The sequence below is a fragment of the Phyllostomus discolor genome, chromosome 12, assembly GCF_004126475.2.
Source record: "Phyllostomus discolor isolate MPI-MPIP mPhyDis1 chromosome 12, mPhyDis1.pri.v3, whole genome shotgun sequence".
Classification (NCBI taxonomy): Eukaryota; Metazoa; Chordata; class Mammalia; order Chiroptera; family Phyllostomidae; genus Phyllostomus; species Phyllostomus discolor.
The window spans coordinates 21,925,897-22,047,792 of record NC_040914.2 but is presented as its reverse complement, the minus strand read 5'-3'; the positions used below and the strand labels follow the sequence as shown (position 1 = coordinate 22,047,792).

At 50.0% G+C, this 121,896-nt stretch overlaps 3 protein-coding genes, 5 long non-coding RNA genes and 2 pseudogenes across 8 annotated transcripts; 7 read left to right on the top strand and 3 right to left on the bottom strand.

Moving 5' to 3' along the window:
- The first annotated feature begins 18,297 nt into the window (after window positions 1-18,297).
- On the top strand, window positions 18,298-24,169 carry LOC114510611 (sialic acid-binding Ig-like lectin 13). Its single transcript, XM_028529157.2, has 6 exons — window positions 18,298-18,457; window positions 18,527-18,910; window positions 19,119-19,388; window positions 19,583-19,627; window positions 20,877-21,128; window positions 23,836-24,169. Exons 1-6 carry the CDS (start codon window positions 18,421-18,423, stop codon window positions 23,931-23,933), a joined length of 1,086 nt encoding a protein of 361 aa, XP_028384958.1. The 5' UTR covers window positions 18,298-18,420; the 3' UTR covers window positions 23,934-24,169.
- Window positions 24,170-28,155: 3,986 nt separating this feature from the next.
- On the bottom strand, window positions 28,156-39,771 carry LOC114510610 (sialic acid-binding Ig-like lectin 13). Its single transcript, XM_036012868.1, has 10 exons — window positions 39,720-39,771; window positions 32,790-32,862; window positions 32,339-32,722; window positions 31,861-32,130; window positions 31,622-31,666; window positions 30,147-30,402; window positions 29,781-30,064; window positions 29,396-29,486; window positions 28,986-29,046; window positions 28,156-28,317 (listed from the first exon to the last, which is right to left on the bottom strand). Exons 2-10 carry the CDS (start codon window positions 32,824-32,826, stop codon window positions 28,156-28,158), a joined length of 1,590 nt encoding a protein of 529 aa, XP_035868761.1. The 5' UTR covers window positions 32,827-32,862; window positions 39,720-39,771.
- Window positions 39,772-44,428: 4,657 nt separating this feature from the next.
- Window positions 44,429-110,824, top strand: LOC114510609 (annotated as a pseudogene).
- On the top strand, window positions 45,704-47,393 carry LOC118497758. Its single transcript, XR_004900293.1, has 3 exons — window positions 45,704-45,777; window positions 47,004-47,100; window positions 47,379-47,393. It is a non-coding gene; the product is annotated as an uncharacterized LOC118497758 (long non-coding RNA).
- Window positions 58,713-75,554, bottom strand: LOC118497755. The gene is made up of 4 exons (XR_004900288.1): window positions 75,545-75,554; window positions 67,061-67,066; window positions 64,433-64,441; window positions 58,713-58,820 (listed from the first exon to the last, which is right to left on the bottom strand). It is a non-coding gene; the product is annotated as an uncharacterized LOC118497755 (long non-coding RNA).
- Window positions 60,033-84,264, top strand: LOC118497764. The gene is made up of 4 exons (XR_004900299.1): window positions 60,033-60,045; window positions 73,331-73,336; window positions 75,501-75,504; window positions 84,081-84,264. It is a non-coding gene; the product is annotated as an uncharacterized LOC118497764 (long non-coding RNA).
- LOC118497753 lies at window positions 74,661-75,442 on the top strand. The gene is made up of 3 exons (XR_004900286.1): window positions 74,661-74,800; window positions 75,126-75,206; window positions 75,420-75,442. It is a non-coding gene; the product is annotated as an uncharacterized LOC118497753 (long non-coding RNA).
- On the bottom strand, window positions 89,570-95,957 carry LOC114510608 (myeloid cell surface antigen CD33-like). Its single transcript, XM_036012747.1, is given in 7 exon segments — window positions 89,570-89,689; window positions 93,003-93,087; window positions 93,364-93,460; window positions 94,694-94,741; window positions 94,965-95,243; window positions 95,447-95,830; window positions 95,895-95,957. Coding segments are annotated over 7 exon segments (1,050 nt in total). The 5' UTR covers window positions 95,932-95,957.
- On the top strand, window positions 107,032-108,882 carry LOC114510606 (annotated as a pseudogene).
- Window positions 110,825-113,151: 2,327 nt separating the features above from the next.
- LOC118497751 lies at window positions 113,152-113,897 on the top strand. The gene is made up of 3 exons (XR_004900283.1): window positions 113,152-113,248; window positions 113,573-113,653; window positions 113,877-113,897. It is a non-coding gene; the product is annotated as an uncharacterized LOC118497751 (long non-coding RNA).
- The last annotated feature ends 7,999 nt before the right edge of the window (window positions 113,898-121,896 follow it).

The following is a 121,896-nucleotide window of genomic DNA, read 5'->3' as shown; positions in this document are numbered from 1 at the left end:
TGGGAACCTGAAATGAAGCTGCCACCATGGAGATCAGTCTGCAGTTTCTTCTAACAGTCACACACAGACACTACCCTGTGACCCAACAACTCCACTCCCAGCCATATGCCCAAAATACATATGTCCCAACAACAACAAAAAAGCATAACCAGTATTCACAGCAGTGATCTCACCGTCAAAAATGGAAACACCCCAACGTCCGTCTACTGATGAGTGGGTGAATGTGACACATCGGTACAATGGGGTGTTATCAAATACTGTGTACAGAACCTGTGTTATGGAATTGTCCACCTGAGCCTATGTAATTTTATTAAACAATGTCACCTCAATAAGTTGAATGAAAAAGTGGAAAAAATAAGGAAAAAATAAGAATAAATACATTAAAAACTGGGAAGGAAACTAAAGGAGAGCCTGCCGGATTCCACCAGCCACAGGCTGAATGGGCTCCAGGCTCTGCTTCAAGGTCTTGTCCCCTCTACGCCCAGGGCCCCCAGGTCCAGCCCCCACACTCCCCTGTCCTGGCAATAGCAGGGCCCAGAGGGTCTGGATTCCTGACATCCTGAGGCTGAACCCGAGAATAAGGTGGAGCTGCTGGGCCTGGCCCCAGCTGAGCTGAGGTCATCCCTGGCCTGGACTAGCTCCCACCCCTTCCCCATCCTCTCGCACATCTCCCGAGCAGGGGCAGCCCACACACCAGCTGCCTATGTTTGCTTGGCACTGAGATGCAGGGACACCTGGGCGCCAGCAGGTGCCGCACTCAGAAGGTGAGCTCCCCTCTGTTTGCAGCCCTTACCCAGGGCAGCCGCACGCTGAATTCCTAACAGGAGGCCACACTGTGGGCTGTTCTGGACAGTTAATATTGTGCCAATTAGATGGACAGCAGTGTGTGAGTCCCATAGAGTCACTGAGGGGGAGGAGGACCTAGTACCACGCAGGCCCCCGAGGGCTGCCCTCAGCATCCGCCTGAACAAGTACCTGACAGTACCTGGCAGTGAGGGGTCTCCTGGTTCCCGTTGGGGATGTGGACAGGCTTGCCTGCATGACTGTGCAAGCTAACAGGGAACTCAGTCAGCTCAGCATTTCGTAACCACGTACCAAGGACTGGGCATTTCACACAACAGAACCGTATTCAAGCCTGGGAAGTCCAAGTTTGTGTGTCAGCAGGTTTGGTTGCTGGTGTGAGCCCACCTCCTGGCTTGCTGGTGGCTGATTTCTCCCCATCCTCATGTGGTCTTTTTATGTTGCATGTGGGAAGAGGAAGGGGAGATTGCTTTCTGTTCCTTTTCTGACAAGGCCATCAATCTTAGGGGGCTGATACCATGAACTCCTTTAATCTCAATTATTCTGAAATAACAATCATGTCACTTCAACAGATGGATTTGGGGGGACCCAATTCAGTCTATAGCATTCAGGCTCCATGGGGTCCCCACATCCCATCCATCCTTGTCCTTACCGTAGGCAGTTCCTTACCTCTCATGTGCAGTCTGTCTTCCCTTATTGAAAGTTTCCTTCCCTGCTTTGCAATAATCTCACTCCCTCATCGCAATAATCCCTGTTAAAAAATCCTCACCTGAGGATATGTTTTTATGAGAGAGAGAGAGAGAGAGAGAGAGAGAGAGGAAAATATTGATCAGTTACCTCTCATATGCATCTGAACCAGGGATCCAAACTGTAACCTAGGCATGTGCCCTGACCAGGAATGAAACCAGCAGCCCTTTGGTGTACGAGATGACGCTTCAACCAGAATAAAGTCTCTCCTTATATAGTTCCAGATATATTTTTTAAAATATATTTTATTGATTATGATATTACAGTTGTCCCATTTGCATCCCTTCACTCCCCTTCACCCTGCACACCCTCTCCCACCCACATTCCCCCTCTTTCATTCATGTCCATGTGTCATAAGTTCTTTAGTTTCTACATTTCCCATACTAGCCTTGCCCTCCCCCTGTCTATTTTCTACCTACCATCTATGCTACTTATTCTCTGTACCTTTCCCCCTCTCTCCTCCTCCCACTCCCCTGGTGATAACCCTCTATGTGATCTCTATTTCTGTGGTTCTGGTCCTGTTCTAGTTGTTTGCTTAGCTTTTTTTTGTTTGTTTGTTTTAGGTGTGGTTGTTAATAATTGTGAGTTTGCTGTCATTTTACTATACATGTTTCTTTGTCTTCTTTTTCTTAGATAAACCCCTTTAACATTTCATAAAATTAGGGCTTGGTGATGATAAACTCCTTTAACTTGACCTTATCTAAGAAGCACTTTATCTGCCCTTGCATTCTAAATGAAAGCTTTTCTGGATAGAGCAACCTTGGATGTAGGTTCTTGCCTTTCATGACTTGGAATACTTCTTTCCAGCCCCTTCTTGCCTGCAAGGTCTCTTTTGAGAAATCAGCTGACAGTCTAATGGGAACTCCTTTGTAGGTTACTGTCTCCTTATCTCTTGCTGCTTCTAGGATTCTCTCTTTCATTTTTATCTTGGGTAATGTAATTATGATGTGCCTTGGTGTGTTCCTCCTTGGGTCCAACTTGTTTGGGACTCTCTGAGCTTCCTGGACTTCCTGGAAGTCTATTTCCTTTGCCAGATTGGGGAAGTTCTCCTTTATTATTTGTTCAAATAACTTTTCCACTTGTTGCTCTTTCTCTTCCCCTTCTGGTATCCCTATAATTCAGATGCTGGACATTTAAAGGTGTCCTGGAGGTTCCTAAGCCTCTCCTCATTTGTTTTGAATTCTTATTTCTTCATTCTTTTGTGTTTGGTTGTTTCTTTCTTCCTTCTTGTCTACTCCATTGATTTGAGTCCCAGTTTTCTTCCCATCACTATTGGTTCAATGTGCATTTTCCTTCGTTTCCCTTAATGTAGCCTTCATTATTTCATCTAATTCATGACCAAATTCAGCCAATTTTGTGAGCATCCTGATCACCAGTGCTTTGAACTGTGCACCTGATAGGTTGGCTATCTCTTGGTTGCTTAGTTGTATTTGCTGTGGAGCTTTAATCTGTTCTTCCTTTTGAGCCATTTTTTTTTGTCTTGATGTGCCTATTACCTAGTGAGGGGTGGAGCCTTTAGTGTTCACCAGGGTGGGGCAACCCAGTCACTGGGCTGTGACTTTGTATGTGGGGGCAGGGTCCAGGAGGGAACAATGGCGCTTGCTCTGCTGTCTGTAGACTTTCAGTCCCTTCCACCTCTTCCCCCAAGGAACTTGGCCTTTCTGGTGCTAATTCCCATGTGGGTGGGTTTGCGCACATTCTAGGACCCTGAGGGTCTCTCCAACAAACTCTCCTGTGAGGCTGGGAGTCTCTCCCAGCACCTCAACCCCCACAGGTGTTTTCAATCAGTGCCCCGAGGCCACACTTCCTGGTGCTGAGACCCTGGGTTCCCTGGTCTATCTTGCTCTTCAATTCTGCCTGGTTTATCTGAGTGTGAATGTGGGACCCCATGGTCAGCCTTGCCAGCAGTTCCTCACTTCACAATTGCCGCCTGGTTGGGTCTGCCTATTTTCACCCTGTGCCCAGGGTCTGCCAGCAGGCCCTTGCTCTCCCAGTACCCACGTGCTGTGGCCTTGCATGCCCAGGATGCCTTACCCACCTGGTGCCACTGTTTTTTTTTTGTCTCGACCCCTCTCCACCTGGCTGCCCAACTCTGCCCTTCCTACCCATCTGGATCAATGTGTGTATTTTAACACCTTGGTTGTCCGACTTCCATGCAGTTCAATTTTCTATCACTTCTGGCTGTTATTTTGTTTCTATATTGTTGTTGTCCTTTTTTGGTTGTGCAAGGAGGCACAATATGTCTACCTATGCCTCCATCTTGGACAGAAATTTCAGATTTGTTTTTTACATGACAGACTGAAGGCTGAAGGCCAGCCTCCTCTGCTCGGCTGTGGAGCCCTTGGAGAGCAGACCCCAGACACACATCCAGGGGTGTGACCCCACCCTGCCTCCTTTACCCCAGGTTCCAGCTATCACACATGGACTGCTCCTGCCCAGACAGTGGCCAGGAACTCTCCCAGCCCGTTGCTTTTTGCCTGATATCACCACTGCGTGGGACGCTTTCCCTCCAGTCTCTGCTTGGCCAACTCCTGCTTTCCCCTCAAGGTACATCTTGAGAGGGGTTTCTCCTGAGAAGCCTTTTCTCACTCCATTTCCACCCCTGAGGGCAAAGGCCAGAGCTCTGGTCCTTGCACCCCCAGGCCATAGGAACCTCATCACACTGTGTTTTAATAATTTACATATTTCTGTGCCTTCTCCAAACCCCATACCATGGACTTGAGATTCCCGCAAAAACTGTATCTTCTTCCTCTTACTGGTTCTGATGTACAATGGATATGCAGTAAAAGTTTAGAGAACAAAGAAATGGGCAGAAACATAGAGATTTCTCAGTGTTTACCTCATGAATGTGATGCAAAAGTGCTGAAATGTACTTTTGTTATCAAATGAGCCAGGAGTAAAGGTTCAGGTGGTCGCAGGGTTGTGACTGAGGTGTGTGCAGGTTGGTGGCTGAGAGAGTGGTGTGATGATGGTGAGGCTGTGAATCTTCCTGAACACCTCCTTACTGAGTGGATACATTGAAAGTGGCAGGTGGGGAAGGATGTCTAGCCAGGGAGGAGCAGAGCTGGACCTGAGTATTAGAAAGTTCCCTGTTCTGCTGGATTTTTGTTTTGGTGCAGCTGGCATGAAGCAATCTAGTTGAAGGAGTCATCCAGAGGGTGGGAAACAGAGAGCTTAGCAAGCACATCCTGCTGCCTGCGGCTCAGCCAGGTGGGACAGACAGACATCCTCCTCAGGATGGACAATGCCTGAGAGTGAACAGGAGAGGGGTGGGATGGATGGAGCAGATATAGGACCCCACCCGGATGGCTCCTGATTGTCAGGTCCCCTACAGATCCATCTACTTCCACACCTTTCCCCTCCTGGCCCCAAACTGGGACAGAAGCCTCTGGGGTCAGGCCCTGCTGAAGAGCTTGGAGGCTGATACCTGAGCTCACCTTGGGACCAGGTTTCAGCATCACCAACAGCCCTGCTTCTCCCTGGGGTTCAGTATCTCCTGGTGGATGAAGCGCCCCTAGAGACCATACATCTACCAGGCCCAGAGCAGAGTGGGAGGGGCTGAGTGAGGATTTGGTGACCTCCTAGGTCAGAAATGCTGGTCATGGGTGTCAGGAACTCCATAGTGCAGTGCTGCTCTCGTCAGATGTGGGCTGTTCTCCCATAAGGAAGTCAACTATGTCCTGGATGCTGTGCTAACTCTTTGTGAGGCAGGAGATAGTCAGGAAGGAAGCTCCAGAGGCCCCCGCAGGGCTGAGGTAGAAAACATCTATACATGACAAAGACCCCCTAAGACAGGTTGTTCCTGTTTACTGGGATAACTCTGAATCATAGAATGCGCCTGCGAGCTACCCCTGATTCATTATAATATCATTATAATGAAATAACATCGTGGGACTCCCTTCTCCAGTAGCCAATCAAGAAAATCATAGGAAACCACACATGCGCAGTAGCTTTGAAATCCAACTCCTTGTACCTGCGCAGGAAAAGCCCGCCAAAGATTAGCAAGGGGGCTTCTGCCCTATAAGAATAGAATCCCCCAGCCCACGTGCCCTTTTTTCTCTGCTCAGAGCTGGCCCACTCCCGTGTCCTGTGGAGTGTACTATCACTTAATAAATCTTCCCTCTTTCTTTATGCTATAAACTTTGTGTGTTCGGTTCAATTCTTTGTCCTCAATCACTAAGAACCTGGTTACCTGTGCACATCTGTGACAGTTTTTGGCGAGCCAGCCAGGAGAAGACACCGGAGTGGTAAGCCTTCTTTGCTGCTCTGACACCTGGGATGCCCTTTTCCGTTATCACCTATTCTGTTTCGGTAACTCTGATGTTCCGTGATGGAAGGTCGGCCGCTAATTTGCGGGCACAGATCGGGCAGTTAAAAGCCACAAGGGCGCCCGCCGCATGAAGACTCCTGTGATAGGATAACTTGGATGCGGAACGGGGTTAGCCTTAGTCCCCGCCAGGTACAAGAAAATGTCCGCACAACGGTCAGGCACACTGTGGAAAGCACAAAACACTGCCCCACCCCGCGGCCACTCCCCCAATAGGCATAGTCAGACCTTCCATGCGGGATATCAGTCACCACCTCACCTGCGCTATGACTTCCTTTTGCAGTCTCCTCATCAGGCCCACAGATAGTCTTTTATACTTTTCCTCCCCAACTGACTTCTGGTCTTTATACCTTCACTCATACCCCACTTGCCTTTATACCTTCACTCATACCCCACTTGCCTCATACCCCTCCTGCTGTCTTTGTACTAGGATATCTACCTTGGGGTCATTGACAGGCTAGCGCTAAGTACAGTTGCAGGAATAAGCCACTCCCATCTTTGACACGTGTATACTCTCATTGTAAGCAGCAACATCGCTCAGAACCACACAACAGGTGCCTGCTGGTCGCTGGTTACTAAATGGCTGCGTAAAGCCACTCTTACCTAATTAATTGAATTTGGGAATCTAAGGTGGTTTACTTGTTCCTATAAGGATATTTTAATTTCCCCTCTCAGTCCATTGTCCCTCTATGAGATCCGCCTCCAGTATAAAGGGTAGTGTTTTAGACATCTCTTGAGGTCCCTTCTGCGAGACTTCAGACGCAGGTACAATTTCTTAAAGCTCTAGAAAATTACATAGGATATTTAAGGGTCTTCTTTGTGATCTAGAAAAGAGTCATTTTATAATAAAATCATCTTGGTGCTTCTTGAATGGTTTACAGGGCCAGAAATTATTTTTCTAGTAACACACTTCCTTTGCCCCAGATCTTAGAGCTTACAGGAAAATGAGGGTCCCCATAGATGAAGAATACAGAAATAGAAATGTACTAGGGCTACAAGGGTAGAGTCTGGGATTGTTGAGATTATAGGCAATTGCTCAAGAATGCAGGACTGGTTCCTTCCCAATAGTTAGAGACAAAAGTAGACTGTGGTGCTTCTCTCAAGTCTTTTAGATTTCTGTCGGCCGACACTCACTAGGATTTCTTTCGCCAGAGACGTCTGGTAGTTCAGTGGGATCCCAGGGGACGCCCTGTGGCCCACTAGGAAGCTCCTGAGGCAAGAAAAGGGGGACGCCTCTCGATTGCAAAGGAGTATCTCTCTCTCACTAGAATCTCTTTCACCAGAGACGTCTGGTAGTTCGGTGGGATCCCAGGGGACGCCCATGGCCCACTAGGAATCTCCTAAGGGCAGCAAAGAGAGGGACGCCTCTAGTCTGCAAAGGAGTATCTTTGTGTTTCTTTTCCTTCTCTCTTAGGATCACCACAGTCGAGATGGGAACTACATCTTCCATCCCTTCCAAATCACCATTGGGTTGCATTCTTAGCAACTGGGATAAATTTGACCCCAAAAATTTAAAAAAGAAGAGATTAGTTTTCTTTTGTAACACAGTTTGGCCCCAATATAAATTAGGGGATGGAGAAATATGGCCTGAGAATGGGAGCAAAAATTATAATACTATCCTACAGCTAGATCTATTCTGCCGGAGGGAAGGCAAATGGTCTGAAGTTCCTTACGTGCAGGCATTTATGGCTCTGTACCGAGATCCCTCGTTTTGCTCCAGCCCCACCCTGACAAAACCTATAGGCCCAAGTGTTGATCAATTAGAAGATACTCTCCTTAGCTCCCCACCTGTCTCTCAAGGGAGATTAAGGGAACCCCAGAGTTCTGGAGTCTCTGCCCCTACCTTAGAGGAAGCGACCTCTCCACCACCCTATGCTATAAACAACCTAAAGCCACCAGCTGAGGAAAAACCCAGCCCTGCAGGACATACTAGAAGTGGCGCTTCTTATCTCCCTACCACTCCTGCACTCCTACCCTTGAGGGAGGTAGCAGGCCCTGAAGGTGCTATAAGGGTACAAGTGCCATTCTCTATAACTGATTTACAACAATGTAAAGACAGGCTTGGGAGTTTTTCAGAGGATCCTTCACGTTTCACTAGTAATTTCCAGACTCTTACTCTAGCATTTAGTATGTCGTGGAGGGATTTGTACATAATTCTGACCACCTGCTGTTCCCCAGATGAGAAACAGCGGATCTGGGAGGAGGCCCGTAAGTATGCAGATCAGCTGCATACCCAGAACCCTGGCACTAACCAGCCAGCTGCCCAAGCTGTCCCGGACCAGGAACCTGACTGGGGATACAATACTCAGGCAGGGATCCGGAGTAGGGATACAATGATAGATTGCTTACTGGCAGGAATGAGAAACTGCATCAAGAAACCTGTGAATTATGAAAAGGTTAGGGAAATCTTTCAGGGCAAGGAAGAGAACCCAGCTCTCTTCAGAAACAGACTAGTGGAAGCCTTCCAAAAATATACAAACTTGGACTCTTCATCCCCAGAGGGTCAAATCTTGATAGGATACCATTTTATAAGTCAATCTGCCCCTGATATTCGCAGGAAGCTTCAGAAATTACAAATAGGCCCGCAGACCCCCTTAGATCAGCTCATGGATACAGCCTTTTCAGTCTTTAACAATAGGGATTTGGAGGAAAGAAAACAGGGAAAGAAGGAAAGAGAGAAGCAAGCAGAGCTCCTTGCACTAGCCTTTAGTAGTGCCATTGGCGGAAACCAGCCCCATCAGGGGAGCTCGGGGAGGCCTCAAAAGAATCAGGGGCAAAAGGATCAGACCTGTTATAAGTGCAAGCGCCCTGGACACTGGTCAAAGAACTGCACTCAGCCACCTCCGAGGCCCTGTCCTCTATGCAAGAACTTCAGTTCTGATCCCTGGCACTGGAAGGTAGACTGCCCCCGTTCCCATAGTGGAAAGGGGTCATCTCCCAAGGCCATGGCTACTCTTGAGGGCTGAAGGTGCCCGGGGAACAGGTCGGCCCCAGGGAATACTCATATTCCCATCTCTACCGAGGAGCCCCGGGTAACTCTAGATGTGGCAGGTAAGAAAATCAACTTTCTTGTTGATACAGGGGCCACTTACTCTGTCCTTAACTCTTACTCTGGACCTCTTTCCTCCAAATCAACTAAAATAATGGGGGTCGAAGGAAATCCTAAGGCATATTTCTATACATTCCCTATCACTTGCCAATTTGAGAGTCGAATATTCAAACACTCCTTTTTAATTGTTCCTCAGTGCCCTATTCCTCTGTTAGGCCGGGACCTTTTAGCTCGGATGGGAACTATCTTGTTGTTCCCTAAAGTGCCATTTGAGTTAAGTAAGGTGATGATAATCAGTAGTATTCAAAATCAAGAAGAAATCCCAAGTTCAGTTCTAGATGCAGTAAACCCACTAGTTTGGGAGTCAGGAATTCCTGGAAGAGCAAAGACTGCATTACCGGTTAAAATCCAGTTAAAACCCAGGTCAGATTACCCTCACAGGAAGCAGTATCCTATTAAACAAGAAGCTTTGGAGGGCTTACAGCCCATCATAACTAAATTTATACAACATGGGCTCATAGTCCCTTGTCCGTCTCCTTGCAACACTCCCATCTTACCAGTGATGAAACCTACAGGAGAATACAGGCTAGTCCAGGATCTAAGGTTAGTCAATGAAGCAGTAGTCCCTTTACATCCAATAGTAGCTAACCCTTACACCTTGCTCTCGCAGATACCAGATGATGCTCGGTGGTATTCAGTATTAGATTTGAAAGATGCCTTCTTCTGCATCCCTTTGCATCCTGACTCTCAGTATTTATTTGCTTTTGAGTGGACTGATCCAAAGACGATGATACATCAGCAATATACTTGGACTGTATTGCCACAAGGGTTTAGGGACAGTCCTCATCTCTTTGCTAGGGTATTAGAAAAGAATCTTAGAGATTTACAGCTAGAAGGAGGGGCCATTTTACAATATGTAGACGACATACTAATCTGCAGCCCCTCCAAGGAGGCTTCTGATCAAAATACCATCCAGACTCTGAATTTCCTAGCTAAAAGAAGATATCGGGTATCAAAGAAAAAGGCTCAGATTACCAAACAAAAAATAAATTACTTAGGGTATATTTTGACTCCTGGATGTAGGCAATTATCACAGGAGAGAATTAAAGCAATTACTGAATTAACTCCACCTGCTACTAAACAGCAGCTTCGCTCCTTCTTAGGAATGGCAGGATTCTGTAGGATTTGGATCCCCAACTTTGGGCTAATCGCCAAACCTCTGTATGAAGCCATTAAGGGGCCAGACACTAAACCCATTATATGGGAAAAAGAATGTGATCAGACTTTTAATAAAATCAAGCAGGCTCTAATCGAAGCCCCAGCCTTAGGCATCCCCAACTTAAGTAAGCCTTTCTCTCTATACATAGCAGAGAAGCAAGGGATAGCTTTAGGGGTCTTAGTCCAACGACTAGAGAATGAACCTCAACCAGTTGCATATTTCTCAAAAAAACTGGACACTGTAGCAGCTGGGTGGCCTCCGTGCCTAAGAGCAGTTGCAGCCACAGCCATGCTAACCGAAGAAACTAGTAAACTAACTCTCGGGCAGAAGTTAGAAGTCTTAACTCCACATCAGGTACAAGGGGTGTTAGAAATGAAAGGGCACCTCTGGCTAACAGGAAATAGACTGACCAAATATCAGGCCCTTCTTCTAGACAATCCTAAAGTAACTATAAAGACCTATAACACCCTAAACCCAGCCTCCTTAATGCCTACAGAATCGTCCCCAGATTTGATCCATTCCTGCTCAGACATTATTAGTCTTACTCAATCGAGCAGGACTGACTTATTAAACCAGCCCTTAGAAAACCCTGATGATGAGTGGTTCACTGATGGGAGCAGCTTTGTACAGAATGGGCAGAGAAAAGCAAGATATGCAGTAGTTAGTTTATATAACACCATTGAGGCACAGCCCCTTCCATCCTCAACCTCGGCCCAAAAGGCTGAAATTATAGCCCTTACCCAAGTTCTCATCCTAGGACAAAGAAAAAGGGTCAATATCTATACAGACTCCAAATATGCCTTCCTTGTTCTGCATGCTCATGCCGCCATATGGAAAGAAAGAGGGCTCCTCACCGCTAAGAATTCCCCTATTAAACATGGACCAGAAATCTTAAATTTATTAGAAACAGTTAGGCTCCCTAAGCAAGTGGCAGTTATGCATTGCAAAGGCCACCAAAAGGATATGTCCCATATCTCTCAGGGAAATAGGAGAGCAGACCAGGAAGCAAAGAAAGCAGCGCTAGGGACTGATAGACAAATGGCTTTATTCCCCCCTGTAAATGTCTCAGATATCAAGCCCAACTATACATCTGAGGAAATATCTTGGGCTTTGGAACAAGGAGGTGTCCATGAAGGACCCTGGATATATATTGGCCAGAGGCTCTTCCTTCCTCAAGCCTCCCAGTGGAAGTTCTTAAAGGCTTTGCATGACTCCTTCCACCTTGGAAGGGATGCTACAATGACAATGGTTAACAAATTATTCATAGATAGGAGAATAGCTACTACCATAAAAAACATTTGCCAGGCTTGTACTCTTTGTGCCTATAACAATCCTGGGCAAAAGCCATCCCTGCCCCCACTGATAGAACCTATTCAGCGAAGAGGGACCTATCCTGGAGAAGACTGGCAGATTGATTTTACCAAAATGCCTCCTTGTAAAGGATACAAATACTTACTAGTCCTGGTAGATACCTTTACTGGATAGATTGAGGCCTTTCCGACAAGGACAGAGAAGGCCACAGAAGTAGTAAAGGCTCTCCTAAAGGAAATAATACCCAGGTTTGGTCTTCCACGATCCCTACAAAGTGATAATGGGCCATCCTTCACTTCTAAGATCACTCAAGCAGTTTCTGAAGCTCTAGGCATAAAATATTATCTTCACTCTGCTTGGAGACCACAGTCCTCTGGAAAGGTAAAACGAGCAAATCAAACTTTAAAAAGGACATTAGCAAAACTTTGCCAAGAAACTTCTGAAAACTGGGCTAAGTTACTACCTATAGCCCTCATAAAAATTAGGGGCTCCCCTAAGGCCAATACTAAACTCAGTCCATTTAAAATGTTGTATGCCCAGCCCTTTTTAACTCTAGATCTGATATTCAATACAGAAACCCATCAAACAATTAAGTATATAATAAACTTAGGACAAGTGCAAAAAGCTTTACAAAAATATGGAAATAAAGTTTTACCAGCTCCGAAAGGGAATTTTCAAACTGCCATATCTCTGGGAGACTGGGTACTCCTTAAAACCTGGAAGGAGGGATCACCAGCAGACCAACTCAACCCTAAATGGAAAGGGCCTTACCAGGTAGCCCTGAGTACCCCTATGGCTGTGAAACTCTTAGGGGTCGATAGTTGGGTTCATATTTCCAGGGTAAAACTAGCCCCCACGGATCCCAATCTGACTCAGGACCAGCTGGAGACCCAAAGCCCAGACTATACCTGCGAGCCACTGGAGGACCTCAGGTTCCTGTTCAAAAAGAAGAAGCCCTAAAAAAATAAGTAATAACCAATAACAGTGCACTGAAATCACCATTATTCTGGATAGTTGCACTTCTTGAAAATTTCCTATTCGTACTGGTCCTCTGCTTCATATAAAGGCTTGCTCACTTCCTTCTGGGTGGAATCATATCTGGGTGGATTGTCTAAAATGAAAATGTCTTTATTATTTCTATTAACCATTCTCTACTTGCCTGCACCCTGTATAACGGAATGGGATGAAAATTTTCTAGTGAATGCTTCTCGGACCTTAGCAGCAGGAGAAAACCTGGCCCAATGTTGGATATGTCATCCTAACCCGGAAACTCCTTCCAGATACAATACTCATATAAAAGCCTACCCAATAGCTAATGAATCCTTAATCAGTGCTTTGAATTCCTCCGCCAATTACACGCGTTCCTCTTTTTCTTTAAGAGTCAGATGGGAGCGAAATCCTCCTTTGTGTTTCCGTATGACCCCACTAGAATTGAAGCCATTTAATTACTCCAGCACCTCTCTTAAGTACAACAATACAGTGGGATGTACCCCATGTTATAATAATACTCATACAAGGGCCATCGACCCATTTCAAGCCCTGGCTTCTCTTTCAAGTTCCAGCTTGCTAGAGAATCTTTCTAAGGAAGAAATTTTCAAACCATTAAATTGGTCATATATAATATGCTACCCAAATTATGGTTCTAACTGTATTCCTAATAGTACCCATTGTTGCTTTGACAAAACTCACAATGCAGATACAAACAATACTTCTAAATGTGTTACTTGGAAATTAAACCAATCTCTTCAAGGAATATTAGCAAAATTTCTACCACCTCCTGCAGGTGGGAAAGATCAAAGAAATAACTTAGGCCCTTTTAAGGACTGCCTTTCCCCCTTGCCATATGCCCTCCTTAACAAATATAACTCCACTAATGCCACAGTTATTGCAGCACCCCCGGGGCTCGTCTGGCTATGTGGGACTCCCAATAACTGGCTAACAGATCATTCAAAATTTCAAAAAACTATTGCTTATACTCATCTCAGCAACTCTAAACATGGGGGTGACTACACCTTAGGGACCTTGGCACCCCAAGACCTTACCGTTATAAATACAACCACGGGTCCTGGGAGTCCATCTCTCAGCAAAAAAAAAACGAGCTTTTGGTCTAGTAGTGGCTAGAGCTGCTGCCACTATAGCCGCTGCAGCCCCCTGGGGAGGCTTCGCCTATCATGAGGCCACTCTAAGGGAACTCACTAAGATTATAGAAAAAATCTCCAAAGATACTGCTGGTACTCTAGCTGGACTCTCAAGATCAGTAGACTCATTGGCAAATGTAGTCATAGATAACCGCCTTGCCCTTGACTATCTTCTAGCAGAACAAGGAGGGGTATGTGCTGTTATCAATAAAACCTGCTGCACCTATGTAAATAACTCTGGAATGATCGAAACTAACATAAAGAAAATTTATGAACAGACAGAATAGCTACATAAGTATAATCAACAGGGCCAAGGGATTAAAGAAGCCCTGACCTCATGGTTCCCTGGCTTAACATGGTTATTACCCTTCTTAGGGCCCTTAATAACACTGCTGGTTTTACTACTTTTAGGGCCTTGCTTATTTAATTTACTTGTTAAATTTATTTCTTCTAGACTTAAGCAGTTCCACGTCAAACTGATGACGCTCCAAGGTTTCCAACCAATCCCTGAGAACGATGTCGAAGCTGACCAACATACAGCATCCGCGGTGGCCTCAGGAATTCCTCTTCAACCTCTAGATAGAATAGGGCGAGAGTTCCGTGGTTCTCAATAGGCAGGGTCTACTGTCCAATCTAAGCCTGAAGCAGCTATGGAAGACGGATCTTCATCCTTCAACAACCCCCCCAAAATTTTTGAGAACCATGTCTCTCAGGGGGAAGTTGAGGCAGGAAATAGTCAGGAAGGAAGCTCCAGAGGCCCCTGCAGGGCTGAGGTAGAAAACATCTATACATGACAAAAACCCCCTAAGACAGGTTGTTCCTGTTTACTGGGATAACTCTGAATCATAGAATGCGCCTGCGCGCTACCCCTGATTCATTATAATATCATTATAATGAAATAACATCGTGGGACTCCCTTCTCCAGTAGCCAATCAAGAAAATCATAGGAAACCACACATGCGCAGTAGCTTTGAAATCCAACTCCTTGTACCTGCGCAGGAAAAGCCCGCCAAAGATTAGCAAAAAAGCTTCTGCCCTATAAGAATAGAATCCCCCAGCCCACGTGCCCTTTTTTCTCTGCTCAGAGCTGGCCCACTCCCGTGTCCTGTGGAGTGTACTATCACTTAATAAATCTTCCCTCTTTCTTTATGCTATAAACTTTGTGTGTTCGGTTCAATTCTTTGTCCTCAATCACTAAGAACCTGGTTACCTGTGCACACCTGTGACATTTGGATGGGAATAATGAAGCCAGACTTGGAGCATCACTGGAGGAGACCATTCACCACTCAAAGTGGGGTCCTTATGACACTTGACAGCTGTTCCAAGACCTTAGGATAAATTAGGTTTCCATTTAGCTTGTTATCAGTCTTTTTAGAGGGGAGGGAAGGATGCAGATTCCCTTAGATGCTGGAGCAGAGACACTGAAGGACTGGCTGAAGCAAGTGGGATATAGCAGGACCCCCTCTCTGCCCCAACAGCATCTCTGGCTCTGGTCCTGCTATGTGAAATGGGGTGAATTGCCTCCCATACAAGGCAGCTCCCCTTCCACCCCCCAGCTCACCTGCCCCACCCGCCACTCACTATCCCTCCTTCCTCAGGTTCCCCCCCGCCAGCCAACTCTCCTCCTGTGTCAGCCCTGACCACCCAGGCTGTAACTCTGTGCCTGCTCCCCACTCCAGGTCCAGCAGAGTCTGCCTCACCTCAGCCCATCCCCTCAAAAAGACGTGCTCCACAGATGGGAGGCAGGTACCCCGGGTGCAAGTGCAGTGATGGGCTTCTCCAGCAGAGGGAGTAGCCTGAGCAGAGCCCAGGGGGCTGTTCCTGCCCTGGGGAGAGCAGGAGCAGGGTGGCTGGGCTGAAGCTGCAGCCCTGCAGAGTGCAGAGCTGGTGCTGGGAGAGCAGGGGGGTTTTCACGTGGGGTTTCCTCCTGTTACCAAGTCCTTCCCTTCCCTCTCCTCCTCCCACCCACAGAGAGTCCCCATCCTACAGACCTATTGTTACAGGGTGCAGCCAAGAGGGGGGACCCCAAATAGGCATTTGAAATGCGGTCCAGAACTTAAGATGTCCAGAAGATTTTAAGATGTCTCCATCCCCCACCCCAGGGTGTGGGTTGGGGAAAGGGACAAATGAAGCAGGGCCATTGAGAGCTGTTTTGCATAGCAACAGCCTTGCAGCTAACCTCTGGGTTGGCCATTTAACATATCTAGAGCCTTTGGCTGGTTGCATAGATAGGTTAAGTAGCTGTGATCAGCTCTAAGCTAGGGAAATGGAAGTAACTTCCCCACCCAGACTGGGGAGGGCGGGTCCCCTGAGTTACAGCGCCTGCGTGGGAGCTGAGAGAAGATTGGCTCCATGACATGGGGTGACACCTGCCCAGACCCACGATGGCGACCAGAAAAGCTGGAGAAGACAGCAGATTGAGGGCAAGTGTGCCCAAGTGTAGGAGGAAAAGCATGCGGACCTGATGGAGTGTAGACTCCTGCAGCCCTGAGAGAGAAGAACCATGTGGCTGTGGAGGTGCAGAGAAGATCACGGCCATTGGAGGAGGTGAGCCATGCACAGCCCTGAGGAGGAGAGCCATGCGCAGCCCTGAGAAGAAGAGCCATGTGCAGCCATTTAGAAGGAGAAACCACGTGGCCTTGACGGAGTGGAGACTCCTGCAGCCCTGAGAGAGGGAGAACCACGCGGCAGCCTTGGAGGAGAGAACCATGCAGTTTTGGCAGAGTGGGGACTCTCCCTTCCTGCAGCCCTGAGAGAGAGAGGACCACATGCCTGGCAGAGTGGGGACCCCCACAGCTTTAGAAGGGGGAACTACCACCTGGTTTTAGCAGAGATCCCGGCGACTCAGCCAAGGGTGCCGGGAACCCAGGGAGGTCTCCCAGTCGAGATGGAGTTCTAACTGGAAAGAACCAGAGGACTGGCTAAGTCATGGACTTCTATTTCCTTTCCTGAGATATGGTACTCTGGACTGGGCAAAGGGGGAAGGAAGGAAGGACTGTCTGTTTGTGGGTGTTTTTAAGGGACTTTGGGATTTTGGTGAAGACATTAGGTCACTACTTTAAGTTAGTATAGCATTAAATAAACATTTTCTTTCCTTTTCACGAATCTCTGGCATTGAGAGACGTCTTTCCTAGGGCGGGGGACATAATGGACCGGGGCCTTCTTTTAATAATAGTATATCGTCCCAGGCCCCCCCGCTTGTGTGTTCTGTAACACTACTCCTTGTGGATGGTGTCCACTGTGGGCCTGGCCAGGCTGCTCCCCACACTTTACTTGCAGGAACACCTCCATCTTCTTGGCAACTCCCTGTGTTCCCTGTCTCTGGCTGTCATAACACAATGCCGCCTCTAGGGGGCATAAACCACAGCAATTCATAGTCTCACAGTTCTGGAGATAGGAAGTTTAACATCAGGGTGTTGGTAGGACTGGTCCCCTCTGCGGCTTCTCTGCTTGGCTTGCACATGGTTCTTCCCCTGTGGTCTCTCCTCTGTGTGTGTCTGTGCCCTAAACTCTCCTTAGTAGGACACAAGTCCAATTGGATGAGGGTCTACCCTGGTGACCTCATTCTACCTAAAAACACCTAAAAGACCTCATCTCCAAAAGCAGTCACATTCAGCAGTAGTGGGGGTCACGACATGAACAAATGAGTTTTGGGGGTGACAGAATTCGGCCCACAGCACTTCGTGAGTTTGGGCGTCCAAGTGTGCACAGGGCAGTGAGGCCTTTCCCGAGGCAGCACAGTGAGCATGGAGGAGCCAGGCTGGAGCCCAGGGCCGTCTGGCTGCACAGCCTGCACCTCTGACCCCATCTGGAGGCCTCCACTAGGGAGCCCAGGGCTGAGGTAGCCATCAGCAGACGTCCACCAAGGGCCAGACTCAGACTGACCACTCAGGACTGATAGTGAAGGGTCGGTACCTGCCCTTACCTAGGGTTTTCCCACAGACAACAAGGGTTGGGGACTGTGATGCCTCCCTGTGACAGATGAGGAAAGTGAGCCTTTGAAGGCAGAAGAGCCAGGTCTGCCTGACTCCAAAGGCACACTGTGCTGCCATCTTGCTGTGAATCAACGCCAGGGATGCCTGGGCAGGGGAGATCCAAGAAGGCCAGCAAGCTGAGGACCACCTGTGGGGTCACAGACTGCTCACCCCCTGGGTGGCCTGATCCTGTCCTCTCTAGCCATTCTCACCTGGGGGCTCACTGTCGACTTCCCAGAGGAACTGTTTTTTCTTTTTTGTTTTTGTTTTTTACAAGACCTGGCTGGTGCTCCTACCAACACGCCTTGGACCAACAGGAGCTGACATGGTCTGGGGTCCCTTTGCCTCCTCAGGTGTGTGGGTCACTCTCAGGGACAGGGACAAAGACTGTCACTGTCTCCACTTTGACTCCTTGCCCCTGAGGGAGCAGATGCTCTGGTGGGCTGTGTGTTCACTCATTCGTGCATCACCTCCTGTCTCACCTGGAGGACTATGTTACATTTCCTGCCTTCCTGTTCCTCTGTGAGCCCCTCCTGAGTCCCACTCCCAGGGGACTGATCCTGTGTATTGTTCAGAAGCTGTGCCTGCTTTCCTGTGTGCACAGTAGTGCCAGAGGGGCAGGCCAGGACAGGGAGTTGAGAGTGGTGGTGTTGGGTCTTCCTCGGGGCATGGGGACCTCACGGAGATACCATCTGGAAAATGGAAGTGCTTAGTCTCCAAGGGCTGGGCCAGCTCCACCACACGGGCTGCCCACTTCCTCCTCCCTGATCATCACCTTTCTTCCTTCTCCCTGGCTTCCTGTTGGGGCTTCCTCTCAGTCCTGTGACACAGAGACCCTGACACTTACCCCAGAGATGCTGCTGCTGCTGCTGCTGGCCCTGCTGTGGGCAGGTGAGTGCCCCAGGGAAGAGTGTGTGGGCTGGGGTGGAGGCTGTGGCTGACTCTCTCCTTTCCCTGCAGGGTCCCTGGCTCAGCATCTAGGATTCCGGCTGCGAGTTCAGAAGTCTGTGACGTTGCAGGAGGGCCAGTGCATCTCCGTGCCCTGCACTGTGTCCTACCCCAAGATAGGCTGGACTGAATTTGCCCCAGCTCATGGCTACTGGTTCCTGGAAGGAGCTGAACCAAACTCGGATGCTCCTGTGGCCACAAACAAGCCCAGTTGCAAAGTGAGGGACCAGACCAGGGGCCGATTCCACCTCCTCGGGGACCTCCGGACCTCCAACTGTTCCTTGCACATCAGAGATGCACAGAAAAGGGACACAGGGAGATACTTCTTTAGGATGGAGAGAAGGTCCTATGTGAAAGAGAATTACAAAAACAACATGCTCTCTGTACATGTGACAGGTAAGAAATGGGGTCCACGTGAGGGCACATGGCTGGGTCCTGAGGGCTCCTGGGCTGGGAAGGGACCTGATTCTCCTCATCCTGGGAAGGACACAGGGGGACCTATGGGGACTGGACCTGGGGGATGGACTAACACAAAGGCTGCAGTCAGGGGAACACTCAGGGTCCCCACTTCTAGGGCTACGGTCTTTGGCTTTCTCTTCTCCAGATCTGGGACCTGACATCCACATCCAGGAGACCCTGGAATCTGGCCACCCCAAAAACATTACCTGTACAGTGTCATGGGCCTGTGACAGAGAGACACCACCCATCTTCTCCTGGATGGGAACCAACCCCACACCCCTGGGTCCTGAGACTCCCAACTCCTCAGTGCTCACCCTCACACCAGGGCCCCAACACCACGGCACCAACCTCACCTGTCAGGTGGCCTTGCCAGGTGGTGAGATCAGGGAGAGGACCATCCAGCTCAACGTGACCTGTGAGTACCTCAGCAGTCACTGGCAGTGGTGGGAGTTAGGGGTTAGGGAGCTGGGCCCAGCAAACCCTGGATGCAGAGGAAGGAAGGAGGACACCCAATTTCACCCCTTTCCTGTCTATACAGTTTGTGGGTGGAAAGGGACATTGCCCACCTTTCTGCCACTGAACAGGGAACAATTATGTCTGTCTGTCCAGATGCACTCCAGAACCTAACCATCATGTCCTGGCAAGAAGGCACAGGTAGGGTGCATCTTCTCCTGTCTGGGGGTGGTGGAAGTGGGTCTCCCTGCATCCTTCAGAGCAGAGCTGGGATTTCAGAACTCAGATGGGAGACAGACTCAGGCCAGGTGAGAGGACAGCAGAGGTGAGAGGCCCCCACTCACTCCTCAGCTTAAAAAGTGGCCTCCTCACCCCGAGCCCATCATGGGACACTGCATGAGGTTCTCAGATGTACAGCACTGTGGTCAGATATTCATAGAACTTACAAAGGGATAAGTTAACTCCACCCTGGCACCATCCATAGTTATTACAATATTATTCACTATATTCTCTCCGTTGTACTTTACATCTAATGACTATTTTTTAATGGGCAATTTGTAATACTGTGTTTTAAATCTCCCTGAATTTCTTCTAGTAGCCTCATGTAAACACCCCCCAGCATGTTGGGCTGCACAGGACTCAGTCGGGCTGCACAGGACTACTTGCTTCTCTGGGAGGAGGTGGGGCCATGCCACACCCTGGTGGAAGCTGTGCTCTGTGCCATCCTCCCACCATGTCCTCCATGCCAGCACCATCACCTGGCCAGCTTGCACCCTTTATTGTGGTCTGCTTAAGCCTCTTCTCCTCCAGGAAGGCCTCCCTGACCTGCCAGTCTCATCCAAGTCACGTCCTCAGGGCTCCCTCAACACAGTTAACCCCCAGTCATAAACTATACCTTACTGATCTGTGAGAACCTGCTTTTGGGGTGTCTTGTCCATGAGACTGTGAGCTGTGAGACATGGCTAAACTGGGCAGGTGACAGTGTACCAGTGTTGACAGATTAAAATGACAAAGTTCATCCAGAGAAATCTGGGGTCTGCGTTGGCACTGGTGGCCAAGGCAGGAGGTGTGGGGACCAGGGCGTTCCAGCCAAACACTAAGCAGCCTCTTGCAAAGGCTGTAGTGTCTGCCCCTAGCCCTGTCCCCTTGAGGCTCAGCCCAGATGGTAGAGCCCATGGGATTATGGAAGAGGAGAAACTGATACATATAATCTAAGGAAGTGGGAGAGAGAACACCACACAGAGATTATGACAGAGACAGAGATAGAGGGAAATATAGACATGGAAAGAGAGGCAGACATATAGATAAAGAGGGAGATTGAAGGGGAGAGAGCCAGGGAGGTGAAGACAGAGGCAGAGCCATAGAAAGGCAGGCACGTACAGACAGGGAGAGAGGGAGACAGAGGGAGACCTAACCTCAGGGGGGCTTGACTCTCTCTCTGTCTTGCCAGGATATAGAGTTCTGTCCAACGGCTCATCTCTCCAAGTCCAGGAGGGCAAGTTGCTGCACCTGGTGTGTAAAGCTGACAGCAACCCGCCCGCCAGTACATGGTGGGCCCGGGGCAGCCTGACCCTGGAGTCCATGGACCCAGGGGTCCTGACACTGCCCCAGGTGGAACTGGAGGACCATGGGAAATACATCTGCCGAGCTCAGCAGCACGAGTCAGCCTCTCTGGAAGCCTCTGTGATCCTCAGTGTGAAGAGTGAGTAGGAACACACCTGGGGGCAGGGCCCTGGGGTCTTGGGGAGGAGAGAGGCTCCTGTGATCCCTCCCCTGTCTCTCCCCACAGACCCCCCACAGCTGCAGGACCCTCCTGCTCCTGGGAGGATGGGGTTCAGCCCTGCAGCTGCTCCTCCTGAGCTCAGCTCACCCCCCCAGTGTGCTGGTGGCAGAGGAGGGGTTGCTGAGGGACACCCCAGCAACCCCTCCTACATGGTCAGAGGGAAGAGCTGGATCAAGCTCTGAGGCTTCTCTCAGTGCCTCACCTGGGACCCTAATCCTGATCCCCTGTCTCTGCTTCTCACCATCCCTCAGTCATACACCTCACATCCTCACCTCAGGGCCCCCGGATTGGGGCCCCTCTGCAAACCTGACTTGCTCTGTGCCCTGGGCCTGTGAATGGGGCACACCCCCATCTTCTCTTGGATGCCAGCTGTTCTCACCAGCCAGGGCATTTTTGCCCATTTTCTAACTGGGTTGTTTGACTTTTGGGTTGTTGAGTTGTAAGAATGTTTTTTTGACAATAGAGATATGGGTTTATTTCTGGGCTCTCTATTCTGTCCCATTGATCTGTGTGTCTCTTCTTATGCCCATACCAGACTGTTTTGATTACTGTGGCCTTGCAGTATAATTTGATGTCAGGTATTGTGATCCCTCCTACTTAGTGTTCTTTCTCAAAATTGCTGCACCTAGTTGGGGTTGTTTATGGTTCCATATAAATTTCTGAAATGTTTCTTCTGCATCTAAGAAATCTGTCATGGGTATTTTAACAGGGATTGCATTGAATTTATACATTGCTTTGGGTAGTATGGGCACTGTGATGATGTTAACCCTTCCAGTCCGTGAACTCTGTATATGCTTCCATTTATCTGTGTCTCCCTTAATTTCTTTCCTCAGTGTTGTGTAGTTTTCTGAGTGGATCAAAAAACCCCAAAACAAACAAACACAGCCATGGTACATTTACACAGTGGAATACTATGCAGCGGTAATAAAGAAGTACTACCTTTCATGACAGCATGGATGGAACTGGAGAGCATTATGCTAAGTGAAATAAGCCAGGTGGTGAAAGACAAATACACTATGATCTCACCTTTCAGTGGAACCTAATCAATAAAACAAACAAATTAGCAAAATAAAACTCGAGACAAGGCAATAAAAAACTATCTGACAGTGAGCAGAGGGCAGGGAGGAATGGGATTATGGGGGTAAGAAGGGGAAGGGTCATCAGGGAACATGTGAAAGGACCCATGGACAAGGCCGGAGTGGTAGGCTTGAGTGTGGGAGGTGGGGGTGATGGTAGGAAAATGGGGCAAGTGTACTCTTAACAACAATAATAAAAAAGAATGATTTTTTGCTAAAGGTTTCTCTCTTTTTTAAAATTGTTGTTCAATTAGAGTTCTCCACATTTCCCCCATTACTATCCCCTGCCCTGCCCATCCCCCCTCCCACAATACTCGCCCCCATTCTCCTTGTCCATGTGTCCTTTATACATGTTCCTTGTCTTGACCTTTCCCCTCCTTAGTCCCAATATTCCCTTCCTCCTTCCCCTCTGGTCACTGTCAGATTGTTTTTTATTTCCATGTCTCTGGTTTTATTTTGCTTTCTTGTTTGTGTTGCTGATTAGGTTCCACATATAGGTAAGATAATATGGTGTTTGTCTTTCACCATCTGGTTTATTTCACTTAGCATAATGCTCTCTAGATCCATCCATGCTGTCCCAAAGGGTTGGACTTCCTTCTTTCTTTCTGTTTTGTATTCCGTTGTGTAAACATTCCATTGTGTAAACATATTCCATTGTGTAAACATTCCATTATGTAAACATATTCCATTGTGTAAACATTCCATTGATCCACTCACTGATGGGCATTGGGGCTGATTCTAGCACTTGGCTATTGTCAACAATGCTGCTATGAACATTGGGGTGCATAGGCTGTTTGAATTGGTGTTTTTGGATTCATAGGGTATAATACCAGCAGTAGAATTACTGGGTGAAAAGCAGTTCCATTTTTAGTTTTCTGAGGAAATTCCATACTTTTTTCCACAGTGGCTGCACCAGTCTGCATTCCCTCTAACAGTGCACAAGGGTTCCCTTTTCTCTACCTCCTTGCCAGCACTTGTTTATTGATTTGTTTATGATGGCCAGTCTGACCAGTGTGAAGTGGTATAGAATTTATTTTCTAAATTGATTTTACGGAAAGAAGATGGGAGAAAGAGAGAGAGAGAGAGAGAAGAACACCAATTTATTGTTATACTTATTTACAGATTCATTGGTTGCTTCTTGTATGTGCCTTGACCAGGGATCCAACTCACAATCTTGGCATATCAGGATGATGCTTTGACCCACTGAGCTGCTAGCCAGGACTGTAGAGTTCTTTATATGTGCTGGATAATAAGCTGTACTGGATCTAAGAATAGCAAATGTTTCTCTCATTAAATAGGTTGGCTTTTCACTTTGTCCATACTATTAATTTGTTAACAGAATGTATTATTTTGATAAATTCCACATTAGGCCTTTTATTTTCTGTGCAACTGCAGGGAGTCAGGGCAGGTTGAAGGGTAAAGGCGCAGGCAGTCTTGTGTATATGGGTGCAGGAAAACCTGGAGGATGACCTTCAGGTTCCTAGTGGGAGCCAAAGGACACAGGATTGCCCTTGTGCAGATGACACCCTCCTTGTTCCTCTTCCCTGCAGGAAAATCAGGGCCCAGGGCAGTGGTGGTGCTGGTGGCCATTGTGGAAGCAGCTGCTAAGACCCTATTCCTGCTGCTCTGCCTCATCATCCTCATGTGAGCTCTGCCCCAGGGACAAGGGAGGAAAGGGGAGGGTAGGAGACATGTGGTTGAGTCCAAAACCGGGCCAGGGATCCCAGCAAATAAGGGGTAGTGCTGGCAGGTGGTGAAGGGGTGGTGGGTGAGGACCCCACATGAGAAGCCATTGTGAGTGTCTAGGCTGGGAGGAACCTTCAGTGCTCAAGGTAATCTGTGGGGCCAGATCTGCCATCCCTGAATTTACTTTCCTCTCTGTCCCTTGAGAAGAAAACAGGGGTTGGGTCTGCTGCCTACTCCACCCTGACCCAACCAGACTGGAAAACCCTGGTCTCTTCTCTCAGAGTCAGATACCAGAGGAGGAAGGTGAGGAGACCCACAAGGGGCATGAAACATGCAAGCACAGAATCCAGTTAATGCCTCAGGTGAGTGACCCCGGATTCTCACTACCCCACATCCCACTGACAGTACCTCTCAGACGGTCCCTGGGATTGCTCTGCTGAGCATGGTTACAGCTGACCTGCCATCTTCCTTCCCAAACCCACTTCTTTGCAGAGTCTTAGTCACACAGATGACACAGTGCCCTCCTTCTTCATGATTTAGTACATCACTAAGCCTTGTCCACCTTTTCTTTTTATCACAACTCAGCTCAATGCCTGTCAGCTCCCAATCCTATCCCTGGTCATTCGTGTAGCCTCATCTCTTCCTGGGTGTCTGAACCCAGCAACGTCCTGCCTCCACCTCTGTCCTCAACTGAGGTGTTTGCAGACACCTATCCTCCAGGTTCTGCACAGTATGAACAGCGATGTTTCCTCTCTGTGGCTGGGGTGAAGGCAAAGTCCACAGGCTGGATTTAGGACTGGTGTGGCATTTGTTCTGCTGGACTCTCCACTGGATTCCACCCTCTTCTGCAATCTCACACCATCTCTGCTACCAGCCGAGCCAGGGTCTTTGTGACTCTGAGACTTTGCATGTACAGTTCCTCCTGTTGAAATGGCCTTCCCTTCAGATTCCTACATCTCCAACTGCTGATCATCTTTTGGTCTCAGTTAAAAGCCACCTAATTTTGTGTTTGTGTGTGTGTGTGTGTGTGTGTGTGTGTGTGTGATTCTTGTATATTTTGAGCAATGAAATATGTAGGGTTGTCATTTATTTATATCTTCTTTAGGAAGTATGACTGAATGCCTACTGTGTGCCAGTATTTTTGTAAGCACTGGGGATGTGCCTGTGGACCCAACATCAAAATCTCTGTAATCCAGATACTGCCATTCTGGAGACAAGAGGATAGAATTAAATCAGTGAAGACACTGCAGCACTGAGCCACAGAAGGGAGGATGTATGATTCAGGGACCACAGAGGGGTTTTGAGGGGGACGTTCCTTCTGAGAAGCTACCTCATGACCACTGGGGACATCAGTGAGATTGCCGGGGTGAATGCTGGAGATGAGGAGACAGTCCAGACTGGAGATGGGGGCACGCCTGTCAGTGTGAGAGGGTGGACAGGCTCTGGCGGCCCACAGAGAAGAGAAGACACAAGAAAACAGATGGTCACTGGCTCTCAGTGGTTGGTGGGAAAGGTGTGAAGATGTGACTGGAACAGGATCAGAAGAGAACTGGAGGAAGGGATATGGGATCCTAGGGTCCAGAAAACCCCTGAGAAGTTTGTCTATAAAGAGGAACAGTGGAGTGAGTTCGGAGGAGGAGGACTTTTCTTAAATCCATCTCTGCTTTTTCCAAGAGGTTTCCCATGAATTCCTGCCTGCGTTTCTTTCCTGTGGCCATTGAAAGATATTACCACATACTGTGTACCTTTTATGGTAAAGTTTTATTGTCTTGGTCCTTTGGGCCAGAAGTTCATGCAGGAAATAAAATATCTTCTCAATCTGCCCTTCTAAGTGCTTGGCTGAGGCCCCTGGAACAGAGAAAGACTAGGTGCCACATCTTGGGATCCCATGTCTTGAATCCCGTGATGAGAAATGAGTTCTGATGTGTGGAAATCGAGGGGTAGGTGGAACTCATGCTCTGAGAGACTCAAGGGGAAAGTCCACCTTTGTGATTCCCAAGGGGTGGGGCTCTCAGCCATCCTTGGTTGGTGTCTGGGTCACTGCAGCCTGTCCCCTGGCCACACTTCCTCATCCTGCTCTGTGTGCAGAAAGTCACCTGCTGTGTCTCCCTTGGAGGACACATGTGACTACATTCAGGGACCAACCCTGACAAGCGAGGATCCTCTCTAGGTCACTATCCTCACCACTTTTTCATCTGCAAAGACCCTTTTCCTGATCAGGTAACATTTGCAGCTACCAGGCTCTCTTTGGGTGGCCAATATTCACCCTCTGCACTGCCCATGTGACCCGCTGTCCCCCATGAATGTCCCCATCCTGCCTCCAGACCTAGTTTGCTCTGCTCTTCCATGTCCCAATACATTTCAGGGTCACCTCACGGGGGGCACAGGATTTTGGGAAGAGGAGTTTGATGTTCTATAAAGGACACCATTAAGAGAGTTAAAGGAAAAGTTACAGACTTGGAGAAATATATATGCTAATATAGACTTGATGAATGTCTTGTATCCAGAATACACCCAAAATTCTCAAGCAAACCGAAAAACAAAAAACCAGCCCAGTTATCGGGAAAAAGTCACTAAACAACAACAAAAGAAACAACCATACTTAAAATTTGGTCAATTATTTGAATAGACATTTCTATAAATAGATACAAATGGTCAATAAACACATGAAACTATCCTCGACATTATTAACACTAGATCATTTAATTTAAACCACACATGGGGGTTCCACTGTGATTCTGGAAGTTTGCTGTTATCAACAAACTGAAAAAGAGAAAATACCAACTGTGGGAGTAGATATTAAAAAATGGAACTGCTTTGTTCTACTCTATGTTATAAAAGTGCATCTGCTTTGAAAAACAGTATTGCACGTCCTCAGCACATTAGATTTTTGAAAATCCTGCGCTTATATTGTTAGAAAATACACAGCATGTGAACAGGAAACATGGTAAACTAACTGGTGATTGCAGCTCTAAAGCTGCCTTCCTGTGTTAGGAGGAAGGGATGTCTCTGGCGGGGACTTTCTCAGGGACACTTACCAGTTCCACGGGTCCCCTCTTGTCTTGTCTTCAGCCAACTGACACTTAGATGCTCCCCGAGTGCTTGTGAATGAATGAATGAGTGAGTGAATGAATGAGTGAGTGAGAGAGTGAATGAGTGTATGAGTGAATGAATGAGTGCTGCCTTCTCCTTACAGGGACCCCCACTTCACTTCTCCCTGACTCTCACAGAAACATCTAGATTCCTACACCCTGCGGGACCCAGCACAAGTCCCAGGTGAGGCTCTGACTCCTGCTCATGCAGGAGATGACCAGCCCTTTTGATGGGGAGTCCTGTGCCCTCTGTTTTTCAGAGTTTAATGGTGGCAGATACAGGGTGTAAGTGGGGTCACAGTGTCTGTCTTTCTGTGACTGGATCTTTTTTTCACTCAGTGATATGTTCTCAACACCTGGCATTTTTTATAATCTTTTTATTATTTTCACCAGTTTGGGGGCAGAGCACCACAGATTCTATTTGCAGTTCTCTGATTGCTACTGAAGCCTGCAGCCTTCCTCTGTGCTTGTTGGCCCTTGGGACATGCCATTTTTTTCTCTCGGGTTGTCTGCCTTTTCCTCACTGATTTTTGGAAGATCTTTACACAGTCTTTATTGACTCTGGATGAACCCTTTGTCACATACATGTATTGGGAAATATCTTCTCCTGCCAAGGAGTTACATGTAGGAGTAGAAATATTTTAAAATAATACCAGTTCCTCTCTACCCAATGAAGATAACACATGTTCTTAAAAATCGTCAACCAAGCAGAAGATAGAGGTAGAGACAAAAGTGACCTCTCCCTCTGACCTGAGGTGAACTTAGTACACAACAATGTCCTTAATGCCAATGGTGCATGTTTTCTCACTTAACAATGTAGGTCATCAAATTATCCCCCACGTTACAGAGCAGGAAACTGAGGCACACAGAGGTAGTGACTTGCCTGCTGGAACACCCTCAGGAAGTAGCTGAGCCTGGATTTGAACCCAGGAATCTCTGCCCCTTTAGCCACTCCAGGGAACTTCATGTTTCCATTCATGACCTTTGGCTCACAGGGCTGTTACCTGTTTAAGAATTGGACCATGATACACCTTTCTTTTTGGAGATGCTTTTACTGGGCTCCAGCCAGCTCCTGCAGGTGGAGGAGCATCATCATTTCCAGATCTTGACCTCAGAGTACAGGGTCTCCTGGGCCTGAGGGTTGTGTGGTTTCATGTTGTGGAAACTGAGAGCAGTGTAGTGGAGCTCATGCTCTGAGGGGGAGGTGGCTGGCACTGGGGGCAGGTAGTGGGAGGAGGGTGCCTTCAGGTGACCCTGAGTGGGAGGAGAGAGGGGCATCCAACCTGGCCTTTGGGGTTTGGAGAGGGACACTTGGGGCTTGGGGGCTCTTATTCATTTGTCCATTTCACACCCATTTCCTGAGGATTCACTCACTCACTGATTCATTCACTCACTCATTCATCCATTTACCCCTTTGTACCATTAACAAATTTTAATCATAAAAGCATGTTTGTATTACTAGTCTCACATAATCCTTATGACCTCTCTCCATGGATATAACTGTTATCCCATTTTACAGATAGGAAAGCTGATCTCATGTTCCTTCCTACTTTTTGGATACTACTCCTAGGAAGTTGTAAGTTATAAACATTGTTCATATTGTGTTTCTGTTGGACTCGCTGATGTTAATGGCAGAAGTAGGACAGCTGTGTGGGGAATATTCAGTGAGTGGAGGTGGAGTCAGGGACCCCAGGAACTGGTTGGGGGCTCAGCAGGACAGGAAGCAAAGGAGAAGGGCGTTGCTACAAGGGAAATGGAACAGGACTTGGCCAAGACAGGTTCTGGGAGATGCAGGAGAGGACAGTTTTCAGATCTGAGGGGCTGTGCCAGGGAACCTGGGGGAGGGCTGAGTTTGGGGGCAGAGGAGGAACACCTGTGTTCAGCACAGGGACACTGGGTGGAACGTGGCCCCCAGCACTCACCTGCGAGACATCTTTCTGGCTCTCTGCCTTCTCTGCCCATTTCTTCCTGCAGATCCTCAGTCTGAGGAGAGAGACAGGGCCTTCAGCCCAGCTGGCTCACACCTGGGGGCCTGGCAGGGCTCACAGAGCAGGTGTGGAGGCTGCTTCCTGGCTGCAGGGCCCAGGACAGAAACACATGTCCCTCCTCCCAGACAGCTGCAGCCAGGTGTTGGGACCACAGTGCACCTGGCCAAGGTGCCAGGAGGCTGACTTCCCGTCTCTGCCTCAACTTGTGGCACCTTTTCATGGATTTATCACCTTGTCACAACTCTGGGCTTTCATGTTTGGAGATGCCTTCCATCCCCACCCCCACACATCACCACCTCCACCTCCTGAGGCTTTTGCCCAACTTGGGACCCCTACCCACTCACATGATGAGGCTGAGGCAGCCAGCCAGCAGGGCTGTGGCACCAGCTCCCCAAACAGCCCCCTGAATCACTCCTGTCCTATATCCTGGTCTCCCTGCAGAGATGAGATAATTTGGGTGAGCTCCTCTTTCTCTGAGCAGGTATCTGGGCACCTTGCCTTCTAAAATCCATGCTGACCAGTGTGCCCACTCCCATCCAGGACTCCTTTGTCCCCCACCCTTCATGTGACTGCAGCCTCCAGGTCCCCCAGCCCCTCCCGAGACAATGTTCAGAGGCCCGGACTCCAGTGCCCCTTTGCCCAGAGTCAGGCTACTTTCCCTCCCACTCAGTGTCTTCTAGGGTCCAGAGCTGAGTGCCCCCTCCCTGGGCTTACCCCCTCACACCTGACCTGGCAGCAGCAGGATAGTCATTGTCTCCTTCCCGCGGGCATTGTGGGCCTCACATTCCAGCCTGAGGTTGGACGTAAGGTCCTCACGGATGCTCAGGGAGCTGTTGGCCCAGGGCTCCTCTGAGTGGAAGGTGACTGTGTGGGAAGCATTGCTGTGGTTCCCCTCAGCAGTCCCTCTGCTAGCCGCCAGCGCAGGGAGGGGGCCGGCTGGGCTCGGAAGGAGCAGCTGCAGTGGAGACCCTCGTCCTCCCAGGAGCAGGAGGGTCCCTGCAGCTGTGGGGGGTCTGTGGGTGAAACAGGGAAGGAATCAGGGGAGCCTCTCTCCTCCCCAAGACCCCAGCACCCTGCCCCAAGGTGTGTTCCTACTCATTCTTCACACTGAGGATCACAGAGGCTTCCAGAGAGGCTGACTCGTGCTGCTGAGCTCGGCTGATGTATTTCCTATGGTCCTCCAGTTCCACCTGGGGCAGCTTCAGGACCCCTGGGTCCATGGACTCCAGGGTCAGGCTGCCCCGGGCCCACCATGTACTGGCGGGCGGGTTGCTGTCAGCTTTACACACCAGGTGCAGCAACTTGCCCTCCTGGACTTGGAGAGATGAGCCATTGGACAGAACTCTATATCCTGGCAAGACGGAGAGAGAGTCCAGCCCACCTTGTGGTTAGGTCTCCCTCTGTCTCCCTCTCTTCCCGTCTATAGGTCCCTGCTTCTCTGTGGCTCTGCCTCTCTCTTCATCTCCCTGGCTCTCTCCCTCAATCTCCCTCTTCATCTATATACCTCTCTCTCTTCTTGTTTCTATATTTCCCTCTGTCTCTGTCTTTCTTATTTTCTCTGTGAGGCGCTCTCCCTTCCTCTCCTTATATTATGTACATCAATTTCTTCTCTTCCATAATCCAATGGGGTCTACCAACTGGGCTCAGCTCCAAGGGGACAGGGCTAGGGGCAGGCACTACAACCTCTGGAAGAGACTGGTGAATGTTTGGCTGGACCACCCTGGTCCCCACACCTCCTGCCTTGGCTGCCAGTGCCAACACAGACCCCAGATTTCTCTGGATGAAGTTTGTCATTTATGTCTGTCAACTGTGGTACACTATGACCTGCCCAGTTCAGCTGTGTCTCACAGCTCACAGTCTCATGGACAAGATACCCCAAAAGCAGGTTCTCACTGAGTAGTAAGATGTACTTTATGATGTGGGTTAACTGTGTTGAGGGAGCCCTGAGGACGAGACCTGAATGAGACTGGCAGGTCAGGGAGGGATTCCTGGAGGAAGAGAGACTTAAGCAGACCACAAGAAAGGGTGGGAGCTGGCCAGGTGATGGTGCTGGCATGGAGGACATGGTGGGAGGATGGCACAGAGCACAGCTTCCACCAGGGTGTGGCGTGGCCCCGCCTGCTGGCAGAGAAGCAAGAAGTCCTGTGAGGACCAACTGAGTGGCCATGTTGGGGACTAGAAGAAATCAGGCAGATTTAAAAAATAGTATTACAAATTGCCCTTTAAAAAATAGTCATGGTATGTAAAGTACAGGAGAGGAAATATAGTAAATAATATTGTAATAACTATGGATGGTGTCACGGGGAGCTAAACTTATCCCTTTGTAAGTTCTATGAATGTCTGACCACAGTGCTGTACATCTGAGAACCTCATGCAGTGTCCTGTGAGGGGGTGGGGGTGGGGAGGCCAATATGTATGTCGAGGAGGAGTCAGAGGGGCCTCTCACCTCTGCTATCCTCTCACGTGGCTTGAGTCTGTCTCCCATCTGAGTTCTGAAATCCCAGCTCTGCTCTGAAGGATGCAGGGAGACCCACTTCCACCACCCCCAGACAGGAGAAGATGCACCCTACCTGTGCCTTGTTGCCAGGACATGATGGTTAGGTTCTGGAGTGCATCTGGACAGACAGACATAATTGTTCCCTGTTCAGTGGCAGAAAGGTGGGCATTGTCCCTTTCCACCCACAAACTGTATAGACAGGAAAGGGGTGAAATTGGGTGTCCTCCTTCCTTCCTCTGCATCCAGGGTTTGCTGGGCCCAGCTCCCTAACCCCTAACTCCCACCACTGCCAGTGACTGCTGAGGTACTCACAGGTCACGTTGAGCTGGATGGTCCTCTCCCTGATCTCACCACCTGGCAAGGCCACCTGACAGGTGAGGTTGGTGCCGTGGTGTTGGGGCCCTGGTATGAGGGTGAGCACTGAGGAGTTGGGAGTCCAGGGACTCAGGGGTGTGAGGTTGGCCCCCATCCAGTAGAAGATGGGTGGTGTCTCTCTGTCACAGGCCCATGACGTTGTACAGGTAATGTTGTTGGGGTGTCCAGATTCCAGGGTGCCCTGGATGTGGATGTCAGGCACCAGATCTGGAGAAGAGAGAGACAGACACTGAGGCCCTGGAGGTGGGATCCCCGAGTGTGCCCTAAACTGCAGCCTCTGTGCCAGGCCAGCCTCAGGGTCCAGTTCCCATTGGTCTCCCTGAGTCCATTCCAGGATGAGGAGAATCAGGTTCCTTCCCATGCCAGGAGACCTCAGGACCCAGCCATGTGTCCTCACCTGTACCCCACTTCTTACCTGTCACATGTACAGAGAGCTGGTTCTGAATGTAATTGTGTTTCACATAGGACCCTCTCTCCACCCTAAAGAAGTATCTCCCTGTGTCCCTTTTCTGTGCATCTCTGATGCGCAGGGAGCAGTGGGAGGTCTGGGGGTCCCCAACGAGGTAGAATCGGCCTCTGGTCTCATCTCTCACTTTGCGATTAGGGTTGTTTGTGGCCACAGGAGCATCCGAGTTTGGTTCAGCTCCTTCCAGGAACCAGTAGCCATGAGCTGGGGCAGCCTCAGTCCAGCCTATCTTGGGGTAGGACACAGTGCAGGGCACGGAGATGCACTGGCCCTCCTGCAACGTCACAGACTTCTGAACTCGCAGCCGGAATCCTAGATGCTGAGCCAGGGACCCTGCAGGGAAAGGAGAGTCAGCCACAGCCTCCACCCCAGCCCACACACTCTTCCCTGGGGCACTCACCTGCCCACAGCAGGGCCAGCAGCAGCAGCAGCAGCATCTCTGGGGTAAGTGTCAGGGTCTCTGTGTCACAGGACTGAGAGGAAGCCCCAACAGGAAGCCAGGGGGAAGGGAAAAAGATGATGATCAGGGAGGAGGAAGTGGGCAGCCCGTGTGGTGGAGCTGGCCCAGCCCTTGGAGAATAAGCACTTTCACTTTCCAGATGGCATGCCCTGTGAGGTGCCCACGCACCAAGGAAGACACACCCCACCACTCAACTTCCTGTCCTGGCCTGCCCCTCTGGCACTACTGTCCACACAGTAAAGCAGGCAGTTTCTGTATAATACACAGGATCAGTCCCCTGGGAGTGGGACTCAGGAGGGGCTCACAGGGGAAGGGGAAAGCATGAAACGTGATATAGTCCTCCAGGTGAGACAGGGGGTGACAGACAAATGAATGAACACACAGCTCACCAGAGCATCTACTCCCTCCTGGGTGTGGAGTCAAATTGGAGACTGTCGCAGGCTTTGTCTCTGTCCCTGAGAGTGACCCTCACACCTGAGGAGGCAGAGGGGCCCCAGGCCATGCCTGTTCCCAGTGGTTCAGGGCATGTTGATGGCAATACAGGCTGGGGCGTGTAGCAAACTCAGTTTTTGTGGACAGTCTACAGTGACCCCCTCGTGAGAATGGCCAGATAGGACAGGATCACGACTTCTGGGGGACATCAGCTTGTGACCCCACAGGTGGTCCTCAGCTTGCTGGCCTGCTTGGAACCCCCTGCCCAGGCATCCCTGGTGTTGATTCAGAGCAAGATGCCAGCACAGTGTGCCTTTGGAGTCAGGGGGGCCTGGCTCTTCTGCTTTTAAGCCTCATTTTCCTCATCTGTCACAGGGAGAAATCACAGTCCCCAACCCTCATCTTCAGTGGGAGAACCCTAGGTAAGGTCAGGTGCCAGTCCTGTCTAATCCTCAGTGGTCACTCTGAGTCCGGACCTTGGTGGACATCCCCTGATGTCCAACTTGGCCCTTGGCTTCCTCAGAGGAGATCTCCAAGGTGGGGTCAGAGGTGCGGGCTCTGCAGCCAGATGGCCCTGGGCTCCATCCTGGCTCCTCCATGCTCACTGTGCTGCCTCCCGAAAGGCCTCACTGCTGTGTGCACAGTCGGACACCCAGGTTCAGTAGGTGCTGTAGGCTGAATTCTGTCACCCCCAAAATACATCTGTTTGTGTCATAACCCCCACTACTGTTGAATGTGACTGGTTCTGGAGATGGGGTCTTTTAGAGGGATTAAGGTAGAATGAGGTGACTAGCAAAGACCCTCATCTATAGGACTGGTGTCCTTATAAGGAGAGTTTAGGGCACAGGCATGCACAGAGAAGAGACCACAGGGGAAGAACCATCTGCAAGCCAAGCAGAGAGGCCTCTGAGGGGATCAGTCCTACCAACACCTTGATGTTGAACTTCCTGTCTCCAGAACTGTGAGACTATGGATTGCTGTTGTTTACGCACCCTAGTGGCAGCACCGTGTTATGACAGCCGGAGCCAGGGAACACAGGGGGTTGCCAAGAAGATGGAGGTTTTCCTACAAGTAAGGTGTGGGGAGTGGTCTGGCCTGGACCACAGTGGACACTGTCCACAAGGGGCGAATCAGTGGGACGGGGCCGCTCTGAGGGTGGGTGGAGGAGAGGCAAGGGAAAGACTTGGTAACAGGAGGAAACCCCGAGGGGAAACTCCTCTGTTCCTGCTCCACCTGCTCTGCACTCTGCAGGGCTGCAGCTTCAGCCCAGACACCCTGATCTTCCTCTCCCCAGGGCAAGACCAGCCCCCTGGGCTCTGCTTAGGCAGCTCCCTCTGCTGGAGAGGCCATCACTGCACCTACATCTTGGGTGCTGCCTCCCATCTGTGGAGCACGGTGATCTTGAGGGGATGGGCTGAAGTGAGGCAGACCCTGCTGGACCTGGAGTGGGGAGCAGGGACAGTCACAGGCTGGGTGGTCAGGGCTGACTCAAGGGGTGGGTGGGATAGAGGAACCTAAGGAAGGAGGGATGGTGGGTGTGGGGGATTAGGCAGGTCACCTGGCAGGTGGAAGGAGAGCTGCATTGTATGGGAAGCAAGTCACCCCATTTCACAGAGCAGGACCAGAGCCGAAGATTCTTTTGGGGTAGAAAAAGGATCTGCTGTTTCCCATTTGCCTCAGCCAGTCCTTCAGCATCTCTGCTTCAGCATCCAAGGGAATCTTTCTCCTCCTTTCCCCTCTAAAAAGACACCTAAAAAGCTAAAAGGAAACCTGGCTTCTCCTAAGGTCTTGGAACAGCTGTCAAGTGCCATAAGAATCGCACTTTGAGTGATGAATGCTCTCCTCTCATGATGCTCCGAGTCTGGCTTCATTATTCCCACCTAATGAGGTAGCATAGCATCTAGTACCCAGTTGACTTCCGTACGGGAGAAGAGCCCACGTCTGAGGAAGGCAGAACTCCAGAGGTCCCAACACCTGTGACCAGCATTACTGACCTAGGAGGTCACCAGACCCTCACCCAGGCCCTCCCACCTTGCTCTGGGGCTGGTAGATGGTTGGCCTCCAGGGGGAGCTTCATCCTCCAGAAGGCACTGAACCCCAAGGAGAAGCAGGGCTGTTGGTGATGCTGCAACTGATCCCGAGGTGAGCTCAGGTACCAGCCTCCCAACTCTGCAGCAGGTCCTGACTCCAAAGGCTCTTGTCCCAGTTTGGGGCCAGGAGTGGAAAGGTGTGGATGTGGATGGGTCTGTAGGGGACCCAACAATCAGGAATCATCAGGCATCATCAGGCTGGGATCCTCTCTCTGCTCCATCTATCCCCTCTCCTGTTCAGTCTCAGGCTTTGTCTGTCCTGAGGAGGATGTCTGTCTGCCCCACCTGGAGCCCCAGGCAGGAGGATGTGCTTGCTAAGGCTCTCTGTCTCCTGCACTTGGATCACTCCTTCAAGTAGTTTGATCCATGCCAGCTGCACCAAAACAAAATTCCAGCAGAACAGGGAACTTTCTAACACTCAGCTCCAGCCCTGCTCCTCCCCTGGCTAGACATCCTTCCCCTCCTGCCACTTTCAAAGTATCAATTCAGTGAGGAGGTGTTCAGGAAGATTCACAACATCACTATCATCACACCACTCTCTCAGCCACCAACCTGCACACACCTCAGTCACACCCTGTCCACCACCTGAACCTTTACTCCTGGTTCATTTGATAACAAAAGTACATTTTGGCTCCTTTGCATCACATTCATGAGGGAAACACTGAGAAATCCCTATGTTTCTCCCCATTTCTTTGTTCTCTAAACTTTTACTGCATGTACATTGTATGCCAGTAGCAGTAGGAGGAAGAAGATAGGAGGAGGAAGCCAGTAGGAGGAAGCCTCAGGTTGGCTCAAGTTCATGGTCTGGGGTTTGGGGAAGGCAGAGAAATATGTAAACTATTAAAACACAGTGTGATGAGGTTCCCATGGCCTGGGGGTCCAAGGACCAGAGCTCTGGCCTTAGCCCTCAAGGGTGGAAATGGAGTGAGAAAAGGCTTCTCAGGAGAAACCCCTCTCGAAATGTACCTTGAGGGGAAAGCAGGAGTTGGCCAAGCAGAGACGGGAGGGAAAGCATCCCTGGCAGTGGTGGCCTCAGGCACAAACAAGACGCTGGGAGAGGTCCTGGCCATTGTCTGGGTAGGAGCAGACCATGCATGATTGCTGAAACCTGGGATAAAGGAGACAAAGTGTGGTCATGCCCCTGGATATGTGTCTGGAGTCTGCTCTCCAAGGGCTGCAGAGCCGGGCAGAGGAGGCTGGCCTTCAGCCTTCAGTCTGTCATGTGAAAAACAAATCTGGGACCTCCGGCCAAGATGGAGATGTAGGTAGACATATTGTACCTCCTCGCACAACCAAAATAAGGACAACAATTTAGAAACAAAATTATAGCCAGAAGTGATAGAAAATTGAACTGCATGGAAGTTGGACAACCAAAGAGTTAAAACAGACACATTCATCCAGACAGGTAGGAAGGGCAGAGTTGGGCAGCCAGGTGGAGAGGCATCGAGGCACAAAAAGCGGTGGCAGCCGGCGGGGAAGGCATCCTGGGTCTGCAAGACTGCAGCAGTTGGGTGCTGGGTGTGCAGGTGCTTGCTGGTAGACCTGGGAGCAGGGTGGGAATGAATCCACCAGGGCAGGCGGTGATTATGAAGTGAGGCACTGTGAGCAAGGTTGATTGGGAGGTCCCACATCTGCACTCAGATAAACCAGGAAAAACTGGGGAGTGAGACAGACCAAGAAACCCAGGGTCCCAACACCAGAAAATGGGGCCTCGGGGCACTGATTGAAAACACCTGTGGGGGTTCAGGGCCCAGGAGAGTCTCTCAGCCTCACAGTAGAGTTCATTGGAGAGACCAACAGGGTCCTAGAATGTGCACAAGCCCACCCACATGGGAATTACCACCAGAAAGGCCAAGTTTGCTTGGGGGAAGCAGTGGAAGGGCATGAAAGCCAACAGAGTGGAGCAAGCACCATTGTTCCCACTCAGACTGCGCCCCCACATACAAAGTCACAATCCAGTGACTGGGTTGCCCCGCCCTGGTCAACACCAAAGGCTCCACCCCTCACTAGGTAATAGGCAACTCAAGACAGAAAAAAATTGCTGAAAAGGAAGAACAGGTCAAAGCTCCACAGCAAATACAACTAAGCAACCAAGGGAGAGCCAACCTATCAGATGCACAGTTCAAAGCAATGATGATAAGGATGATCACAATTGGTTGAATTTGATCACGAATTAGATGAAATAATGAAGGCTACACTAAGTGAAATGAAGGAAATTGCGCAGGGAACCAATAGTGATGGGAAGAAAACTGAGACTCAAATCAATGGAGTGGACCAGGAAGGAAGAAAGAAACAACTGAACAGAAAAGAATTAGGAAATAAGAACTGACAAAAAATGAGTAGCATAGATGGTAGGTAGAAAATAGGGGGAGAGCAAGAATAGCCTCTGCTTAGGAACTCCAGGACATCTTTAAACATTCCAACATCCAAGTTATGGGGGTACCACAAGGGGAAGAGAAAGAGCAACAAGTGGAAAACTTATTTGAAAAAATAATAAAGGAGAACTTTCCCAATCTGGCAAAGGAAATAGACTTCCAGGAAGTCCAGGAAGCTCAGAGAGTCCCAAAGAAGTTGGACCCAAGGAGGAACACACCAAGACACATCATAATTACATTACCCAAGATAAAAATGAAGGAGAGAATCCTAGAAGCAGCAAGAGATAAGGAGACAGTAACCTACAAAGGAGTTCCCATTAGACTGTCAGCTGATTTCTCAAAAGACACGTTGCAGGCAAGAAGGGGCTGGAAAGAAGTATTCCAAGTCACGAAAGGCAAGGACCTATATCCAAGATTGTTGTATCCAGCAAAACTTTCATTTAGAATCGAAGGGCAGATAAAGTGCTTCCCAGATAAGGTCAGGTTAAAGGAGTTCATCATCATGAAACCTTTATTATATGAAATGTTAAAGGGATTTATCTAAGAAAAGACAAAAAACATGTATAGTAAAATGACAGCAAACTCACAATTATTAACAACCACACCTGAAACAAAAACAAAAAGAAACTAAGCAAACAACTAGAACAGGAACAGAACCACAGAAGTGGAGATCACATGGAGGGTTAGCAACAGGGGAGTGGGAGGAGGAGAGAGGGGGAAAAGGTACAGAGAATAATTAGCATAGATGGTAGGTAGAAAATAGGGGGAGGGCAAGAGTAGTCTGGGAAATGTATAAGCTAAATAACTTATGACACATGGACATGATCTAAAGGCGGGGGATGTGGGTGGGAGAGGGTGTGCAGAATGGAGGGGAATGAAGGGGGAAATGGGACAACTATAATAGCATAATCAATAACATATATTCAAAAAATAAATCTGGAACTAGATAAGGAGAGACTTTATTCAGAAGAATTATCACAAGTTCTGGAAAGTGGCTTAGTTGATTGAAGCAACATCTTCTACACCAAAGGGTTGCTGGTTCAATTCCCGGTCAGGGCACATGCCTAGGTTACAGTTTGGATCCCTGGTTCAGATGCATATGAGAGGCAACTGATCAACATTTCCCCCTCCCCCATAAAAACATATCCCCAGGTGAGGATTTTTTAACAGGGATTATTGCAATGAGGGAGTGAGATTATTGCAAAGCAGGGAAGGAAACTTGCAATAAGGGAAGACAGACTCTGCACATGACAGGTAAGGAACTGCCTACAGTAAGGACAAGGATGGGTGGAAGGCGGGGACCCCATGGAGCTATAGACTGAATCAGGTCCCCCCAAATCCATCTGTTGAAGTGACATGATTGTTATTTCAGAATAGTTGAGGTTAAAGGGTTCATGATATCGGCCCCCTGAAGATTGATGGCCTTGTAAGAAAAGGAACAGAAAGCAATCTCCCCTTCCTCTTCCCACATGCAACATAAAAAGGCCACATGAGCATGGGGAGAAGTCGGCCACCATCAAGCCAGAAGGTGGGCTCACACCAGCAACCACATCTGCTGACAGACAAAGTTGGACTTTCGACCGTTAAATACGTTTCTGTTGTGTGAAATGCCCAGTCCTTGGTACTTGGTTATTAAATCCTGAGCTGACTGAGTTCCCTGTCAGCCTACAGAGTCATACAGGCAAGCCAGTCGAATCCTCCTGTGGAAACCTGGAGACCCCTCACTGCAGACTCTCTGCCTGTGTCAGGTACTTGTGCAGGCAGCTGCTGAGGGCAGCCCTCGGTGGCCTGAATGGTGCAAGGTCCTCCTCCCCCTCAGCGACTCTATGGGATTCACACACTGCTGTGAACCTAATTGGCTCAATATTAACTGTTCAGAACTCAGCCCTCACTGTGGCTCCCTGGTGGGAATCCTCCTTCCCTGAGGGCTTGGCCCTGCCCTGGGTAGGGGCTGCAAACAGAGGGGAGCTCACCTTCTGAGTGCAGCACCTGCTGGCATCCAGGTGTCCCTGCGTCTGGGTGCCAAGTGAGCATTGGTGGCTGGTGTGTGGGCTGCCCCTGCTCTGGAGATGTGCGAGAGGATGGGGAAGGGGTGGGAGCTAGTCCAGGCCAGCGATGACCTCAGCTCAGCTGGGTCCAGCCCAGCAGCTGCACCTTATTCCTGGGTTCAGCCTCAGGATGCCAGGAACCCAGATCATCTAGGCCCTGCTATTGCCAGGACAGGGGAGTGTGGGGGCTCATCCTGGGGGCCCTGGGCCTAGAGGGGACGAAGCCTTGAATTAGGGCTTGGAGCCTGTTTGGCATGTGGCTGGTGGAGTCTGCCAGGCTCACATTTAGTTTCCCTCCCATAGTTTTTAATGTATTTATTCTTATTTTTTTCTTTTTCTTTTTTTATTTTTTCATTCGACTTCTTGAGGTGACCTTGTTTAATAAAATTACATAGGCTCAGGTGGACAATTCCATAACACAACTTCTGTACATGGTATTTGATAACACTCCATTTGTACCGATGTGTCACATTCACCCACTCATCAGTGGACAGACATTTGGGTGTTTCCATTTTTGATGGTGAGATCACTGCTGTGAATACTGGTTATGCTTTTTTTGTTGGAACATACGTTCTTGGGCATATGCCTGGGAGTGGAATCGCTGGGTCACAGGGTGGTGTCTGTGCGTCACTGTTAGAAGGAACTGCAGACTGGTCTCCACGGTGGCAGCTTCATTTCAGGTTCCCGAAAACAAAATGTAAGTCTTCCCATTTCTCCCCACAGTGACCTGCATTGTTATTCTCCCTGAAAAATATTACATGTCACTAGTGGGGGAGAAGGGCTATTTCAGCACACCTTTGAGTTGCACTGGTGTGTAATAACAGCGAAGCCATTTACTGTCTTGTGGAGTTACTGTTCATTTGTATTCATCTCTGAAGACAATTTTTTCAAGTCCTTTACCCATTTTTTAACATTATTTTTTTAGAATAATCCAACCCTGTGCACACTTTTTAATTGGGTTGTTTGACTTTCTGTTGTTGAGTTGTAAGAATGTTTTTTTTGAAGAGTTGTTTTCTAAATTGATTTCACAGAGACAGGAAGGGACAGAAAGAGAACCATCAATTTTTTGCTACACTTATTGATGGATTCATTGATTGGCTGCTTCTTCTATGTGCCCTTAACAGGGATCGAACCCATAATGTTGGCACATCGGGATGATGCTCTAACCAACTGAGCCACCAGCCAGGACTGTAAGAGTTCTTTCTATATGCTGTATAATAAGCCTTTTCAGATCTATGATTAAGAAATACTTCTCCTTTTCACTGGGCTGGCTTCTCACTTTCTCCATAGAGCTAATTAATTAATAGGATGTTTTCTGTTGATGAATTCCAACTGAGACCTCTTATTTTCTGTCCAACAGCTGGGAGTCAGAGCAGAGTCAGGGGTAAAGGCACAGGCAGTCCCCAGTCTATTGATGAAGGAAGTCCTGGTGGACGACCTCCAGATTTCCAGTGGAGCCAAAGGACACAGCATTGCCATTGAGGAGGAGACTCCTTCCACGTCCCTCTTCACTGCAGGGAAATCAGGGCCTGGGGTAGTGGTAGTGCTGGTGGCCATGGTGGAAGCAGCTGCTAAAACTCTGCTTCTCCTCCTCTTCCTCATTATCCTGATGTCAGCCCTGCCCCAGGGGAAGGGAGGGGAAGGAAGGACAAGGGTCCCTTGGCTGAGTGCAGGGCCAGGGATGCCCTCCCTTCCTTCATCATGATTGTATAAGTCACTAAGTCTTGTCCACCCTTCCTCCTTGTCACAGCTCAGCTCAATGCCCATCTCCTCCCCATCCTGACCCTGGTCATTCCTGTGGCCTCTCATCCTGGGCCTATGGATCCAACAAAGTCCTGCCACCACCTCTGTCCTCAACTCAGGCCTCCCGACTATGTTTGAAGAGACCTCACCTCCAGGTTCTGCATGGTATAAACAGATATTTCCTCTCCATGGCCAGGGACTGGGAGCGAACTCTACAGGCTGAATGTAGGGCTGGTGTTGGCTCTGCCCTGATCGACTCTCCACTGGATTCCACCCTCTTCTGAAATCTCACACCATCTCTGCTCACATCCTAGCCAGCGTCTTTGTGACTCTTAGACTTTGCATGTAGAGTTCCTTCTGCTGAAATTCCCTTTCTTTCAGATTCCTCCATCTCCATGTGATGAGCATCCTTTGTTGCAGTTAAAAGTCACCCCACTTTCTGTGCGTGTGTCTGTAATTCTTGTATATTGTGAGCAATAAAAATACATAGGATATTTATGTATTTATATCCTCTTTGAAAGTACAATTGAATACCAACTGTGTGCCTGCATTGTTATAGACACTGGGGATGCACCCATGGACCCAGCATGAAAATCCATGTCATCCAGAAACTACTATTCTGGAGACAAGAGCATAGAATTGAAATCAGTGAAGACACTACAACACTGAGCCACAGAAAGGAGGGCCTGTGTTTCAGAGACCAGAAAGGGGTTTTGAGGGGGATGTTCATTCTGAGAAGCCACCTCATGACCACTGGGGACATCAGCGAGAGAGCTGGTGTGAATGATGGAGATGAGGAGGTGGTCAGGACTAGAGATGGGGTGCAAGTGTCAGTGTGAGAGGATGGCAGTGGTGAGGGAGGACAGGCTCTGGTGGCCCACAGAGAAGAGAAGACACAAGAAAACACGTTGTCACTGGGTCTCAGTGGTTGGTGGGAAAGATGTGAAGGTGTGATTGGAGCAGGATGAGCAGAGAACTGGAGGAGGGGATATGGGATCTCAGGGTCCAGAAAACCCTCTGAGAAGTCTGTCTGCAAAGAGGAACAGAGGAGTGGGTCCAGTGAAGGAGGTCCTTTCTCACTTCCTTCTCTGCTTTTTCCCAGAGGTGCTCTGTGAATTCCTGCCTGTGTTGCTTTCCTGGGACCATTGAAATAGATTACCACACACTTAATGAATTTGTCATAAAGAAGTTTTATTCTCTTAAATTTGGGGGCTACAAATTCATGTAAGAAGTAAAATATCTTTTCCCTGTGTCTTTCTGAGCTCTCCACTGAGGCCCCTGGAACAAAGAAAAACTAGGTGTCACATCTTGGGGTAACATGTCCTGAATCCCATGATGAGAAATGAGTTCTGATGTGTGGAAATCAGTGGTTGGAGGGACTCATGCCTTCAGAGACTAAAGGGGAGAGTCCACCTTTGTGATTCCAAGGGCCTGGGGCTCTTGGACATCCTTGGTTGGTGCCTGGGTCACTGCAGCCTGTCCCCTGGCCACATGCCTCATCCTGCTCTGTGTGCAGAAAGTCACCTGCTGTGTCTCCCTTGGAGGACACATGTGACTACATTCAGGGACCAACCGTGACAAGGGAGGATCCTCTCCAGGTCAATATCCTCACCACTTTTTCATCTGCAAAGACCCTTTTCCTGATCAGGAAATATTTGTAGGTACCACCCTGACTTCAGGTGGTCAATATTCACCATCTGCACTGGCCATGTGACTTGCTGCCCACATGAAGGTCCCCATCTGCCCTCCAGACTTAGTTTGCCTTGTTCTCAAACATCCTGATGCCTTAGAGAGTTACCTCATGAGGAGTACATGTCTGGGGACAGGAGCTTGCTGTTCTAAAAAGCCACTGTTAAGAGACTTAAAGGAAGTTACAGACTTGGAGGAAAATATCTACAATATAGACTTCATGAATGACTTGAAGCCAGAATATATTCAAGATATTTTTGTGAAGCAATAATCAAACAATAAATCCTGTTGTAGAAAAATACTCATTATCAACAAGAAATGGAGAGAAGCCTAGTTACAATTTGCCCAATTATTTGAGTAGACATTCCTATAAAGACATACAAATGGTCAATAAATACATGAAAATATGTTCAACATTATCAATATGAGACAAATTTAAATTAAATCACACAAGGAAGTTTCACCATGATTCTGTAAGTTGACTATTACCAAAAAAACTTAAAAATGAAAGAAGAACTGGGAGGGAATGAGAAGGAAACTGACCTCTTGTGATTTGCTCTCCACTGCAAAACTGTGCATCTGCTTTGGAGACAGTCTTGCAGTTCCTCAGCATGTTGGATTTTTAAAATTACCCTACACTCGTATTTTTAGGGAAAAAAAATACATGAGCAGGAAACGTGGTCAACTCCTCAGTGAGCACAGCCTTTCTGTGTTGGGAGGGAGGGATGTCTGCGTTGGGGACTTCCTCAAGGACATGGACCAGGTCCATGGGTCCCTTCTTGTCTTGTCTTTGGCCACCTGACACTTAGATGCTCACCAACTGCTTGTGAGTGAATGAATGAATGAATGACCGAGTGAGTGATCACTGCCTTCTCCTCACAGAGACCCCCACTTCCCTTCTCCCAGACCCTGAGAGGAACATCAGGAGTTCTACACCCTGTGGAACCCAGCACGGCTCCCAGATGAGGCTCTGATTCCTGCTCACACAGGAGATGACCAGCCCCTCTGATGGGGGACCCTGAGGAGACTCACGTGTCTGTCCTCAGAGGACCTGGTCCTGCTTCAGTGCTGCAGGTGAGCCCCGAGGTGGGCAGGACTCAGAGTTAGCTCCCTGTCTGCTCTTCCCTGGGTGCCAGCATGTCTCGGCTGTGGGGTGCCCCCAGCTCTATGCAGAGGACACACTATAGGTTTGAGGTTCCTCTTTTGTAAACAAACAAGATCTCGTGCTCCTTTCAGCGTCAGTGGTCTCCCCACAGCCCCCCTCCCACAGCCTTCACTCTGTTTCACGCACAGGAACCAGACACCCTCCTTGTCAGTGATGCTGCTGCTGCTGCTGCTGCTGCTGGCCCTGCTGTGGACAGGTGAGTGCCTGAGGGGAAGGCTGTGGGTGGGTGAGGGCAGCTGCTGACCCTGCTTTCCCCGCAGGGTCCCTGGCTCAGGATGGAAGATACAACCTAACAGTACAGGGGTCTGTGATGGTGCAGGAGGGCCTGTGTGTCTCTGTGCCCTGCTCATTCCACCACTGGAAGTTCCACTGGTATACTGCTTACCCTGCGTATGGCTACTGGTTCCTGGATGGGGCTAATCCTAACTCAGATGCCCCTGTGGCTTCAAACAACCGAGATCGTAAAGTGCAGGGGGAGACCCAGGGCCGATTCCTCCTCCTTCGGGATCCCAGCAACTACAGCTGCTCCCTGGACATCAGAGATGCACGGAGAAGAGACACAGGAACATACTTCTTCAGGGTGGAGAGAGGGCACTTTGTGAAACACAGTTACAAAGAGAACAAGCTCACTGTGCATGTGACGGGTAAGGAACTGGCTCCAGGAAAGGCCACAGAGAAGTTCATGGTGGCCCTGGGGCAAGGCTGTGATGGCCCCAACTGGGAGGGGGAGCGGGGAACAGCATGTTGGGGCTCAGAGGGGGGATCTGGACCAAGGCCTCAGGCTTCTCTCAGGGCTGCACCTGGGACCCCCACTCCTGATCTTCTGTCCCCACTTCTTCTCACCAGCCCTCAACCACACACCTGACATCCTCATCCCAGGGAACCTGGAGTCTGGCCACCCCACCAACCTGACCTGCTCTGTGCCCTGGGCCTGTGAGCAGGGCACACCCCCCCTCTTCTCCTGGACATCAACTGCTCACACCTCCCTAGGCCCCAGGACCCACCTGTCCTCTTTGCTCACTCTCACCGCACGGCCCCAGGACCATGGGACCAACCTCACCTGTCAGGTGAGGTTTCCTGCAGCGGGAGTGACTGTGGAGAGAACCATCAGGCTCAATGTCACCTGTGAGTGCTTTGTCAGACAGTAGGGTCCCTGAGGGTGTGGGAGCAGGAGAGGCAGGCTGCTGTGCAGGTGCCTTTGTCCTGGAGGCCTGACTGAACAGGGGACCCAGAGGGCACAGCCCTGCATTTCTGTGCTCTCCGAGGATGGGGTAATGTCTACACATGTCTCATCCTGTCCCACCCAATAAAGAGGGAACCCCTTTCTTCCTGTCCCAGGTGCCCCCCAGAACCCAGCCATGAGTGTCTGCCTGGGAGACGGCCCAAGTGGGAAGGAGCCTCCTGTCCATTTAGCATTGAGGAAAGAGGGGTCTATGTCCAGCTGACTCAGAGCAAGTCTCCCAGAGTCCGACAGAGGGACGGGACCCAGTTAGATCGAAGAACCTCGTTCAGGCTCTTCCCCAAAGTCCTTTCCTGCTGTCTCCCAAGGGTGACCCACAATCTCTTCCCTGCCCATCCTAAAGGAAGTTGTTCCTTCAGTCACCCACGCTGGGGACATTTTCCAGGAGATGCAGTGTTTAGAGCAGCTGCAGGTCGACAGCAAGACTGAGCAGAGGTAGAAGGATTGTCCCTGCACCTGCTGCTCCCTTTCTTACAAGCCCATCCACCACCCGAGGGGACATGTGTACAATCGATGAACCTGCAGTGACTTGGCACCATCACCCACAACCCACCATCTACTTTGGGTCCACTTGTGGTGCTGGATGTGCTGGTGGTTTGGACTTTGTGTGATGGGCTGTGTCTACCTTTACAGCATGACACAGAGACTTTTCAGTGCTCAGAATAATCTTTTTGGGGTATTTTGTGACTGCAGGCCCCTCGGCCCTCAACTAGGCCTGTCTCTGGAGCCCAGCACTCCCCCAGCCCTGTTCCCATTGGTGACAGCATCTGGTCCTCACTCCCACTTGACAGGGACTTTGTTTGGTCCCATCAGACAGGTGCTAGAAAGAGACACCACCCTGACCATGGGTGTGGGGATCCTGGGAGGCTGGTCAGATGGAAGTAAGAGAGTAGTTTTGGGCTCCCCAGAAAGTCTGAGAACCTCCCTGATTGTGCCCCTTTCTGGAGGCACAAAGGCCACCTTCCACTCTGAGTGACAGGGCCAGAGGGGACGAGGAGAGAAGATTCAGAATGCTTCCCTGGAAGGAAGGAGAGGCACGTCTCTCAGCACCCCACAGCTCTCTGCATGTCTCTGCAGGAATACCCACATGACCCTGAGATGTAAGATTCTGTGCAGCCAGGGCCCATCTGCCTCAGAGACACTCAGGTGGAGAGGGACCTGGTCTCAGAAGCAATGAGGCGTGCTTCCCAGGAGCATAGGGACTGGCTAGGGGGTGTGTGTGTAGACCATGCCCCTCATGCTGCAGCTCTGGGGGCCCTTGGTGATGAGCCTGCATGGGAGCTGAGGGGCACCCCTGTCTTCATGCTCCAGGAGAAGGGACACAGCCTGCACTTTCAGATTGGACCTCACCCTAAGCCTCTCTCGTGTGCAGGGGAACCAGAGACCAGGGCAGGCGTGGTTCATGGGGCCGTCATGGGAGCTGGTGTCACTGCACTGCTGGCTGGCTGCCTCTGCGCCACCTACTTCTTGTGAGCTGCATAGGGTGTGGGCCTGAGGTACAGAACGGGGGTTGGAGGGCTTAGGAGGTCCCGGAGGAAAGCTGGGGTGCAGCAGTGTTGAGAATCCTGCTGCTGAGCCAGGGTTCAGTATGTTCCCAGCTGTGGCCCTGGACGTCCAAACTCAGGGGGACCTGGTTAGAAAGTCTTTTTATGAAGGTTCCCAGTCTGCCCCACCTTGCACCTGCCCTAGCCACTCACTCCAGCCCCAGAGAGTGACCACCTGTCAAAGACCATGGTGTCTCCCCCAGAGTGAAGAGGACCCACAGGAAGACAGCAGCCAGGCCATCAGGGGGCGTGGACGACACCCACACTGCCATGGTGCCTGCTCCCTCGGTGAGTGACCTGGGCTTCTGGTGGGCAGCCTGCACAACCCACTTTTTTTCCTGGGTAGCCCACAGTCGAGCTCCAGCTGGCATGAACAAAAATGAGGTCTCCAATGTCCTACTTTTTTGAAAATGTAGATTTTATTATTATTCAGTGTATCAGGCCAACACACCTGGGAGACAAGTACCACCATTTATTGCTCCCACTTCCCAAGAGGCAGAGGGAAAGCCACACTACAGGGCCCGACGGGGCAGCTCCAGGGCCAGTCAGATGCAGACAGAAGGGGAGAGGGGGACATGTGGGCATATCCTTGATGGAGGGTTCCCTGAGGGAGGGGAGGGGAGGCAGGGAAAACAGGGTTAGGCCTGGCTGGTTTGAATAATGTCAGTGGGCTCTAGGGTGTGGGGGCTGCATTTTGTTGCCTGGTTCCTGGTCCTGGTGGGATTAGGGCAGAACGGGAAGGGGCTGGGGTGGAAGAGTTGCATAAAGGGGGTGGTGGGGCTGTGCCCTTTGGACTGGCTGGTTTGCCATGTGCCTGTCACATCTGCAGGCAACTCTTTCCCTATCTCTAGCCATTGGCCAGTTCTGGCAGGGACAGTTTCCCTAGGGGAGCAACACCCCTGGTGTCATAACAAAGAAGGATGTGGTTAATACTCCCACAAACACACTTCTGCTGGATCTGCACCTCACTGCTGGTCTTCTTGTCCCTGACACCCAATCAGAGAACTGTCTCTGTCCCTCCCAGTCCTCCACCAGCTCTTCCTGCACCAAGACTCTGCAAAGCTTGTCCGTGCTTCTTCTGAACACAGCTTAGCACAGCCATTCCCTTCAAGCTGAGCTCCCCTCTTAGTCCTTATCCTGCTGATGCCCCGCTATGCCCTGCCTGCCATCTCTCCACCTCTCCTCCCCACATGTATGATAGCATTGCTTCCATGAGACAGCACCGCCCCATCGCACCCAAGTCCGAAATGCACTGAGCTACCAAGGCCCACGCCACTTAGTCTGGCATTTGAGGCTGGAAAACCAGCATCACCTTCAATGCTTCCTGCCCCCCACACTCGCCTGCTCACTTGCATCTCAGCATCACCCGCTTCCTCTCCACGCTCTGTCTCACTCCTGCATCACTCACCCGGTTCCTCCTTGCCCTCCTCACTCTGGCTCTCAGTTACACATTGAACTCTGACTAATGTGGGCACTGCGGTGAGGTCTTTGGACCCATGATTCACAGAACCCGAGCACTGATCTTTTCCTTCAGCAAATACCTCCCCCTTGTCAACTGTTCTGGAAGCTTGTGTAAAATCTGTATTTTTACAAGTCATTACATTACTGACATAAAATGTTGCTCCTGAAAACACTCTCCTTGACTTGCTGATGGTCACCTTATTGCTGGGTCCTCTCATGGCCCTTTCTGTGTGTCCATGCATTTCTGCTGCTTCTTCTTCTTCTTATGAAGATTTAAGTCATTTTCGGTCCTGCCCTAATGACCCCTTTTAAAATTGCATCCTTCTCCAAAGGCCCGAATGCCAAGTACAGTCACATTGGGAGTTAGAGCTTCAACCCATGAATGTGGGGGCACAGGTCAGTCCATATGACAGACTGTGAGGGGAACAGCAGTGAATTTGGTGTGAAATGGTTGGGTTCTGGATACATTTTGAAGGTGGAGTCAATCAGATTTGTCAATGGAATGTGGGGTGCACTTGGGCTGGGAGCAGAGAGAGCCCATGGACTCTACCTCATAGGTGCCACTGGTGTCAAAGGTGACTCCATGGACATCATAGATGTTCAGTGATGCCATAGTGGTCCATATACAGTCATAGATGTCCATAAATTTCCACAGTCACCAAGGAAGACTTTTGTGTGGTCGCCCTGAGCAACTGAAAGAACTGAATTACCATTTCCCAAATTGGCCAACTCTCAGGAGGAGTACAGTGTGAGAGAGGAGACCTTGCTTCAGTTACCATCAGTTTAAGGTGCTTCTGAAATATTTATATGAAGATGACAAATAGATGGTCAGAGTCCAGAGTTCAGGAGATGGAAGGTGGGAAGTACAAAAATTTGGGGATCCTCTCCTCAAGGTCTGATAGTGGATGACACCACTGAGAGGAGAAGGGGTCTGCAGACAGAGCTCTGAGACCCTCCCTCACCCCAGTGTTTAGGGTCAGAGAGACATGGTGGACCCAGAAAGGAGACCACTGAAGAAAAATGAGTGCCTGGAAGGGTATGGGGTTGGGTCCTGGGGGCCAGAAGGGAGTGCAACTTTGAGGCGAGCCCCTGATGTGTGGGATTGGACAATACTGCAAGTAGGCAGTGTCAGAGTTCAGCCCTGTTGTAGGCCACTCAGCTGATACCAGAGAATTGCTCGGTGTAACAGCAAAGGAGGGACACACAGAAAGGGAAGTCGATTTTCATAAACCCCTTCTACTGCATCCAGTGCCTGGCACGTGGGCGACCCCCAAGAGCCCAGGGGTTGTGTTCATAAACCATAGACATGTGGCCTTGAGAGGCACCCACCTTCTTTGAGACTTAGTTTCTGTGTTTGCAAAAATAATTCTATTTTCCACACAGTGTGTGTGAGTGTTGAGTAGAATTGGAAAGCAACCTATAAGAGGCTTGTTTGTTGGATAACTGAAGACATGGGATCTTGGGAAATATTTCATAGCCCTGGTGGGGTGTCTTTGTTGATTGCAATATTGTCCCATACATGAAAAGATTGAGGGCCTGATCCTCAGTCAGAGTGTGTATGGGAGGCAACCCATTATTGTTCTCTCTCACATCAATGTTTCTCTCTCTCTCTCTCTCTCTCTCTCTCTCTCTCTCTCTCTCACACACACACACACACACACACACACACACACACACACATCAATAAACATTATGCCCAAGTAAAGGTTAAAAACAGGTATTTAATAAAAGAATGGAAGAATAAACAAAGGTCCTGCCACAGTTAATTTCAGGGAACCCCACCCAACCCCACCAACTCCTTGCTCTTACCCTGTTCTTTGCTCTCCCCACAGGGTCGCCAGACAAAGCCTATGTCAGACAGCCCTGCTGACCCTACATGCTCTGCAGGGGACAGCCCGACCTTGGGAACAGAGCCAGAGGTGTATTATGCCTCCATCAGCTTTCAGAAATGAATCCTCCTCAGAAAAGAACCCACATAACACACACAGAGATAAGGACCTAGTAGGAAGCCAGTGTGTCCAGGTGGGAAGGCTCATTCTTGGGGACTTAACATCCCCACAGGCAAGGAGTACATAAACCACTGTACATGCATTTCCTGCTGTGTTCAAAGTGTCTTAGGCACTGCAATCAGAAGGACCTGGGAATGAGTTCATGCTCTTCCATTAATTATGAATATGACAGCCTGTGAGCCACCTTACCCACCTGTGTCTCCATTTCCTGCTTTGTGATCAGGTGTAAGAAGCTGCACCTCACAGAGTTCCTTGAGGACTGAATAAAAGTCCATATGCAGAACACCAAGCAGAGGTCCTGGTGCACTGTGAGAGTGAGTGACATTTCACTCAGAGGCTGGGTGTCAGTCCTGTCCCAGACACCACATCTGCAACATGTCAGCCTTGTTCTCTACTCAAATCCCTGCTTTGGGTTTCTTCCCATCATCTCTCTCCACTCCTGAATCTTCCCTTTCCATCCTGCCTGCCTGCCACTAGTCCTGCTGAGGGCAGACCATGTATTGACATTGATAGAATTTCCTAAAACTCAGAGATGACCAGAGTCAAAATACTGCTCCATGTCCTCAGCCCAGAGGAGCATTTTACAAGGCTTCAACTTGTTCTAGGTCAGGAGTCAGGAGAAAAATGTTGCAGGAAGACAGAATGAAATTTTTCAGGCTTTGCAAGCTGTATGGTCTCTGTTGCAAGGATGCAATTCTGTTTGAAGGACAAACACCAATATAGACAATCTGGAAATAAGTTAATGTCACTGTTTCACAACATTTTATTGGCAAATGCAAGCAGCCCCCTGGTTACAGTGTTCTCCCCTCTGTTCAAACTGATACTTAATCTCACCTGGTCCATATCCCTGTCACCATATCCTAAGCTGTCAATCACTCAAGTAAGTCCTTGGAGACTGTTATTCTGATATGTTCTTCCCTGTCTTTCAGTATCCACATTCCTTCTCAAGGAATGCCCTTCATCACACCATCCTTTGAGTAACACCTTCTTACTCTTCAAACTTACATGTCTTCATTGAGATGTTCGAGGAAAGCAGGATTCCATATTCTTCCTTCTGAAAACCCTGACATTTGTTCATTATTTCTATCCTTACCTGAGGCCTTTTTTATTGCTTTGTGAAGAGAGTTAGAATAGAGATAGACATAGAGGTAGATGTAGAGAGGTAGATAGATAAATAGATAGATAGATAGATAGATAGCCCTTCCCATCCCAAGCAGGGATGGAATTTGCCACCTGGGCATGTGCTCTGATCAGAAATAAAACCCACAGTCTTTCAGTCTACCGGATGATGCCTCATCCAACTGAGCCATGCTGGCCAGGGCAAGATAATGAATACTTAAACTTAAATCAATTTAAACAAAGACAGTAAATAATTTTCCTACAGCACCAAAACCATCAAAAGGAAGAAGCTGCACCATACATTCATAAAGTGACCCCTAAGGACAAGTATAATGTAAGACAATGCCCAATCCCTAAACCCCACTGCCCAGCACCCAGAAGGAACAGCTGAGTCAGACTTCTGTTCATGAGAGTGTCAGGCAGGCTGATGCACATCAACCCATTGTTGAAACATTAATAATTAATAAGTAGACCTCCAACCCAGAGAGGATGGAATTGACCCTTGTTCCTTTCTCCTCCCCTCCACTCACAGCCATACACCTTGTGACTGGTGCAAGAGGCCATCAGAAAATTCTGGAGATAAGAAGAAGGTAAACTGGTTTAGGAGACCAGGACATGAAAGACAATGCAGAGGCAGGGCCCCTCAGTGCCCTCACCCAACAGAGGACTCACGCTCAACCCACTGTTTCCCAAATGCTGACTGAGAATCAGGAGGCAACCAGGTAGGTGCCTCCCTCTCCAGGTCCCTCTGACAGTAGCAGCGAGTCCAGCAAGAGGGGCCAGTGGGAGCCAGGAAGTGCCTACTTTTCCCATCAGGCCTGAGAGTATCCCCTCCTGCCCAGAAGTACAGGGTGAGTGGGCAGAACAGGAGAAAGGCTCCATCCAGCATAGTGTCCAGTATCCCTGACCCTGACCCTCACTTTTCTCTTTTGTCAGCTGGAGGGCTAGCCTCTCACTTTTAGACCTCTTGTGTTGGTTTTGTTTGCTTTGGTGCAGCTGGCATGAAGAGAGCTACTTAGAAGTCATCCAGAGGGCGAGACACACAGGGATTTAGCAAGCGCATCCTCCTGCCTGCGGCTCAGCCAGGTGGGGCAGAGACATTATCCTCAGGACAAAGCCTGAGAGTGAACAGGAGAGGGGGAAGATGGAGCAGAGAGAGGAGCCCAGCCCAACGACACCTGACTATTGGCTCCCCTTCCCCGGTTCTGTCCAAATTCACAATTTTCCCCTCCTGATCCCAAACTGGGACTTAAGTCTGTGGGGTCAGGCCCTTCTGCAGAGTTGGGAAGCAGGTTTCGCCTTAGGACACAGTTTCAGCACCGTGGACAGCGGCAGCATCCCAGTCTGTCTCCCGGGAATTCAGGGTCTCCTTGTGGATTGATCGCCCCCTGGAGGCCAACCATCTATCAGGCCCAGGGCAGAGTGGGAGGGGCTGGGTGAGGGTCTGGTGACCTCCTAGGTAATACTGGTCATGGGTATTGGGACCTCCGGAGTGCTGCTCTCCTCAGACGTGACCTTTTTCCCTGTATGCATGTCGACTATGTACTGGATGCTGTGCTAACTTATTAGATGGGAATAAGGAAGCCAGACTCAGAGCATCACTGGAGGAGAGCATTCACCACTCAAAGTGGGGTCCTTATGACACTTGATAGCTGTTCCAAGACCTCAGGAGAAATCAGGTTTCCTTTTAGCTTTTCATCTGTCCCTCCAGCCAGCTGAATACCTTCATGCATGCTTTCTGTGTTTCCCCATCCGAGCTGATTAAACTCTTACAGTCCAAGACTGGCTATCCCTTTTTCTGGGTTTCTCACATTTCTGTCTTCAGCCTTCTGGTCTCTGCCCAGGTGGTCTCAACCACCCCAGACTCCCAGCCCCACTTCTGCCCAGACACTTCCTGCAGTTCCTTACCTGGGCTGCCCTGAGCGCTAGAGTCAAACAGCCACAGGAAGTGGAGAATGTAGATTTATATGTTACATAAATTGGTGTTGAGGAGTTTGCAGGAAAACAAAGCAGGAAAGTTATATAGAAAATATGGGATGGATTACATTCTGCATGGTGTTGTTTGTGGATGTCATTTTTGAGAAGATGAGCTCTCAGTGTGCACACATGCACACTCACCACAGGTGCCTCACAGTCACACCCACCACTCAGATATGTGCTCAAAGTACACACAGACCACAGACACACATATACACACATACACATGGAGAGATCAGGGACTCACATATATACACACAGACAGACATCAGAGGCACACAAACACATGTACACCTAGAGGTCACAGGCACACATATACATGCATTAATATACAGACAGACATGCCACAAACATGCAACACTTCTAAAGAACACACACACACACACACAACAGGTCTCACCCCCTGGGTCCTCACATGGGCAGCTTTGCCTGGGAAGATTCAGGTCTCATGGTCAAGCCAACCTGATCCAACATCCCAGCAGGAAGAAAAGTCAGGGAGGCTCATGACTCCAGGTTCTTCTCTACCATTCCACTCACATTTTCATTCTCAGAAGCCACCCCCTGCCATCGGATGTCACCACACCCCTAATCCTTGAGCCTGTGGTCCACCAGTCCCTCCTGCCTCATCACCCTCCCACCACTGGCCTGTGAGGGAACTACAGTTTTGTCCACCCTGAGACCAAACAGTGGGACGTGGACAGGGAAGGTGGGACAATCTCCACCTTTGGAAAGACTGAAACCTGAAGCCAGGACAGGTGGGAAATGAAGTGGAACCACCTGAAAGGAGTGAGGGTGGTAGACAAGCAGGAGGAGAAGAGAAAGTGGGAACAGAAAGCAGGAGAAGGGCAGGTGGAGCAGAAGGAATAGCAGGTGAGGGGGAGGGGCAGAGTAGATGTGGAGGAGAGAATGGGGGGAGGGGAGGGGAAGAGGTGGATTTCCTTGGATGCTGGAACAGACAGGCTGTAGGACTGACTGAGGCAGGTGGGCTACAACGGGACCCCCTCTCTGCCCCACCAGCATCTCTGGCTCTGGTCCTGCTCTATGAAATGGGATGACTTCCCTCTCATACAACCCTGATCCCCTTCCACCCCCCAGCTCACCTGCCCCATCCCTCTGACCCACCTTCTCTCCTTCTTCAGGTTCCCCCACCCCACCCTCCCTTTGTGTCAGCCCTCACCACCCAGGCTGTGACTGTGTCCTGCTCCGCCCTACAGGTCCAGCAGGGTCTGCCGCACCTCAGTCCATCCCCTCAAGAACACTGTGCTCCACAATGGGAGGCAGGTACCCAGGATTCAGGTGCAGTGACGGGCCTCTCCAGCAGAGGGAGCAGCCTGAGGAAAGCCCTATAGGGTGCAGAGCTGATGGACGAGAAACAGTGGGGTTTCCTCTAGGAGTTTCGTCCTCTTACCAAATCCTTCCCTTCCCTCTCCTCCTCCAACCCACAGAGAGGCCCCATCCTACAGCCCCGCCCCGTGTGCACGGCGTCCATTGTGGGCCGGGCCAGGATGCTCCCCACATTTTACCTGTAGGAACACCTCCATCTTCTTGGCAACCCCCTGTGTTCCCTGGCTCGGGCTGTCATAACACAGTGCTGCCACTAGGGGGCGTAAACCACAGCAATCTATATTCTCACAGTTCTGGAGACAGGAAGTTCAACATTAAGGTGTTGGTAGCACTGGTCCCCTCTGAAGCCTCTCTGCTTGGGTTGCAGGTAGTTCTTCCCCTGTGGTCTCTCCTCTGTGCGTGTCTGTGCCCTAAACTCACCTTATAAGGTCACCAGTCCTATTGGATGAGGGTCTACCCTAGTAACCTCATTCTACCTTAATCCTCCTAAAAGACCCCATCTCCAAAACCAGTCACATTCAGCAGTAGTGGGGGTCATGACATGAACAGATGTATTTTGGGGGTGAAACAATTCAGCCCACAGCACCTCCTGAACCTGGGCATCCGACTGTACACAGGGCAGTGAGGCCTTTTGGGAGGCAGCACAGTGAGCATGGAGGAGCCAGGCTGGAGCCCAGGGCCGTCTGGCTACAGAGCCTGCACCCCTGACCCCACTTTGGAGATCTCCTCTGAGGAAGCCCAGAGCTGAGCTGGCCATAACAGGATGTCTACTGAGGGCCAAACTCAGAGGGACCACTCAGGATAGTGTAAGGCCAGTACCTGCCTTTACCTATGGTTCTCCCACAGACAACAAAGGTTGGGGACTGTGATGCCTCCTGTGACAGATGAGGAAAGTGAGGCTTGGAGGCAGAAGAGCCAGGCCCTCCTGAGTCCAAAGGCACAGTGTGCTAGCATCTTGCTCTGAATCAACACCAGGGATCCCTGGGCAGGGGGGCTCCAAGCAGGTGAGCAAGCTGAGGACCACCTGTGGGCTCAGAGGTTGGTGACACCCTCTGTGGTCTGGTCCTTTGCACTCTGGTCATTCTCTCCTGGGAGCTCACTGTTAACTGCCCTGAGCAACCTGTTTCCTACACACCCTGGCCTGTGCTCCCACCAACACGCCCTGGACCACCGGGACCTGGCATGGCCGGGGGCCCCTCTGCCTCCTCGGGTGGGAGGGTCACTTTCAGGGAAAAAGACAAAGCCTGCTACTGTCTCTGCTTTGACCCCACACCCCTGAGAGAGCAGGTGCTCTGGTGGGCCGTGTATTCATTCGCTCGTCCATCACCACCTGTCTCACCTGGAGGACTATGTCACATTTCATGCTTTCCCATTCTACTGTCAGCCCCTCCTGAGTCTCACACCTGAGGGACTGACCCTCTGCATCACATAGAAGCTGTTTCTGGACAGGCAGTGTCTGCTCCTCTGAGTGGACAGTAGTGCCAGAGGGGCAGGCGAGGACAGGGAGCCGGGTATATTAGGCTGGGTCCTGCTTAGCACATGGGGCCCTTATGGGGACCCTATGTGAACAGTGGAAGAACTTATTCTCCAAGGACCCAGCCAGCTCTACCACACAGGCTGCCCACTTCCTTCTCCCTGATCCTTGTGTGATTTGATTTAAATTTATCTCATATTGGTAATGTTGAACATATTTTCAAGTATCTACTGACTATTTGTACATCTTTATAGGAATGTCTATTCAAATAATTAACCAAATTGTAAGTGGGGTTCTTTTTGTTTCTTGTTGTTAATGACCATATTTCTACATGGGATTTATTTTTTTATTATAGCTTCATAAAAATATCTTGGATATATTCTGGGTTCAAGTCATTCATGAAGCCTATATTGTAGATATTTTTCTCCAAGTCTGTAACTTTTCCTTTAACTCTCTTAATAGTGGCTCTTTCAGAATAGCAAGCTCCTGTTCCGCAGACATATGTCCTTCATGGGGTGACCATCTACTACATCAGGATGTGGGAGAACAAGGCAAACTAGGTCTGGAGGCCACATGGGGACTATCATGGGGGGGTAGCAGGTCACATGGGCAGTGCAGAGGGTGAATATTGGCTACCCAAAGTCAACATGGTATCTGCAAACATTACCTGATCAGGAAAAGGGTCTTTGCAGATGGGATGGAGGTGAGGATATTGACCTGGAGAGGATCCTCTTTTGTCAGGGTTGGTCCCTAAATGTAGTCACACATGTCATCCAAGGGAGACACAGCAGGTGACTCTCTGCACACAGAGCAGGATGAGGCAGTGTGCCCAGGAGACAGGCTGCAGTGACTCAGACACCAACCAAGGATGGCTGAGAGCCCCAGCCCTGCCAAATCACAAAGGTGGGCTCTCCCCTCCAGTCTCTGAGAGTGTGAGTCCCACTGACCACTGGATTTCCACACATCAGAACTCATTTCTCATCAAAAGGCTCAGAACATCTGACCCCAAAGTGTGGCACCTAGTCCTTCTCTGTTGCAGGGGTCTCAGTTGAGAACTTAGAAGGGCAGAAGGAGAAGATACTTTACTTCCTGTATGAACTTCTGGTCCCAAGGACTAAGAGAATAAAACTTTACCAAAAAAGGCCCCAAGTGTGTGATAATTTGTTTCAATGGTCCCAGGAAAGCAACACAGGTGTGAATTCACCAGGCACCTCTGGGAAAAAGCAGAGAAGGAATTGAGAAAGAACCTCCTTCTTTGGACCCACAACTCTGTTCCTCTTTGCAGACAAACTTCTAAGAGGGTTTTCTGGACCCTGAGTTCCCATATCCCCTCCTCCAGTTCTCTGCTTATCCCGCTACAATCACATCTTCACACCTTTCCCACCAACCACAGAGACCCAGTGATGATGTGTCTTCTTGTCTCTTCTCTTCTCTCTGGGCCGCCAGAACCTGTCCTCCCTCACCACTGTCACCCTCTCACTCTGACACACATGCCCCCATCTCCAGTCCTAACCACTTCCTCATCTCCATCATTCACACCTGCTCTCTCTCTGATGTCCCCTGGTGGTCATGAGGTGGCTTCTAAAAATGAACATCCCCCTCACACCCCTCTCTGGTCCCTTGAAACACAGGATCTCCCTTCTGTGGCTCAGTGTTGTAGTATCTTCACTGATTTAAATTCCATCCTCTTGTCTCCAGAAAGACAGTTTCTGGATGATATGGATTTTGGTGCTGGGTTCACAGTTGCATCCCCAGTGTCTACAAGACTGCACACAGTAGGGGTTTAGTCACACTACTAAAGGGACTATAAATAAACAAGTAAGTATTATTTTCTTCAAAACCAAGTAAGAATTACACTCACACTTGGAGATATAAGAATCTGAAGGGAAAGACATTTCAGCAGGAGGAACTGCACATGCAAAGTCTCAGAGTCACAGAGGCCGTGACCCAGCTGGGAGCAGAGATGGTGTGAGATTCTGGAAGAGGGTGGGATCCAGTGGAGAGTCCAGCAGGGCACAGGCCACTGCAGCCCACGTCCAGTCTGTAGAGTCTGTCCCCAGTTCCCGGACATGGAGAGAAAACATCACTGTTCATCCCATGCAGAACCTGGAGGAGAGGTCTCTGCAAACACAACCAGGAGGACTAAGTGAGAACAGAGGTGGAGTCAGGAGTTTTTTGGGTTTAGGGACCCAGGAAGAGATGAGGCCACAGGAATGACCAGGGTCAGGATGGGGAGGAGATGGGAATTGAGCTGAGCTGTGCTAAGGAGGAAGAGTGGACAAGGCTTAGTGACATATTGAATCACAATAGGACAGGAGGGCATCTCTGGCCCTGGTCCTGCACTCAGCTGTGGGCCCCTTACCCTCCCCTCCTCTCCCTTCCCCTTGGGGCAAGGCTCACAGGAGGATGGTGAGGCAGAGGAGGAGAAACACGGTCTTAGCATCTGCTTCCACAATGGCCACCAGCACCACCAGTGCCTGAGGCTCTGATTTTCCTGCAGGAAGGAGGGATGAGGAGGGCATCACCTCCTCAATGGCAATCCTGTGTCCTTTGGCACCACTGGGAACCTGAAGGTCATCCTCCAGGCTTTCCTGCATCCATATATGTAGGACTGGCTGTGACTTTGCCCTTCAACCTGCCCTGACCCCCTGCAGTGGGACAGAAAATAAAACATCTCAGTTGGAATTGATCAAAAGAACACATCGTGTTCATTAATTGAATATGGAAAAAGTGAAAAACAATCCATTTAGTGGGACAAATATTCCCTGATCATAAATCTGTTAAGGCTTATTCTCCAGCACATAAAAAGAACTCTTAAAGTCCTGGCTGGTGGCTCAGTTGGTTAGAGCATCATCCTGATGTGCCGACATTATGGGTTTGATCCCTGTTAAGGGCACATAGTAGAGGCAACCAATAAATTCATCAATAAGTGTAACAACAAATTGATGGTTCTCTTTCTGTACCTTCCTGTCTCTGTGAAATCAATTTAGAAAACAAGTCCTCAACAAAAAACATTCTTAAAACTCAACAACAAAACGTCAGTCAACCGAATTAAAAATGTGCAAAGGGTTGGACTGTTCTAAACAAATTAATTTTATAAAATGGGCAAAGGATGTGAAAAAATTGTCTCCAGAGATGAATACAAATGGACAGTAACTCCACAAGAAAATAAATGACTTCATTGTTGTTACACAGAAGTGCAAATCAAAGGTGTGTTGAAATAGCCCTCCACCCCCACATGTGACGTGTAATATTTTTCAAGGAGAATAACAATGCAGGTCACCATGGGGGGGAAATTGGAAGGCTTATATGTGCTGTTAGGAACCTGAAATGAAGCTGCCACCATGGAGATCAGTCTGCACTTTCTTCTCATAGTGACACACGGACACTACCCTGTGACCCAGCAATTCCATTCCCAGGCACGTGCCCAAGAACATATGTTCCAACAAAAAAAGCATAACCAATATTCACAGCAGTGATCTCACCGTCAAAAATAGAAACACCGAAATGTCTGTCTACTGATGAATGGGTGAATGTGACACAGCCATACAATGGGTTGTTAGTAAATTCCATGAACAGAAGATGTGTTATGGAATTGTCCACCTGTGTCTACATGATATTAATAACCAATGTCATCTCAATATGTTCAATGAAAAAGTAAAACACTAAAGAAAAAATAACAATAAAAACATTAAAAACTATGGGAGGAAAACTAAACATGTGCCTGGTGGATGCGACCAGCCACATGCTGATCAGGCCCCAGGCCCTGCTTCAAGACCTTGTCCCCTCTAGGCCCAGGGTCTCCAGGATGGACCTCCACACTCCCCTCTCCTGCCAACAGCAGGGCTCAGATGATCTGGGTTCCTGGAATCCTGAGGCTGAACTCGAGTTGCTTCTGGGTGGAGCTGCTGAGCTGAGGTCATCCCTGGCCTAGACTAGCTCCTATCCCTTCCCCATCCTCTCTCACATCTCCTGAGCAGGGGCAGCCCTCACACCAGCTGCCTATTCTCACTTGGCACCGAGATGCAGGGACACCTGGGCTTCAGCAGGTGGTGCACTCAGAAGGTGAGCTACCCTCTGTTCACAGCCCCTTGCCAGGGCAACACCATGGCCTCAGGGAGGGAGGGTTCCTAACAGGGGCCCACCATGAGGGCTGAGCTCAGGACAGTTAACATTGAGCCAATTAGATTGACAGCAGTGTGTGAGTCCCATAGAGTCGCTGCTGGGGTGGAGGACCTCGCACCATGCAAGTCACCGAGGGCTGCCCTCAGCAGCTGCATGAACGAGTACCTGACATGGGTGGAGGGTCTGTAGTGAGGGGTCTGCTGGTTCCTATGGGGGGATAGGACAGGCTTGCCTGCATGACCCTGCAGGCTGACAGGGAACTCAGTTAGCTCAGGATTTCATAACCACGTACCAAGGACTGGGCATTTCAAACAACAGAAATGTATTTAAGGTTGGGAAATCCAAGTTTGTGTATTAGCAGGTTTGGTTGCTGGTGTGAGCCTACCTCCTGGCTTTCTGGAGGCCGAATTCTCCCCATCCTCATGTGGCTTTTATTTATTTATTTATTTATTTATTTTTGCATGTGGGAAGAGGAAAGGGACATTGCTTTCTCTTTGTTTTCTTATAAAGCCATCAATCTTCAGGGTACACTATCATGAACCATTTTAATCTCAATTATTCTGAAATAACTATCACGTGCTTCAACATTTGGATTGGGGGAATCTGATTCAGTCTATGGTATTCAGGCTCCATGGGGTCCCCACCTTCCACCCATCCTTATCCTTACTGTAGGCAGTTACTTACCTGTTGTGTACACAGTCTTTCTTCTCTTACTGCTATAGTTTCCTTCCCCCCTTTGCAATAATCTCACTCCCCTTATAGCAATAATCCTTGTTTAAAAATCCTCACCTGAGGATATATTTTTAAGAGAGAGAGAGAAGGAAAGAGAGAGAGACAGAGAGAGGGAAATGTTGATCAGTTGCCTCTTATATGCGTCCCAATCAGGGTTCAAAACTGTAACCTAGGCATGTGCCCTAACCAGGAATTGAACCAGCAACCCTTTGGTGTAGGAAATCATGCAGCAAACAACTAAGCCACTTCCCAGGGATTATGATAATCCTTTTGAATAAAGTGTCTTCTTATCAACTTCCAGATTTGTTTTTTACATGACAGACTGAAGGCTGAAGGCCAGCCTCCTCTGCCCAGTTGTGCAGCCCTTGGAGAGCATACCCCAGGCAGACATCCAGGAGCATGACCCCACCTTGCCTCCTTTACCCCAGGTTGCAGCTATCACACATGGTCTGCTCCTACCCAGACAGTGGCCAGGACCTCTCCCAGCCCCTTGCTTTGTGCCTGATACCACCACTGCCTGGGATGCTTTCCCTCCCGTCTCTGCTTGGCCAACCCCTGCTTTCCCCTCAAGGTGCATCTTGAGAGGGGTTGCTCCTGAGAAGCCTTTTCCCACTCCCTTTCCACCCCTGAGGGCAAAGGCCAGAGCTCTGGTCCTTGGACCCCCAGGCCATGGGAACCTCATCACACTGTATTTTAATAGTTTACATGTTTCTGTGCCCTCCCCAAACCCCAAACCATGGACTTGAGCCTCCCTGAGGGAGGAACCGTATCTTCTTCCTCTTACTGGTTCCATTGTACCATGGACATGAAGTAAAAGTTTAGAGAACAAATAAATGAGGAGAAATGTAGGGATTTCCCAGTGTTTCTCTCATGAATGTGATGCAAAGGAGCTGAAATGTACTTTTGTTATGAAATGAACTGGGAGTGAATGTTTCTCTGGTGACCTTGAAAAGAAGAACTGGAGAAAGTTTGTCAATCTGCCGAAGTGACTCTGTGAAGACAGAGGCAGGAGACTCTCACCCCGTGGTTCTTTGTCATCATAGGGTGTTACCACCCACAGGCATTGGGAAATGTCTGGAGATACTGTGGTTGTCAAAATAGGGCAGGGGAAGCTCCTGGTATCTCGTGGGCAGAGACCAGGGATGTTGCTTAGCATCGTAAAATGCACAGGAAAGCCCACCCCCACACAACCAAAACCCCACTTCGCTACAAATGTCCCAATATCCACAGCACTGAGGTTGATAAACCATGGCCCCAATCCTAACTGTGGGTAAGGGCAGGAGTGGAGGGGGTGGAAAGACAGCGACCACAGCTTGCATGAGGAGGTGATATTTGAGCCAATTCTCACAGGATAAGCGTGTGCTGCAATGTTGGAGAAGGGGGACACTACGACAGGGATGTGGAACCAGGTGAATTCAGTGTGAGGAGGCCAGAAGGGGCAGGAGGTGTTCAGGTGGTGGCAGGGGTGTGGCTGAGGTGTGTGGGGGCTGATGGCTGACAGGGTGGTGTGGTGATGGTGAGGCTGTAAACGTTCCTGAACAACTCATAACTAGTGGAGACATTGAAAGTGACAGGAGGGGAAGGATGTCTGGCCGGTGGAGGAGCAGAGTTGGAGCTTTGTGTTAGAAAGTTCCCTGTTCTGCTGGATTTTTTGTTTTGGTGAATCTGGAATGAAGCAAACTACCTGAAGGAGCCATCCAGAGGGCGGGAAACAGAGAGCCTTAGCAAGCACATCCTCCTGCCTGCGGCTCAGCCAGGTGGGAGACAGACATCATCCTCAGGATGGACAAAGCCTGAGAGTGAACAGAAGAGGGGGGAGATGGAGCAGAGACAGGAGCCCAGCCCAATGACTCCTGATTGTCGGCTTCCCCACAGATCCATCCAGCTCCACACCTTTTCCCTCCTGGACCCAAACTGGGACAGAAGCCCCTGGGGTTAGGCCCTTCTACAGAGTTGGGAGGCTGGTATCTGGCCTCACCTTTGGACCCCATTTCAGCACCATGGACAGCAGCAACTGCCCTGAATCTGTCTTCTGGTGGATGGTGCGCCCTCTGGAGGCCAACCATCTATCAGGCCCAGGGCAGAGTGGGAGGGACTGGGTGAGGGTCTGGTGACTCCTAAATCAATGATGCTTGTCAAGGGTGTTGGTACGTACAGGGTGCCCCCTTCCTTAGACGTGGGCTCTTCTCCTGTACAAAAGTCAACTGTGTAGTGGATGCTGTGCTAACTCATTAGATGGGAATAATGAAGCCAGACTCAGAGCATCATTGAAGGAGAGCATTCACCACTCAAAGTGGGATCCTTATGATACTTTACAGCTCTTCCAAGACCTTAGGAGAAATCAGGTTTCCTTTTAACTTTTTATCTGTCCCCCAGCCAGCTGAATGCCTTCAAGCATGCTTTCTATCTTTCCCCACCCAAGCTGATTGTAACTCTTACAGTCCAGGACAGGCTTTCCCTTTTTTTGTTTTTGTTTTTGTTTTTGCATTTCTGGCTGCAGCCTTCTGGCCTCTGCTCAGGTGTTCGCAACCACCCCAAGACTCCCAGCCCCACTTCTGCCCAGACACTTCCTGCAGTTCCTCTCCACTCTTGCCTGAGCCCCAGAGTCAAAGAGTCACAGGAAGTGTGGGTCCTGAAAGGGCTGAAAACATGAAGTTCATGTCCCTCCAACCTTTCCCTCTATGTGGCTCTCCATGTTTTCCTCACTCAGCTCAGCAGTGCCCACCCAGGGGTTGGCTTTCTGCTCTTCTGTGCCCTCTCCAGCATCCACTACACCAGGGGTCAGATTTCTCCCAGGTGACCCCTCCTCTGAGTGCCCCAAACACCAGAAAACAGCTCTCAGGCCACTCAGCCCCAGGCCAGCATTCGATTGGATACTGACCTCACTCCTGTTTTTACTGGCAGGGCTGGGGCTTCAGAATAGGGGGGATGAGAAAAACTTTATATCCTTTGCTGTGTAGGACACAGGGAAGGTCCTGGAGTCAGGCCCCAGAAACAAAGGGTCAGACAGAGGAACACCTCAACCCTTCTCTTCACCCCTAAGCACCTCTGCACATCAGAGAAGCACTTGGCTGAGTAGGCCCTGACTTACAAGGAAAAACAAACTCTTGTCCACCTCTCACTTCTGGTCTTCCAGACTATTCCCTCTGGCTGTGAGTGAGTAGGTAGAAGAAGGAAAACAGGATGCACGTAATTCTGTTTAGCAAAATGAAAGCAAAACTTTATGTAAGACTCTGCTGCTTATGGCTTTGCCTTTATGTAGACCTGGGAAGCCTGTCACTCAGCACACCCTTATCACCTACTGTGCAGCTCATCATTGTGTGGGAAGCTAGTGCACAGGGCTGGTGAGAGATGCACATGCCTGCCTCCAAAGACTCACTTTCCATTGTGAGGTTTTACATACACAGTCAGGAGAACTCACCTCAGTGCTCTCCGCCCACCTCCAACCTGTCATCCATAGAGAAGCCAGAGTAAACTCTCAAACCCAACGGTGTCATTTTCCTGCTTCTGCAGTTTAATTTTCCTCCAGTTGCCCCAATAGAAATAGACAGAACCCTTAAGATGATCCCAGGGGTGTTACTCAGTTGCCTTGTTTGTTACTAATGCTTAGAACACACCACAAACCAAAATGCCAACCCATGTGTTGTGACACACACACAAATTTGTTCATGTAGTCTTTCTAAAAAGTTTAGCCTTAGCCATTGTGGCTGAGTTGGTTGGTCTTGTAGACCAAAAAGCCACAGGTTCAATTCCCGGTCAGGGCCCATACACAGATTATGGGTTTGATCCCTGGTTGGGACATGTACGAGAAGGCAGTCAATTGATGTTTCCTTCATACATCCATCTCTCTTTCTCTCTCTCTTTCTCTCTTTTTGTGTCCCTCTCAACAATGAGAAAAATGTCCTCAGGCAAGGATAAAAACTATTTAAAATGTAATGTCATATTTCTCATATAGATACAAAATAAACATGTGTTAAAGACTTTTATTGTGTTTAAAAACACCTAACATCAGATCTACCCTCATAACCAATTTTTAAGAGCCCAGTATTACTAACTTCCAACACTCTGTTGTACAGAGCTCCCTAGAACTTTCTCATCCTGCATAATGGAAACACCATTCCCGTTACACAGCAGGTCCCCATGTCATCTGACTCATGAGGGAGGGAACCAGGCAGAAATGACAGGAGCACAGATATGTGTGGAGTGCACGAGTGTTGAGGTGAAGTTGTGAATGGATGTGATACTGGGTTGGGGGGCATTCAAGTGACCCTTCAGCAGACAAAATGCCTGTGAGTGTCTGTGGACTTGAACTGTTTGCATGGTTTCCAGTTATCTGTAAACCATGACAGTGTAAAACAGTTCAAACAGAATAGAAGGCCAGAATCAGATAACCCTGGAAGTGTGTGTGGTGAAGAATGCACAGTTTCCCACTGCAGACGGCCAGTCATCTTATTTTTTCCTAAATTTCTTTACAAGCATTAAAGCAAATACTTATTGATCCCCTAATATATACCGAGCATGTTTCTAAGCAGTGTGGTGAATTCAGCAGTAAGAAGAGGTACAAGACCCTTCATGAGGCTTACATTCTAATGGCAGAAAAGACAGACAAAGAATGACTAAGTAGATCCTGTATTATATGGGTTGGTGATAAGGAGTCTGAAGATGAACACAGCAGGAAAGGTTTATAGGAAACATGGAATGGATTATATTCTTCATGCAATTATTGAGAAGCTGACATTTGAGTATGTGGACATCAGCTTCACAGATCACATGCACACCTCACATGTGTGCACGCAGAGACCACAGACACACACAGTCACAGACACACAGATACACACACAGAGATCCTCCCACACCCACAGACACAGATACACCTGAACAGACATACAGACATACTCCCCAGAGAGACACATGGGAAAAAGACAGGCACCACCAGACACACACACATACACCTTAGATACATACAGAGAGACCACACACACAGGTGCATGCACACAAACACACATGCACAGGTACATACTTCACATACACACACGGACGCAAACACCAGGCACAGAGACTGTAAACACAGACATACTTGTCCACAGACACACAACACAGGCATGCACACAAACACACAGAAACACCTACACACTTCAGATAGACACACAGACACACCTGACACACACAGACCACAAACACAGACACACACAGAGACTCAGACACATAAACACTTACAGACAGAAACACATGCCACAGAGACACAAACACTTCCAAAGAACACACACACACACACACACACACACACACAACAATTCTCACCCCCTGGGTCCTCACATGGGCAACTTTGCAGGGGAAGATTCAGGCCTGATGGTCAGGCCCACTGTCCCAACATCCCAGCAGGAGGGAAGGTCAGGGACGCTCATGACTCCAGGTCCCTCTCAGTCATTCCACTGACCTGTCATTCTCAGAACCCACCCCCTCCCCTTTGTGTCACCATATCCCCCCAGTCCCTGAGCCTGTGGTCCAGCAGTCCCTGCGGCCTCATTACCCCCCACCCCCACACACACTGGCCTGAGTGGGAGCTGCAGTTATGTCCACACTGAGACCGAGGACTGGGGGATGGGCAGGGAAGGTGGGAACATCTCTCCACCTTTGGAAAGACTGAGACCTGAAGCCAGGACAGGTGGGAAGGGAAGTGGACTTGCCTGAAAGGAGTAGGGGGTGGAGAAGCAGGAGAAGAACAGAAAGAGGGAAGGGGGCAATGGAAAGGGGCAGGTGGAGGAGGAGGAAGTGGAAGGGAGGGGAGGGGAGTGGGCAGATTCCCTGGGACCCGGGAACAGAGGGGCTGAAAGTCTGGCTGAAGCAAGTGGGATAGAGCGGGACCCCCTCTCGGCCCCACCAGCATCCCTGGCTCTGGTCCTGCTCTTCAAATGGGGTGACTTCCCTCCCATACAACCCTGCTCCCCTTCCACCCCCCAGCTCACCTGCCCAACCCCCCATACCCATGCTTCCTCCTTCCTCAGGTTCCCCCAGCCCACCGTCCTCTTGTGTCAACCCTGAACATCCAGCCTGTCACTCTGTCCCTGCTCCCTACTCCAGGTCAGCAGGGTCTGCCTCACCTTAGCCCAGACCCTCAAGAACAGCATGCTCAAGAAAAGAGAGGCAAGTACCCAAGATGCAGGCACAGTGACGGGCCTCTCCAGCAGAGAGAGCAGTCTGAGCAGAGCCCAGGGTGCTGGTCTTGCCCTGGGGAGAGGAGGAGCAGGGTGGCAAGACTGAAGCTGCAGCCCTGCAGAATGCAGAGCTGGGGGAGGAGGAACAGAGAGGTTTCCATGCAGGGTTTTCTCCTGTTACCAAGTCCTTCCCTTCCCTCTCCTCCTCCCACCTGCAGAGCGGCCCCGTCCTACAGACCCACCCGTGTGGACGGTGTCCACTGTGGTCCAGGCCAGGCTGCTCCCCACACTTTTCTTGTAGGAACACCTGCATCTTGGCAACCCCCTGTGTTCCCTGGCTCGACTGTCATAACACAGTGCCACCACGAGGGGCGTAAACCACACCAATTCATAGTCTCACAGTTCTGGAGACAGGAAGTTCAACATCAAGGTGTTGGTAGGACTGGCCCTCTCTGTGGCTTCTCTGCTTGGTTTGCAGGTGGTTCTTCCCCTGTGGTCTCTCCTCTGTGCGTGTCTGTGCCCTAAACTCTCCTTATAAGGACACCAGTCCTACTGGATGAGGGTCTACCCTAGTGACCTCATTCTACCTTAAGCCCTGTAAAAGACCCGATTTCCAAAATCAGTCACATTCAGCAGTAGTGTGGGTCACGACATGAACAGATAAATTTTGTGGGTGAAACAATTCAGCCCACAGCACCTTGTGATCCTGGGCATCCGACTGTACACAGGGCAGTGAGGTCTTTCCCAAGGCAGCACAGTGAGCATGGAGGAGCCAGGCTGGAGTCCAGGTCTGTCTGGCTGCAGAACCCAACCCCTGACCCCACCCTGGAGGCCTCCACTGAGGAAGCCCAGGGTCAGCACTTGACCTTACCTAGGGTTCTCCCACAGACCACGAGGGTTGAAGACTGTGATGCCTCCTGTGACAGATGAGGAAAATGAGGCTTGGAGGGCAGAAGAGCCAGGCCCACCTGACTCCAAAGGCACACGGTGCTGGCATCTTGATCTGAATCAGCACCAGGGACCCCTGGGTAGGGGGGCTCCAAAAAGGCCAGCAAGCTGAGGACCACCTGTGGGGTCATAGGCTCCTGACCCCCTGGGTGTCCTTCTCCTGTACACTCTGGCAATTCTCACCTGGGAGCTCACTGTCAACTGCCCAGAGCAAGTGGGTTTCCTACATGCCCTGGCCTGTGCTCCCACCAACACACCCTGGACCACCGGGAGCTGGCATGGCCTGGGGACCCTCTGCCTCCTTGGGTGTTGGAGCCACTTTCAGGGACAGGGATGAAGGCTGCTATAGTCTCGCCTTTGACTCCACACTCCTGAGAGAGTAGATGCTCTGATGGGCTATGTGTTCATTCATTTGTCCTCATCACCTGTCTTACCTTCAGGATTATGTCACATCTCATGCCTCACAATCTCCTGTGAGCCCTTCCTGAGCCCCACTCCCAGGGGACTGATCCTATGTATTGTGGAGAAGCTGTGTCTGCTTTTCTGTGTGGACAGTAGTGCCAGAGGGACAGATGAGGACAGGGAGCTGGGATTGTTGCACCGGGTCCTCCTCAGCATGTAGGGCCCCCATGGGGACCCTATGTGAACAGTGGAAGAACTTATTCTCCAAGGGCTGAGCCAGCTCCACCACACAGGCTGCCCACTTCCTCCTTCTTGATCATCACCATTTTCCCTTCTTCTGGCTTCCTGTTGGGGCTTCCTCTCAGTCCTGTGACACAGAGACCCTGACACTTATCCAGAGATGTTGCTGCTGCTGCTGCTGCTGCTGCTGCTGCTGCTGCTGCTGCTGCTGCTGGCCCTGCTGTGGGCAGGTGAGTGCCCCAGGGGAGAGCATGTTGGCTGGGTTGGAGGTTGTGGCTGACTGGTCTTTCCCTGCAGGGTCCCTGGCTCAGGATCTGATATTCCAGCTGCGAGTGCAGGGATCTGTGAAGGTGCAAGAGGGCCACTGCATCTCTGTGCCCTGCACTGTGACCTACCCCAAGATAGGCTGGACTGAGTCTGCCCCAGTTCATGGCTACTGGTTCCGGGTGGGAGCCTACACAGACCAGGATGCTTCTGTGGCCACAAACAACCCAAATCATAAAGTGAGGAACGAGACCAAGGGCTGATTCATCCTCGTCGGGGACCCCTGGATCTGCCATTGCTCCCTGCACATCAGAGATGCACAGAGAAGGGACACAGGGAGATACTTCTTTAGGGTGGAGGAAGGGTCCTATGTGAGATACAATTACATACACAACCATCTTTCTCTACATATGACAGGTAAGAAATGAGGTCAAGGTGAGGGCACATGGCTGGGTCCTGAGGGCTCCTGGGCTGGGAAGGAACCAGATTCTCCTCATCCTGAGGAGGACTCAGGGGAGATTGATGGGGACTTGATGTAGGGGCTGGCCTGGCACAGAGGCTGCAGTAAGAGGCACACTTGGGGATCCAATCTCCAGGCATTGATCTCTCTCTTCTCCAGATCTGGTACTTGGTATCCACATCCAGGGAATCCTGGAATCTGGTCACCCTAACAACATTACCTGTGCAGTGTCATGGGCCTGTGACAGAGAGACACCATGGGTCTTCTCCTGGATGGGGGCCAACCTTATACCCCTGAGTCCAGGAACTCCCAACTCCTCAGTGCTCACCATCACACCAGGCCCCCAGAACCACAGCACCAACCTCACCTGTCAGATGTCCTTGGAGAATGGTCTGATCAGGCAGAGGACCATCCAGCTCAATGTGACCTGTGAGTACCTGGTCTGGACACCAGTCACTGGGGCATGGAGGGAGATGAGGGTTTTAGTACTGGTCCCTGCAAACCCAGGATGCAGAGGGAGGAAGGAGGACACCCAATTTCACTCCTTTCCTGTCTATACAGTTTGTCTGTTGAAAGGGATGTTGCCCACCTTTCTGCCACTGAACAGGGAACAATTATGTCTGTCTGTGCAGAAGTGCTCCAGAACCTAACCATCATGTTCTGGAAAGAAGGCAAAGGTAGGGTGCATCTTCTCCTGTCTGGGGGTGGTAGAAGTGGGTCTCCCTGCCCCCTTCAGAGCAGAGCTGGGATTTCAGAACTCAGATAGGAGACAGAATCAGGCCACGGGAGAGGACAGCAGAGGTCAGAGTCCCCCGACTCATTTCTTCTTGGCTTACAAACTGGCCTCCCCACACTGACCCCCTCACGGGACACTGCATGAGGTTCTCAGATGTATAGCATTGTGGTCAGACATTCATAGAACTTACAAAGGGATAAGTTTAGCTCCCCCCTGGCACCATCCATAGTTATTAAAATAGTATTCACTATATTCTTTCTGATGTACTTTACATCCCATAACTATTTTTTAACAGTCAATTTGTAATATTATTTTTTAAATCTCCTTGAATTCCTCCTAGTAGCCTTGTGTAAACACCCCCAGCATGGCCACTAAGAGGGGCCTCACAGAACTACTTCCTTCTCTGGGAGCAGGCGGGGCCATGCCACACCCTGGTGGAAGCTGTGCTCTGTGCCATCCTCCCACAATGTCCTCCATGCCAGCACCATTGCTTGGCCAGCTCCCACCCTTTATTGTGGTCTGCTTAGGCCTCTCCTCCTCCAGGAAGCCTTCCCTGATCTGACAGTCTCATTCAATTCTTGTCCTCAGAACTCCCTCAACAGTTAACCCCCTCTCATAAAGTACATGTTATTGCTCTGTGAAAACCTACTTTTGGGGTGTCTCATCCATGAGACTGTGAGCTCTGAGACACAACTGAATGAGACAGGTTTGAGTGAACTGTGCTTGACAAACACAAATGGTAAAGCTCATACAGAAATGTTTGGGGTCTGTGTTGGCACTGACAGCAAAGGCAGGAGGTGCGAGGACCAGAGTGGTCCTACCAAACACTCAGAAGCCATTTGCAGAGGCTGTAGTGCCTTCCCCTAGCCCTGTTCCTTGGGGCTGAGCTCAGATGATAGAGCCCATGGGATTATGGAAGAGAAAAAACTGATGTGCATAATGTATGGAGTGGGGAGAGAGCATGTGCAACAGATGATGAGAGAGACAGAGTCAAAGGGAGATACAGTAATGAAAAGACAGAGGGACATATAGATGATGAGGGAAGTTGAGGCGGAGAACCAGGGAGATGAAGAGACAGGCAGAGCCACAGAGAGGCAGGGACTTACAGCTGGGGAGAGAGGGAGACAGAGGGAGACCTAACCACAGCTGGGGCTTGACTCTCTCTCTGTCTTGCCAGGATCTAAAGTTCTGTCTAATGGCTCACCTCTCCAAGTCCAGGAGAGCAACTACCTGCACCTGGTGTGTAAAGCTGACAGCAACCCGCCCACCAGTATGAGGTGGACGGGGAAGCCTGAACCTGGAGTCCATGGACCCAGGGGTCCTGAAGCTGCCCCAGGTGGAACTGGACAACCATGAGGAATACATCTGCTGAGCTCAGCAGCACAAGTCAGCCTCTCTAGAAGCTTCTGTGACTCTCAGCGTGAAGAGTAAGAACACACCTGTGGGCAGGCCCTAGGGTCTTGGGGAGGAGAGAGACTTCTCTGATCCCTCCCGTTTCTCTCCACAGACCTCCCACAGCTGCAGGGACCCTCCTGCTCCTAGGAGAATGAGGGTCAGGCCTGCAGCTGCCCCTCCCGAGCCCAGCCTGCCCCCTCACTATTCTGGAGGGTGTGGGAGGGTCTGCTGGAGGGGAACCCCAGGAACAACTCCTACCAGGGTCAGAGGGAGAGCTGGACCAAACCCTGAGGCTTCTCTGAAGGCCTCACCTGGGACCCTCATCCTCATCCTCTGTTCCCCCTTCTCACCAGTCCTCAGTCACATACTCCTCCTCATCCCAGGGCCCTGGAGTGGGGCCCCTCTGCAAACCTGACCTGCTCTGTGCCCTGGGCCTGTGAATGGGGCACACACCTTTCTTCTCTTGAACACCAGCTGCTCACACCAGTCAGGGCATTTTTGCCTTTTTTCTAACTGAGTTGTTTGACTTTTTGGGTTGATGAATTGTAAGAATGTTTTATTTTGACAATAGAGACATGGGTTTATTTCTGGGCTCTGTATTCTGTTCCATTGACTGTGTGTCTGTTGTTATCCAGTACCAGACTGTTTTGATTACTGTGACATTACAGTGTAATTTGATGTCAGATGGTGATTCCTCCTTCTTATTCTTCTTTCTCAAAATTGCTGCAGCTATTTGGGGTTGTTTATGGTTCCATATAAGTATTTGAAATGTTTGTTCTATATCTGTGAAATATGTCATGGGTATTTTAACAGTGCTTGCATTGAATCTGTAAATTGCTATGGGTAGTATGGACATTATGATGATATTAACTCTTCCAACCCATGAACACTGTATATGCTTCCATTTATTTGTGTCTCCCTTAATTTCTTTCCTCAGTGTTGTGTAGTTTTCTGAGTGGATCAAAAAAAAAAGACCAAACAAACAAACAAACAAATGGTACAGTTACACAGTGGAATACTATGCAGCAGAAAGAAAGAAGGAAGTACTACCTTTTGCGACAGCATGGCAGGAACTGGAGAGCATTATGCTAAGTGTTATGCTAAGTGAAATAAGCTACGTTGTGAAAGACAAATACCATAAGATCTCACCTGTAAGTGGAACCTAATCAACAAAACAAACAAATAAGCAAAATAGAACCAGACAAGGAAATAAAAACCAATCTGACAGTGACCAGAGGGGAGGGAGGGGAGGGATAACCAGGAAAAGAAAGGGAGAGGTCATCAGGGAACATGTGTTAAGTGCCCATTGACAAGACCAGGGTGGTGGGATTGAGTGGGGGATGTTAGGGTGGTGGAAGGAAAATGGAGACAACTGTACTCCAAAAACAATAATAAAAAAAAGAATGATTTTTTTGTTAATGATTTCTTTTCTTTTTTTCATTGTCATTCAATTAGAGTTCGGCACATTTTCCCCTATTATTATCCCCTGCCCTGCCCATCACCCCTCTCCCACAATCCTCGCCCCCATTCTCCTTGTCCATGTGTCCTTTATACATGTTCCTTGTCTTTACCCTTTCCTTTCTTTCCCCCATTATCCCCTCCTCCCTCCCCTCTGGTCACTGTCAGATTGTTCTTTATTTCCATGTCTCTGGTTTTATTTTGCTTGCTTGTTTGTTTTGCTGATTAAGTTCCACTTATAGGTGAGATCATATGGTATTTGTCTTTCGCCACCTGGTTTATTTCACTTAGCATAATGCTCTCCAGTTCCACCATGTGTCCCAAAGGGTAGAAGCTCCTTCTTTCTTTCTGCTGTGCATTCCATTGTGTAAACATACTACAGTTTTTTGATCCACTCATTTACTGATAGGCATTAGGGCTGTTTCTTCCACTTGGCTATTGTAAATAATCTTGCTATGAACATTGGGGTGCATAAGCTCTTTGAATTGGTGTTTTCAGATTTTTAGGGTATAATCCAAGCAGTGGGATTTGTAGTAAAAAAGGGAGTTCCCTTTTTAGTTTTTTGAGGAAATTCCATACTGTTTTCCACAGTGGCTGCACCAGTCTGCATTCCCACCAACAGTGCACAAGGGTTCCCTTTTCTCCACAACCTCGCCAGCACTTGTTCTTTGTGAATTTGTTTATGATGGCCATTCTGACCATTGTGAAGTAGTACAGAATTTATTTTCTAAATTGATTTTACAGAAAGAAGATGGGAGAAAGAGAGAGAGAGGAACACTAATGTATTGTTATACTTATTTATGGATTCATTGGTTGCTTCTTGTATGTGTTCTGACCAGGGATCAAACTCACAATCTTGGCGTATCAGGATGATGCTTTGACCCACTGAGCTGCCAGCCAGGACTGTAGAGTTCTTTATATGTGCTAGATAATAACCCTTATTGGATCTAAGAATAGCAAATATTTCTCCCATTAAATAGGTTGGCTTTTCACTTTGTCCATACTATTAATTTATTAACAAGATGTATTATTTTGGTAAATTTCATATGAGGTCTTTTATTTTCAGTCCAAGTGCAGGGGGTCAGGGCAAGTTCAAGGGTAAAGGCACAGGCAGTCCTGCATATATGGATGCAGAAAAGCCTGGTGCACGACCTCTAGGTTCCTAGTGGAAGTGGAAAGACACAGTATTGCCATTGAGCAGATGACGCCCTCCTTGGCCCTCTTCCCTGCAGGAAAATCAGGTCCCAGGGCAGTGGTGGTGCTGGTGGCCATTGTGGATGCAGCTGCTAAGACCCTACTCCTGCTGCTCTGCCTCATCATCCTCATGTGAGCTCTGCCTCAAGGACAAGGGAAGGAAGGGGAGGGTAGGAGACATGTGGTTGAGTCAAAAACCAGGACCCGGGATCCCAGCAAATCAGGGGTAGTGCTGGTAGGATCTGAAGGGGTGGTGGGTGGGGACCCCACATGAGTAGCCTTTGTGAGTGTCTAGGTTGGGAGGAACCTTCAGTGCTCAAGAAAATCTGTGGGACGAGATCTGCCATCCCTGAATTTCCTTTCCCCTCTATCCCTTGAGAAAGGAACAAGAGGTTGGGTCTGCTGCCTACTGCACCCTGATCCAACAATACTGGAAAACCCTGGTCTCTTCTCTCAGAGTCAGGTACCACAGAAGGAAGTTGATGAGGCCCACAAAGGGCATGAAAGATGCAAACACAGAATCTGGTCAATGTCTCAAGTGAGTGACTCAGGATTCTCACTACCAAACATGTCATTGATACAAAGTCCCTGGGATTGCTCTGCTGAGCATGGTTACAGCTGAGCTGCCATCTTCCTCCCCAAATTCACTTCTTTGTAGGGTCGTAGTCACACAGATGACACAGTGCCCTCCTTTCCTTCTTTGTGATTTGGTACATTATCAAGTCTTGTCCACCTTTTCTCCTTATCACAGCTCAGCTCAATGCCCGTTTCCTCTCTATACCATCCCTGGTCATTCCTATGGCCTCATCTCTTCCTTGGTGTCTGAACCCAGCATTGTCCTGCCTCCACCTCTGTCTTCAACTGAGGCCAATAGACTGTGTTTGCAGACACCTATCCTCCAGGTTCTGCACAGTATGAACAGTGATGTTTCCTGTCTGTGGCTGGGATGAAGGCAAAGTCCACAGGCTGGATTTAGGGCTCGCATGGCCTATGCCCTGCTGGACTCTTCACTGGATTCCACCCTCTTCTGCAGTCTCACATCATCTCTGCTCCCATCTGAGCCAGGGTCTTTGTGACTCTGAGACTTTGCATGTACAGTTCCTCCTGTTGAAATGGCCTTCCCTTCAGATTCCTACACCTCCAAGTGCTGATTATCCTTTGGTCTCAGTTAAGTCACCTCATTTTGTGTGTGTGTCTCTGTGTGTGTGTAATTCTTGTATTTTTCATTGTGAACAATGAAATATGTAGGGTCATCATTTATTTATATCTTCTTTAGCAAGTACAACTGAATGCCTACTGTGTGTCAGCTTTGTTGTGGACACTGGGGAAGTGCCTGTGGACCCAGCATCAAAATCTCTGCCATCCAGAAGCTGCCATTCTGGAGACAATAGGATAGATTTAAATCACTGAAGAACTACAGCACAGAACCACAAGAGGTAGGGACTGTGTTGCAGAGACCAGAAAAGGGGTCTTGAGGGGGATCTTCATTCTGAGAAGCCACCTCATGACCACCAGGAGACGTCAGTGAGAGCCCTGGCATGAATGCTGGAGATGAGGAGATGGTCAGGACTGGAGATGGAGGCACAGGTGTCAGTGTGAGAAGGTGGCAGTGGTGAGGGAGGACAGGCTCTGGTGGCCCACAGAGAAGAGAAAACATAAGAAAACACATCATCACTGGTTCTCAGTGGTTGGTGGGAAAGGTGTGAAGATGTGATTGGAGCAGGATGAGCAGAGAACTGGAGGAGGGAATATGAGATCACAGGGTCCAGAAAGCCCCTGAGAAGTTTGTCCACAAAGAAAAATAGAGGAGGGGGTACAGAGGAGGAGGACTTTTCTCAATTCTTTCTCTGCCTTTTTCCAGAGCTGCCCAGTGAATTCCTGCCTGTGTTGCTTTACTGAGGCCATTGAAACAGTTACCACACACTCAGAGCCTTTTTTAGTAAAGTTTTATTCTTTTGGTCCCTGGGGCCAGAAGTTCATGCAAGAAGTGAAATATCTTCTCATTCTGCGCTTCTAAGTTCTTGGCGAGGCCCCTGGAACAGAGAATGACTAGGTGCCACATCTTGGGTCCCCATTTCCTGAATCCCATGATGAAAAATTAGTTTTGATGTGTGGAAATCCAGTGGTTGATGGGACTCACTCTCAAAGACTCGATGGGAAAGTCCACCTTTGTGATTACCAGGACCTGGGACTCTTCGTCATCCTTGGTTGGTGTCTGGGTCACTGCAACCCATTCCCTTGCCACACTGCCTCATCCTGCTCTGTGTCCAGAAAGTCACCTTCTGTGTCTTCCTTGGAGGATATGTGTGACTAAATTCAGGGACCAAACCTAACAAGGGAGGATCCTGTCCAGGTCAATATCCTCACCTGCATCCCATCTGCAAAGACACTTTTCTTCATTAGGTAACATTTGCAGGTACCAGGCTCTCTTTGGGTGGCCAATATTCACCCTCTGCACTGCCCATGTGACCTTCTCCCCCCCTTGAATGTCCCCATCCTGCTCCAGAACTAGTTTTCTGCTCTTCCATGTCCCAATACATTTCAGGGTCACCTCACAAGGGGCACAGGTTTTTTGGGAACAGGAGGTTGTTGTTCTATAAAGAACACCATTAATAGAGTTAAAGAAAAAGTTGCAGACTTGGAGAAATATACCTGCAAATATAGACTTTGTGAATGTGTTGTATCCAGAATATACCCCAAATTCTCAAACAAACCAATAAACAAAAAATCAGCCCAGTTGTAGAAAGAAAAAGCCACTAAATAACAACAACAAAAGGAACAACCATGCTTAAAATTTGGTCAATTATTTCAATAGACATTTCTATGAAGACACACAAATGGTGAATAAATACATGAAACTATGTTCAACATTATTAACATCAGATAATTTAATTTAAACCACACACGGGGGTTCCACCGTGATTCTGTAAGTTTCCTTTATCAATAAACTGAAAAACAGAAGATACCAACTGTGGGAACAGATATTAAAAAATGGAACTGTTTTGCTTTGCTCTATGTTATAAAAGTGCATATGCTTTGGAAAATAGTATTGCACTTCCTCAGCACATTAGATTTTTAAAAATCCTGCACTTATATTCACATGTTAGAAAATACACAGTATGTAAAGAGAAAACGTGGTAAACTGACCAGTGACCACAGCTCTAAAGCCACCTTTCTGTCCTAGAAAGGAGCCATGTCTCTGGTGGGGACTTTCTCATGGACGCGGAGCAGATCCATGGGTCCTCTCTTTTCTTCTCTGCAGCCAACCAACACTTAGATGCTCACAGAGTGCTTGTGAATGAATGAGTGAGTGAATGAATGAATGAGTGAGTGAGCACTGCCTTCTCCTCACAGGCACCCCCACTTCCCTTCTCCCCGGCTCTCACAGGAACATTAAGAGTCCTACACCCTGTGGGACCCAGCACGGCTCCCAGATGAGGCTCTGACTCCTGCTCATGCAGGAGGTTAACCAGCCTTTGTAATGGGGGGCCCTTAGGAGACTCATGTGTCTGCACTCAGAGGTCCTGGTCCTGCTCTGGTGATGCAGGGGAGACCCCGAGGTGGGCAGGGCTCAGAGTCAGCTCCCGGTCTGCTTTTCCCTGGGCGCCAGCATGTCTGGGCTGTGGGGTGTCTGCAGCTCTGTGCAGAGAGGGACGCACATTAGCCCTGAGGATCCTTCTCCCCGGAAGGGTCCCACTGCCCACATTCTGTCATTTCCCCCTGAGGGTGACCAGGGTCCAGATTTTGGAAACCAAAGATGAGGTTTTTTAAAAAATATATTTTATTTATTTGTTTTTAGACAGAGAGGAAGGGACAAAGGAAGAGAGGGAGAGAAACATCAGTGTGTGTTGCCTCTCATGTGGCCCCCACTGGGGACCTGGCCTGTAACCCTGCGGCCCTGACTGGGAATCAAACCGGGGACCCTTTGATTTGCAGTCCACACACAATCCACTGAGCTACACCAGCCAGGGCCCAAAGATGAGTTTTGTCTGCTTCTGAACCTCATGTCAATGGTATCACACAGCACATACTCTGTGTCTGGGTTCTCTTCCTCAACAAAATAGGATTCACACACATGGTGTGGACATGTTGTCGGCTTCTTCCACTTTGTGAATAACCTACACTATGTGGACCTGCAAATGTGAATTTGGGGAGGTTGCATTGCTCAGCCCTCACAGGGAGTGCTGCTGGGGACTTCCAGATGCATGTTTCAGGGGCATTTGCACACTTCTGTGTTAGCTCTGCCCCCCCGCCCCCAGAGTGGAACTGCTGGCTCATATGCTCTGTGTCTCCCAAGAAGTCGTCCCAGTTCTCCTCCCCACCAGCGTGTCTCCGAGTCCCAGTGACTGCACATCCCAGCCAACACTTGATTGTCTTTCAAAATGTTTTTATTGCTGTAAGGCACACACAGCATAAAACTTACTCTTTAGCTATTTTTAAGCCTGCAGTTTAGTGGCCTTCAGTACATTCACTCTGTGCAACCATCGCCACCATCCACCTCCAGAACTTCTTCCTCATCCTGAACTGAAATTCTGTACCCGTTCAACACAAACAGCCCATGTAGTGCCCCATTCTCAAGCCTTTGATAACCACTATATGCTACTTTTCTTTATTGTGGTTACAAACACAAAATCCTTCACTATTTTCAAGTGCACAGCACAATGGTGTTGAGTCTACCCATGTGGTTGTCCATGATTCTCTAGAATGACTTCATGTTGCAAAACTGAAACTCTGTAGCTACTTCCCATGTTTCCTCCCCAGGGGCCCTGTCTCCTCTGTTTCTCCAAGTTTAATGCGGTAGATAAAGGGTGTAAGTGGGATCACAGTGTCTGTCTTTCTGTGACTGGCTCTTTTTTCACTCAGTGCAATGTTCTCAACACCTGGTGCTTTTTATGTTCTTTTTATTATTTTTGCCAGTGTGGTGCTGTGTGGTGGCAGAGCACTGCAGCTTCTATTTGCAGTTCCCTGATCGCTGTTGAAGCCTGCAGCCTTCGCCTGTGCTTGTTGGCCCTGGAACATCCCATTTTTTTCTCTCGGGTTGTCTGCCTTTTCCTCACTGATTTTTGCAAGATCCTTACACAGTATTTATTGACTCTGGATGAACCATTTCTTACATGCATGTATTGGGAAATATCTTCTCCTGCCAAAGAGTTACATTTAGAAATGGAAATAGAAATATTTTAAAATAATACAAGTTCATCTGCACCCAATGAAGATAACACACGTTCTTAAAAATCGCCAACCAACCAGAAGATAAAGGTAGAGAGAAAACTGACATCTCCCTCTGACCTGAGGTGAACTTAATACACAACAATATCCTTAATGTCAACGGTGCATGTTTTCTCACTTAACAATGTAGGTCATCAGATTATCCCCCATGTTACAGAGCAGGAAACTGAGGCACACAGAGGTAAAGTGACTTGCCTGCTGGAACACCCTCAAGAAGTAGCTGAGCCTGGGTTTGAACCCAGGAATCTCTGCCACTTCAGCCACTCCAAGGAACTTCATGTTTCCATTCATGACTTTTGGCTCAGAGGGCTGTTAGCTGTTTAAGAATTGGACCCTGACACACTTTTCTTTTCGGAGATGCATTTTCTGGGCTCCAGCCAGCTCCTCCGGGAGGGGGTGTGCCATCATTTCCAGATCTTGACCTCAGAATACAGGGTCTCCTGGGCCTGAGGGTTGTGTGGTTTCATGTTGTGGAAACTGAGAGCAGTGTAGTGGAGCTCATGCTCTGAGGGGGAGGCGGCTGGCACTGGGGGCAGGTTGTGGGAGGAGGGTGCACTCAGGTGACCCTGAGTGGGAGGAGAGAAGGACATCCGAGCTGGCCTTTGGGGTCTGGAGATGGCTATTTGGAGCTTGAGAGGTCTTATTCATTTGTCCATTTCACACCCATTTCCTGAGGATTCACTCACTGTATCACTCACTCACTCCTGCACTCAATTCCCCATTTGTACCATTCACAAACTTTAATCATAAAAGCTTTTTCTTATTACTATCTCACATAATCCTTATGACCTCTCTCCATGAATATGACTGTTATCCCTTTTTACAGACAGGAAAGCTGATCTCATGTTCCTTCCTACTTTTTGGATACCATTCCTAGGAAGTTGTAAGTTATAAATGTTGTTTGTATTGTGTTTCTGTTGAACTCACTGATGTTAATGGTGGGAGCAGGACAGCTGTGTGGGGAATGTTCGGAGAGGGGAGGTGGAATCAGGGACACCGGGAAGTGGTTGGGGGCTCAGCAGGACAGGAAGCAAAGGACAAGGGCATTGCTACAAGAGAATGGGTCAAGACTTGGCCAATGACAGGCTCTGGGGGATGCGGGAGAGGACAGTTCTGACATCTGAGGGGCTGTGCCAGGAAACCTGGGGGAGGGCCAAGTTTGGGGGCAGAGGAGGAACACCTGTGTTCACCACAGAGACACTGGGTGGAACGTGGCCCCCGGCACGCACCTGGGAGATGCCTTCCTGGCTCTCTGCCTTCTCTGCCCATTTCTTCCTGCAGATCCTCAGTCTGAGGAGAGAGACAGGGCCTTTCAGGTGAGAAGACTTGCACCTGGGGACCTGGCAGGGCTTACTGATACAGGTGTGGAGGCTGCTTCCTGGCTGCAGGGACCAGGACAGGAACACACATCCCTCTTCCCAGACAGCTGCAGCCAGGTGTTGGGAGCACAGTGCACCTGGCCAAGGTGCCAGGAGGCTGACTTCCTGACTCTTCCTTAACTTGTGATGCCTGTTCCAAGATTTATCACCTTGTCACAACTCTGAGTTTTCAGGTTTGGAGATTCTTTGCATCCCCGCCCCCACAAACCATCACCTCGACCTCCTGAGGCCTTTGTCAAGCATGGGGCCACCACCCACTCATATGAAGAGGCCAAGGCAGACAGCCAGCAGGGCTGAGGCACCAGCTCCCCCAACAGACCCCTGAATCACGTTTGTCCTATTTTCTGGTCTCCCTGCTGAGACGAGACACTTTGGGTGAGTTCCTGTTTCCCGAAGCAGGTATCTGAGCAACCCACCTTGTCGAATCCATGCTGAGGAGTGTGCCCACTACCATCCAGGACTCCTTTGTCCTCCACCCTTCATGTGACTGCAGCCTCCAGGTCCCCTAGTCCCTCCCCAACCAACATCTCAGGGGCCCAGACTGCAGTGCCCCTTTGCCAAAGTCAGGCAACTTTCCCTCCCACTCAGTGTCTTCTAGGGTCCAGAGCTGTGTGCCCCCTCCCTGGGCTTCCCCCTCACACCTGACCTGGTAGCAGCAGGACAGTCACAATCTCTTTCCCGTGGGTGTTTTGAGCCTCACATCCCAGCCTGAGGTTGGAGGTAAACTCCCCACAGATGCTCAGGGAGCTGTTGGCCCAGGGCTCTGCTGAGTGCAAGGTGATCTTGTAGGAGGAACTGCTGTGGTTCCCTTCCAGCAGCCCCTCCCTCAGCCACCAGCGCAGGGAGGGGGCTGGCTGGGCTCGGGAGGAGCAGCTGCAGGGCTGACTCTCGTCCTCCCAGGAGCAGGAGGGTCCCTTCAGCTGTGGGGCATCTGTGGGGAGAAACAGGGGAGGGATCACAGGAGCCTCTCTCCTCCCCAAGACCCCAGGGCCCTGCCCCAGGTGTGTCCCTACTCACTCTTCACTCTGAGGGTCACAGAGGCTTCCAGGGAGGCTGACTTGTGCTGCTGAGCTTGGCAGATGTATTTCCCATGGTCCTCCAGTTCCACCTGGGGCAGCTTCAGGACCCCTGGGTCCATGGACTCCAGGGTCAGGCTGCCCCGTGTCCACCTCATGCAAGCAGATGGGTTGCTGTCAGCTTTACACACCAGCTGCAGGTAGTTGCTCTCCTGGACTTGGAGAGATGAGCTATTGGCCAGAACTTGATATCCTGGCAAGACAGAGAGAGAGTCAAGCCCCAGGTGTGGTTAGGTCTCCCTCTGTCTGCCTCTCTCACTGTCTGTATGTCCCTGCCTCTCTGTGGCTCTGCCTCTCTCTCCACCTCCCTGACTCTCCCCCCTTCAATCTTCCTCTTCATCTATATGTCTGGCTCTCTTTCCGTGTCTATATTTCCCTCTGTGTCTGTCTCTCTCACCATCTGTGTGTACATGCTGTCTCCCCACTCCATACATTATGTACATCAGTTTCTTCTCTTCCATAATCCCATGGGCTCTACCATCTGAGCTCAGCCCCAAGGGGACAGGGCTAGGAGCAGGCACTACAGCCTCTGCAAGAGGCTGCTGAGGATTTGGCTGGACTGCCCCGGTTCCCATGCCTCCTGCATTGTCTGCCAGTGCTAACAGAAACCCCAGATTTCTCCGGATGAACCTTGTCATTTATGTCTGACAACAGTGGTACACTATGACCTGCCCAGTTCAGCTGTGTCTCAGAGCTCACAGTCTGATGGATAAGACACCCCCAAAACAGGTTCTCACAGAGCAGTAAGATATACTTTTTGATGGGGGGTTAACTGAATTGAGGGAGCCCTGAGGACAGGACTTGAATGAGACTGGTAGGTCAGGGAGGCCTTCCTGGAGGAGGAGAGGCTTAAGCAGACCACAATAAAGGGTGGGAGCTGGCCAGGCGATGGTGCTGGCATGGAGGACATGGTGGGAGGATGGCACAGAGCACAGCTACCGCCAGGGTGTGGCCTGGCCTCACCTGCTCCCAGAGAAGCAAGAAGTCCTGTGAGGCCCAACTGAGTGGCCATGTTGGGGGTGTTTACATGAGGCTACTAGAAGAAATTCAGGGAGATTTGAAACAGTATTACAAATTGCCCATTAAAAAATAGTCATGGGATGTGAAGTACAGCAGAGAGAACATAGTGAATACTATTTTAATAACTATGGATGGTGACAGGGTGGAGTTAACTTATCCCTTTGTAAGTCCTATGAACGTCTGCCCACAGTGCTGTACATCTGAGAACCTCATGCAGTGTCCCGTGAGGGGGTTGGGGTAAGGAGGCCAGTTTCTAAGCCGAGGAGGAGTGAGTGGGGCTTTCTCAGCTCTGCTGTCCTCTCCCGTGGCCTGATTCTGTCTCCCATCTGAGTTCTGAAATCCCAGCTCTGCTCTGAAGGATGCAGGGAGACCCACTTCTACCACCCCCAGACAGGAGAAGATGCACCCTACCTTTGCCTTCTTTCCAGAACATGATGGTTAGGTTCTGGAGCACTTCTGCACAGACAGACATAATTGTTCCCTGTTCAGTGGCAGAATGGTGGGCAACGTCCCTTTCCACCAACAAACTGTATAGACAGGAAGGGAGTGAAATTGGGTGTCCTCCTTCCTTCCTCTGCATCTGGGGTTTGCAGGGACCAGCACCCTAACCCCAAACATCCTTCACCCCCAGAGACTGCTGCCCTGATCAGGTACTCACAGGTCACATTGAGCTGGATGGTCCTCTGCCTGATCAGACCATTCTCCAAGGACACCTGACAGGTGAGGTTGGTGCTGTGGTGCTGGAGCCCTGGTGTGAGGGTGAGCACTGAGGAGTTGGGAGCCCTGGGACCCAGGGGTGTGAGGTTGACCCCCATCCAGGAGAAGACCCGTGGTGTCTCTCTGTCACAGGCCCATGGCAGTGTACAGGTAATGTTGTTGGTGTGGCCAGATTCCAGGGTGCCCTGGGTGTGGATGTTAGGTACCAGATCTGGGGAAGAGAGAGACAGAGAGCGAGGTCCTGGAGGTGGAATCCCTGAGTGTGTCCCTGACTAAAGCCTCTGTGCCAGCGTAGCCCCTGGGTCCAGTCCCCATTGGTCCCACTGAGTCCTTCCCAGGATGAGGAGACTCAGGTTTCTTCCCAGCCCACAGTCGGAAGCCCAGGATCACGAGGTGCTGTGGGCTGAATTCTGTCACCCACAAATTTTATCTGTTCATGTCATGGCCCCCACTACTGCTGAATGTGACTGGTTTTGGAGATGGGGTCTTTTAGGGAGATTAATGTACAGTGAGGTCACCAGAGTAGACCCTCATCTAATAGGATTGGTGTCCTAATAAGGAGAGGTTAGGGCCCAGACATGCACAGAGAAGAGACCACAGGGGACGAACCATGTGCAAGCCAAGCAGAAAGGCCTCAGAGGGGACCAGTCCTACCAACACCTTGGTGTTGAACTTCCTGTCTCAGGAACGGTGAGAATTTGAATTTCTGGGGTTTACACCCCTAGTGGCGGCACTGTGTTATGACAGCCGGAGCCAGGGAACACAGTGGGTTGCCAAGAAGATGGAGGTGTTCCTACAGGTAAAGTGTGGGGTGCGACTTGGCCTGGCCCAGAGTGGACACCATCCACATGGGGTGGGTCTGTATGATGGGGCCGCTCTGCAGGTGGGAGGAGGAGAGGGAAGGGAAGAACTTGGTAAGAGGAGGAAACCCCGCGAGAAAACCCCGAGAGAAAACCCCTCTCTTTCTCCTCCCCCAGCTCTGCACTCTGCAGGGCTGCAGCTTGAGTCCCGCCACCCTGCTCCTCCTCTCCCAAGGGCAGGACCAGCCCTGTGGGCTTTGCTCAGGCTGCTCCTTCTGCTGGAGAGGCCCATCACTACGCCTACACCTGGTTACCTTCCTCCCATCTGTGGATCCAGGTGTTCTGAGGAGCTGGGCTGAGGTGAGGCAGACCCTGCAGGACCTGAAGTGGGGAGCAGGGACAGTCAGAGCCTGGGTGGTGAGGGCTGACACAAGAAGAGGGTGGGCTGGGGGAATACAAGGAGGGAGAGAGGGTGGGTCTGGGGGTGGGACAGGTGAGCTGGGGGATGGAAGGGGAGCAGGGTTGTATGAGAGAGAAGTCATCCTATTTCACAGAGCAGGACCAGAGCCGGAGATGCTGGTGGTACCGAGAGTAGGGACATGCTGTGTCCCTCTTGCTTCAGTCAGTCCTTCAGCCTCTCTGCTCCAGCATCCAAGGGAACCCACCTGTTCCCTTCCCCCTATTCTCTCCTCCACATCTCCCCTGCCCCTCCCCCTCACCTCCTATTCTTCCTGCTCCATCTGCCCCTTTCCTGCTTCCCCTTCCCACTTTCTCTTCTCTTCCTGCTTCTTCACCCCTCCACTTCTTTCAGGTGCTTCTCCTTCACTTCCCACCTGTCCTGGCTTCGGGTCTCAGTCTTTCCAAAGGTAGAGAGATGTTCCCCCCTTCCCTGCCCATCTCCCAGTGCTTAGTCTCAGTGTGAACAGCAGTGTAGTTCCCTCACAGGCCAGTGGGGTTTTTATGAGGCCACAGAGACTGGCAGACCACAGGCTCATGGATTAGGGGGATATGGTGACATCAAATGACAGGGGTGGCTTCTGAGAATGACAGGTCAGTGGAATGGCAGAGAGGAACCTGGAGTCATGAACATCACAGACCTTCCATCCTTTTGGGATGTTGGGTCTGGTTCACTTGACCATCAGGCCTGAATCTTCCCCTACAAAGGTGCCCATGTGAGGATCCCGTGGGTGGAGACCTGTTGTGTGTCTCTGTGGTGTCTGTGTTCTTTAGAAGTGTTGCATATTTTTGGCATGTCTGTGTGTATAATAATGTGTATATATGTTTATACATGTGTCTGTGACTTCTGGGTGTACATGTGTGTATATGTGTGTCTGTGGTATCTGTGTGTATTGTGTGCACATATCTGAGTGGTGGGTGTGACTGTAAGGCACCTGTGGTGAGTGTGCATGTCTGCACACTGAGAGCTCAGCTTCTCAAAAATGACATCCACAGACAACACCATGCAGAATGTAATCCATCCCATGTTTTCCTGCTTTGTTTTCCTGCAAACTCCTTAACACCAGTCTATATAACATATAAGTCTACTTACTCTACTTCCTGTGACTCTTTGACTCTGGAGCTCAGGGAAGCCCAGGTAAGGAACTGCAGGAAGTGTCTTGGAGGAAGTGGGGCTGAGGGTTTGGAGTGGTTGAGACCACCTGGGCAGAGACCAGAAGGCTGCAGACAGAAATGTGAGAAACACAGAAAAAGGGAAAGCCTGTCCTGGACTGTAAGAGTTACAATCAGCTCGGATGGGGAAACACAGAAAGCATGCATGAAGATATTCAGCTGGCTGGGGGCAGATATAAAGCTAAAAGGAAACCTAATTTCTCCTGAGGTCTTGGAAGAGCTGTCAAGTGTCAGAAGGACCCCACTTTGAGTGATGAATATTCTCTTCCAGTGATGCTTTGAGTCTGCCTTGGTTATTCCCATCTAATGAGTTAACATAGCATCCAGTACATAGTCGACATCCATCCAGGGAAAGAAGCCACGTATGAGGAAGGTGGCACCCAACAGGTCTCCATGCCCATGACCAGTATTACTTACCTGGGAGGTCACCAAACCCCCACTCAGCCCCTCCCACTCTGCCCTGGGCCTGAAAGATGGTTGGCCTCCAGGGGGCGCTCAATCCGCGAGGAGACAATGAACCCTAGGAGACTCAAACAGGGCCGGTGCCGCTGTCCACTGTGCTGAAACCGCGTCCGGAGGCGAGGTCAGGTACCTGCCTCCCAACTCTGCAGAAGGGCCTGACTCCAGAGACTTATGTCCCAGTTTGGGGTCAGGAAGGGAAAGGTGTGCAGGTTGATGGAACCAGGGCAGGGGAGTAAACAATCAGGTGTCGTCAGGCTGGGCTCCTCCCTCTGCTCCATCTCCCCCCTCTCCTGTTCACTCTCAGGTATTGTCTGTCCTGAGGAGGATATCTGTCTGCCCCACATGGCTGAGCCGCAGGCAGGAGGATGTGCTTCCCAGGGCTGTGTGTTTCTCACCCTCTGGATGACTACTAAGTAGCTCTCTTCATGACAGCTGCACCAGAACAAACAAAACCAACACAAGAGGTCTAAAAGTGAGAGGCTAGCCCTCCAGCTGACAAAGGAGGAAAGTGAGGGTCAGAGTCAGGTATACTAGACACTATGCTGGAGCCTTTCTCCAGTCCTGCCCACCCACCCTGTGCTTCTGGGCAGGAGGGGATACTCTCAGTCCTGATGGGAAAAGTAGGCACTTCCTGGGTCCCACTGGCCCTCTTGCTGGACTCGCTGCTACTGTCAGAGGGACCTGGAGAGGGAGGCACCTACCTGGCTGCCTCCTGATTCTCAGTCGGCATTTGGGAAACAATGGGTTGAGTGTCAGTCCTCTGTTTTTCTGGACGCCGAGGGGCCCTGCCTCTGCATTGTCCCTCATGCCCTGGGCTCCTAAACCAATTTACCTTCTTCTTATTTCCAGAATTTTCTGGTGGCCTCTTGCATGAGTCACAGGGTGTATGGCTGTGAGTGGAGGGGAGGAGAAAGGAACAAGGGTCAACTCCATCCTCTCTGCATTGGAAGTCTATCTATAAATTATTAATGTTTCAACAACCGGTTGATGTGCATCGTCCTGCCTGACACTCTCATGAACACAAGTCTGACTCAGCTGTTCCTTCTGGGTGCCAGGCAGTGGGGTTTAGGGATCGGGCATTGTTTTACACTACACTTGTCCTTAGGTGTCACTTTATGAATGTATGGTGCAACTTCTTCCCTGTCTTGATTTTGGTTCAGCAGGAAAATTATGATCTGTTTTTGTTTAAATTGATTTTAAGTTCCAGTATGAGTTATCTTTCCCAGGCCAGCATGGCTGAGTTGGCTTAGGCATCATCCTGTAGACTGAAAGATTGTGGGTTTGATTTCCAGTCAGGGCACATGCCTAGGTGGCAAGTTCCATCCCTGCTTGGAACTCTCTCTATATATTTAGAGATAGAGAGAGAGAGAAAGAGAGAAAGACAGAGATATCTTTCTTCCCAAAGCAATAAAAAATACTCCTTGGGTGAGGATAGATAATAATGAACAAATGTGAATGTTTTCAGGGGGAAGATTACAGAATCCTGCTTCCCTCCACCATCTCAATGAAGGCATGTAATATTGAAGGAGAAGAAGGTGTTAGCCAGAGGATGGCATGGTGATGGGCATTCCTGGAGGAGGGACGTGGATGCTCACAGACAGAAAAGAACACATCGCAACGGGAGTCCTCACAGACTGGCTTGAGTGATTGACAGCTTAGAATATGGTGACAGGGAAGTGGGCCAGGTGAGATTAAGAATCACTCTAAACATAGGGGAAAACACTATAACCAGGGGGCTGCTTGCATTTGCCAATAAAATGTTGTGAAACTGTGACATTAACTCATTTCCAGATTGTCTATGGTGGTGCTTGTCCTGCAAACAGAACTGCATCATTGCAACAGAGACCATACAGCTTGCAAAGTCTAAAAATTTGCTTTCAAATTTTTCAAATTTTGTTCCTCTCAGATTTTTCTCATGACTCCTGACCTAGAACAACAAGTTGAAGCCTTGTAAAGTGTCCTGGGCTGAGAAGACAGAGCACTATCTTGACTTGGTCATCTCTGAGTTTTAGAACATTCTATAAATGTCAACACGTGCTTTTGCCCACAGCAGGACTAGTGGCAGGCAGGCAAGATGGAAAGGGAAGTTACCAGAGTGGAGGCAGATGATGGGAAGAAACCCACAGCAGGGATTTGAGTAGAGAGCAAGGCTGACATGTTGCAGATGTGGTGTCTGGGACAGGACAGACACCCGGCCTCCAAGTAATATGACACTCAGTCTCACAGTGCACCAGGACCTCTGCTGGGTGTTCTGCATATGGACTTTTATTCAGTCCTCAAGCAACTCTGTGAGGTGGAACTTCTTACACCTGATCACAAAGCAGGGAATGGAGACATGGAGGGGTAAGATGGTTGACTGGATGCCATATTCAAAATAAATGGAAGAACACGAACTTGATCCCAGGTCCCTGTGATTGCAATGCCTCAGACAGTGTCAACATCACAAGAAATACAGGTACAGTGGTTTATGCACTCCTTGCTCATGGGGACATTAAGTCTCCAAGAATGAGTCTGCTGACATGGACATGCTGGCTTCCTACTAGGTCCTCATCTCTGAGTATTTTGTGTGGGTTCTCTTCTGAGGAGGATTCATTTCTGAAATCTGATGGAGGCATAATACACCTCTGGCTCTTTTTCCAAGATCAGGCTGTCCCATGTAGAGTGTGTAGGGTCAGCAGGGCTGTCTGATGTGGGCTTTGTCTGGTGACCCTGTGGGGAGAGCAAAGAATGGGGTCAGAGCAGGGAGTCAATGGGGTGGGGAGGGTCCCCTGAAGTGGATTTGAAAGTGACAGGACCTTTGTTCATTCTTCCAATCTTTTATGTAATACACATTTTTAACCTGTACTTGGGGATATGTTTATTGATGTGTGTGTGTGTGTGTGTGTGTGTGTGTGTGTGTTTCTATGAGAGAGAGAGAGAGAAACATTGATGTGAGAGAGAACATCAATGGGTTGCCTCCCGTACACGCTCTGACTGAGGATTGAATCTGCAGCCTAGGTTTGTGCCCTCAGCAGGGATCGAAATCTCAAATTTTTCATATATGGGATGATATTGCAATGAACAGAGCCACTACACCAGGGCTATGAAGTATTTCTCAAGGTCCCATATCTTCAGTTACCCAACGAACATGCCTCTTATAGGTTGCTACCAATTCTACTCAACATGCGCACAGACCTCTGTGGAAAATATAATTATTTTTACAAAGAAAGAAATTAAGACACAAACAAGTTATGTGTTTCTCAAATGTCTTTCATATGTCTATGGTTTGGGAATACAACCCCTGGGCTCTCAGGGGTCTCCCATTTGCCAGGCCCAGGATACAGTAGAAGGGGCTTATGAAAATTGACTTCTCTTTCTGTGTGTCTCTCCTTTGTTGTTACACCGAGCAATTCTCTGATACCAGCTGAGTGGCTTACAACAGGGCTGAACACTGACACTGTTTACTTGAAGTTTGTCCAATCCCACACATCAGGGGCTCCATCCCAGAAGATCAGCCCCCTCACTGCCACATCAGATGCCAATCACAAATCCAGGTTGTCACTCCTTTCTTGGCCGCCGAGTGAACTGCAACATTTCTCAAGAGGGTTTGCACTTCCTCTTCTTCCATTCTCTCTTGAACTCACTCCAATCAGGACATCTGCCTCCTTCTGGCCACCAGACCCGCCTTCCTCCACAGCAGCTCTGATACCACTCAGCTCAGTTTGAAAGGCCATTTTTCACATCCTGTCTCACCAGACTTACTAACATTTGAGCAAACATGGGCAGTCTCTCCTCCTCAAAGTTTCACTCCATTCTGGCCCCCAGACAACAACCCCTCATTCTCCTGAGCATTCATTTTTTTTCCAGTGGCCTCCTTTCTGTGTCCACCATGTCTCCCTGACTCTAAACACTGGGGTGGGGAGGGTCTCAGAGCTCTGTCTGCAGACCCCTTCTCGTCTTGGTGGTGTCATCCATCATCAGGTCTTGAGTGGAGGATCCCCAAATCTCTGCACTTCCTTCCTGCCCCCTCCTGAGCTCTGGACTCTGACCATCTGTTTGTCACACTCAGGCAAACATTTCAGAAGCCCCTTAATCTGATGGTAACTGAAGCAAGGTTTCCCCTCTGAAACTATACTCCTGCTGAGAGATGGACATTTTCGGAAATTGTAATTCAGTTGTTAAAGTTGCTCAGGGTGACCACACAGGAGTCCTCCTTGGTGACTGAGGACATTTATGGGCATCTAGGACCATCTATGGACCACTATGGCATCACTGAACATTTATGATGTCCATGCAGTCACCTCTGACACCAACGGCACCTGTGAGGTAGAAGCTATGGGCTCTCTTTGCTCCCACCCCAAGGGCACCCCACATTCCATTGGCAAATCTGATTGACTCACTCCACCTTCAAAATGTATCTAGAACCCAACTGTTTCACACCAAATTCACTGCTGTTCCCCTCACTCAGTCTGTCATATGACTGACCTGTGCCCCATATTCATGGGTTGAAGCTCTAACTCCCAATGTGACTGTACTTGGCGTTTGGGCCTTTGGAGAAGGATGCAATTTTAAAAGGGGTATTTAGGGCAGGACACAAAATGACTTAAATCTCCATAAGAAGAAGAGGAAGCAGAAATGCATGGACACACAGAAAAGGCCATGAGAGGACACAACCAGAAGGTGACCATCAGCAAGCCAAGGAGAACATTATGAGGAGAAACGTTTTACATCAGTAACATAATGATTTATAAATATATAGATTTTACCCAAGCTTCCAGAACAGTTGACAAGTGGGAGATATTTGCTGAAGGAAAAGATCAGTGCTCGGGTGCTGTGAATCATGTGCTCAAAGACCTCACCACAGTGCCCTCATTGGTCAGAGTTCAATGTGTAACTGAGAGCCAGAGTGTGGAGGGTGAGCAGGAACTGGGCAGTGATGCAGGCATGTGACAGGGCAGAGAGAGATGGTGGGTGATACTGAGATGCGAGTGACAGGCGAGTGTGGGAGGCAGGAAGCACTGAAGGTGACTCTGGTTTTCCGGCCTCAAATGTCAGAACAAATGGCCTGGGACTCGGCAGCTTGGTGCATTTCGGACTTGAGTGGGATGGTGTGGCGCTGTTTCATGGAAGCCATGCTAATGAGCATGTGGGGAAGGAGAGGTGGAGTGGTGGCAGTCAGGGTGCAGCAGGGCATCAGCAGGATAAGGACTAAGAGGGGAGCTCAGCTCGAAGGGAATGCCTGTGCTAAGCTGTGTTCAGAACAAGCATGGACAAGATTTGCAGAGCCTTGCTGCAGGAAGAGCTGGTAGAGGAGGGACAGAGACAGGTCTCTGATTGGGTGTCAGGGACAAGAAGACCAGTGGCAAGGTGAATATTCAGGACAAGTGTGTTTGTGGGAGTATTAACTACATCTTTCTTTGTTGTGACACCACGGGCTTTTCTCCCCTAGAAAAACTGTCCTTGCCAGAACTGGCCAATGGCTAGAGATGGGGAAGGACTTGCCTGCAGACATGACAGGCACACAGCAAACCAGCCAGTCCAAAGGGAACAGCCCCACCATCCCCTTTATGGAGCTCTTCCACTCCACCCCCTCTCCCTCCTGCCCTAATCCCACCAGGACCAGGAACCAGGCAACAAGAGGCAGCCCCTACATCTAGAGCCCACCGACATCATTCAAACCAGCCAGGCCTAACCCTGCTTCCCCTGCCTAACATCCCCTCCCCCAGGGGACCCTCCATCAAGGATATGCCCACGTGTCCCCCTATCTCCTTCTGTCTGCATCTGACTGATCCCCGGACTGCCCCGTCGGACCCTGTAGTGTGGCTTTCCCTCTGCCTCTTGGGAAGTGGGAGCAATAAACGGTGGTACTTGTCTCCCAGGTGTGTTGGCCTGATATACTGAATAATAATAAAATCTACATTTTCAAATAGAAGTACAATGTTGGAAGCCCCATTTTTGTGCATGCCAGCTGGAGCTCGACTGTGGGCCACCCAGGGAAGAGGGTGGGTTGTGCAGACTGCCACCAGAAGCCCAGGTCACTCACCGAGGGAGCAGGCACCATGGCAGTGTGGGTGTCGTCCACGCCCCCTGCTGGCCTGGCTGCTGTCTTCCTGCGGGTCCTCTTCACTCTGGGGGAGACACCAGGGTCTTTGACAGGAGCTCACACTCTGAGCTGGAGTGCGTGGCTAGGGCAGGTGCAGGGTGGGGCTGACCAGGAACCTTCATAACAAGACTTTCTAACCAGGACCCCTGATTTTGGACATCCAGGACCGCAGCTGGGAACACGCTGAACCCTGGCTCAGCAGCTGGATTCTCAACACTGCTGCACCCCAGCCTTCCTCCGGGGCCTCCTAAGCCCTCCAGCCCCTGTTCAGCACCCCGTGCCCACACCCTATGCAGCTCACAGGAAATAGGTGGCACAGAGGCAGCCAGCCAGCAGCCCGGTGACACCAGCTCCCGCGACGGCCCCATGGATCATGTCTGCCCTGGTCTCTTGTTCCCCTGCACACGAGAGAGGCTTGGGATGAGCTCCAATCTGAATGTGTAGGCCGTGTCCCTTTCTCCTGGAGCATGAAGACAGGGGTGCCCCTCAGCTCCCATGTGGGCTCAGCACTGAGGTCCCCCAGAGCCACAGCATAAAGGATATGGTCTATGAACACCCCCTTATATGGTCCCTATGCTCCTGGGCGGCACACCTCATCACTTCTGAGACCAGGTCCCTCTCCACCTGGGTGTCTCTGAGGCAGATGCACCCTGGCTGCACAGAACCTTTCATCTCAGGGTTGTGTGGGCATTCCCACAGAGACACACAGAGAGCTGGGGGGGGGGTGCTGAGAGACCTGCCTCTCCTTCCTTCCTGGGAAGCATTCTGAATCTTCTCTCCTCGTTGTATCTGGCCCTGTCACTCAGGGTTCAAGGTGGCCTTTGTGCCTCCAGAAAGGGGCACCATCAGGGAGGTTCTCAGACTTTCCAGGAAACCCCAAACCACTGACTTGCTTCCATCTGACCTGTCTCCCAGGAGACCCACGCCCATGGTCAGGGTGGTGTCTCTGGGCACCACCTGTGTGGTGAGACCAAACAGAGTCCCTGTCCAATGGGGGTGGGGACCAGATGCCGTCACCAAAGGGAACAGGGCTGGGGGAGCGCTGGGCTCCAGAGACAGGCTGGGGTCAGGGCTGAGGGGCCAACAGTCACAAAACCACCCAAAGAGATTATTCTGAGCACTGAAAAGTCTCTGTGTGATGCTGTAAAAGTGGACACAGCCCATCACACAAAGTCCAGACCCCCAGCACGTGCAGCACCATGAGTGAACCCTAAAGTAGGTGGCGGGTTGTGGGTGATGGTGCCAAGTCACTGCAGGTTCATTGATTGTACATGTGTCCCCTCGGGTGGTGGATGTGCTTGTAAGAAAGGGAGCAGCAGGTGTAGGGACGATCATTCCATCTTCTGCTGATTTTCTCTGTGGACCTGTAGCTGCTCTAAACACTGCATCTCCTGGAAAACGCCCCAAATGTGGGTGACTGAAGGAAGAGCCTCCTTTAGGATGGGCAGGGAGGAGATTGTGGGTCACCCTTGGGGGACAGCAGGAAAGAAGATTGGGGAAGAGGCCTGAAGGAGGTTCCTTCAACTAATCATGTCCTGTCCCTCTCTTGGACTCTGGGAGACTTGCTCTGAATGAGCTGGGCACAGACCCCTCTTCAATCAATGCCAAATGGACAGGAGGATCCTTCCCACCTGGGACGTCTCCCAGGCAGGCAACAATGGCTGGGTTCTGCGTGGCACCTGGGACCGGAAGAGAGGAGTTTCCTCTTCATTGGGTGAGACAGGATGAGATTTGTGTAGGCATCACCCCATCCTCAGACACCACAGAAATGCAGGACACACAGGGCTGTGCCCTCTGGGTCCCCTGCTCAGCCAGGCCTCCAGGACAAAGGCACCTGAACAACAGCCTGGCTCTCCTGCCCCCACACCCTCAGGGACCCTGCTGTTCTGAACCAGCACTCACAGGTGACATTGAGCTGGATGGTTCTCTCCACAGTCACACCTGCTGCAGGAAATTGCACCTGACAGGTGAGGTTTGTCCCATGGTCCTGAGGCCGTGGGGTGAGGGTGAGCACAGAAGACAGTTGTTTCCTGGGACCCAGGGAGCTTTGAGCAGCTGACATCCAGGAGAAGAGGGGGGGTGTGCCCCGCTCACAGGCCCAAGGCACAGAGCAGGTCAGGTTCATGGGGCGGCCAGACTCCAGGGCCCCTGGGATGAGGATGTCAGGTGTGTGATTGAGGGCTGGTGAGGAAATGGGAGAAGAGAAGATCAGGAGTGGGGGTCCCAAGTGCAGCCCTGAGAGAAGCCTCAGGCTTTGGTCCAGATCCTCCCTCTGAGCCCCACCATGCTCTTCCCCCCTCCACCTCCCAGGATGGGGCCATCCTGGCCCTGCCCCTGGGCCACTGTGTACTTTCCTGTGGCCTCTCCAGGAAACTGTTCCTTACCCTCCACACACATGGTGAGCTTGTTCTGTATGAAAGAATGTTTTAACATAGTTCCTCCCTCCACCCGGAAAAAGTACAATCCACCATCTGTCCTCCTGGCGTCTCTGATGTCCAGGGAGCAGTTGTAGTTCCTGGGATCTCCAAGGAGGAAGAATCAGCCCTGGGTCTCCTCCTGCACTTCACGATTTTGCTTGTTTGTGGCAACTGGAGCATCCCAGTCTGTCTCAGCCCCATCCCGGAACCAGTAGCCATAAGTGGGGGGAGCATAATACCATTTGTTCCCCGGGTAGATGAAGGAGCAGGGCACAGAGACACACAGGCCCTCCTGCACTGTCACAGGCCCCTGTATGGTCACCTTGTATCTTCCATCCTGAGCCAGGGACCCTGTGGGGAAAGCAGGGTCAGCAGCTGCCCTCACCCACCCACAGCCTTCCCCTCAGGCTCTCACCTGCCCACAACAGGGCCAGCAGGAAAAGCAGCAGCATCGCTGACAAGGAGGGTGTCTGGTTGCTGTGGGTGAAAAAGAATGAAGGTGTTAGCAGGGGGGCTGTGGGGAGACCACGGAAGCTGGGAGGAGCACGAGATCTCAGCTGTTTGTAAAAGAGGAACCTCAGGGCCAAAGTGCGCCCTCTCTGCACAGAACTGGAAAACACCGCCGCCACCCAGAGATACTGGCCATCCACCCAGAGAAGAGGAGACAGGGAGCCGACCCTGAGTCCTAGCCCCTTGGCGGCTCCCCTGCAGCACTGGGGCAGCAGCAAGACCCCTGAGGACAGACACGTGAGTCTCCTAAGGGCCCCCATTAGAGGGGCTGGTCATCTCCTGCCTGAGCAGGAGGTGAGAGCCTCACCTGAGCAATATGCTGGGTCCCACAGGGTGTAGGACTCCTAATGTTCCTGTGAGAGTCAGAGGGAAGGGAAGAGGGGGGCCCTGTGAGGAGAAGGCAGTGCTCACTCCCTCAATCATTCACTCAGTCACTCATTCACAAGCACTCAGTGAGCATCTAAATGTCAGTTGGTTGAAGACAAGACAAGAGGGGACCCGTGGACCTGCTCTGTGTCCCTGAGAAAGTCCCCACCACAGACATCCCTCCCTCCCAACACAGGAAGGCTGTGTTCACGGAGGAGTTGACCACGTTTCCTGCTCACATTCTGGTTTTATTCTAAAAATACAAGTGTGGGGTGTTTTGAAAATCGAACATGCTGAGGAACTGCAAGGCTGTTTTCCAAAGCAGATGCACAGCTTTGCAGTGGAGAGCAAGTCAGAAGAGGTCACTTTCCTTCTTACTCATTCCCACAGTTCTTTGGTTTTTCACTTTTTGTATAATAGTCAACTCACAGAATCATGGTGAAACTTCTTTATGTAATTTAATTTAAATATATCCCACATTGGTAATATTAAATGTATTTTCATGTATTTATTGACCATTTCTACATCTTAATAGAAATGTCTACTAAAATAATTGGGCAAATTATAAGCAGGGTTCTTTCTGTTTCTTTTCCTTGTTGTTGTTAATGAGAGTTTTTCTGCATGGGATTTATTTTTTATTATTGCTTTATATGAACATCTTGGATATATTCTGGATACTAGTCATTCATTAAGTCTACATTATACATATTTTTCTCCAAGTCTACAACTTTTTCTTTAACTCTCTTAATAGTGGCTTTTGTAGAACAACAAGCTCCTGTTCCCCAGACATGTACCTCTCACAGGGTGACCCTCTATTGCATCAGGATGTGGGAGAACAAGGCAAACTAGGTCTGGAGGCAGATGGGGACATTCATGGGGGGCAGCAAGTCACATGGGCAGTGCAGAGGGTGAATATTGGCCACCTGAAGTCAGGATGGTACCTGTAAACATTACTGGATCAGGAAAAAGGGTTCTTGCAGTTGGGATGGAGGTGAGGATCTTGACCTGGAGAGGGCCCTCCATTGTCAGGTTGGTCCCTGAATGTAGTCACATGTGTCCTCCAAGGAAGACACAGCAGGTGACTTTCTGCACACAGAGCAGGATGAGGCAGTGTGGCCAGGGGACAGGCTGCAGTGACCTAGAAACCAAACAAGGATGGTTGAGAGCCCCAGCCCCTAGGAATCACAAAGGTAGACTCTCTCCTCGAGCCTGTCAGGGCGTGAGTCCCACTGACGACTCGATTTCCACACATCAGAACTCATTTCTCATCACAGGGTTTAGGATATGAGACCCCAAGGTGTGGCAACTAGTCCTTCTCTATTCCAGGGGTCTCAGTTGAGAACTTAGAAGGGCAGAATGAGAAGATATTTTACTTACTGCATGAACTTCTGGCCCCAAGGGCCAAGAGAATAAACCTTTACCAAAAAGGGTCTGAGTGTATGGTAACTTGTTTCAATGGCCTCAGGAATGTAACACAGGCAGGAATTCATAGGGAACCTCTGGGAAAAGCAGAGAAGGAATGGAGAAAACTCTTTTTCCTCAGGACCCACTCCACAGTTTCCCTTTGCAGACAAACTCCTCAGGGGTTTTCTGGACCCTGGGTTCCCATATCCCCTCCTCCAGTTCCCTCTTGATCCTGCTCCAATCACATCTTCACACCTTTCCCACCAACTACTGAGACCCAGTGACGATGTCTTTTCTTGTGTCTTCTCTTCTCTGTGGGTCACCAGAGCCTGTCCTACCTCACCGCTGTCACCCTCTCACACTGTCACACCTGCCTACATCTCCAGTCCTGACCACCTCCTCATCTCCATCATTCACACCTGCTCTCTCTCTGATGTCCCCCAGTGGTCATTCGGTAGCTTCTCAGAATGAACATCCCCTCAAAACCCCTCTCTGGTCCCTGAAACACAGACCCTTTCTTCTGTGGCTCAGTGCTCTAGTGTCTTCTCAGATTTAAATTCTTTCCTCTTGTCTCCAGAAGGACAGTTTCTGGATGACATGGATTTTGGTGCTGGGTTCACAGTCACATCCCCAGTGTCTATAAGAATGCACACAGTAGGGATTCAGTCACACTACCAAAAAGACTATACATAAACAAGTAAGCATTATTTTTTCCAAAACCACATAAGAATTACACACACACTTGGAGGTGTAAGAATCTGAAGGGAAGGGCATTTCAGCAGGACGAGCTGCACATGCAAAGACTCAGAGTCACAGAGGCCCTGGCCCAGCTGGGAACAGAGATGGTGTGAGATTCTGGAAGAAGGTGGGATACAGTAGGGAGTCCAGCAGGGCACAGGTCTTGCCAGTTCTAAATCCAGCCTATGGATTTTGCTTCTGGTCCCCAGCCACGGAGAGGAAATGTCACTGATCAAACCATGTGGGACATGGATGGCAGGTGTCTGCAAACAGAGCTGGGAGGCCTGGGTTGAGGACCGAGGTGGATGCAGGACATTGATGGGTGCAGAGATCCAGGAAGATATAAGGCCCCAGGAATGACCAGTGTCAGCATGGGGAGGAGATGGGCATTCAGCTGAGCTGTGATAAAAAGGAAGGGTAGACAAGACTTAGTGGTTTACTGAGTCACAAAGAAGGAAGGGAGGGCACTGTGTCATCTGTGTGACCAGGACCCTGTAAAGAAGTAGGCTCAGGGAAGAGGATGGCAGCTCTGCTCTACCCATAGTAAGCAGGGCAATCCCAGGGACCATCCTGGAGGTGGTGTCACTGAAATGTTAGGTAGTGAGAGTCCTGGGTCACTCACCTGAGGCATTAACTGGATGCTGTGTTTGTGTCTTTCATGCCCCTTGTGGACCTCATCACCTTCCTCCTGTGGTACCTGAGTCTGAAAGAAGAGAGCAGGGTTTTCCAGTCTGGTTGGATCAGGGTACAGTGGTCAGCAGACCCCACTCCCTGTTTCTTTCTCAAGGGACAGGGGGAAGAGTGAAGTGGGAGAGGGCAAGTCTCACAGATTATGTTGAGCCACAGTAGGTGCCTCCCAGCCTGGACACTCATGATGGCTGTGCATGTGGGGTCCTCACCCACCACCCCTTCACCTCTTGCCAGCACAAACCCTGATTCATCAGTGTTTCTGTCCCTGGTCCTGGACTGAGCCATGATCCCCTTTCCCTCCCCTCCCCTCCCTTCCCCCTTTGGCAGAGCTCACGTGAGGATGAGGAGGCAGAGGCAGAAAAGCAGGGTCTTGACAGCTGCTTCCACAATGGCCACTAGAATGACCAGCAGCCTGGGCCCTGATTTTCCTACAGGAAGGAGGGACGAGGAAGGAGTCACCTGCTCAATGACAATCCTGTGTCCTTTGTCTCCACTGGGAACCTGGAGGTCATCCTCTAGGCCTTCCTGCATCCATAGACTCGGGACTGCCTGTGTCTTTACCCCTGAACCTGCCCTGACCCCTGGCAGTGGGACAGAAAATACAAGGTCTAGGTTGGAATTCATCAAAATAAAACATTGTGTTCATTAATTAGCATTATGGAAAAAGTGAAAAGCCAACTAATTTAATTGGAGAAATGTTTGCTAATGGTAGGTCTGATACTGTTTGTTATCCAGCACATATGAACAACTAATACAGTCCTGGCTGGTGACTCAGTTGGTTAGAATGTCATCCTGAAATGCCAAGGATGTGGGTTCAATCCCTGGTCAGGGCACATAGAAGAAGTGACCAATGAATCCATAAATAAGTGTAACAACACATCAATGTCCCTCTCTATGTCTCCCTTTCCTCACTCTATAACCAATTTACAATATAAATCTTAAACAAAAAACATTCTTACAACTCCACAACAGAAAGTCAAATAACCCCAATAAAAATGGGTAAAGGACTTGAAAAAATCGTCTTCAAGATGAATATAAATGAGCAGTAACTACACAGGAAAATAAATGGCTTTGTTGTTATTACACACAAATGCAAATCAAAGGTGTGCTGAAATAACCCTTCTTCCCCACTCATGACCTGTAATATTTTTCAAGGAGAATAACAATGCAGGTCATTGTGGGGAGAAATGGGAAGGCTTACACTTTGCTTTTGGGAACCTGAAGTGAAGGTGTCACCGTTGAGATCAGTCTGCAGTTTCTTCTAACAGTGACACACAGACACCACCCTGTGACCCAGCAACTCCACTCCCAGGCATGTGCCCCAAAAAACACATGTTCCAACAAAAAAAGCATAACCAGTATTCACAGCAGTGATCTCACCATCAAAAAGTGGAAACACCCAAATGTCTGCCTACTGATGAGTGGGTGAATGTGACACATCAGTACAATGGAGTGTTACCAAATACCATGTACAGAAGATGTATTATGAAATTATCCATCCAAGCCTATATGATATTATTAACCAGTGTCACCTCAATACATTCAATGAAAATGTAAAACAATAAAGAAAAAAATGAGAATAAAAATATGAAAGATGGATAGCACAAAAACTAAACACGAGCCTGGGGGACTCATCAGGAGAAGGTCTATCAGGAGCCCCGAGAGGCTGCTGTGCATGTGTGAGGTGCCTTGTTCTCCTGGTGCAGCTGACAGGGGGTCGGAGGAGTCCTCAAAAGGGTAGCATGTGGGACAGCTGTTCACAGTGGCCATGGGGGAGGAGGAAGATGAGGGAACACTCTGTCCATGTGGTGCTGGTCACTGGGGTGAATCCAGGGTAAGGCAGCCACTGGCCCTGCCCTGACTTGGAAGAGGTCATGCTCCCTGCAGCCCATTACAGGCTCCTTCCTACCTGGGCCGTCTCCCGGGATGACACCAATTGCTGGGTTCTGGGGGGCACCTGGGACAGGAACAGAGGGTGGGGTGGGGTGAGACACTTGTAGGTAACTCCACATCCCCCACCCTTAGACATGACAGAAATGCAAGACACACAGGACTGTGCCCTCTGAGTCCCCTGCTGAGCCAGAACTCCAAGACAAAGGCACCTGCACCGTAGCCTGGCTCTCCTGCTCCCACACCTTCAGGGACCCTGCTATTCTGACCCAGCACTCACAGGTGATGTTAAGCTGGATGATTCTCTCCACAGTCACATCCACTGCAGGAAACTGCACCTAACAGGTGAGGTTGGTCCCATGGTCCTGGGGCCTAAGGTAAGGGTGAGCACAGAGGACAGGTGGGTCCTGGGGTCCAGGGAAGTGTGAGAAGCTGACGTCCAGGAGAAGAGAGGGGCATGCACCACTCACAGGCCCAGGGCACAGAGCAGGTCAGGTTCATGGGGCAGCCAGACTCCAGCTTCCCTGGGATGAGGATGTCAGGTGTGTGGTTGAAGGCTGGTGAGGAGAAGAGGGGGACAGGGGATCAGGAGTGGGGGTACCAGATGCAGCTCTGAGAGATGCCTCAGGCCTTGGTCCAGCTCGTCCCTCTGAGCCCCAACATGCTGTCCCCCCTTCCCCTACCAGGATGGGGCCATCCCAGCCCTGCCCTGGGGCCACCATGAACTCCCCTGTGGTCTCTCTGAGAGCCTGTTCCTTACCCATCACATGCACATTGAGCTGGTTCTCTTTGTAATTTAGTTTCACATCGGACCCTTGCTCCACCCTAAAAAAGTATGTCCCTGTGTCTCTACTCTGTGCAACTCTGATGTGCAGGGAGCAGCTGTAGTTCCTGGGATCCACAAGGAGCTGAAGTCAGCCCGGTGTCCTCTCCTGCACTTCACGATCTCGGTTGTTTGTGGCCACAGGAGCATCCCAGTTTGTATTAGTCCCATCTTGAAAGTGGGGAGCGGGGGGAGCATTATGTCAGTTGAATTGTGGGAAGATGAAAGAGCAGGGCCCAGAGGCACACAAGCCCTCTTGCACTGATACGGGCCCCTGAAATGCCACCTGGTATCCTCTGTCCTGAGCCAGGGACCCTGTGGGGAAAGGAGGGTCAGCAGCTGCCCTCACCAACCCACAGCCTTCCCCTCAGGCTCTCACCTGCCCACAGCAGGGCCAGCAGCAGTGGCAGCATCACTGACAAGGAGGGTGTCTGATTCCTGTGGGTGAAAAAGAATGAAGGCCGTGGGAGGGGGGCTAGGGGGAGACCACGGAAGCTGGGAGGAGCATGAGATCTCATTTTTTTTACAAAAGAGGAACCTCAGAGCCAAAGTGCATCCCTCTCTGCATGGGGCCTGTGGACACTCAGCAGCTCAGATACGCTGGCCACCGACCCAGAGTAGAGCAGAAGCAAGCCCACCTCAAGTCCTGCCCCACCCTCACCAGGAGCTCCCCTGCAGCCCCGGAGCTGGACCATAACCTCTTTGTATGGTACATGACTCTCCTAAGGGCTCTCCATCAGAGGGGCTGATCAACCCCCTGCCTGAGCAGGAGTTAGAGCCTCATCTGGGAGCCGTGCTGGGTCCCACAGGGTGTTGGACTCACGATGTTCCTGTGAGACTCAGGGAGAAGGGACGTTGGAATCCCTGTGAGGATAAGGCAGTGCTAACTCACTCATTCACTTATTCATTCATTCATTCATTTCATTCAGAAGCACTTGGTGAGCATCTAAGTGTCGGCTGACTGAAGGTACACCTAGGGTACACCCAGCTCAGGATTTCATAACCACATACCAAGGACTGGGCATTTCACACAACAGAAATGCATTTAAGGCTGGGGAGTCCAAGTTTGTGTGTCAGCAGATTTGGTTCCATGTATGAGCCCACCTACTAACTTGCTGATGGCCGACTTCTCCCTGTCCTCATGTGGCCTTTTTCCTTCTTTCTTTTTTTTTTTTTTGGATGTGGGAAGAGGAAGGGGAGATTGCTTTCTCTGTTTCTTATAAAGCCATCAATCTTCAAGGTACACTATCATGAACCACTTTAATCTCAATTATTCTGATATAACTATCATGTACTTGAACATATGGATTGGAGGAATCTGATTCAGTCTATAGCATTCAGGCTCCATGGGGTCCCCACCTTCCACCCATCCTTATCCTTACTGTAGGCAGTTCCTTACCTGTTGTGTGCACAGTTTTTCTTCTCTTCCTGCTATAGTTTCCTTCCCCCCTTTGCAATAATCTCACTCCCCTTATAGCAATAATCCTTGTTTAAAAATCCTCACCTGAGGATATGTTTTTAAGAGAGAGAGAGAAATGTTGATCAGTTGCCTCTTATATGCATCTCAATCAGGGATCAAAACTGTAATCTAGGCATGTGCCCTGACCAGGAATTAGCAATCCTTGGTTGGCTGCAACCAACTAAGCCACTCCCAGGGCTTGCCATAGCCTTTTCAATAAAGTCTCTCCTTATCTAAATCCAGATTTGTTTTTTACATGACAGACTGAAGGCTGAAGGCCAGCCTCCTCTGCTCGGCTGTGCAGCCCATGGAGAGCAGACCCCAGACACACATCCAGGGGCATGACCCCACCCTGCCTCCTTTACCCCAGGCTCCAGCTATCACAGGTGGACTGCTCCTGCCCAGACAGTGGCCAGGACCTCTCCCAACCCCTTTCTTTGTGCCTGATGCCACCTCTGCCTGGGACGCTTTCCCTCCCATTGCTGCTTGGCCAACTCCTAATTTCCCCTCAAGATACATCTTGAGAGGGGTTTCTCCTGAGAAACTTTTTCTTACTCCCTTCCCACCCCTGAGGGCAAAGGCAAGAGCTCTGGTCCTTGGACCCCCAGGTCATGGGAACCTCATCACACTGTACTTTAAGTTTACATGTTTCTGTGCCTTCCTGAAACCCCAAGCCATGAATTTGAGCTCGCCTGAGGTAGGAACTGTGTCTTCTTCTTCTTACTGGTTCCATTGTAGAGTGGACATGCAGTAAATGTTTAGAGAAGAAATTGGGAGAAATGTAAGGATTTCTCAGTGTTTCCCTCATGAACATGATGCAAAGGAGCTGAAATGCACTTTTGCTTTAAAACAAGCCAGGGGCAAAGGTTTCTCTGGTGACCTTGAAAAGAACTGGAGAAAGTTTGTCAATCTGCCAAAGTGACTCTGTGAAGGCAGAGGCGGGAGACTCTCACCCCATGGTTCTTTCTCATCAGGGGGTTTTACCACCCACAGACATTGGGAAATGTCGGGAGACTGTGGTTGTCAAAATAGGGCAGGGGAAGCTCCTGGAAGGTTGAGGGCAGAGACCAGGGGTGCTGCTTAACATCCTACAATGCACAGGACAGCCCACCCTTAAGCAACCAAAACCCCACTCAGCTACAAATGCCCCAATATCAACAACACTGAAGTTGATAAACCATGGCCCTAATTCAACCTGTGGGAAAGGGCAGGGGTGGAGGAGGTGGAAAGGCAGTGAATGCAGCTTGTGTGAGGCAGTGATATTTGAGCCCATTCTCACATGATAAGTGTGTGCTGCAATGATGGAGAATGGGGACACTATGACAGGGAGGTGGGACCAGGTGAATTCAGTGTGGGGAGGCCAGAAGGGGCAGGAGGTATTCAGGTGGTGGCAGGGGTGTGACTGAGGTGTGTGTGGGTTGGTGGCTGAGAGAGTGTCATGGTGATGGTGAGGTTCTGAATCTTCCTGAACAACTCATAACTGAGTAGATACATTGAAAGTGGCAGGAGGGGAAGGATGTCTGGCCAGGGGAGGAGCAGAGCTGGAGCTGAGTGTTAGAAAGCTCCCTGTTCTGCTGGACTTTTGTTTTGGTGCAGCTGGCATGGATCAAACTACTTGAAGGAATCATCCAGAGGGCAGGAGACAGAGAGTCTTAGCAAGCACATCCTCCTGCCTGCGGCTCAGCCAGGTGGGGCAGACAGACATCCTCCTCAGGATGGACAAAGCCTGAGAGTGAACAGGAGAGGGGGGAGATGGAGCAGAGACAGGAGCCCAGCCCAGTGACTCCTGATTGTTGGCTCCCCCACAGATCCATCCACATCCACACCTTTCCCCTCCTGGCCCCAAACTGGGACATAAGCCTCTGGAGTCACGCTCTTCTGCAGCGCTGGGAGGCTGGTATCAGCTCGCCTAGGGTCCGGTTTCAGCTTCACTGACAGTGGCAGCTCCCCTGAGTCTCCCAAGGGTTCAGTGTCTCCTGGTGGATGGATCGCCCCCTGGAGGCCAGATTCTCTCAGGCCCAGAGCAGAGTAGGAGAGGCTGGGTGAGGGTCTCATGAACTCCTAGGTCAGTGATGCTGGTCTCGGGCATTGGGACCTCCGGAGTGCCGCCTTCCTCAGATGTGGGCTCTTCTCCTATAAGGAAGTCAACTATGTTCTGGTTGCTGTGCAAACTCTTTAGATGGAAATAATGAAGGCAGACTCGGAGCATCACAGGAGGAGAGCATTCACCACTCCAAGTGGGGTCCTTATGATACTTTACAGCTGCTCCATGACCGTAGGAGAAATCAGGTTTCATTTAGCTTTTTATCTGTCTTTTTAGAGGGGAGGGGAGGAGACAGATTCCCTGGGATGCTGGAGCAGAGATGCTGAAGGTCTGACTGAAACAAGTGGGATACAGTGGGACCCCCTCTCTGCCCGACCAGCATCTCTGGCTCTGGTCTTGCTCTGTGAAATGGGGTGACTGGCCTCCCATACAACCCTGCTCCCCTTCCACACCCCAGCTCACCTCTCCCATCCCCCACACCACCCTCCCTTCTTCTTCAGGTCTCCCCAGGCCACCCTCTCCTTGGGTCAGCCTTGACTAGTGTGGAAGTGACTCTGGCTTTGCTCCACACTCCAGGTCAGCAGGGTCTGCCTCATCTCAGCCCGGCCCCTCAAGAACAGTCCGTTCCACAGATTGGAGGCAGGGAGCCAAGAGGCAGGTGCAGTGACAGGCCTCTCCAGGAGAGGGAGCCACCTGAGCAAACACCGGGGCGCTGATCCTGCCCTGGGGTGAGGAGGAGCAGAGTGGCTGGGCTGAAGCTGCAGCCCTGCAGAGTGCAGAGCAGGTGGAGGAGAAACAGAGGGGTTTCCTTGCCAGGTTTTTTCCCCTTACTAAGTCCTTCCCTTCTCTCTCCTCCTCCCACCCTCAGGGCGGCCCCATCCTATAGTCCCACCCATTTGGACCACGTCCACTGTGGTCCAGGCCAGGCTGCTCCCCACAATTTACTTGCAGGAACACCTCCATCTTCTTAGCAACCCACTGTGTTCCTTGGCTCCGGCTGTCATAACACAGTGCCGCCACTAGGGGCATAAACCACACAACCCATAGTCTCACAGTTCTGGAGACAGGAAGTTCAACATCAAGGTGTTGGTAGGACTGGTCCCCTCTGAGGCCTCTCTGCTTGGTTTGCAGGTGGTTCTTCCCCTGTGGTCTCTTCTCTGTGCGTGTCTGTGCCCTAAACTCTCCTTATAAGGACACCAGTCCTATTGGATGAGGGTCTAACCTAATGACCTCATACTATCTTAATCCCCCTAAAAGACTCATCTCCAAAACAACTCACATTCAGCAGTAGCGGGGTCACAACATGAACAGATGAAATCTGGGAGTGACACAATTCAGCCCACAGCACTTTGTGAGCCTGGGCTTCCAGCTGTGCACAGGGCAGTGAGGCCTTTCCCGAGGCAGCATAGTGAGCATGGAGGAGCCAGGCTGGAGTCCAGGGCCATCTGGCTGCAGAGCCCGCACCCCTGACCCCACCCTGGAGATCTCCACTGAGGAAGCCCAGGGCCGAGCTGGCCATCAGGGGATGTTCACCAAGGGCCAGACTGAGTGACCGCTCAGGATAGGGCAGCCCTAGCACTTGCCCTTACCTCGGGTTCTCCCAGAGATGACAAGGGTTGAGGACTGTGATGCCTCCTGTGACAGATGAGGAAAGTGAGGCTTGGAGGGCAGAAGAGCCAGGCCCCCCCTGAGTCCAAAGGCACACTGTGCTGCCATCTTGCTCTAAATCAACACCAGGGTTCCCTGGGCAGGGGGGCTACAAGCAGGCCAGCAAGCTGAGGACCACCTGTGAGGTCACAGGCTGTTGACCCCCTCGGTGGCCTGGTTCTCTCCACTACGGCCATTCTCACCTGGGATTTTACTGTCGACTACCCAGAGTAACCAGGACTCCTACATGCCCCAGGCTGTGCTCCCACCAACACGCCCTGGACCACTGGGAGCTGGCATGGCCTGGAGCCCCTCTGCCTCCTCGGGTGTTAGGGTCACTGTCAGGGACAGGGACAAAGGCTGCCACAGTCTCCACTTTGACTCCACGCCCCTGAGGGAATAGATGCTCTGGTGGGCTCATTCCTTCAAGCAACACCTGTCTCACCTAGAGAACTATGTCACATTTCCTGCCTTCCCATTCCCCTGTGAGCCCCTCCTGAGTCCCACTCCCAGGAGACTGATCTTGGGTATTGTGCAGAAGCTGTGCCTGCTTTCCTGAGTGGACAGTAGTGCCAGAGGGGCAGGCGAAGACAAGGAGTTGAGAGTAGTGGTGGTTCTTCCTTGGTGCATGGGGACGGCACCGGGACGCCATCTGGAAAGTGGAAGTGCTTATTCTCCAAGGGCCAGGCCAGCTCCACAACACTGGCTGCCTACTTCCTCCTCCCTCATCATCACCTTTGTCCCTTCCCCATGGGTTCCTGTCGGGGCTTCCTCTCAGTCCTTTGACACTGAGACCTGACACTTAACCCAGAGATGCTGCTGCTGCTGCTGCTGCTGCTGGCCCTGCTGTGGGCAGGTGAGTGCCCCAGGGGAGAGTGTGTGGGCTGGGGTGGAGGCTGTGGCTGACTCTCCTTTCCCTGCAGGGTCCCTGGCTCAGCATCAGGAATTCCAGCTGCTAGTGCAGGAGTCCGTGACAGTGCAGAGGGGCCAGTGCGTCTTCGTGCCCTGCACCGTGTCCTACCCCAATAAAGGTTGGAATGAGTCTGACCCAACTCATGGCTACTGGTTCCAGAAAGGGGCCAACACAAACACGGATCCTCCTGTGGCCACAAACAACCCCAAATGTAAAGTGAGGAATGAGACCAGGGGCCGATTCCACCTCATTGGGGACCTCCGGACCTCCAACTGCTCCCTGCACATCAGCGACGAACAGAGAAGGGACACAGGGAGATACTTCTTTAGGATAGAGTGAGGGTCCTATGTGAAACACAATTATATACAGAACCAGCTCTCTGTACATGTGACAGGTAAGAAGTGGGGTCCAGGTGAGGACACATGACTGGGTCCTGAGGTCTCCTGGCATGGGAAGGAACCTGGTTCTCCTCATCCTGGGAAGGACTCAGGGAGACCAATGGGGAGTGGATCCAGGGGCTGGCCTGGCACAGAGGCTATATTTAGGAGCACACTCGGGGATCCCACCTCCAGGGACTCAGTGTCTGTCTCCCTCTTCTTCAGATCTGGTGCCTGACATCCACATCCAGGGCACCCTGGAATCTGGCCACACCAACAACATGACCTGTACAATGCCATGGGCCTGTGACAGAGAAACACCACCCATCTTCTACTGGATGGGGGCCAACCTCACTTCCCTGTGTCCCTGGACTCCCAACTCGTCAGTGCTCACCCTCACACCAGGGCCCCAGGACCACCGCACCAACCTCACCTGTCAGGTGACCTTGTCAGGTGGTGAGATCAGGGAGAGGACCATCCAGCTCAATATGACCTGTGAGTACCTGGTCAGGACAGCAGTCCCTGGGGGTGGAGGGGGTTGAGGGTTAGAGTGCTGGGCCCTGCAAACCCTGGATGCAGAGGAAGGAAGGAGGACACCCAATTTCATCCCATTCCTGTGTATACAGTTTGTGGGTGGAAAGGGACAATGCCCACCGTTCTGCCACTGAACAGGGAACAATTATGTCTGTCTGTCCAGATGCACTCCAGAACCTAACCATCATGTCCTGGCAAGAAGGCACAGGTAGGGTGCATCTTCTCCTGTCTGGGGGTGGTGGAAGTGGGTTTCCCTGCATCCTTCAGAGCAGAGCTGGGATTTCAGAACTCAGATGGGAGACAGACTTGGGCCAGGTGAGAGGACAGCAGAGGTGAGAGGCCCCCACTCACTCCTTCTCAGCTTAAAAACTGGCCTCTTTACCCCGAGCCCATCACGGGATGCTGCATGAGGTTCTCAGATGTACAGCACTGTGGTCAGACATTCATAGAACTTACAAAGGGATAAGTTAACTCCACCCTGGCACCATCCATAGTTATTACAATATTATTCACTATATTCTCTCCATTGTACTTTACATCTCATGACTATTTTTTAATGGGCAATTTGTAACACTGTTTTAAATATCCCTTAATTTCTCCTAGTAGCCTCATGTAAACACCCCCAACATGGCCACTCAGTCAGGCTTCACAGGACTTCTTGCTTCTCTGGGAGCAGGTGGGGCCATGCCACACCCTGGTGGTGGCTGTGATCTGTGCCATCCTTCCACCATGTCCTCCATGCCAGCACCATCGCCTGGCCAGCTCCCACCCTTTCTTGTGGTCTGCTTAAGCCTCTTCTCCTCCAGGAAGCCCTCCCTGACCTGCCAGTCTCATTCAAGTCAGGGTCTCAGGGCTCCCTCAACACAGCTAACCCCCCATCATAAACTATACCTCACTGCTCTGTGAGAACCTGCTTTTGGGGTATCTTGTCCATGAGACTGTGAGCTGTGAGACACAGCTGAACTGGGCAGGTCATAGTGTCTTTCTGGTGACAGATGTAAATGACAAGATTCATCCAGAGAAATCTGGGGTCTGCGTTGGCACTGGCAGCCAAGGCAGGAGGCGTGGGGATCAAGGTGGTTCAGCCAAACACTCAGCAGCCTCTTGCAGAGGCTGTAGTGCCTGCCCCTAGCCCTGTCCCCATGGGGCTGAGCCCAGATGGTAAAGCCCATGGGATTATGGAAAAGAAGAAACTGATGTACATAATATAAGGAGGGGAAGGGAGAGCGCCTCACAGAGATAATGAGAAAGACAGAGACTGAGGGAAATATAGAAATGAGAAGAGAGAGAGGCATATGGATGAAGAGGCAGATTGAGGGAGAGAGCCAGGGAGATGAAGAGAGAGGCAGAGCCACAGAGAGGCAGGGACCTACAGACAGGGAGAGATGGAGACAGAGGGAGACCTAACCACAGCTGTGGCTGGACTCTCTCTCTGTCTTGCCAGGATATAAAGTTCTGTCCAACGGCTCATCTCTCCAAGTCCAGGAGGGCAACTACCTGCACCTGGTGTGTAAAGCTGACAGCAACCCACCTGGCAGTATGATGTGGACCTGAGGCAGCCTCACCCTGGAGTCCACGCACCCAGGGGTCCTGACACTGCCCCAGGTAGAACTGGAGGACCATGGGAAATACATCTGCCAAGCTCAGCAGCACGAGTCAGCCTCTCTGGAAGCCTCTGTGACACTCAGTGTGAATAGTGAGTAGGAGCACACCTGGGGCAGGGCCCTGGAGTGTTAGGGAGGGGAGAAGCTCCTGTGATCTCTCCCCTGTTTCTCCCCACAGACCCCCACAGCTGCAGGGACCCTCCTGCTCCTGGGAGGATGGGGTTCAGCCCTGCAGCTGTTCCTCACTAGCCAGCTGGCCTCCTTTCTGGGCTGGTGGCTCAGGGAGGGGCTGCTGGAAGGGGACCCCAGCAACAGGTTCAGAGGGAAGAGCTGGACCAAGCTCTGAGGCTTCTCTGAGGTCCAGACCTGGGACCCTCACCCTGATCCCCTGTTCCCCCTTCTCATCAGCCCTCAGTCACATGCCTCACATCTTCATCCCAGGGCCCCCGGAGTGGGGCCACTCTGCAAACCTGACCTGCTCTATGCCCTGGGCCTGTGAAGGGGACACATCCCCCACTTCTCCTGGACACCAGGAGTTCACACCAGCCAGGGCATTTTTTCCCATTTTCTAACTGGGTTGTTTGACTTTTGGGGTTTATGAGTTGTAAGAATGTGTTTTTGACATGGGTTTATTTCTGGGCTCTCTATTCTGTCCCATTGATCTGTGTGTCTCTTCTTATGCCCGTACCAGACTGTTTTGTTTACTGTGGCCTTGCAATATAATTTGATGTCAGGTATTGTGACCCCTCCTACTTACTCTTCTTTCTCAAAATTGCTGCAGCTATTTGGGGTTGTTTATGGTTCCATATATATATTTTTGAAATGTTTGCTCTGCATCTGTGAATTGTGTCATGGGTATTTTAACAGGGATTGACTTGAATCTACAGATTGCTTTGGGTAGTATGGACACTGCAATAATGTTAATTCTTCCAATCCATGAACTCTGTATATGCTTCCATATATCTCTTTAATTCCTTTCTTCAGTATTGTGTAGTTTCCTGAGTGGATCAAAAAGAGCCAAAGAAACAAACGCCCGGTACATTTACACAATGGAATACTATGCAGCAGTAATAAAGAAGTACTACCCTTCACGACAACATGGATGGAACTGGAGAGCATTATGCTAAGTGAAATAAGCCGGGTGGTGAAAGACAAATACCCTATGATCTCACCTATAAGTGGAACCTAATCAACAAAACAAACAAGCAAGCAAAATAGAACCAGAGACAAGGAAATAAAAAACTATCTGACAGTGAGCAGAGATGAGAAAGGAATGGGATTATGGGGGCAAGAAGGGGAAGGGTCATCAGGGAACATGTCAAAGGACCCATGGACAAGGCCAGGGTGGTGGGATTGAGTGTGGGAGGTAGGGGTGATGGCAGGAAAATGGAGACAACTGTACTCTAACAACAATAGTAGAAAAGAATGATATTTTTGTTAAAGGTTTCTCTTCGTTTTTAAATTGTTGTTCAATTAGAGTTCTCTACATTTTCCCCTATTACGCTCCCTGCCCTGCCCATCCTCCCTCTCCCACAATCCTCACCCCCATTCTCCTTGTTCATGTGTCCTTTATACATGTTCCTTGTCTTGACCCTTCCCCTTCTTACTCTCAATATTCCCTTCCTCCCTCCCCTCTGGTCACTGTCAGGTTATTTTTTATTTCCATGTTTCTGGTTCTATTTTGCTTGCTTGTTTATTTCCTGATTAGGTTCCTGTTAAAGGTGAGATTGTAAAGGTGAGATTCTTTCACCATCTGGTTTATTTCACTTAGCATAATGCTGTCTAGATCCATCCTTGCTGTCCCAAAGGGTAGGACTTCCTTCGTTCTGCTGTGTATTCCATTGTGTAAACATACTACAATTTTTTGATCCACTCATTTACTGATGGGCATTGGGGCTGATTCTAGCACTTGGCTATTGTCAACAATGCTGCTATGAACATTGGGGTGCATAGGCCCTTTGAATTGGTGTTTTCAGATTCTTAGGGTATAATACCAGCAGTGGAATTACTGGGTGAAAGGCAGTTCCATTTTTAGTTTTTTGAGGAAATTCCATACTTTTTTCCACAACAGTGCACGAGGGTTCCCTTTTCTCTACCTCCTCGCCAGCACTTGTTTATTGATTGTTTATGATGGCCAGTCTGACCAGTGTGAAGTGGTATAGAATATATTTTATGAATTGATTTTATGGAAAGAAGATGGGAGAAAGAGAGAGAGAGTAACACCAATTTATTGTTATACTTATTTACGGATTCATTGGTTGCTTCTTGTATGTGCCTTGACCAGGGATCAAACTCACAATCTTGGCACTTCTGGATGATGCTTTGACCCACTGAGCTGCTAGCCAGGACTGTAGAGTTCTTTATATGTGCTGGATAATAAGCAGTACTGGATCTAAGAACAGCAAATATTTCTCCATTAAATAGGTTGGCTTTTCACTTTGTCCATACTATTAATTTAATAACAGAATGTATAATTTTGATAAATTTCACATGAGGCCTTTTATTTTCTGTGCAACTGCAGGGAGTCAGGGCAGGTTGAAGGGTAAAGGCGCAGGCAGTCTTGTGTATATGGGTGCAGGAAAACCTGGAGGATGACCTTCAGGTTCCTAGTGGGAACCGAAGGACACAGGATTGCCCTTGTGCAGATGACACCCTCCTTGTTCCTCTTCCCTGCAGGAAAATCAGGTCCCAGGGCAGTGGTGGTGCTGGTGGCCATTGTGGAAGCAGCTGCTAAGACCCTATTCCTGCTGCTCTGCCTCATCATCCTCATGTGAGCTCTGCCCCAGGGACAAGGGAGGGTGGGGAGGGTAGGAGACATGTGGTTGAGTCCAAAACCAGGGCTTGGGATCCCAGCAAATCAGGAGTAGTGCTGGCAGGTGGTGAAGGGGTGGTGAGTGGGGACCCCACATGAGCAGCCATTGTGAGTGCCTAGACTGGGAGGAACCTTCATTGCTCAAGAAAATCTGTGGAGCCAGATCTGCCATTCCCCAATTTACTCAACCCTTTATCCCTTAAGAAAGAAATTGGGGATTGGGTCTGCTGCCCACTGCACCCTGATCCAACCAGTCTGGAAAACCTTGGTCTATTCTTTCAGAGTCAGGTACCACAGGAGGAAGGTGATGAGGCCTGCAAGGGGCATGAGAGATGCAAACACAGCATCCAGTTAATGCCTCAGGTGAGTGACCAAGGATTCTCACTATCCAACATCCCACTGATACCACCTCCAGGAAAGTCCCTGGGATTGCTCTGCTGAGCATGGTTACAGCTGAGCTGCCATCTTCCTCCCCAAACCCACTTCTTTACAGGGTCTTAGTCACACAGAGGACACAGTGCCCTCCCTTCCTTCTTCGTGATTCAGTACATTATTAAGTCTTATCCACCTTTTCTTCTTATCACAGCTCAGCTCAATGCCTGTCTCCACTCCATACCATCCTTGGTCATTGCTGTGGCCTCATCTCTTCCTGGGTGTCTGAACCCCGCAACGTCCTGCCTCCACCTGTGTCCTCAACTGAGGCCAACAGACTGTGTTTGCAGACCCCCATCCTCCAGGTTCTGCACAGTATGAACAACGATGTTTCCTGTCTGTGGCTGGGATGAAGGCAAAGTTCACAGGCTGGATTTAGGGCTGGCATGGCCTGTACCCTGCTGGACTTTCCACTGGATCCCACCCTCTTCTGAAATCTCACACCATCTCTGCTTCCATCTGAGCCAGGGTCTTTGTTACTCTGAGACTTTACTTGTAAAGTTCCTCCTGCTGAAACGACCTTCCCTTCAGATTCCTACATCCCCGAGAGCTGATCATCTTTGGTCTCAGTTAAAAGTCACCTCATTTTTTGTGTGTGTCTGTGTGTGTGTGTAATTCTTGTATATTGTGAACAATGAAATATGTATGGTCATAATTTACTTATATCCTCTTTAGCAAGTATGACTGAATGTCTACTGTGTGCCAACATTTTCGTAGACACTGGGAATGTGCCCCTGGTCCCAGCATGAAAATCTCTATCATTCAGAAGCTGCCTTTCTGGACACAAGAGGATAGAATTAAATCAGTGAAGACACTAGAGCAATGACCCACAGAAGGGAGGATGTACGATTCAGGGACCAGAAAGGGGTTTTGAGGGGGACGTTCATTCTGAGAAGCCACCTCATGACCACCAGGAGACGTCAGTGAGAGCCCTGGCATGAATGCTGGAGATGAGGAAGTGGTCAGGACTGGAGATGGGGGCACGTGTGTCAGTGTGAGAGGATGGCAGTGGTGAGGTAGGACAGGCTCTGGTGGCCCACAGAGAAGAGAAGACACAAGAAAACACGTCCTCACTGGGTCTCAGTGGTTGGTGGGAAAGGTGTGAAGCTGTGATTGGAGCAGGATCAGCAGAGAACTGGAGGAGGGGATATGGGATCCCAGGGTCCAGAAAACCCCTGAGATATTTGTCTTCAAAGAGAAACAGTGGAGGGGGTCCAGTGAAGAAGGTCTTTTCTCGGTTCCTTCTCTGCTTTTTCCCAGAGGTGCCTCGTGAATTCCTGCCTGTGTTGCTTTCGTGAGGCCATTGAAAGAAGTTACCACACACTCAGAGCCTTTTTTTGGTAAAGTTTTATTCTCTTGGTTCTTGGGGCCAGAAGTTCATGCATGAAGTAAAATATCTTCTCATTCTGCCCTTCTAAGTTCTCGACTGAGACCCCTGGAACAGGGAAAGACTAGGTGCCACATATCGGGGTCCCATATCATGAACCCCATGATGAGAACTGAGTTCTGATGTGTGGAAATTCGGGGGTTGGTGGGACTCACACTCTAAGAGACTCTAGGGGAGAGTCCAACTTTGTAGTTCTCAGGGATTGGGGCTCTCAGCCATCCTTGGTTGGTGTCTGGGTCACTGCAGCCTGTCCCCTGGCCACACTGCCTCATCCTGCTCTGTGTGCAGAAAGTCACCTGCTGTATCTCCCTTGGAGGACACGTGTGGCTACATTCAGGGACAATACCTGACAAGCAAGGATCCTCTCCAGGTCACTATCCTCACCTCCATCCCTTCTGCAAAGACCCTTTTCCTGATCAGGTAACATTTTCAGGTACCAGTCTCTCTTTGGGTGGCCAATATTCACCCTCTGCACTGCCCATGTGACCCGCTGTCCCCCATGAATATCCCCATCCTGCCTCCAGACCTAGTTTCCTCTGCTCTTCCATGTCCCAATACATTTCAGGGTCACCTCACAGGGGGCACAGGTTTTTGGGAACAGGAGGTTGATGTTCTATAAAAGACACCATTAAGAGAGTTAAGGGAAAAGTTGCAGACTTGGAGAAATATATCTGCCAATATAGACTTGATGAATGCCTTGTATCCAGAATACACCCAAAGTTCTCCAGCAAACCAAAAAACGAAAAACCAGCCCAGTTGTCAGAAAAAAAGTCACTAAACAAAAACAAAAGAACCACACTTAAAATTTGGTCAATTATTTGAATAGACATTTATAGAAATAGATACAAGTTGTCAATAAACACAGAAAACTATCCTGGACATTATTAGCATTAGATAATTTAATTTAAACCACACATGGGGGTTCCACTGTGATTCTGTAAGTTTCCTTTATCAACAAACTGAAAAAGAGAAAATACCAACTGTGGGAGCAGATATTAAAAAATGGAACTATTTTGCCTTGCTCTATGTTATAAAAGTGCATCTGCTTTGGAAAGGAGTATTGCACGTCCTCAGCACATTAGATTTCTAAAAATCCTGCACTTATATTGTTAGAAAATACACAGCATGTGAACAGGAAACGTGGTAAACTGCCCAGTGACTGCAGCTCTAAAACTGCCTTCCTGTGTTGGGAGGAAGGGATGTCTGTGGTTGGGGCTGTCCCAGGGACACAGAGCAGGTCCAAAGTTCCTCTCTTGTCTTCTCTTCATCCAGCTGACACTTAGATGCTCATGGAATGCTTGTGAATGAATGAGTGAGTGAGTGGATAAATGAATGAGTGAGTGAATCAAAGAAAGAAAGAAAGACTGAATGACTGAATGAATGACTGAATGAATGACTGACTGAGTGCTGCCTTCCCTCCCAGGACCCCACTTCCCTTCTTCCCGACTCTCACAGGAACATTACGAGTCCTACACCCTGTGGGACCCAGCACAGCTCCCAGACGAGGCTCTGACTCCTGTTCATGTAGGAGTTAATCAGCCCCTCTGATGGGGGCCTTGTGCCCTCTGTTTTAAAGAGTTTAATGACTGCAGACACAGGGTGTAACTGGGATCACAGTGTCTGTATTTCTGTGACTGGCTCTTTCTTCACTCAGTGCAATGTTCTCACACATGGTGTTTTTTATATTCTTTGTATCATTTTCACCAGTGTGGTGGCTGTGTGGTGGCAGAGCACTGCAGTTTCTCTTTGCAGTTCCCTGATCGCTGCTGAAGCCTGCAGCCTTCCCAGGTGCTTGTTGGCCCCTGGAATACCCTGTTTTTTCTCTCACGTTGTCTGCCTTTCCCTCACTGATTTTTGGAAGATCTTTACACAGTCTTTATTTACTCTGGACAAACCCTTTGTTACATACATGTATTTGGAAATATCTTCTCCTGCCAAGAAGTTACATTTAGAAATAGAAATATTTAAAAATAATACCAGTTCCTCTCCACCCAATGAAGATAACACATGTTCTTAAAAATCGTCAACCAAGCAGAAGATAGAGGTAGAGACAAAAGTGACATCTTCCTCTGACCTGAGGTGAACTTAGTACACAACAATGTCCTTAATGCCAATGGTGCATGTTTTCTCACTTAACAATGTAGGTCATCGAATTATCCCCCACGTTACAGAGCAGGAAACTGAGGCACACAGAGGTAAAGTGACTTGTCTGCTGGAACACGCTCAGGAAGTAGCTGAGCCTGGATTTGAACCCAGGAATCTCTGCTACTTCAGCCACTCCCAGGAACTTCATGTTTCCATTCATGACCTTTGGCTCAGAGGGCTGTTAGCTGTTTAAGAATCAGACCTTGACACACCTTTCTTTTTGGAGATGCTTTTTCTGGGCTCTAGCCAGGTCCTGAGGGTGGGGGTGCACCATCCTTTCCGGATCTTGGCCTCAGAATACGGGGTCTCCTGAGCCCGAGGGTTGTGTGGTTTCATGTTGTGGAAACTGAGAGCAGTGTAGTGGAGCTCATGCTCTGAGGGGGAGGTGACCGGCATTGGGGGCAGCTGGTGGGAGGAGGGTGCACTCAGGTGACCCTGAGTGGGAGGAGAGAGGGGTGTCTAAGCTGGCCTCTGGGGTCTGAAGATGGGCACTTTGGGCTTGGGGGGTCTTATCACTTGTTCATTTCAAACCCATTTCCTGAGGATTCCTCACTCACTCATTCATCCACTCACACATTCACTCATTTACCCATTTGTACCATTGACAAAGTTTAATCATAAAAGCTTGTTTGTATTACAAATCTCACATAATCCTTATGACCTCTCTCCATGGATATGACTGTTACCCCATTTTAAAAATAAGAAGGCTGATCTTATGTTTCTTCCTACTTTTTGGATACCATCTCTAGGAAGTTGTAAGTTATAAATATTGTTTGTATCGTTTTACTGTTGGATTCGCGGATGTTAACGATGGGAGCATGATGGCTGTTGGGGAATATTTGGGGAGGGGAGGTGGAGTCAGGGACCCCAGAAAGTGGTTGGGGGCTCAGCAGGACAGGAAGCAAAGGGGGAGGGCGTTGCTACAAGGGAAATGGGACAGGACTTGGCCAATGACAGGCTCTGGGGGATGCAGGATAGGACAGTTCTGAGATCTGAGGGGCTGGGCCAGGAAACCTGGTGGAGAACAAAGTTTGGGGGCAGAGGAGGAACACCTGTGTTCACCACAGGGACATTGGGTGGAAAGTTACCCCTGGCACTCACCTAGGAGACCTGTTCCTGGCTCGCTGCCTTCTCTGCCCATTTCTTCCTGCAGATCCTCAGTCTGAGGTGAGATATAGGGACTTTCAGCCCAGCTGGCTCACAGCTGGGGGCCTGGCAGGGCTTACAGAGGCAGGTGTGGAGGCTGCGGCCTGACTGCAGGGATCAGGACAAGAACACACGTCCCTCCTCCCAGACAGCTGCAGCCAGGTGTTGGGAACACAGTGCACCTGGCCAAGGTGCCAGGAGGCCAACTTCCTGACTCTGCCTCAACTTGTGGCACTTCTTCCCAGATTTATCACCTTGTCACAACTCTGGGCTTTCATGTTTGGGGATTCTTTGCATCCCTGAATAAGTGAGTGAGTGAATGAGAGAGTGAGCAAGTTAATGAGTGAGTGAGTGCTGCCTTCACCTCACAGTGACCCCTACTTCCCTTCTCCCTGGCTCTCACAGGAACATTAGGAGTCCTATACCCCATGGGACCCAGCACAGCTCCCAGATGAGACTGTCTCCTGCTCATGCAGATGAGCAGCCCTTTTGATGGGGAGTCCTGTGCCCTCTGTTTCTCAGAGTTTAATGGCTGCAGATAGAGGGTGTAACTGGGTTCACAGTGTCTGTCTTTCTGTGAATGTTTCTTTCTTCACTCAGTGCAAAATTCTCAACACCTGATATTTTTTATATTGTTTTTATTATTTTCACCAGTGTGGTGCTGTGTGGTGGCAGAACACCACAGTTTTTACTTGCAGTTCCCTGATCGCTGCTGAAGCCTGCCACCTTCCCATGTGCTTATTGGCCATTGGAATGCCCTGTTTTTTCTCTCAGGTTGTCTGCCTTTTCCTCACTGATTTTTGGAAGATCTTTACAGAGTCTTTATTGACTCTGGATGAACCCTTTGTTACATACATGTATTGGGAAATATCTTCTCCTGCCAAGGAGTTACATTTAGAAATAGAAATATTTTGAAATAATAAAAGCTCCCCTCCACCCAATGAAGATAACATATGTTGTTAAAATTCGCCAAACAAGCAGAAGATAGAGGTAGAGACAAAAGTGACCTCTCTCTCCTTCCTGAGGTGAACTTAGTACACAACAATGTCCTTAATGCCAATGATGCATGTTTTCTCACTTAACAATGTAGGTCATCAAATTATCCCCCACATTACAGACCAGGAAAGTGAGGCACATGGAAGTAAAGTGACTTCCTGCTGGAACACCCTCAGTAAGTAGCTGAGCCTGGATTTGAACCCAGGAATCTCTGCCACTTCAGCCACTCCCAGGCACTTTGTGTTTCCATTAATGACCTTTGGCCCAGGGGGCTGTTAGCTGTTTAAGATTAGGACCCTGATACACCTTCTTTTCAGAGATAACTTTACTGGGCTCCAGCCAGCTCCTGCAGGTGGGGGCACACCACCATTTCCGGATCTTGACCTCAGAGTACAGGGTCTCCTGGGCCTGAGGGTTGTGTGGCTTCATGCTGTGGAAACTGAGAGCAGCGTAGTGGAGCTCATGCTCTGAGGGGGAGGTGGCTGGCACTGTGGGCAGGTGGTGGGAGGAGGGTACGTTCAGGTGACCCTGAGTGGGAGGAGAGAGGGGTGTCCGAGCTGGGTTTGGTGTCTGGAGAGGGGCACTTGGGACTTGGGGGGTCTTACTCATTTGTCCATTTCACACCCATTTCCCGAGGATTCCTCACTCACTCATTTATTCACTCATTCATCCACTCATTTACCCATTTGTACCACTGACAAAGTTTAATCATAAAAGCTTGTTCTAGCCCTGGCTGGTGTAGCTCAGTGGATTGAGCACAGGCTGGGAACCAAAGTGTCCCAGGTTCGATTACCAGCCAGGGTACATGCCTGGGTTGTAGGCCATAACCCCTAGCAACCGCACATTGATGTTTCTCTCTCTCTCTCTCTATCTCCCTCCATTCCCTCTTTAAAAATAAGTAAATAAAATCTTTAAAAAATAAATAAATAAAAGCTTGTTCTTATTACTAATCTCAAATAATCCTTATGACCTGTCTCCATGGATATGACTATTATCCCATTTTATAGATAAGAAAGCTGATCTCATGTTCCTTCCTACTTTTTGGATACCACTCCTAGGAAGGTGTAAGTTATAAACGTTGTTTGTATCGTGTTTCTGTTGGACTTGCTGCTGTTAATGTTGGGAGCAGGACAGCTGTGTGGGGAATGTTTGGGGAGGAAGGGGTGGAGTCAGGGACTCTGGGAAGTGGTTGGGGACTCAGCAGGACAGGAAGAAAAGGAGAAGGGACTTGCTACAAGGGAAATGGGACAGGACTTGGCCAATGACAGGCTCTGGGGGATGCAGGAGAGGACAGTTGTCAGATCTGAGGGGCTGTGCCAGGAAACCTGGGGGAGGGCCAAGTTTGGGGGCAGAGGAGGAACACCTGTGTTCACCACAGAGACACTGGGTGGAACGTGGCCCCCGGCACTCACCTGGGAGATGCCTTCCTGGCTCTCTGCCTTCTCTGCCCATTTCTTCCTGCAGATCCTCAGTCTGAAGAGTGAGACTGGGCCTTTCAGCCCAGCTGGCTCGCACCTGGTCGCCCTGCAGAGACAAGACACATGGGGTGAGCTCCTCTTTCCCTAGGCAGGTATCTGAGCACCCTGCCTTCTCAAATCTATGCTGAGGAGTGTGCCCACTCCCATCCAGGACTCCTTTGTCCACCACCCTTCATACGACTGCAGCCTCCAGGTCCCTCAGCCTCTCCCCAGCCAATGTCTCAGGGGCCTGGACTCCAGTGCCCCTTTGCCCAGAGTCAGGTCACTTTCCCTCCCGCTCAGTGTCTTCTAGGGTCCAGAGCTGTGTGCCCCCTCCCGGGGCTTCCCCCCTCACACCTGACCTGGCAGTAGCAGGACAGTCACTGTCTCTTTCCCGTGGGTATTGTGGGCCTCACATGCCAGCCTGAGGTTGGACGTAAGCTCCCCACGGATGCTCAGGGAGCTGTTGACCCAGGGCTCTGCTGAGTGGAAGGTGACTGTGTGGGAGGCATTGCTGTGGTTCCCCTCCAGCAGCCCCTCCCTCAGCCACCAGTGCAGGGAGGGGGCTGGCTGAGCTCGAGAGGAGCAGCTGCAGTGGAGACCCTTGTCCTCCCAGGAGCAGGAGGGTCCCTGCAGCTGTGGGGGGTCTGTGGGGAGAAACAGGGGAAAAATCAGGGGAGCCTCTCTCCTCCCCATTTTCCAGGGCCCTCCTGGCACAGGTGTGCTCCTACTCACTTTCACATGAGGGTCAGTGGGGTCCCCAACTCCTTCCACCTTCAGGGACCCAGTGTTCTGACTGGGTACTCACAGGTCACGTTGAGCTGTATGGTCCTCTCCCTGATCTGACCACCTGGCAAGGCCACCCGACAGGTGAGGTCGGTGTCGTGGTGCTGAGGCCCTGGTGTGAGGGTGAGCACTGAGGAGCTGGGAGTCCAGGGACTCAGGGGTGTGTTGTTGGCCCCCATCCAGAAGAAGATGGGTGCTGTCTCTCTGTCACAGGCCCATGACACTGTACAGGTGATGGTGCTGTGGTGGCCAGACTC

Bases quoted from the DNA above. Each gene is read 5' to 3' on its own strand.
- LOC114510610 (XM_036012868.1), bottom strand. From the start codon at position 32,826: ATGCTGCTGCTGCTGCTGCTGGCCCTGCTGTGGGCAG. The intron at 31,667-31,860 runs GTGAGTACCTCA...CTGTCTGTCCAG, and splicing joins CATCCAGCTCAACGTGACCT to ATGCACTCCAGAACCTAACC. The intron at 29,487-29,780 runs GTCAGGTGTGAG...TCATCTCTGCAG, and splicing joins GACTATCCTGCTGCTGCCAG to GGAGACCAGGATATAGGACA.
- LOC114510611 (XM_028529157.2), top strand. From the start codon at position 18,421: ATGCTGCTGCTGCTGCTGCTGGCCCTGCTGTGGGCAG. The intron at 18,458-18,526 runs GTGAGTGCCCCA...CTTTCCCTGCAG, and splicing joins GCTGGCCCTGCTGTGGGCAG to GGTCCCTGGCTCAGCATCTA. The intron at 21,129-23,835 runs GTGAGTAGGAAC...TCTTCCCTGCAG, and splicing joins TGTGATCCTCAGTGTGAAGA to GAAAATCAGGGCCCAGGGCA.